Below are 135958 nucleotides of genomic sequence, written 5' to 3'. Positions count from 1 at the left end.
CCTGAGGTCTGGCCAGGCTGGACCCGTAGACAGATGGCCCAGGGGGATGAGTTTGTTCCGTTCTTTATTGGTTGTCCAGGCCCTAAAGCTGCCCCTCAACATAGAGTCTCCATGGGCCACCCAGAAAGGGCTGCACCTACTGGGACCAGGAAGGGGCCAGAGGTGGTCCCTGTCCCACCCTTCGGAGCTCCTGTTCCAGCACTGAGACTTCCGGGGCGCACCCCTGCATCCTCAAGATTTATATCTCATCATTCTCCAGCTGAATAGCATGGACCTCAAACTCACTTGGGGGGTTCTTAGACTCCAGTGCCTCCCCTGGAAGCTCCTCCACTTTCTTTCCAGTGTCCCTGGCCTCGGCCTGGGCCCCAGCCTCCCCTCCAGGGCCGGGGGCCTTTCCTCCAGCCTCCTGTCCAGGCTCCAAGGACTCCTTTCCTGCCTCCACCTGTCCCTCATCTTCTCTGGGACCCGTGGCTTCCTGTGCTTCTTGTTGTGATGGGCTCTTAGCTAACGGGGGCTGCCTCCCCAGATCTTGTGGCTCCGGGGGCTCTTGGTGCTCCGAGTGCCTCGGGGCGTCTCCGGGAAAGTTGATGAGCTCTGCCGGGGTCATGAGCCCATCCCCATTCAGGTCCTGGGTCTCCAGCACCTCGTCCACTACCAGGACCACCTGTGGAAGCACACAGCTGCCATGGGGTCGACAGTGACCTGAGATGTCTCCCGGAGCCCTGACCCTCCCAACACCCCTCCCCCATCCCTGTCATGCAGGCTTTGAGCTTCCTGGGGATTCACCAAAAGAGTCAAGATGAGAAAGACCAAAGCCCCACGGAGCTGGGGCTCCTTTGCAGGAAAAGGTCCCCCCCCCCCCCCAGCAGGGCTTACTGGGTTGGTGGTGGGAGAGTCAGCGGCTCCGGGGGCCAGAGCTGCTGTCAACATGGACATCAGCTCCAGGCCGTCCAGCTGTCCACTCTGGTCATAGTCATGGAGGGCAAAGAGGTAGAGCAGGACTAAGGGAAAGAGGCTGGATCAGAGACGCGTCAGAAGACAGGGGGAAGCAGGAGGCAACGGGACGGCCCGAGGTCAGTCCCCGCTCTGGCTGCCCTGAGCCTCCCGTCCACGGGGTCCCTCGGCCCGGCCCCTCACCCTGCTCCCGGCTCATGTGCTCCGGCTCCTCTTCCATCTTCTCTAGTCCCTTGAGGTAGCTCTGCAGAAGTCTGCCAGAAAAGGGGACAGTCAGCCCCTGAGAGGCCAGCCTGCACCCCACGCCTCACTGTCAGGCCCCCAGCCCAGCGACTCACCGCAGCTGCTCCTGGCCTGGCTGGAAGGGGTTGGGTAGGGGCTGCTGCTGCACTTCAGGGACCAGCCTGGAGGAGGGAGGGGAGGACCAGCCTTGCAAAGAGTCTCCCTGAGGGCCCAGCCTCCCAGCCTCCCACCCCCAAGCAGAGTTCTCGCTCTAGACCAGGGGTGGGCAAACTTTTTGACTCAAGGGCCACAATGGGTTCTTAAACTGGACCGGAGGGCCGGAACAAAAGCATGGATGGAGTGTTTGTGTGAACTAATATAAATTCAAAGTAAAGGAGCGGAGGGGAGAGCAAGAGAACCGGATAGAACAGCCGGATCCGGCCCGCGGGCTGTAGTTTGCCCAAGGCTGCTGTAGACCCAGAGGGAGTTGCTTTCCCAATTCCCCAAAACCTTGTGGGGGGAGGCCCTTCCGGGCTCCTCAGAAGCAGAGCCTTACTCTCTCAGACTGTGTCTGCAGATTCCTACCTCAGATGGTCAGTGAAAACCCTTAAAACATCTGGCCAGGTGGAGGCCAGGCGAGGCCACACCTCGTCCAGACAAGTTGGAGACCCAAGAACACAGCGCAGTCAGGGGTCGGACAGTGTAGACTGGGGCAATGATTCTATTTTGATGCTGGGCCAACGGGCAGGTCTCTGGCTGAGCTCAGAGGCACTGCCCACCTTGATACAGGCCCTGTTTACACCAGGACGCAAACTGGCCTCTTTATTTTCCCAAGCTGAGGCCACATAGGTTGGTTTAGGAGTTTAAATCTGGTTGGGGTCTCTGCCAGTCTTTTTTGTTTGTTTGTGTCAGTCTTGAAAGCTCAAGATTTGCTCTCAGTTTTGGACGAGGCTATCTGGCTCCCGAGCCGATCCAGACCTGTGATGCCAGAGAGCTGGCAGAAGCTGCGGCAGCAACTCTGGTCACTGCTGCTGGCCCTGCCGCTCCTTGTCTGTCCCCCGCCCCACCCAGAGCCCCCTCTGCAGAGGTACGAGAAAGGTGCGCAGAGAGGTGATCCTCTAAGTCTTCGGCGTTCCCTCTCTGTCTTGAGAGGACTGCCGCCCCTTCCCTGGCCCACAGCTTCTTCCCTGAGTTCACGCCTCATTGGAACTGAGCTCCTGGCTCCAGTGAGTCCAGCAGACACAGATCACGTGCCCACTTTGTGTAGGGCTCTCTAGCAGGCTCAAGGCAGAGAGGTTGAGTGGGTGGGCAGGGATACAGAGGTTAGGCAGCGTACATCCCAGTCTCTTGCCTCCCAGGGGGGCCCACCACACCTTCGGGTTCTCCAGAGACTCTCCTTGCTCCCAGCCCACGGCCCAGAGACCCCTTGATCCCATTACCTGGTGGTTCCATCCTTGGGGGCAGCCTGACTCAGGGGCAGCAGCAGCAGCACTAACATCCTCATTGTCAAAGGTGACATCTCTCCTGGAGCTGGAACAGGTAACACCTGCCCTAGGAGCAGAGTTAGGGAGTCAGGGGGAGGGGTGTCTGCACAGAGTGGGGATCGGTGGGGGACGGCTCCTCTCCCTGCCTCCACCTCTCCCTGCCTCCACCTCTCCCTGCCTCCACCTCTCCCTGCCTCCACCTCTCCCTGCAGCCCAGATGACAGGACACAGGGACATCTGTGACACCACCACCCCCACACCCATCCCAACCCCCCCCCCCCAGTGGAACTTTACTCAAAGTAAATTTGACTCCAGATGCAGGTGTAAAGTGCACGAAGACACGCCCTGGAAGGGGCGCTGTGGTAGGAGCCCCTCCCACACCCGGTCCTCTTGCCCTGCAGCGTGAGAGGGGCCGGGAGGAGGCAGTTCAAGTACATCTGGTCCAGTTCACTCGCTTTACAGATGAAACCAGCTCAGAGAGGTTAAGAAAAGGGCCAAATTCGGCCTGACCGGTTTGGCTCGGTGGATAGAGCGTCAGCCTGTGGACTGAAAGGTCCCAGGTTTGATTCCGGTCAAGGGCATGTACCTTGGTTGCAGGCACATCCCCAGTAGAAGGTGTGCAGGAGGTAGCTGATCGATGTTTCTCTCTCATCGATGTTTCTAACTCTCTATCCCTCTCCCTTCCTCTCTGTAAAAAATCAATAAAATATATTAAAAACAAACAAAGAAAAGGGCCAAATTGGAAACACAGAGAGTCACAAAAAGACCAACTCTTAGAGAGGCAGGCTGTTAGATTGTACTTATTAAAACCTCACTGAAGAACAGGAGGAGAAACCAAGATGGCGGCATAGGTAAACACCTAAACTGCTGCCTCGCACAACAATTTCAAAACTACAACTAAAAGACAGAACGGACACCATCCAGAACCGCAGGAAAGCTGACTGAGTGAAAATTCTACAACTAGAAGGAAGGAGAAAAGCTCACAGAGAATTGGAGGTACGGCAAAGGGTCTTTGTGCGCGCAGAGAGGAAGGGCGGCGGAGTGCCTGGCTGGCTTTCTCTGGCGGAAGGGGGAAGGGAGCCCCCGACCGCATTGAACCCCAGTTCTGACTGCAGTGAACCCCAGTTCCAGGCGAGCCCCCAGGGACCCACGCTCTTGTGGGGGGAGTCTGGACTCTCGGGCGGAGACTCGGGAGCCGGGGAAGGCGGAAGACTGAAAGTCCGCTCGCGCCAGTGCGCACAAAGGCTGCGGGGGCTGCCACAGGCTTTCCCTGGCGGAAGGGAGTGAGAGGCTCCTGACGGCACCGAACACCAGTTCTGACTGAGGTGAGCCCCAGTTCTGACTGCAGTGAACCCCAGTCCCGGGAGAGCCCCTGGGGACCCACGCTCTTGTGGGGGGAGTCTGGACTCTCGGGCGGAGACTCGGGAGCCGGGGAAGGCGGAAGACTGAAAGTCCGCTCGCGCCAGTGCGCACAAAGGCTGCGGGGGCTGCCACAGGCTTTCCCTAGCAGAAGGGAGTCAGAGGCTCCTGACGGCACTGAACGCCGGTTCTGACTGAAGTGAGCCCCAGTTCTGACTGCAGTGAACCCCAGTTCCAGGCGAGCCCCCGGAGACCCACGCTCTTGTGGGGGGAGTCTGGACTCTCGGGCGGAGAATCGGGAGCCGGGAAGGCAGAGGACTGAAGGCACACACGTGCTAGCAAGGGCAAGGCTGATGGGAAGCCAAGACTGAGACTCCACCCCATCCAAGCTGAGCACAGAGGCTATTGCAATTTGGCAAGTCTAATCCTATAAGGCTGTCTCCAGCACCGGACTTCTCCCAGCATAGACACAGCTGATCCTTACAGCCAACTGGCCTGGAGGTCAATTCTTCCCAGTGATACCAACAACAATAAAGACTTAATTACAACAAGGCTGTACACACAGTCCACAAAGGTGTGCACCAAGAGTGTCCACCTCAGGTTAACTGGGGAGGCAGACCCACTGGGCCAAATTGGAAACCTAGCACACAAATCTACCAACTCAGGGAAGCAGTGAAAATGCGGCGTCTAAGAATCAGATCACAAACGAAAGAAATGGAGGAAAACAAACGACTGGATATAGAATTCAAAACCACGGTTATAAGGCTTTTTAAGAATATCCTAGAAAAGGCCGATAAATATAACGAGACCCTCGAAGAGATGAAAAAGGACCAACTAGAAATTAAACATACACTGACTGAAATAAAAAATATTATACAGAGACCCAAAAACAGACAAGAAGAACACAAAAATCAAGTCAAAGAATTGAAATACAAAGAAGCAAAAAACACTCAACCGAAAAAGCAAAAAGCAAAAAAAAAAATCCAAAAAGTTGAAGATAATGTAAGAAGACTCTGGGACAACTTCAAGCGTACCAACATCAGAATTATGGGGGTGCCAGAAGAAGAGAGAGAGCAAAATACTGAAAACCTATTTGAAGAAATAATGACCGAAAACTTCCCCCACCTGGTGAAAGAAATGGACTTACAAGTCCAGGAAGCCCACAGAACCCCAAACAAAAGGAACCCAAAGAGGACTACACCAAGACACATCATAATTAAAATGCCAAGAGCAAAAGACAAAGAGAGAATATTAAAAGCAGCAAGAGAAAAACAGTTAGTTACCTACAAGGGAGCACCCATACGACTGTCAGCTGACTTTTCAACAGAAACTATGCAGGCCAGACGGGAGTGGCAAGAAATTTTCAATGTGATGAATAGCAAGAACCTACAACCAAGATTACTCTACCCAGCAAAGCTATCATTCAGAATTGAAGGGCAGATAAAGAGTTTCACAGACAAGAAAAAGCTAAAGGAGTTCATCACCACCAAACCAGTATTATATGAAATGCTGAAAGGTATTCTTAAAGAAGAGGAAGAAGAAAAAAGGAAAGATAAAAATTGTGAACAACAAATACATATCTATCAACAAGTGAACCTAAAAATCAAGTGAATTAAAAACCTGAGGAACAGAATAATCTGGTGAATACAGTAGAATCGGGGGCATAGAAGGGGAGTGGACTGATAATTCTCAGGGGGAAAGGGGTATGGGGGGGTTCATGAAGAGACTGGACAAAAATCATACACCTATGGATGAGGACAGTGGGGGGTAGATAAGGGCAGAAGGTGGGGTGGGAAATGGCTGGAGGGGAGCTATGGGGGAAAAAAGGAGAAATAATTGTAATAATCTGAATAAAGATTTATTTAAAAAAAAAATAAAATAAAAAAAAAAATAAAACCTCACTGAAGAACAAATCAAAAGAGGCACAGACTCCTTGAAACAGGTCTAAACTCAGGTAGGGATTGAAAACACAACAAACCAGAGTCAAACCAACAGTGGCCCCAGGAACTGTACTTCCTAAGTGCAAGTAGGAAATCAGATCCCAATATGAAGGAAAAAACAAAAACTTCCCCCTTAGACCTGCGTTGTGTAGGCCCACTGGCAACAAAGCCACTTGATTATATAACAACAGTCGGAGAGAGGAGCGTGAAGCTTTCCGATTAGGCCCCGGTGTGGGTGCATAGCTGTGCGTTCCCGAGGAAGCAGAAGCACACCACAGCCGAGACCCGAGACCCTACGCCCATCTCTAGGTGGACGAATCGCCGGTCCAGGCAGAGGATGAGGAACCCTCTGAAGCGGTGCCCTACACACTGGCTGCGTTGAATGTGTCTGGAGAAAGGTTCATAGCGTTCAGCGGATTCTCCAAGAGCACCATGACCCCGACAAGGTTCAGGACCACTGCAAGGGGTGGCATAGCTTCCTAGGGGGTGCGGGAGAGCAGGTGAGCACCTGGTTAACAGGAAGATACAGGTGGGAGCCTGGCCCTGGCTGCGCCAGCAGAGCTGCCTCGCCAAGCACAGCTAAACGCGGAAGTCCACACGGAGATGCAGCTGCCGAGGGTCCTAGAAACTGTTTTCAGTGTTCTCTGCATCCGTTGACCCCAAAGGATATAGTGAGTCTACACAGCTGGTCCACAATCGCCAGTGGCCATGGGTTCCGAAGCCACAGCTGCCCAAGGTGTTCGCAAACATTGGCTGGCAACACAGGTCCTTGTGCTTTAGTTGTTGGACCCGGGTGGTCTTGGGCCCATGCAAGGGAGGCAGCTGGAGCTGAGATCCCCTGAGTAACTGGGGACCCTCAGAGGTCCCACCACAGTGGACACCCCCCAGTAGAAGAGTGGACTAGAGAAATATCCGGGCCTCATGTCTGGGAGTCTGCTGGTAAACGTCCCAGTGAAAGTAACTCCAGAGCTGGATAAAAATAGAAAGTATCTTTTCCAATGTGATGAGTTGGCAAGAAAGTAAGAAATTCTCAGTACAGAAGCAGTAAAGCCGGTAATCTTGAGGAAAAGTGAGCTTGTAGTCAGCCTTTGCCTTAAGAGTTTTGGCCAAACCCAAGCCCGGTGAACCAGAGCTATCAGTTTGAGTGCTTTGTGCAATGGAGGAGACCAGAGAGAAAGCCTGGACCACGCACTGTGAGGAGACGAATAGGAGATTCAAACAGCTCAACTCTCAATCTAAGGATGAGCAGAAAGTAAGAAGGGCACAGAGTCCTGCTTACTTTGACCTTGGTGCCGAGAAGAAAGGAGAAAAATATCCTCCCTGAGAATGTGTAATAAGCCTGCCCTAATGCGGGTTCAAGGCCAAATTTAACGCTACCTCTGTGGCTCAAAAACCTAAGCAGATCATTTATTTTGCAGTGGTACCTGGTTGATAGTGCACCCAGCTGACTGACAGAAGACAATGTACACCTTGTCTGAAGAAAAACATCTCCAATCCAGGGCTCAAAGAGGCTCCATAGGTAAAGGTTCCAGGAGCGTGAACTCACAGTCAAAAGTCATAAACAGCCCCAACTGGTTTGGCTCAGTGGATAGAGCATCAGCCTGCGGACTGAAAGGTCCCAGGTTCGATTCCAGCCAAGGGCACATACCTTGGTTGCGGGCACATCCCCAGAAGGGGGTGTGCAGAAGGCAGCTGATCGATGTTTCTCTCTCATCGATGTTTCTAACTCTCTATCCTTCTCCCTTCCTCTCTGTAAAAAATCAATAAAATATATTTTTAAAAAAGTCATAAACATACAAGGAAATAAGACCCTGTGAATAAGAGCCAGGTAAACAATAGCAGGCAAAACCAGAGTTGTGAAAACTAAAGATATTACAATTCTCACACACATAATATAAAGAATACTTAATACGTTTTAAGAAATTAAAGAGAAGCTTTCAACTATGAGGAAGGAATAAGAACATAAAAATGACCAAGTAGATGTGAAGATGAACCCAATATAACGTATGCAAATATAAAGAAAAGATTGATTAAAAAATACAATGAGTGAGTTACACGGATTAGACACAGATGATGTGAGAATTAATGACATGCAGATATGCACCTGGGAGCCCTCAGCCACCCTGGCAGAGGTCTGGCGGCCCTGAAGCCACCATGCTGAACAGGCCAAGTGGAGAAACACGGAGACATAGAGATGCCTGAGGAGCCCCAGCCATCCGGGCCTCCAGCTGCTCACACCTTCCCAGCCCAGGGACCACACAGGTGAGAGAGCAAGGCTTCAGATGATTCCAATCCCTGGCCTTCAAGCTGCCTCAGCCAACACAGAATGGAGCAGAAATGTACTTGTTTCAGGCCCTGCCCAGACTGCACGCTATGAGCAAAGGCAATGCTCTTGTGCTCAGCCACTAGGGTTTGAGGTAATCTGTTAAACTGTCACAGTAATTTTTTAAAAAATATGTCTTTATTGATTTCAGAGAGGAAGGGAGGGAGAATCAGAAACATAGATGATGAGAAGAAATCCTTGATCAGCTGCCTCCTGCATGCCCCCTACTGGGGATCGAGCCCGAAACTCAGGCATGTGCCCTTGACTGGAATGGAACCTGGGACCCTTCAGTCCACAGGCCGATGCTCTATCCACTGAGCCAAACCAGCTAGGGCTGTCACAGTAATTTTTGTTTTAATCCTCGCCTGAGGATATTTTTTCCATTGACTTTTAGAGAGAGAAGGAGGGAAGGAGGAGGGAGAGAGAGAGAAACATCAATGTGAGAGAGACACATTGATTGGTTGCCTCCCACATGACCAGAGCAGGGATGAACCTGCAACGGAGGTACGTGCCCTTGACCAGAAATTGAACCCGAGACACTTGGGTCTGCGGGCCGATGTTCTAACCACTGAGAAAACCTGCCAGGTCATCACAGTAATTAAAACTGGTTTCACGAGTGTGTGGCCTGCTCTAGGAAGGGCCCTGTGCTTAGTCTAATGCTCTGCTCTCATCATCTTGAATTCTTAATCTTATTTTTGCACTGGGCCCTGAAAAGTATGTACTTGATCCTGAACCCTGCCCACATGAATTGCTATCACTCTTCTCTTCGTTCTATGTATCTGTCACATGTATGCAGTTATTTAGTATGTACAATTGACAGAGAACAGAGCTTTGGAACCAGCCAGACAAGGTTCAAATCCCAGGCTCACCACACTGTCCCTATGACCTTGGGGAAGTTAATTATCCTCACTAAACTTCAGCTATCTTATCTGCATAATGTAGAGAGTACTTACATCACAGGGTTAGAGTGAATATTAATTGGGTCATGAATTACTTCTTGCACAAACTAATGAGTAGCCTCTCCTTGTCCCTGCCTGTGCTGTCTTCTCCATTTGTTTTGTTTTTATTCTTTTTTTCTATCTTCTCCATTTAAAGACCCCTCCATACTTATATCAGATTAATCTTCCTTTGCTGGAACTCCACTGCTCCGAAACCTTCAATGGCTCCCTATTTCTATTACAGTCCAGAGTCCTCACCTGGGCATTCAAGACCTTCTACAATCAGATGTCAAGTTATCACGTTAGACTCATCTTCCAGCGCTCCCTCACACTAACACTTTGCTTCCACAGAGGGGTTAGTGGAGTCTCCTGACATACTTTTCACTTTCACTATTTTTTTTTGTTTTTTTGGGTTGTTGTTTTTTTGTTAATCCTTACCCGAGGATATTTCCCCCCCTTGATTTTTAGAGAGAGTGAAAGAGAGAAGGAAAGACAGAGAGAAACACATGGGCTGGTTGCCCACTGCATGCACCCTGACGCGGGCCCAGGCCGGGGAGGAGCCTGCAACTAAGGTACGTGCCCTTAACCGGAATCGAACCCGGGACCCTTTGGTCCACAGGCCGACACTCTATCCACTGAGCCCAACCAGCCAGGGCTTTTCACTTTCACTTTTCAGTGTTTTTGCCCGAGCTGTTCCACCCTCTCCCTGGAATATCCCGGGCCCTCGTGACAGCCTTAACATTCTGGTGGTGGTGCATGCACTTCACAGACTTAATCAAGTGCACGTGGACTTTTCGTGTCATCTAAGTAATATTCTCTCAAGTAATGCTTCCAACGGTGACATTGTTGGTACAGGTGACCCACCTCCCTCCACTATTTAAAGGAAGTCGGGCTCAGCCTGGGCCCAGTGGCTCAGCTGGTCGAGCATTGACTGTGCCCTGAAAGGTTGCCAGTTTGATTCCCGGGTAGGGCACATGCCTGGGTTGTGGGTTTGACCCCCAGTCAGGGAGTGTACATAAGGCAACCAATCAATGTTTCTCTTTCTCTCTCTCTCTCTCTCTCTCTCTCTCTCTCATCTCTCTCTTCTTTCCTCTCTCTAAACATGACTTCAGGTGAAGATTAAATAAAGAGATAAAGGAAGGAAGTCAGCCTAAGGCACTTCCAGTAATGAGTAATGAGGTGGGCATAATGCGATTCATTCACACACATTTCTAAGTGTTTACAAAGCATTTGTAAGCAACAGAAATAAAGCAATTATTGAACCACTGCCTGTCAAATAAAAATGTTCTAATCATTTTCTATAACCCTATGTGTAAACATAATTTACCCTAATGGCCACATGAAAGCCACCACAACTGCCAGTTAACCGTTGTGATGTAATTCAGTAAAGTTATTCACATCCTACACGTACACACATGCACGTGCGCGCGCACACACACATGCACTCGCACACGCACACGCACACATTCCCACCACCCTCTGGCCTCTGGTTTCTTCAAGCCTTTGTGCCTGTGCACGAGAGGCGAGCGGCCTTAGGGTTAGACCTCTGATCAAATCCTGCCTCTCACAGGCTAACGGGGTGGTCTAGGTGGGTGTCTCCGACCCTGGGATCCTCATTTTAATAACCCAGGGTAGCACCTCCCGTAGGGGATGGGAGGATGCCACACGATGATGTAGGTTAGCTAAATGGCTGGCAGCGAGCAGATGCTTCTTGAGGACTTCAGAGTCTGTAGGAGGTGTCAGGGCGTTTGGTCCCGCACCCGGTGCAAAATGTCTCCCCCAGCGCCCCTGTCCACGGCCAGCCACCTCCACTCCACTTCAGGACCGGAGTCTGGCACCCACAGGGCATCCATTCATTTCTTGCTAATTCTGTCAGGAAGTTATTTGGAACGGAATCCTCTCCCTTAACTTATCTCTGGTGCCGCCCAGCATCACCCCCACTCCCATACCTCTACCCCCACTCCACACCTCTACCCCCACTCCCCTCCCCCTGCCCAAGAGAAGCGGCTGGGCTTACAGCCAAAGGGGTCCCCCACCTGGAGCTGGCTCCAGCCTGCCTCTTCCAGCCAGTCCGGTCCCCAGTCCCGCTCCGGTTGTCTAATGAGGATGGAACTCCTGCAGCCCCCTCTCCCGGGGCTGTCAGGCCACAAACGAGACCAGCAGCGGGAAAGCACTTGGGTGACTGTGAAACCTCATAGCCACGCGGAGGGAGCCCGGGCTTCCCCCTCTTCCTCCACCTGCTCTCAGGGTCACCCCTCCCGAGGTGCCCCGAGGCAAAGCCCGCTGCGGCTGCGTCCAGCCGCAGGGGATGCAGAGGGACTGCGCCTTCAGCATCCGGCTCAGAGGCCAGGAGGCCGCATGGGCCCCGCGCCCGCACCCCGCGCAGGGCGCCCCGGTGGCTGGGGCGAGGGTCCCCGGCCGCCCCCAGCCCGCTGGCCCGGGCGGGGCTCGGACCCACCTGCGGCAGCGCGCGAGGCTCCGGCAGGGGCGGCTTCGGCGTGGCCGGGGCTGTGCGCCAGCTCCTCGCCGCCGCCCTCCCCTGGGCAGCTCCACGTGGCCGCTCCACGTCGCCCTCCCGGCTGCAGCCGCCGCCCTGGCCGGGCAGAGTCCTGGTCGCCAGCCGGAGGGAGGGCAGGGCACCGCACCGCCCGGATCCGCCCCGCCGGCCCTCCGCAGCTCCACCAGTCTCCCTGCCTGCTCCCGCTGGGAGGGGGAGAGAGGGGGGGGGAGGGAGATTGGTGCACGTGGCTGTGTGTTGCAGGAGCCTGTGGCACAGCAGGGGCTATTTTGTGTGGCTGTGTGTCCGGTGTGACAGTCTGGGCTTGACCGAGTGTGGCCAATGTGTGACGGACTGTCTGGGGTGTGATGGTGCAGGAGGATGACAGTGGTCTGGGTGTTAGGGTGTTTGGGTGAACTCTTCCTGAGTTGTTTGAGATTCACAGTGACAGCTGTGACTGCTGGTTTCCAGTGCTGGCGTGTGTCATTGTGTGACTGTGACTGTGACTGTGACTGCACCTCACGGAGAAGTGGCTCCGTGTGAGGCCTGGAGGGGGTGTCTGGGAAACGTCTCATCTTCAGGGTGGTGGTGGCAGTTGTTTGCCAGCACCGAGTGTGGCTGCAGCTTTGTAGTCAAAAAGGAGTGTCATCAACTTTAGTCACAGTGGTCAGTCCCTCCACCAGGACTCCAGACTACACCTTCACCCACCGGCCCAAGGACTTAAGTTATTTGAATAAATGACTTCTTACCTCGCTGGAGTCTTCATCTTCTCCTTCTTCATCAGCTGCTTTCCACCTGCTTCCATCACAACAAACACACTCTCAACAACTCCTGCCCTCTTTCCTGGTGGACTGGACTCTACCTCCTTGGATCACGGTAACTGTTGGTTTCGGCAACACCATTTCTCTCTCTGTAGTCATTTCTTCTTCGATTTCTTCATGCTTCAGAATTCCTCTGGGCTCTTTCCTCGCTCCCCATCTGTTCATGTGTTCATCTGTTCCTGTAGCTTCCATCACTCTGTATTATAAGTTGAATTACATCCCTCAAAATTTTATACGTTGAGGTCCTAAGCCCTAATACCTCAGAATGTAACCTTTGCAAGTAGAGTCACTGCAGATATAATTTGTGAGGATGAATATACTGGAGTAGGGTGGGTTCCTAATCTCATGACTGGCATCCATATAAAATTGTGGACACACACGGAGAAGAGCATGTAAAGATGCAGGCAGAGATCAGGTGAAGCTTGGACATGCCAGTGAAAGCCAAACATTGCCAGCAAAACATCAGAAACTAGACGTGAGGCCTGGGACAGACTCTTTCTCACGGCTCCCAGAAGAAATCAATCCTGCTAACACCTTGATCTTGGACGTCTAGTCTCCAGGATTGTGAGATTCTAGTGTCCAGAATTGTGATTCTTCTAAAACAAATCTGAACATGTTGCCCACATCTTCATCAAACTCTCTGATGGCTTTGCCCCACCCTTAGGATAAACTCGAACATCCTTTATGTAGCTGCTCACATCCTGGTTGTGGACCATCTCATTGGCTCCAGCCACACCAAATTTATTTTGGTTCCTAAGAAGCCTCTCACATCCAGGCTCTGCTTAGGCTGTTCCCTCTCCTGGAACAACTGTTCTCTGCCTGCCCCCGCCCCCTTGCCTGCCTGGAAATCTCCTACTCGTCTTTTGGTTTTGCCTTATGTGTATTGCCATTTAACATTTGGGTATTCTTTCTCTGATCCCATGGTGTTAGCACCATGCTCTATTGCAGGGTTTCAACCCTGACTACATACGTGAAGCTTCTGGAGAGCTTTTAAGTTATGTTGATACTTAAGCTCTGCCTCAGACCAACCACAGGGTCCCCCCCGCAAATGTATACACACTTTGAATGATTACAAAACCAGTGTTTATTAACACACAGTTCATTTTCAAAATTTAAAGAATCTACAGAAGTGAATGATTTTTTTTTTTATCAATGCTTATTTTCAAACTGATGACCATGCTGGTCCACTGCTGATAACTCAAAGCAATGGAATGACAAACATTAAGAATCATTTTGTTTGGTATGTGTGTGCCCTCAGTTTGTCCACTGTTGCCGGTTTTGTCTGTAAACTTTATCTTTTATGTATCCCCATGGAAAAAGTCTAGTGGCACTTTAGAATAAATACTCTCTGTTCCAAGTTTAGCCTGGCTTCATCCATTATTTCAAATCAGTTAAACCTGAAAAGGGGTAAATATTGAGTCATTGGCTGTTAAAGTGTGTACACATTTTATGTATATAGATCGGAGGTGCGCCCTGGGCACTGGTCGGTTTTAAAAGTCCCAGATGATTCTGACCTTCAGCCAAGGCTGAGAGCCACTGCTCTGGCACATGGCTTGTTTCTACATTCCAGTGAAGACGGGGACAGCAGCCTGGGGGGTCCCAGGGCCAAGTGGGTGAGGAGTGAATATCTGCTGCACTTACTTGACAGGGATTACATCACACAGCGAATGGCACTGTCTGAGCGACTGTAACCTGTGTGTGTGTGACTGTGTGTAAGCCACCCACTCAGTGACTGTGGAGCCTTGCGGTGTGAGGACCAGGGTGAATGGCTACACTGTGACACTGCAGGGTCCGCCACCACGTGAACTGACCACTTCCTGAGTGTCAAGGTCACTGTGAGTGGCTGTTCTGTGTGACAGGGCAGGACGTCACCCCTGGAGGGCTGAGTCCCGCGTGTGAGGACCGAGGCTGGGGACTCACCTCGCCAGGCGGCTAGAGGAAGGGGCGGCGGTGCCCCTCACGGAGATGGCGGCTGCGGGCGAGGCCGCCCGTCCCGCCCAGGGGCTGCCCCGCGTGTGACCCAGCGGAAGCAGGAGGCGGCGGGGAAGACCTCTGCAGGTCACTCGGTTCAGCTCCGCGGGCGGACGCAGCCCCGCACCCAGCACCCCGCTCTCCGCGCCCGGGCGCACAGGGGGCGGGCCGTGGAGGCGGGACCGGCGCGGCGTCCAATCGGGTGTAGCGGTGAGGCCGGCGCTCACCTGCGGACCTTTCAAAGCCAAGGCCCTGGAGCCAGTCAAGACCTCGGGAGCGGACACCCCGCCACGCGATGCTGTGTCTCTCCCTGTGTCCCTGGACAGATCTGTTCTTTCTGCTTTTGAGTCTTGGCGCTGCCCTCTACTTGGGCTACTACTGGGCATGTGTGCCCCAGGTGGGTGCGGGTCCAGAGCTCTGGCCGGGGAGTTGGGGGTGCTCAGGTCTAGGGGGCAGCTTCCAGCAGGGAGCCCGAGCCCTTGGTGGGAGCTGGCATGGTTGGGCCTCGCTTCCCAGGTGAAATCTGACGCCCCAACCCCACCACCACCCCGCCCCGCGCTCCAGCCAGGCTCACTCTGCTATCACCACCTTATGGAGAGTTGTTCCTTTGCCTGCCTAGATTCTCTGCGTATCTCCTGCTCCGCTTGCCAGATGGGCCTTTCAGGCATCGAGGGGGTTCTGCTCTCTATGATGTGGACAGGCATTTGGGGAGGCGGGGTGGAAGGCACCCCGAGTGTCAGGAAAACATCACGCGATGTTTCCTTGTCTTTCCCAGCAGTCTAGTGAAGTTCCTCATTAGCTGCACTGAATGAAGGAACCTGAGCCTGGGGGTTGTGGCTAACTCCCAACACCACCCATCAGATAGTAGGCCTTGCTTCTCCCGGCTCAGGATTAATGGATAACCCTCAGGGCCCTTGCTCATTCAGCCTGTTTGAAGTCCTGGGCTCTCCATGTCTAATGAAGTGAGAAAGTATGACTAGGCTGATTTTGATGAACTTGGAGATTATAGTCTCACTGAAATTTAGGTAAAATACATAATTTACATATCCAGAAAAATCTAAAGAGTTAATCTTCATTGAACTCTGTTCTAAGTAGCTGAGTGTAACAAGAAACCTATTGATTCAAGCCCTTTATGAATAAGGAATTTTAATGTTACCTAGACTTTTCTGTATTTCCAGAGCTTTCAACATTCACATGTATTTTTTATACAAGAAGTCTGCCTTAATAAAACAATTTAAAAAGTCCAAACCTTACAATACCCTATAAATCTTACTTGATATGTCTGATTTGGAAAGTCACTTATTTCAGACCTTAATTAAACATTTTTTTTTTGTTTGCAACAAGCCGCACAGAAGTCAGAGACCTCTGGCACTTCATTCTGCAAACCCTTCCTTGACTTTCACCTACTGGTTAAAATGCAGGGAAAGTGCCATTCCGGAGGCCCTGAAGATGTGGCGTTTGAATTGTCTAGCATGGTAACAGACTGGTTTTGATTCACCCACAGTGACCAATGGGCATGTGACTATGTAATTCTCAGGAATGAGGCAAGAAATACTTCACTATAGTTAAAATGAAACCCACATAAATCAAACCTGTGACCTAATTTATTAGGACCTTATTCTACACCACTGAGCTGCTTGACCAAGGATTTAATAAATTGATAACTCAAAATCTTGATGATTAGGAGGTAATATATAGTGACTAAGAGCACAAGCTCTAGAGTTGAACAGACCTGGGTTTGAATCACAGCTCCCCCACTAACTAGATTTAGCAAGCTTCATGACCTTTGACAACTTACTGGACATTCAAGCCTGTATCCACAGAGGGATCACATTACTTAAAGAGCTGTTGTGAAAATCACAGGATATAATCATGTAAAATCCTTAGCACAATGCTTGGAACATAATGAGCACTCAATAAATTTCACCTCCTAGTATTAGCGGTAATATAATATTAATTCTGCTTTGCCTCTTGTTTTCTGTGTGATTTTGGGAAACAACTTAATCTCTGTGAGTGATAGTTTCTTTACTTATAAAATGTCCTATCTCATAAGGTTGGGCATAGCCTAATGCCTGAATGTAGCACACAATGAATCACAGGTGTTATTCCAGGGCTTACGGACCAGGGTGTGAGTCACATCTCCAACACACTACCAACCTGGCCTCACCAGCCATCATTTACCTAGCCCCCTTTGAGAACCAAGACTGCAGAAGAGATAGGAATCGGGTCTTCAGGTTCCTTAGGGCCTGGGACAGAAATGCCATTTCTATTTCGAGTCTGCACAGTGTACTCCTCCTTCATACACCTCCTATGTGGCTAGTCCTTCTCACTCACTTGGTCTACCTGGAAGGACCAAGCAGAGGGGTTGTAAGTCAGGGTGGAGTGCTCACTCACCTGACCTGTCCTTGTTGTGTTGTCCCATCCCTGTTGCCTTCTCCTTGGCTGGCATGAAGAGAAACATCTAGTCACATGGGGACTATTCCTCCTTTAGGGTACGGCCTAACAGCAGGGGCCCAGGAGCGAGAAAATGAGGTGCTGTGGCAGGGAGAAGCCCTTCAGCAGTGAGCACACGGTAGGGAATAGGAACATGCAGCAATGGGCTGCTCAGATCAGGGAGCCAGCATGGCTAGAGCTAGTCTTAGGAAGATGACAGTGTGGAAAGTACAACTGCAAGACAAAAGGTACAGGTTGAATGGTGCTACGTTTCTTCAGCCTCTGTCTGGGGTCCCAATCCTTCCTGCAGGGGATTGGCTGGGCAATTTATATTACTGCTCTCGCCGAAGTGGGGCTGGGGCATGGATAGGCTAAGTGTGTGTGTGTGGGGGGGTGTCAGCATCCAGTTAGCTGCAGCAGCTCCTGGCCTGGTTGAATCTGTAGGGTCAATTCTGGAGAGGTAACACTCCAGGACGGCAGTTCTCCAGGCCTCTAGCTGGACTACATTAACACAGGTGACTTGGCTACTCCAGACTAGAGTATGCTGGACTCATTCCCAGCCGAAGCAATGCCCTCTGGCTTGGCACAAAAATCAGGGGAGTGAGGCAGATTGTATTGTGATTACAGAGGCCTCAACTGGTGACTGGGTCCCGGTTTCTGGCCTTCCTGGAGCAACACTGTCCAATCACTGTGGAAACTTTCTATCCTACGCTATGGTGTTTTGAGGGGCGGCTACAAACCATCTTCCGAGCCTTACTGCATTCTCGGCCTCCAGTCTCTTACTGGAGGTAAGAAGGGACAGAAGGGGGTGAACACCACGTTCCAAGTATAGGGCAATCTCTTTTAAAATGAAGGTAGTCTTTGCCATCCACCTCACAGTGTGTTGAGGGTAAAAACGAGTGGCTATATGGAGGGCTACTTAATTGCCCAACCATAAGGTAATATTGAACCTTTTGTCCCTATTACATCTTGCTATAGTCTTGTTTTGCATAATGTATGCCCTCAAATGATGGCAAATTGAAGTTGTGGGAGTTGTTTTGGTGGGGCAGGGGTAAAGCTCTTGAAGTAGATGGATTTCCTAATGGTATCTTTGTGTGTCCTTTTCTCCAAAACCACAGTGAAGTCCTCCACACTCCAGATGGAGGACAGCTCCTGCTAGACTGGGCTGGCCAGCATGACAGCAGTCAATACCCTGACCCTGCCACCCAGCCCATTGTGTTACTGCTTCCTGGTATTACAGGCAATAGCCAGGAGACATATATCTTGCATCTAGTTGACCAAGCTTTGAGGGATGGTTATAGGTAAGGATGGGCCCAACCCAGAGGAGCAGGGTGGTATCTGAGAACTGGTAATAGGGAGGTCAATTCAGAGCTATGGGGAGGTGGTGCTATGTGGAAGGCACCTTTGAACTGGGGTCTTTCTGAAGGCTGGCAAAGGGGAGGGGCTCTTAGGGACAGCCTGGCTAAGATGTACCTGTGTGCCACAGGGCTGTTGTACTCAATAACCGGGGCTGCCATGGGGAAGAACTGCTGGTGAGTACCCTGCTTCCTCAGAACAGCTCTGAGGAAGATCCTTGGCCCTGGGGCTCTACTTAACCTATCCTCCCATCTCCCTCCCATTTCTCTGCCTCTGGCCAGGGCTTCCCTCCTTACCCAATGACCTGGTTTGCCTCAGACCCACAGGACCTTCTGTGCCAGCAATACTGAAGATCTGGAGACAGTCGTGAACCACATAAAGCACCACTATTCCCAAGCTCCACTGCTGGCCGTGGGCATCTCTCTTGGAGGGTAAAGGCCCCCTGGACTTAACCCAAATGCCCAGTCTCCCTGTGTTTCTTTCCTCCCCTACATCTTCTCTGTCCCAACTGACTAATGCAAACCCTTTCTTGGTCACTGGTCCAATCCTGCAGGATATTAGTGCTGAACCACCTGGCACGAATGGGGCAGGCTGCAGGGCTGGTGGCAGCACTGACGCTGTCTGCATGCTGGGATTCCTTTGAGACCACCAGCTCCCTGGAGACCCCGCTCAACTCCCTGCTCTTTAACCAGCGCCTCACTGCTGAGCTCTGCCGAGTTGTGGACCGGTAGGGTCTTGGCAAGTGGGAGGGGGCAGCAAACAGGGTAGGATGGCAGGCATGCCAGGTCCTCCCAGTGCTTGGGTCAGTTCTGTCCCTGGGCTTTTTCACTCATGAAATCAGAGGCTGGGGGCTCTGGGTTAGGTCCAGGAGGAGAGCCAAACCTGTGCTCTTTTGCAGAAATAGAAAGGTGATGGAAAAGGAGGTCAATGTAGACTTCGTGATACAGGTATAGTCTTTCAACCATCTCCCCTCTTCCAACTAGTCTTCCATCATCTTCCTATTCCTTATCCTTAACCTAGCCTATCCCACCCTCCACCACCCACAGGCCCGCACAATCCGTCAGTTTGATGAGCGCTACACAGCTGTGGCCTTTGGCTATAAAGACTGTACTACCTACTACCAGGCAGCAAGCCCAAGAACCAAAGTGGATGCCATCCAGATACCTGTGCTCTGCCTCAATGCAGCGGATGACCCCTTCTCCCCAGCCCATGGTGAGCACCCCAAATCTTGATGCTTTAGGCCCCAGGGACAATGGGCCATGTGGTGTAAGTGGAGAGAGCCTGGGTTCTCAGACCTCTCCCACCCCTCCTCCAGCCTTTCCGCTACAAGCTGCCCAACAATCTCCCCACGTCGCACTGCTCATCACAGCCCAGGGCGGCCACATCGGCTTCCTGGAAGGCTTGCTCCCCTGGCAGCACTGCTACATGAGCCGCCTCTTCCATCAGTACGCCAAAGCCATCTTCCAGCACTCGGCAGAACTGCTGGGCCGCAGGGCGCGGTCACCTTCTGCGGGAGGCAAGAGCTGACCACAGTGCCAGTTGGGTCTCAGTTCAGTCTTCCCTGTTTATTAAATATCAACTTTTCCTGTCGAACGGGCTGAGGTTCATTTTCCCTTTTCTCAAAGCTAGGGTAGACCATGTAGGAACTTATTGCATATTTAGCCTGGCTGGCTTAGAGCTACCCAGCTGAACCCACAGATTAATGCCTGGGTCTTCCTTTTGCTCCTTCCTTCCCAGGCAGGTGCTTGCCCCAGCAAACACAAGGGGCTCATGTGAAGAGCAATGGGCCACAGGTTGTGAGGGAGGAGAAACAGATTGTTTCTGCAGAAAGGACAGCAGTGACTCCAGATTCTGGGGCACCTTCACATATTTCTGGAGAAAGGATAAGCTCAACTCTGGAGCCCCTAGCAGACAGGAGAGGAGGCAGGTGGTGTGGCCTGGGCTCAGTTACCACTGTCCTGAGTGGATCCAAAGCTGAATTCAGGGTTCCCAGAACTCAGTCACACAGGGTCACAGTCAAGCTTTAACTGGGAAGGGCAGGCAGTTCCTGTCAAGTCTCCTCAGAGGCCACCTCTGCTGTGGACCCAGGTAGAGGTGGAGTGAACAATGGTGTCGGGGCCTCCACTCTGGTCCAAAAGGTGGCAGAGCCCCAGACCCCTGATTCCCTGGGAGCAGGAGACTAAAGAAAACCTGGAAAGGCACTCTGGAGCAGCAGGATGGTCATAACAATAAGCCCAACACATAGCAGCAGCAGGAGCCACACAGGAACACTCCCTGCAGGGGAGGATAAGAGAAGAAGTCAGTGGGCAAAGGGGCTTCACATGCCAAAAAACAGAACCCTCAACCGACTCCATTCAAGGAGGGGACAGATGGCTATAAACGAGCAGCCCGTTCTCCACGAGGCTAATTTTTGCTACCGCTAAAGGTTGGGTGGTACCTGCCCACCCCAATGACTCACGTCGTGAGGGTAGCAGGTGCAGCTGGCAACGACTATCCACAGCCACAGAGAACAGGGCAGTTTCGTGGGACCCAAGGAGCTCTGGACCACGACCCTTCTCGGGTAGAAAGGCCACATCCGTCACTACAATGCCATGGGCCTCCCTCACATAGTACAGGCGCTGGGGACAGGAGAACAAGGGAAGGAAGGCTCAGTGGGAAACATTCCTCCTGGAAACATGTCCCCTGCCCCCAGAAGGCTTTCCCTCTATAGGCTGGGCCAGACTCCTCCCTGCACTCACGGTAGAAGCAGGCCTAAAGTCCCCACCCCAAAGAGCCCTCAGGACTGTGCCCACCTCTACCCATTACCTGGAGAGAGAAAGAGCCCTCAGGACTGTGCCCACCTCTACCCATTACCTGGAGAGAGAAAGCAATGTAGATGGCAACAGATCCAGTGACTGTGCCCAGGCCTAGGAAGGTGCCCGATTCACTGCAACAAACAACAGAACGTTCATTGTCCTGGAGGCCTGCGCAGCAAACACTCCTTCACCAACAACAGTCCTCAGGGACTCAAGCAGGATCTTGTGGAGCTCCCCCAGCCATCCTCACACCCAGCCGCGCCAGCAGTGTCTCAGACCTGACAGTAAGGCAGGAAATGACTTCATGGCCACAGGGTTTGGTCCGAAGAGGCAAGAAGGTAGAGCCATCCCAGGCTGTGAGGTAGCAGGGTGGGGGCTGGCGCAGACGCTTGTGGGGAATCTGCACTGTGAAGAGTCGTAGCCCCGCAGGCTGGTCTGGAACCTGCCCAAACCTGGGGGCCGGTGAGAAGCTGTTCAGCTCCTGGGGCCTGCCCAGCCCTCCTCAAGAGTTTTGTACCCTCCTGCACCCTGCTTAGGCCCGAGGTATTACTCGCCAAGGCCACCAGCTTCCCCCAAATCTCTTCCCACTCCCCTTCCACACCGAGGTTGAGCCTTTTAGCCCCCCTCCAGGATCTTCACACCTGCAGGCCTGGTAGCGGTAAGGCGTGTTAGAAAAAGTGGGTCCATTCTCTTGCCAGTGCAGCTGTGTCACCAGCTGATCCTTCTGCCACACGAAGGCCTTAAGGTCCCAGCCCACAGTTACCAACTGGTCAGGAATCAAGAGTTCAAGGAGGGACAGTTAGGAGATCCACTTACAGAACAAGCAGCACAACCACCTTTTCCACCCTCTCGCCGCCTCACCTTGCCATCAGGCCCCAAAGCCAGGTCCTCAATCTCCCCTTCGTGGGCTTTGAACTCCAGCACTTTCTCTAGGCTGGGTACCTGCAGCCAAACCACCACCATGGTTATAACGCCCAGGTACCCACCAGAGCGCAGCGATTCCCACCCGCTTCTCTGCTTCTCTTCTAAAGGCCACCGACGCAGACCCCGCTCACTACTTCCCAGAACCCATGTTCGCTTTCTCACAATTCTGGCCTTGCTGCTAAGGACACACATCCTCCCTAACCCCCTGAACCGTACCTTCCAGATGCGAACGTAGCCATCTGTGCCTCCGGTGGCCAGCAGGGTGCTATCGTGGTTGCAGCACACAACTTTCTGCAGCGGATCAGGGCTGAAGTCTGTCTGCACCGCCTGCAAATTCTCTACTCTCAGTTCTACCCCCTCCTGGTGGGTTTCAGCTCCAGATTTCTTCTCTGGTGGGGCCGCCCCCTTTCTTTGTCGAGGCCCCTCCTCCTTGGTGCCTGCCATACAAACAGCCCACCAGAGTCCAGGCTTCTGTGAGTTAGCGATACCAGCCCCCCCCTCTCTAAGTAGCTTCCCGCCTGCGACCATAACCCCCCTTCCAGCCCCTCTCCTTCAGAGACCAAGATGAGAACGATCTGACTCATTTCATCCTTTTCCCAAAAGCTAGAGAGCCGGCTCCTCACCTGCCTTCTCTGCCTTGCTTTTGCCCTTCTGCTGGTGGGTCTGGAAGCGCAGGAGCTGACAGTGGGCATCCTGCCCTGCAGCAAGGATGTTGCCAGCCAGCGCCAAGTTCATGGTAGCCCGTGTCTCCGTGTCATGGGTGTGTAGCAAAGAGGCGCTCAGGCGCCCGTTAATCTGCTCTAGCTGCAGAAAATGCTGTGGGAGAGGGAACCAGCATGGGCGAGGTTCAGGGGTGCCCAGTTTACCTCAAGGGCAAACTTGCCTCCTGTGGTCTGATACCCTGACCCTTTGCTGACCGCACTTCCTAGTTCACAAGGCTTTCTCCAACCCCCAGCCCGTTTTTTTCTGAACCTCACAAATCTGTACAGCAGGCAGGGTTGGGATCACGACCTCCAGTTTACAGAGCGATAGGGAGACGCTTAGAAGAGGAAAGGAAACCTAGCCTAAGGGCCAAACGCAGCACTGTCGCCGCTGTAGAGCACAGGCAGTCTCGGGGCTCCCGGACAGCCAAGATAGGACCCCCCGGAGCTGCTCCTGGGGTGCAGCGGAAGCGCAACTTTACTTTAGAGTCTCTCGATAGCCCTGTGCTTAAGTTCTCGGCTGAAATTCGCGTCGGATGCCTGGCTTGCCGGGGATTTCCGCTGGGCGGGGGCTGGGTCCGAAGCTGGGGTGCGGCCCGCCCCCGAGACCCTCCCGGAGTCGCCCTCAGCCCATGGTGACCCGGCCAGAGTGGCCTGCGCTCTCACCACTCCATTCTTTATGCCCGTCTTGGCGGCGCCGCCTCCGCCCGCAGCGATGAGCAGCCCCGTGCTGGGGTCCACCTGCAGCGCGTACAACGGGAACGGGGCCCGGTAGAGCTCGGGCGCCCGGCGCCGACCCATTCCGCTCGCCGCTCGCCGCTGGCCGCGCGCTTCACCGTCCGCACCGCGGCCTCCGCGACATGCCGCGCCCGGCCTTCGACTCTTTTCTCTCCGCTGCTGAACTTGATTCGACTCCCGACCCCTCTCACCCCGCGGGGATGTCCAGATTCTACCCACACACAACAGCCAGTGTCTCCGCTCCCGGCCACCTACCCCAGCCTCGCTGACAAGCAATGCGCAAGCGCGCCCAGCCCGCTCCCCTCGCGCAGGCGCAGAACCGCCGATACGCGTCAGCAATAGCCTGTCGCGGGGGGAGGGGGGCCGACCTCCAGCGCCCGGACCCCGTTCTCCGCCCCCACTGTGACGTCGGACTCCGCCATCTTTTTGCGGGGCGGGAGCAGCGCGCTCATGCCTCGCGGGAATGTCCTGCGTGGAGAGGAGCTAATAAAGGTTAAGGGAAGTTCATGAACCTTTAATAAAGAAATCCTGGGATTAGGGCTGTCTGCCTTCCAGACTGATAACGCAGACTCATACAAGCGCAGCCTTACGTGTTACCCCAGAGAGGAAGTCATTTGTCCCAAGTTCACACACTGGAAATGTGGCTTGTCTTGCCTCTTACTGCAGGCACTGCGAACTTGAAAACAAACCTGGTTTCAAAGCCCGAATCCGCCGCTTTCTAGTATGAGGGAACGATTTACTTTAACACCTATCCATCCATGGTTGGCAGCGGTGGGAGTTGGCCATCCTCGTGGCTCCCACCCTGCACCTGTGCCCTAGGGTTGGTGGGGTGGGGGCTGCTCCCCTTTGACATCGCGGAGGCTGGCAACCTGGCCCCCAGCAGGGCAGATCTAGTCTCCACCCTCCTGAGGGGGCCCTTGGGTTTCTCATCTCCAATGTGAGCATCCTGGTGGTTTTCTGCCAGTGAATGCTAAGAGTGCCCTTTCCTGCAAGGAGACACCACCGGTTGCTCCCCTGGCCACATCGGCATGCATCCTTGTTAACCTAAGGTGCACCCAGAGGAAGGGACCCAGTGGCTTCGTCTCTGGGGATGCCATTAGCTGTTTCACCAAATTTAATGTGGGAAGGGCAGCCAGAGCCCCGCACATCTCAGGTGCTCAGGCCTTGTGGGCCCCTTGCCCTTTTCAGGCACGTGGCCTCCACTCTCCCCGGCCACTCTGTTCCCTTTGACGCTCCCCCACCCCGTGTTGGGTTCAGCCCCACCCCCCTCTGCCCTCATAGGTTCCCACCGTGTCTGCTCAACAGGACACAACCACAAGTTTTGCAGGGTTAAGCTTTATTGGATACATTGAAGGCTGAATGGGGCCTCCGGTACCCTTGGTCCTCTTCAGCCAGGAGAGAGCAGGCTCCACAAGGGACTTCCAGGGTTCAGGGCTGGAGAACACACCTGACCTCCAGCCAGCCAGCCCTTCAGGGTGTCTCGGGGGCTCCCCGAGATCTGGGGCCTGGTGGGGACGGCAGGGTTCAGAGGAGGTGCTCCAGTGAGCCTCCGTGGCTCTGGAAATAGGATGGCGACTTTTGGAGAACAGTCTCTGGAGAGGCAGGCCTTGGAGCAGAGGAAAGCCCGGGCTTCAGGGAGACCGCGGCCTGTCTGAGTGCCTGAAGCGGAGGCCCTGAACATTGAGTGGAATTTGGTGATGGAGGGCCTGCAGCCCTCAGGCTCCCGGTCTGGGAGGGTTTGCCTGAGGCTGAATCTGCCCAGGCCTGAGCTGCTGGGGCCTGAGCTGCTGGGGCCTGAAATGCGTGGGTTTGATACCCAGGGGCCTGCATGGCCTCGCCCTGAGGTCCTGCTTCCTCCGGTCTTCTTTCTGGCAACAGATGCAAAGCCCTGGCCTGGCCTTGAGGCAGGCGGAGGGCAAAGCCGATGCCTATGCGGAGTGGTCTCGATTCCTGGTCTTGTGCACACGGCAGTAGTTGGGGGAAGGCAAGCAACCGGGGCCCAGTCCTGTACCTGGGGGTGGGGCAGGAGGGACTGCGGGGCCGGAGGCACACCAGGCATATAGGGTACTCCACAACCGGAGGCTGGTCGGTTCTGCCTAGCCACAGGCTCTGCAAAATGAGTAACCGAAGGTCGTGTGCGATTCGGCGGTACCCCAGCTGAACCACCAGGGCCTGGGCCAGGGCTCCCGGGTTCCGGAACTCTGCAGCGTCCCTTTCGCTTGCCACGCATCCCTCCGCCACCCCAGGGGATCTGGTGTCCTGGCACTGATGCCAGTGCCATGTCTGCCTATTGGGGTGGACCCCAGGAGAAGGTAGGCTGGGGCTCTGGGAAGTGAGCGTGGAGCTAGGTAGGTCTTCGGAGTGGAAAGGGGACTGGCAGTGTGGGAGAGAGGAGTTCTGTGGCTGAGAGGGATTAGAGGACTGAGTAGGGGGCGGGGAGGGGTATAGATCGTAGGAGGGAGAGGAGGAACGTGGAAGGGAGAGAGACGGGTAATTCTGATGAAAGAAAGCGGGGGAACTTGGGAGAGAGGAAGAGTAGGGTTGTAGGACAAAGTCAGAATTTGAGTCAGAAGAGGAGGAATGGGAGCCAGGAGAGTGGAGCTGTGGAGGCGGGGAGCAAGGTGGAGGGAAGGGAGGGAGCGATTTCTGGGGAGGTAAAGGCTGGAGGTTCTGAGGACGGGAGTCCACAAGTTGTGAGGGGCCCAGAGGGGGACGCCCAGGGGGCGCTGCTTTCTGTAGCAGCCCTTGGTCCTTGTTTGGAGGCAACATCGCCTTGAAACCGGCCAGGACTGAGGCGGCAAGACCAGAGATTAGAGACCTGGCTGCCAGGACCAGTATCTCTGGTTGCAGCGCAGGAGACACCCAGCCCAGTAGCACCAGGCTCTCTGGGTGTTCGGGCAGGAGCTGGGGTCTAAGCTTGGCTTCTCTCTTCTTTGCAGTTGGCCATTTGATGAGGGATGTATAGGGATGGAGAATCCGAGCTGCCTCTTGGGAGCTTCAGGGTGTTAGCAATTATCTGAATGGGCCAGGGAGGAAGGCACAGCCCATAGGACCTGTAGAGAAAGAAACCGAGCCCAAGATATTGAGAGAATCGCTTCATTTCCGGCTCTGTCTCAGGGGCCAGTTCCAGGCTGGCTCACTAAGACCCTAAACCCATGTCACCTTTGGGGGCAGAAGAGCTGGCAAAATGCTCAAGGGAAGGTTATAGCTGAGGAGGAGAGAAATAGGGAGGGGGAGAGGGTAAGATGGAGTTGGAGAAGAGGGTCTGGGGGCTGAGATGCGGCTAGGAATTGAGGGTGTTCTGGTGTTGTAAGCTCTTACCCATGAGGGTTCCTCTGGGCTGTTTTACAAGGCACTTCAGAAATGAGGGGACCTGGGAGAAAGAGCAACAGTCACCAAAGAGTGGATCCACCCCTCTCTGCCTCCAGCGTCCTTTCCCCTAAACTCACTGTGACCCAGATTTCTGTCTGAGCCTGGAGGGGGTCTTCTGTTACAGGCTTTTGTTCTCCTAAACCTGAATCAGGGATTCTGCAAGCATCCTGGTTTCCTGACACTCTGCTTCCCCTGACGCCTTGTTGCCCCTAAAGCTGATGTCCTCTGGCTCAGCCTGGCCCTAGTCAATATGGCTTCTCACACCCAGCAGCAGCAGGAGCATGTGGCTAGCTGGTGAAAGCCTCTGAGAGACGGGGACTTTGTCTAAGGGGTGGCACTGCCACCCCCCTTGGGAGCTAGAAGTCCCATTCCTGGGGGCAGTTCTCCGTGACATCTAGTGCCTGTGTCACAAAGGTCAGGTATGACATCATAGGTTCTCTGCCTCTAGGCTCTGGGACCTTCTTCCAGAGACCATCCACAGGCTGGCCTTTGGCAAAAGTGAGAAAGGCAGAATTCTCTGGGGCACTCATCTCCTTTCAGGCCCCGGTTACCACCTCTGCTCTCTGCCCAGATACCACTTCCTCCACCAATGGCTCCCCTGAACCACACAGCCTATTTGGGCTGGGTCCTCCCTTCAACTTCTTATTTCCCCTTGCTTTCTGAGCAGGGGTCATGCTCCACACCCGCTTTGGGAAATCCTATATAATAAAAGGCTAATATGCAAATTGACCGAATGGCAGAACGACTGGTTGCTATGATGCACACTGACCACCAGGGGGCAGACACTCAACGCAGGAGCTGCCCCCTGGTGGTCAGAGTGCTCCCACAGGGGGAGTGCCGCTCAGCCAGAAGCGGGGCTCATGGCTGGCAAGCTCAGCGGCTTTGGCGGGAACCTCTCCTGCCTCTGTGGCAGTGCTAAGGATGTCCAACTGCTGGCTTAGGCCCACGGGGAGCGGGCCTAAGCCGTCAGTCGGACATCCCCTGAGGGCTCCCAGACTGTGAGAGGGTGCAGGCCAGGCTGAGGGACCACCCCCCAAGTGCACGAATTGTGTGCACTGGGCCTCTAGTGTTTATATATTTTAATAATTCTTTTCTTAACAGCTTTATTGAGATATAATTCATATACCATACAATCCACCCATTTAAAGTGTGCAATTCACTGTTTTCCAGTATGCTCACACGATTGTGCAGCCAACAACACAATCTAATTTCAGAAAATTTTTATTACCCCCTGACCCCATAAGGCCATCCCCATTAGCAGTCACTCTTCCTTCCTCGGCCCTGGAAACAATAAATCTACTTTCTGTCTCTATGGATTTGCATGTTCTAGGCATTTCATTTCAATGGAATCATACAATATGTGGCCTTTTGTGTCTGGCTTCTTTCACGTCACATCATGTTTTCAAAGTTAATTCATGTTGTAGCATGTATCATTACTTTATTCCTTTTTATTGCCAAATAATACTCCTTTAAATGCCTATATCATATTTTGCTTTCTCATTAATCAATTGATGGACATTTTGTTGGTTTTACTTTTTTGGTAATTATGAACAACGCTGCTATGAACATTCTTGTATAAGTTTTGTATTGGCATACATTTATCTTGAGTAGATAACTAGGAGTAGAATTGTTGAGTCACATGGTGAGTCTATATTTAATTTTTAAAAATCTTTTTTAAAATGTTTGTATAAGGGGCTCGGCGGCCTGGGTGCTGCAGGCAAGACGGCGCGCGGGACTCCAAGCCGCTTCCTGACCAGGGAGTTTGTGGAACAGGTGGTGGCCGACTTCGCAATATAATTGAACGTGCGGCCCTGTTTTGTGCCCAGAGTCGTGGCTGAATACCTTAACGGGGCTGTGCGTGAGGAGAGCCTCAACTGCAAGTCGGTCGAGGAGATCATGGCACTGGCGGGCTTGGACATAATCCGCATCCGCAAGCCCTTCCACACGGACAGCCCTAGCATCCAGGGCCAGTGGCACCCCTTCACCAACAAAACGACAACGTGGGGCGGGCTGCACCCCCGAGAGGTCCAGGATCCTGCCCCAGCCCAGGAGCAAGCGCAGTGAGGAGTTGCCCCAGCTCCAGTCTCAGTGAAGGTGGTTCCTCCTCTTTGGGTTCAGGGGATTACAGCCCAGACACACGGATGGAGCCCACGGAAGAGAAAGCTGATGCCAAAACTTCTGCTGGGGACAAAGAGCTGCCTGTTTCCTTTTGGTGCCCACGGTGAGGGGCAATGACTTTGTGTCTCTTCATTATCCCGTCGACATTACTGAAACCTGAGAGTCTTCTAGGCTCTTCCTGGGCCTCCTTTTTGAAATCCAAATTGATAATCGTGATCTCAAGTCACAGTGCGGGATTTCAAGGCTGGCTTCTGAAGAATCTCTGATGTCCTATTTCTGCAACCACTGAGCTGGAGAGAGCTAGAACCTTCTCTGCTGTGAACCTGGCACTGGGCTAGGCTATATGAGTGTGTATACATTACAAAACTGAGATTCATAAACTTGCCCACTGTCACACACACACACACACACACACACAAAAAAAATAAATAAATAAATAAATAAAAATGTTTGTTTATTGTCCTAGCCGGTTTTGCTCAGTGGGTAGAGCGTCGGCCTGTTGACTGAAGGGTCCCAGGTTTAATTCCATTCAAGGGCACATGCCCAGGGTTGCGGGCTCAACCCCCAGTAGGGGGCATGCAGGAGGCAGCTGATCAGTGATTCTCTCTCATCATTGATGTTTCTATCTCTCTCTCCCTCTCACTTTCTCTCTGAAATCAATAAAAAAAATATTTTTAAAAAATCTCTCTTTAAAAAAATGTTTGTATTGATTTTAGAGAAGATGCTCTAAGGAAAGAAAAAGAAATAAGAAATATAAAGATTGGAAAGGAAGAGATAAAATGGCCATTATTTTATCTACTTAGAAAAATGAATAGAACCAGCAGGATATTAAGACTAATAAAGTTCAACAAGATTGCTGGATTCAAGATAAACTTTTAAAAATTTAATAGCACATCTTTGGAATGGCAGCCTGAGATAGGGAAGACGAATGGGAATGGGATAAAAGGAAATGGAAGGCAGGTGGGAGCGAGGCCAACAATCGGCCCTGTGTGTACCAAAGATTCTGTGTGCCATGAATTGACACAAATTGAGGTGTATGTTTAAGTCTGCATCCAGTGTGAAAAAGAAGAAGAAGAAGAAGAAGAAGAAGAAGAAGAAGAAGAAGCAGCAGCAGCAGCAGCAGCTTGGTGCGCATCTTTCAGTCTCCTTTCTCTATGTTCACATAAGTACATAAACCTTCACACAGCTTTGTTTTTTTGGTGGTTTTCATCCTGGCTGGATCTTATTATACCTGTTAGTTTACAAATGAGTTTTTTCACTTAATTGTGCAGCTTGGAGAGTTTTCCATGTCATTTTACAGACGTCTGTCTTACTCTTTCTATTACTGGTGGCTCTTCGGTCCATTTTACTCATCTTCTCTTTCCCTTTCTCTCTGGTCGGCTGGGTGTCTGCCTCGCTGTCCTTACAGTCACCTTTGTTTCCCTGTCCTCTCTGTACTTTCCCTTTACTTATTGGGTGTCCCCTGGAGTTCAAGATTGAGGGACAAGGGACACGCAAGACAATTCTGCTACAGGCAGAGGTTGCAACTTGAGGGCAGGCAGGGGCGACTGTGGCATATTGGCTATTTCTTCAGCCACTTGCTCCTAACTAGCTGTATGGAGGCTACAACGCCACTCAGCAACATCCTGGGTCCTTGCCTTCAGAGACCTCACATCTGGCTTGGGGGCAGACAGGTGAGTAACTCAGCCACTGACCAGTATGGCAGAACAGTATGGCAGGTGGGAGCGCGGGCAGTCCTCCAAGTTCACTAACTGCCTGGGTTTCCATACCCGCATCACTTACTAGATGTGTGACATTGGGCAAGTGATTTCACCTCCTGACACCTCAGTCTTCCCATCTGTAAAATGAGGGTGTAAGAGTCTATTTTCTTATAAGGTTGAAAGAAAGATAATACACTTCAAGTGCTTAGCACACTGCCTGGCAGTGGTCTGAGGACTTTGAACTGTTAGGAAGCCAGCCAGGGTGTGGTCAAGCACACACGGAGCCGCAGTGAAACAGCGAGGCGTGGGCGGTGGGTTCTGGGCCTTCCCAAATGAAGGCACCACCTGCAGGACGGGCAGCCTTTGCCCTGGCAGAGTGGGAGAAGGTATTCCAGGGGACATAGAGGTACAAGGAAAAGCACTGGGTTGAAAACCTGAGGAATGCATGGGGGCTGGGGAGTAGTGCCCTGTGGCTGGAAGGTCATGCTCACTGACAAAGGGAGTAAAAGTCCTTCTAAGGATGTGCGCAGAGAAGGAGGTTCCGGGCCCTTCCATGAACTTGAACCCCAAAGTCGTGGGTCTATCATAAGACTGCTGTCAGGGTCAGGCAAGGCTCCTAGAAGGAAGCCCTTCCCACCACCCTCCTGCCTTCTTCAGCAGGGCCTCCTCCCAGGGCTTGGTCACTCCCAGCGTGCAGCACCCCCACCCCGCCGCTGGTTGGGAGGCAGGCAGGAGGTTTTTCGCGGGGGCTGTGCCGGTGGGCGGTTTTCCCAGAGCAAGAAGCGAGGCAGGACTGCGTTGGCGCCAGCTCCCTCAGATACAGACATCGCTGGCCAGATGACCAGCCTGCCCGGCTAGCTGGAGCCCAGGGACTCCCTCAGGCACCGTGTTCCTGTCCTGGGGGCTGTGACACCACATCCCTGGGTGTGGCATGTCGCAGAGAAAGGCCAGAGGGGCACCGGCCATGCCGGGAGTGGGGCAGAGCCCGGCGAAGGCCAGGCCGAGGCTGCTAGCGGGCACCCACAGCAGGAGGAGCTGCCTGAGCAGGACCAGGCAGGGCCCGTGGGAAGGGACCAGCTGGAGCCACCAGAGGTGGAGCAGAGCTGCCCCTGCCCCCAGAGGGGCCAGGGCCGGGAGCCTGGCTGGTGCCGGGGTAAGGAAAGAGGGCCCTGCAGAGGGAGCTGGGGAGGCGGGGGCTGGAGGGGTTGAGAGACATCACCTCCGATGGCAGAGCGTCATTCAGTGTCACCATCCCTGCCCTAAATAGGGGAGCCTGGCCCCCTGGACTCTAAGGCTCCATGCTTCGTGGTTGGGATAAGCTGAGAGTGTGGCTGAGAGACCTGGCCCAACTCGCTTCTCTCCAGGACACTAAGGCCGGAGGAGTGATGGGAATTTCCCAAGGCCTCAGGGCAACAGCCAGCAACTGCAGGGCCAGGACTTCAGTCTGTGATCTGAGCCCGGTCTGGTGTCATTTCCTCTTTGCCACAGCTGCCTCTTCTCAGGACCTGGCTGAGCAGATCACGGCTCTGTGCTCCCTGGGGCCCAGGGCACCTGATCAGCAGGATTCAGACCTGGGTGTGGATGGAAGGAGGGCTAGGACGAGGCACTGGGAGAAGTAGAAAGAGAACAGGATCTCAGGTTCTGAGCCAAGCTTTGCCCTCCTGCTCCATCGGACCCCAGGCGAGGCCTTCTCTCCATTCCTCAGCTGTAAGGTGGGGCAGGGCCAAGAATGGACAAATGGGGGTGATGTCGTTGGTCCCTGGTATTCAGAGTGCTACCACTCTGACAGAAGACCTCACACTAGAATGCTCTTAGAAGCCGAGGGTGGGAGGGGGTTGGCAGTGGGGAGGGGGTCCGGTCAGACTCACACACCTGGTCCTCTGTGCAGAGTGAGGTCAGTCCTGAGAACGCCGCGCGGGAGCGGAGCCGGGTAAGGACACTGCGCCAGGCCTTCCTGGCCCTGCAGGCCGCTCTGCCGGCAGTGCCCGCGGGCACCAAGCTCTCCAAGTTGGATGTGCTGGTGCTGGCCACCAGCTATATAGCCCACCTCACCCGCACGCTCGGCCACGAGTTGCCTGGACCCGCCTGGCCACCCTTCCTGCGTGGACTATGCTTCCTGCACCCTCTCAAGGTAGGCCACAGGGCCAGGGCCTTGGGGAAGGGGGTTTGGGGTAGAGAGATATTGGACTCGGGTCCCCGGCCTGCAGTGGGGAGTGGTGATTGGAAATGACTTTATGAGAATGTGGTTCTTCTGAGAGCAGGGACATTCACAGAGGCCCTAAGACTAGGGCGTGCCTAGTGGCAGAGGAGAAAAAGGAGCAGGTTCTGGGCTGGTGCCTGGGAAAGGAAACCGCGCTTCGGAGAGTCCTGGATGTGGGGGGCATCGTCCCCTGTACCAGGCCTCAGTGTCCTCGGGACTTCTGTGGCAGGAGAGATCCCCTCTGGGAGAGCAATAGTCTAAGAAAGCATCACTCTAGAAGCCACCAAGCTGGGGGCACCACCTACCAGACTGCACTCCACCTGTCCCGAACCTTGCTTATATTATACTAAAGGCTCGGTGCACAGATTCGTGCACGGGCGGGGTCCCTCGACTTGGCCTGTGGGGATCGGGCTGAAACTGGCTCTCCAACATCCCCCGAGGGGTCCTAAATTGTGAGAGGGTGGTTCTCGGGTGATGCACCCCAGAATCAGGCTCTCTCCTCTCTGGTTCCAGGTGTGTCACCCGAGAACCGCAGCTGCCAAGTCACTGCAGCTCAGCAGCTCTTGCATTGAGCATCTGCCCTCTGATGGTCAGTGCACATCACAGCTACCAGTCACCAGTCACTTAGGCTTTTATATAGAGAGATGTGGGGGGAAAGATAACATGAGCTTTACTTCTCTTCCAGGGTATGAAATGAGATTATTCATAAAAGGTATAATCAACAGTAAATCACCAACTCAATAACAGCTAACAGTATTTGGATGCTAAAGTTGTGCCAGGAGCTGGGCTAAGTGCTTTAGTGCATTTTTATCTTTTAATCCACACAAGAACCAAAGCAGGGCTCCTTTACAGATGAGGAAGCCAAAGCTCAGGGAGATTAAGTGACTAAATGTTTGAACCCAAGAGTGTCTGCCTTCAGACCCCCTCCCTTGCTCACAGCCACCAAGCAGGCCCAGGAGACGGCATGTAAATTGCTGGTTGTAGAGTATAGCTGTGTTACAAAGGAAGAGACATTCTACCCCTGAGGGTAACATTGTAATGAGGTCAACTTTATTTTTAGGGAGGCTACTTTTCACCATCTGTCTCCCCTAAACACCATAGTTCTGAAATGTCTTGAAACTTGAGATTTTTTTTTTTCTTTCATGCGAATATAGCCAAAATGCAAGCATTTGAGACTAAATGGGGGCAACTCTGAAGTACTGACGGTGGCACCGGGGGTACATAGTTGTTTTCTTAGCTGTAAAATGGTGATCAAAGTAAGACCATTGCATGGAGGAAGCAATGGATAGATGTACTGAATGAACCAATGAGAGCCGGGTCAGGTCTGGAGCTCTGACAGTGGAGCTGGTTAGCCCGGAGCAGTGCCCCTCACCCCAGCCCCCAGGTGGAGGGGTTGCCAAGGGGAGGGCAGACTTCAGGGAAAATCAACCTGGGACTTTCTAGGACTGCCCACACTCCTGCTGGAAGGCGGGACAATCTTGGGAGGTCCCCAGTCATAGGGTGTGGGCAGCACTGACATCTGGGTCACGGGCACTTGGTGGGAGGCTGTGCAAGAGAAGGGGTCAGGACTGATCAGTGCCATGAGTCTTTTCTTGCCCTCCCCGCACCCCACTCCCAGCTCTTACTGTGGCGGGGGGGCTCCTCTTGGGACCTTTGCTACTGAGCTGGCCCCTCAAGTGCTTCCCCGCCAGGCTCACGTGGTCAGGAGAATGCATGGGGCCAGGAATGGTGGTGAGTTGGAGACTACTCTCATCAGAGCAGTCACGACAGGGAAGGGTCTCAGGGAGGGGGGCTAGGGAAGGCGGACTTCGGGTGCCAAGGACTACTCACTACTCACTTTCCATCTCCGTGTCTTGCAGAAGTGGCCAATGAGATCTCGTCTCTATGCTGGAGGCCTGGGGTGCTCTGGCCTTGACTCCACCACAGCTACCACCCTGGACCAAAGAACGAAGGAGGCAGAGGCCAGGCCCCAAGTCCCTGGAGAGGCAGATGCTCTCCCCACCAGTTCTTGGTGATAAATGAACATCACACTCACCTTCACTCCTGGACTGCGACTCAAGCTTAGGGACCTGGTTTCTTCTCTACCAGGCCTGCCTGTCTTCACGCTGACTCTTACCCATTGGATCTGACTCAGCCCCCAGGTTCCAGCCTGCAGGTCAGACAAAGCCACGGCACGTCTGTGATGGAGTGCTCAGGGGCACCAAGGAGTCAATCCTCATCTTGGCACCAGGAGGCAACTCCCAGTGGCTCTTCCGTGGCAGCTACGAGGGAAATGGGAGAGGAAGGGGTTTGATTGGGTTGGAGGTTGAGTTATGGCATTACCCTTTGTTCCCCCCCACCCCTCCCCCAAAGTTTCTGCAAAACCTCTGGAGATTGCAAGCAGAGAAAGGGGCCTAGGATGGCAGCAGCCGCAGGGGCTGATGGGACCAGACAGGCTCTTGGCCACTGTGCGTGTGAACAGAGCTGGGCTGGGGTCGCATAAGCAGAGGGGAAACTGAAGAAGGAAATGTTTTGTTATTTTACCACGACATACACGGATGTCAAAGAGGCAGGAAGGCATTTAGGAGGCTTGTCTCTGCATTATGGTCTCTCCAGCTGCCCCTCATCACTACATTGTCTCCCTCTCGGGGCCCTGCACCCATCCACTCTTTCCTTGATATGAGTTCTATTTACAGGTGAAGCCATAAAGCTCACATGGCTTACATTCCAGTTTCCAGAGACACTTTTAGTCCCCACTGCCTAGTCTGAGAAGACCTTACCCCAGAGGCAGCTCCACCTTAACTGAACCCGCAGCACCTAAGGCCTTGCATAAGAAGAGTGTTGATTGGTTCAATTCCATCCTTGAAGGACCTTAGAAGAAGAATGTGTATCTTTTCCAGGGGATGATAATTACAGTCTTCTCTTTCCATTATGTTAGGAATCTAACCTCCAGGAAAAACAAGGTCCGGGTCCAGTGGGATTCCTGTACGATTTTGGCCTAAGGACTCACTGGCTCTAAAATTATTTCTACAGTCTGTCTACAAATGACCTCTCTAGGGTCAGCTCCTCCCCACAGACACTGCTCTCCCAGGCTCTCCCTAAGTCCTGCCATGGGAAGCCAGAAATTTGATAGAGTTCCAGTGGAACTTACCTCTGGTCCTGAAGAAATAATATGAGGATTAATCACAGTTTGCACACACTGGAAGGAATCTTTCAGATCAGGGACAGCTTCAGGAGCCCGAAGTCCAGACAGAGAAAGAATCACCTTTTTGTTGAGTGGGAGGGGATGGGTCAAGAGGACTGGAATCCCAAGAGGGGTCGCCTGCCCTAACCAGTTTGGCTTGGTGGATAGAGCATCAGCCTGCGGACTGAAGGGTCCCGGGTTTGATTCCGGTCAAGGGCATGTACCTTGGTTGTGGGCACATCCCCAGTAGGGGGTGTGCAGGAGGCAGCTGATCGATGTTTCTCTCTCATCGATGTTTCTAACTCTCTATCCCTCTCCCTTCCTCTCTGTAAGAAATCAATAAAATATATTAAAAAAAAAAAAAAAGAGGGGTAGCCTTAGACAGAGCCACCATCGCCACCGTGAGAGTAAGTGAGGTTTGGGGCAGGCTGGCAATGGCTGGGGTCACCGGTGTGATGAGTTGCTGTTCTTCCTCAGGGCTGGCCCGGGGAACAGGGGGAAGGGGACTGAAGGGGTGACTCAGCAAGTTGGGGTGGAGGCAGGAAAGGAGACACAGAATGTCCTAGTCACGCTGCATGGGATGTGGGAGAGCAGCTGGACTGTGGCTGGGAGCCATGGGGAGAGGGCCTCGGCCAAGGCTGACCTCGTAAATCTACTGAGTCTCTGCTGAGGCCTGGAGAGCTTGTGCAGAGCTGCTGTGGGCAGCTGGACGGGGCCCGGCAGGCCAGAGACCAGGTGTGGGTGGGCACGAATGCAGTGTTCTTCACAGACCATAAAAGTCCAGCTCGAGTGTTCTAGTCTTGAAACCAATGAGCGGCATCTTCCTGGTTGAGTTGGATAGGAAGAGAAGCAGAAGAATTTCCTCCCAAGCTGGTGACACACAGTCTTCTTCCAGGAATGAAACTGGGAAAGCGGGCTTTGAGTGTGCATGGAGAGACCCTACCTCACCCCCTGATCCTGTATGTGACAGCTCTACCCCCCCCCCCCCCACCAGCTCCCAAAGTATCGGGTTTCTCCTGATAACAGAGGAAACTCTGGTTTGGAGATTGCCCCATCCCACCCAGGTCAGACTCAATCCTGTGCCCTGAGTGGGTGGGGGGGTGCCCACGTCACCCTGGTAGAGAAGACAGGAGGGCAAAAGAGAAAGGAAGCTGGTGGAGGGCTGAGGAAGGGCAAGTGCCACATTACAGGGGTCTAAGGCTGCCTCAGGCTTTTTCCAGGCAAAGCTGTCACCAATGTGGAAAACAATTATTTTTCATAAAAGTGTATATACGTTCACACATAGTGGGTTAATGAATGTTATTTCAAAATAAACATTCTTTAAAAGTCTCTATTTTAATTTCTAATATGGTGACTGTCAATAGAAACAACTCCCAAAAGTAAAAGCTCTTCAGAGTCTTTTTAAAGAATGTCAAGGGGTCCTGAGACCAAAGGTTTCAGAATTTTTGCTCTAGAAGAAATCGGTGATGGTCAAGGAGAGATCCTACCTCACCCCCGATCCTGTGTGGGACAGCTGTGCCCTCTGCCTTGGGCAGACAGCGCATTGGTTTTGGTCTTTGAGGGGCAAAGGGCTTGGGGTCTCCGGAGTGCCTGGCAGAGTATGGGCAGAGGCCTGCGTCTTGATTGTTAGGTCTCCTGGGGGATGAAGGCGGGGCTGCTCCCCGAGTGGACTGGGCCTTCCCCAGGCTCTGCCACGGCCTCCTTGTCTCTGATGCCCTTCAGCATCCCATGACTCATCTTTTCGGGGAGCACTGTGGTGCCCCCAGAGGGGTCCTGCGGACACACAGGGCAAAGGGTGTGAGGTGGGGTGAACAGCAGACAAAGGGCTGGGGAAGCAACTCGAGCAGAAAAGGTGAGAGACCCTGCTCTGAGCCCAGCGAGAAGGGAGAGCAGCATGAGGGGAGAGGGGAGGAGAGGCCAGCACGCGGTGCACTCTCCCTGCTCAGACCCCTCTGCCCACCAGGCCAGGGCTCTCCTGAGGAGCCGGGGGCAGCTCTGCAGACTGGTCCAGGCTCAGGCAAATACCAGAGGAAGGGGTGCTGGGTGGGGGAGGCAGCAAAAGGGAGCCAAGGGAAGGGAGCCCGGAAGGTCTGGCAGTGGTCTGGAGAGGGAAGGAAGGGGGCAAGCTGGACAACACAGGCTGTAGCTTTTGCAGCTTCTGAGGACACAGGCAGGAAGGCAAGGAGTCTGGGCAACACGGGTAAATGGTCCGAGGGTTCGCCCTGCCTTCTCCCTGAAGACAAAGGAGCCTTTGAGTCTCTTATCCTGTGACCCATCACACCCAGCAAGCACACAGCCACAGGGCCCCACGCTGGGGCCTCCACAGGAACCACCACAGTCCATGCTGTGGTGACAGAACCCCCAGGGGTGAATACCTATCTCCTCGTTGAGCCTGGGTTTCCCACTCCTCTCATGCCAGGGGTTACGGGGCACATATCACTTCCCCTCTCTGGGGGTCTTGCCTCCCCAGACTCAAGTGGGGAGAGGATCACCTGACCCCAACACAGCAAGGCATCAGCTGCTGAGCAGCGAAACAAAGGACAAGGGACCAACCACCTCGACTGCCTAGGGCAGGAGCCGCAGGAATCCGTGAAACTGACAGGAGATACTGGAAAAACAGAAGAGCTGACGCCAGCCATCAGTGAGATATTAGTGGGGACAGAAGCAGGAACTAAGGACCAGGGCCATTGAATAAGCTGAGAAGTGTGAAGAAACAAAGATGACTGAGGGGTTTTTTTAACCTGAAAATAAATTCTAAAGAAGTAGAATAGAATAGTCATCAGAATAGAAACCATCTTCCACATGAAGGATCCCGAAAGGAGAAAAATCGCTGAGTGAATCAGGCTGGCCTGAATGACAACAGTTACATCAGACTTCAGGGGGTCACCCTCGCTGTTTGGCTCAGTGGATAGAGCGTTGGCCTGCAGACTGAAGGGGTCCCGGGTTCGACATGCCCAGGTTACAGGCTCGATCCCCAGTAGGGGTTGTGCAGGAGACAGCCAATCAGTGATTCTCTCTCATCATTGGTGTTTCTATCTTTCTCTCCCTCTCCCTTCCTCTCTGAAATTAATTAATCATATATATATATATATATATATATATATATATATATGTACTTCAGGGGGTCAGAACCTCTGGGTTGGGTCCAAATTGGGTGGAAATAGATTCTGTACCACACATCCCAGAAACCACAGCTCACTGCACTGGACTCTGGTGAAAATACAGATACTCTCACTCTCTCCAGATGAGAACTTGGAGTAGGGCTTGGGGAAGGAGTGGCCATAACTGATGCATCCATGACAGCTGAAAATAAACCTGTCAAGCTCTGACCTGCTCTCAGAAGAAGGGCAGTGGCATAAACCAGCATTTGCAGCAAAGCCCAGCTATGACTGCTGACGTGTGGGCATGTGCCAAACTTGCTGGGAAGGGCTGCATCTCATTACAGGAAGCCATTGGCCCTGTGGGGGGTGCCAATCAGCAAGTTCCTCTTCCTCCTCACGCCAAGGCGGGTTGAATGTGCTTGGCCAACACGGTGGTAATACTCCACCAACTGGCCGGGCAAGTGAGGCTTCCTTTGGACCAATCTCACCAAGTGCCTATTGGCAACAACCCGCCGCCACCACTGTTTCCCTGGACGTAAGGGCAGACCGGGACCGACTGATTTTGCTTTTGGAAGGTTGTCATAAAAGTATACTATTGACCCAGACACTTGGGCTCCTCATACATTACTATTAATGGAATACCTACTGGTGCCTTGAAAAGTGGAACTCTTCATGGGGGAAATGGTATTACTAAAAACTTAGGAAATTCTAGGCTGTATTTTGATAACTGCAGGACCCAGGGTTAACAGATTTTCATGGAGTTCCTGCTATGTATGAGCAATGGGGGGGGGGGAGGGGGAATTAAGGGACTTCTTCGCTCTTTTGAAAGGCAGTGTCACTTTGTAGATAAGATCTTGATATTGCAAATCCTACCAAGAAACCAGCTGTTACAAACACTAGCAGTGAAGTGATGAGGTGTGTTATTTTTTTTAAAATATATTTTATTGATTTTTTACAGAGAGGCAAAGAGAGGGATAGAGAGTTAGAAACATCGATCAGCTGCCTCCTGCACACCCCCTACTGGGGATGTGCCCGCAACCCAGGTACATGCCCTTGACCAGAATCGAACCTGGGACCCTTCAGTCCGCAGGCCGACGCTCTATCCACTGAGCCAAACCGGTTAGGGCAGGTGTGTTATTAATGGCATGCTTATATAAGACCTAGAACAGAAAGGGGATGGTGACATGCATATTAAGAGAAGCCAGAGCTATCGGCAGCCTCCCAGAAACAGTAAAAACCCTAAGTTGTTCATTATATGTTGGTCCTCCTCCTCCAGCCCCGTCAAGAAGGAGAAAGGTGTTCTTTCCAGCTTAAAAAGACACAGAGATTGGTGGGCTTTCTGCCAGACCAACGTGATGGGAGAAGATTTTTCTTTCAAGCATTGTAATGATGGTCTTCGCACAAGGTGAGACCTGGAATTGTCCAAAAGCTGCCCACAAAGACTACATTGACAGAGCATCTACGGTATGTTGATAGCACCCTCTCGCTTTGGCAGGATCTTCTCCATTTAAATGCAGTGCATTTTCCCAATCAGGGAAATCACCTCATTGAAACAACTCCTGGAGCTTCCTGAATTGCAAAATCGTGGAAGAAGATGGCTCTGATCTTGATGGAGGCTATCAGTGGGGTTGATCAGTTCTCCCATAGCCTTTCTTTCCTCCCAACCTAATGTGGTCCTGGGGAATCGTCTCGTTATTTAGTGCAATAATTACCATTCTTACAGAGCTTTCATTCAATTTGTGCTCACTTACGGCAACTATGCAAGTTGGAGAAGGAATTTCCCCAGAGACATTCTAAACCAGTGGTTCTCAACCTTCCTAATGCCGCGACCCTTTAATACAGTTCCTCATGTTGTGGTGACCCCCAACCCCATAAAATTATTTTCGTTGCTACTTCATAACTGTAATTTTGCTACTGTTATGAATCGTAATGTAAATATCTGTGTTTTCCGATGGTCTCAGGCGACCCTGCTAGCAGTTCTCAACCTGTGGGTCGCAACCAACTGCTGAAGAAATTTCCCCCTTATAGGACTCCTGTATGAGTGACATATTTTCTACGAAAAATTATCGGACTTCCATTTCTGACAATATGGTGGACGGGAAATCCTCTTGGTACAGAACACTCAAGAGGATGGCTAAAGATCTAGCCGGTTTGGCTCAGTGGGTAAAGCGTCGGCCCACAGACTGAAGGGTCATGGGTTTGATTTCGGTCAAGGGCATGCAAGTGTGAGCAGGAGGCAACCAATTGATGTGTCTCACATTGATGTTTCTCTCTCTCTCTGTGTCTCTCCCCCACCCCCCTTCCACTCTCTCTTTAAAAAAAAAAAACAATGGAAAAAATATTCTTGGGTGAGGATTAACAACAACAAACTATTAAAAGCATATTTTGAAGAAGTGCATGGTTGGGCTAGTAGAAAGATAAAGGAAAGCAATAACAGAAGGGATTTAAAAAAGCATAAAACCAAAAATGGTAAGCCTGCACTGAGGCCAGTGCTGCCTTGGCAGTATCTGTAGATTCCTCTGCCCAAGGCCAGGGCTTTCACAGACCAAATCCGGGGCCTAGAGACAAAGCCTAAGGCCCACACCAAATAGGATATTGAGTCAGAGACCCTGACATAAAGCGGGGATTCCCCCAAAGGCAACACCCTCAGTATATAAAAGAGAGATAAGGATGCTTGTCCAAACAGGTCTTGGGTCAAGATGGGAGTGGGAGGACTCTGATTACTAAGCCTGTAAACTTTTGTGGGGGGGCTGGGAAAGCAAAAGTTTCAAGTGGCCTTGATTTAGGAGTGTCTCCAGGCATGACCAAGTACAATTCTTCTCTGGAAGAACATGCTTTAAATCCAGGCTTTGAAGGATTCCCATAGATAAAATTTTAACAAACTTTCAAATTCATCGCAAACAATTCTGAAAATCAGAAGGAAGGAAGCCACCATAAGGAAGCGAGAGCAGAAACACTGAACTGTAAACTCTCACCTGCAGTGACAGCAGATAGTGTAATTTTTAGGTACAAAATACACATTCCATATGTTGAGTACGTTTAAAGAAATAAAAAAGTAATTTGAAAAGACAATGCAGGAACAAGAGCTATCAAACATGAATAGGCAGAATTGGAGAAAAAAATACAATTTCTAGAAATTAAAAATATAGTATTTTCATAAGGAACCCAGTGGGTGATTAGAAATTGCTAAAAACAGAACAAGAAAATCAGAAAATAGATCTGAAGAAATTACTCAGAAATCAGTACATGTGAACAAAGAGATAGAAGAAGAATATAATGTAGGAGAATATCTTCATGTCCCTGGAATAAGGGAATATTTCTTAAAGAAGACACAAATAGGACTAACCCTAAAGGAAAAGACTGATAAATTGTACTACCTGCAATTAGGAACATCTGCCCTGGTGGGCGTGGCTTAGTTGTTTGGAGCATCATCCTGTGCCCCTAAAGGTTGCAGATTCTATTTCTGGTCAGGGCACATACCCAGGTTGTGGGTTTGATCCCCAATCAAGCGCATATGGGAAGGCAACCAATCGATGTTGCTTTCTCACATCAGTGTTTCTCTCTCTCTCTTTCTCTCCCTCTTCCTCCCTCTCTAAAATCAATAAGCATGTCCTCAGGTAAGGATTAAAAGAAAAAAAAATAGGAGCATCTATTCATCACAAGACACCACTGAGAGAGTGAAAAAGGCAAGCTCCCAGGCTGGAGAAGATATTTGTAATACATATAATCAAAAGGGCTGGTATCAAGAATATATTTTAAAATCTTCATAGATAGAGCAATAAGAAAATTGTAAATGGGCTAGCTCAGGGGTCGGCAAACTCATTAGTCAACAGAGCCAAATATCAACAGTACAACGATTGAAATTTCTTTTGAGAGCCAAATTTTTTAAACTTAAACTTCTTCTAACGCCACTTCTTCAAAATAGACTCGCCCAGGCCGTGGTATTTTGTGGAAGGGCCCACACTCAAGGGGCCAAAGAGCCTCATGTGGCTCGCGAGCCGTGGTTTGCCGACCACTGGGCTAGAGACTTAATCGGGCGCCTTTGTAAAAAGGATATCCAAGTGACCACAGCTGGTCAACTTCAATAGTGTAATTTGAAATCCTGTATGCAAATTGGAATCAGAGTAGTACCACACCTTAACCACAATGGTTAATAAATGTATCTATTAAGTCAGCAAGTACACGCCTAGGTATATAACCCCAAATATGAGTGCACAAGTGCATCAAAAGGTATGTGCAAGAATGCTTATAACAGCATTATCTGTCACAGCCCCAAACTGGAAACTTATATTCTTTTTCCAAGGCTGCTGGAGCTGGGCTTCTGCAAACCGTATTTGGACTCGTCGCTGGCACCTTGCGAGGCTCTGCCAGTAGGGGGCGCTAGAGGAAAGCCCGCAAGGCTGGAGGAAAGCATCTGCTTCTTGCTGTTTGCTTTGGGCACCTGGGGTTTCCTGGTGGCAACAGCTCTTCCCCTTGGCAGCTGGGCTTGATTCCACTTTGCAGCTTTTCCCTTCTCAGAACCAGCTGCCATGGCGTACCTCAGGCACGTTGGTCCAATTCTTCCCCTGAGGTCTGCGTTCCACTTCCCCTCGTGCTCTTCCCCCAAGCTTCTGAATTCCAGTAACTCCCACTTCTTCCCTTTGTTCACCCCCACCCCTCCAGGGCTTCCTTCAGTTGCCACCTCTATGTTTTCCTTTGGCCTTTGAGGTCCTTATAAAAGCTCCCTCTGGTTTTTATGTACCTGACTGGATGCAGCCAAGATTCCATTCTTCTGGCATCTGACCAGCCTCCTGTTTTAAACAGGGAATCTCAGGGCTGCAGACTGGCTGATAAGGGTCACAGGGCCTCACAGCCTTGCTTGGTTGATTGTCGATGGCTTATGGACATGGTCACAGAAATCAACTAGAGCCAGACAGCAGAGCATCCTGGGGGTTTACTGCTGTGACTGCCTCCCAGGAGGACGAGGCTCACAACAATCTTGGTGAACACTACCTGGCTGGGCTTTTATTTTTCTCCTGTGAGTGGGAAAATGGCGTCTTTTTAAAAGTCTTCATGGCCTTCCCCAGATAGGTTGCTGAGGAAACTGGATTTGAGAACCTCAAATTCCAGAGGCACCATGCTGTTACTATGGCCACCACGGTGTACGTGTGTCCCAGTATTTAATAACGTCATTGCTAGGGCTGATTCTTTAACCAGATTGTAAACATGTGTGGGGAGCTTGCCCAACAAAGGAACAAAACGTTTGTGCAATTTGTAAGCAAAACAACGTGAGCTAAGCCCAGCCTGCATGGCTCGGTGGTTGAGCGTTGACCTATGAACCAGGAGGTCACAGTTCAATTCCAAGTCAGGGCACAGGCCTGGGTTGTGGGCTCCATCCCCAGTGTGGGGCGTGCAGGAGGCAGCCGATCAGTGATTCTCTCTCACCATTGATGTCTCTCTCTCTCTCCCTCTCCCTTCCTCTCTGAAATTAATAAAAACATATTTAAAAGAAAATAAAACAACAACGTGAGCTAACATCTCAATGGGCCAGGACCTTTCAGTGTTCTTCCCTCACAGGCTTGTACCGACCATTACAAATGATTATGAACCAGTCCACCCTCCTGCCCGCAGAGATCCCCGTGGCATGTAATTCTCCTAACCCAGTTACGGACACACCTCCATAGTTCCCACTATCTTAAATCTGTGTCTACAGAAAGCAGAACGCAAGCTGCTTATTCAAACATCTATTTTTTGTTTTCAGCCAGAATATTCTCATGAGGTTTTTCCTATGTTACATGTTCTATATTGTGCCAATCTTCAGTCTGCCCAGAGACAATACCCAACATCTTGGCATCTCAAATGCTTCTGACCTCAAATGCAATTTCCCTCATGTCTGCCGTTCCTAGGCCATGCCCTTCACCCCATCTCCAAAACTCTATTTCAGGAATTCTGATTTGGTATTTTGATCCCTATCTCCTAGTCTTCTGTCTCACTTAGGTTAGTGTTGGCGGTCCAATATCTCTTCAATCTTACTGATGAGATAGGATGAGCCTGTTTTTTTTTTAGTTAATCTTCCCCTGAGGATATTTTCCCACAGGGAAGGGGAGAGACAGAAACATCCGAGAGAGAGAGAGAGAGAGAGAGAGAGAGAGAGAGAGAGAGAGAGAGAGAGAGAGAGGAGACACATCGATTGGTTGGCTGATGCTCTATCCACCGGGTGAGCCTTTCTTAAACAGATAGCTGACCTTGGACCACCTAGCCCTAGCCCCTAGGCATCTTGTTTGAGGGTAATGACTGTCCTCGGTGTGTGTGTGCCTGTGTTTAGAAAAGCAAGTGAGAATTTGTTAACTGCAGCAAAAATATATTGAAACAAGGAAGGGCATAGATAGGCTGGGCTGCCTTGGCTCACAGGGAAGTCGAAGAACAGGGGACCTTGGAGACAGGTTCAGGGGGTTCGTCTGGGACGAGCTGCGGCTGCCCATTGCTCCCCTAGGTACAAGTCTCATGGGGCCCCTTAGAGGGTAGGGGATAGGTGCAGTGGCGATGGGTGTGTGTGTGTGGGTGGGGGGCAGTGGGAGGAGAGCAGGAAGGAGAGGGGGAAGGAAATTCTCTCTGGAGGGAGAGCGAAAACTGTCCTTTTTGTGGGCTGTAGTGTTCTTTGCTTGTGATGCCATTGTTACAAACTGCCAATAGGGGAACACCTTTCTATTTGTTTCTGTTGCCCCGAGTCACAGAAGGATGAAAATTATAGGTGGTAAGAAAGTGATTGAGGTGCAAGGGTATTTATTTGAATGTTGGCTTTGGCACCAAGGGTCAAGTTTGACAGCCTAAAATATCCTGTGCTTAACAACTGTCAGTTTGGGAAGCTAAACCAAGCAAAGACAGTTATGCAAGAGAGCAGCATTATATATGACAAAAGGCAAATCATTACATGTAATAAAAACAATACTGTTGTTTTTTTAAAGTATCCAAAACTTTTGAAATTTACCCTGATGACTGATGAGTCCTATATGTACAATTGCAAAAATATTTGTGCATTCTGGCATGACTGTCTATTTTCGAGAAAACTAATGGGCAGGGAACTTTTTTACATCAAAAAAGGTGATTAAAGAACATCTAACATGCCAAAATAAATAAATAAATAAATAACATGGTGCAATGGCTGTCTGGCAGCTTTATACAGGATGTCAAAACACATTTCCCAAAACTCTCCTGATGGGAATCCTCCTGGCAACACACAGTGACAGTGAGCTTATTCTGTGTGAAACATGTGAACATGGTGGATGTGGATTGCCTGAAAGGCAGGGCAGTGATGGAGATTAAAGTGAAACGCTGTCACTAAACATTTGCAGCCTCAGACTTTGGCATCCCAGCCATCATTCAAAACATGCTCGAACTGGGCAAGAGAGGCCTCATGATCAGTTGATTTGAAGGGCTAAAATGTGGAAGCAAACTCAGTGTCCATGGACGATGAATGGATAAGCAAAATATGGTGCATTTATGTACAAGGGATATTATTCAACTTCAAAAAGGAGGGACATTTTGTAGCATGTTACAACATGGATGAACCTCGAGGACTTTAAGCTTAGTGAAATAAGCTGGTCACAAAAAGACAAATATTGTATGATTCCACTTATGGGGGGTACTTAGGAGTAGTCAAAATCATAGAGACAGAAAATAGAATGGTGATTGCCAGGGGCTGGGTGAAGTGGGAAATGGGGAGTTATTGCCCTAACTGGTTTGGTTCAGTGGATAGAGCGTCGGCCTGCGGACTGAAAGGTCCCAGGTTCCATTCTGGTCAAGGGCATGTACCTTGGTTGCGGGCACATCCCTAGTAGGGGGTGTGCAGGAGGCAGCTGATCGATGTTGCTCTCTCATCGATGTTTCTAACTCTCTATCCCTCTCCCTTCCTCTCTGTAAAAAATCAATAAAAAATATATTAAAAAAAAAGAAATGGGGAGTTATTGACTAATGGGCATAGAGTTTCAGTTTTGCAAGATGAAAAGAGTTCTGGAGATGGGTGGTGGTGGTGGTGGCATAATATGACTGTATTCAATACCACGAAGCTATATTCTTAAAAATAGTTAAGATGGTAAATTTTATGTTATGTGTATTTTACCACAATAAAAGTTTGGGTGCGGGGAGGAAGCGGGAGTGGCTTTATTAATGTCAGACAAAGGAGACTGCAGAGCAATGAAAAATACCAGCTATAAAGAGGGACATTTTACAGCGATAAAAGAGTCAATTGACAGGAAGGGAACACATACCAAGCCAGTTATCAGGCTGCTGTAATGAAGTGCCACCGGTTGGGTGGCTTGTAAACAACAGAAAGTTATTTCTCACAGTTCTGGAGGCTGGAAGTCCTGTCGCAGGCCAGTAAGCTAGGACAAGCAGAGTAGGGAAACCAAGACAGTTGAACAAGCAGTTTGCAGCCACCTAGTAAATCCTATCTTCCTTAAATCAGGCACGCTTAAGAGTAGATGATTTGTACCTCTCCTCCCGAGCCAGAGGGTAAATACCTTAAATCACCCTACTCGGAGAGACAGATAGCAGAAATCCATTAGTGACATTTGCCAACCACACCAAAGGTCAGATGAAGTTATTAAAGGAATAAATCTCATTTTGGCACATCAGCATAAACCTGACCCTGTCCCAAGGCCCCCTTTTCTCTGACTTCTTAGTGAGCCAAAGCAGCCCAGCCGAGGCTCATTTCCCCACCTAGTCCCTCTCCTATTATCCTAGACCCGTGGTCGGCAAACTGCGGCTTGCGAGCCACATGCGGCTCTTTGGCCCCTTGAGTGTGGCTCTTCCACAAAATACCATGGCCTGGGCGAGTCTATTTTGAAGAAGGTGGCGTTAGAAGAAGTTTAAGTTTAAAAAATTTGGCTCTCAAAAGAAATTTCAATCGTTGTCCTGTTGCTATTTGGCTCTGTTGACTAATGAGTTTGCCGACCACGGTCCTAGGCCCTTCCTTGTTTCACTATCCCCAGTTTGTTTTTTAATATATTTTTATTGATTTCAGAGAGGAAGGGAGAGGGAGAGAGAGATAGAAACATCAGTGTTGAGAGAGAATCACTGATTGGCTGCCTCCTGCACACCCCCCACTGGGGATGGAGTCCGCAACCTGGGCATATGCCCTGACCGGGAATCAACTCTTGGTTCCTGGGTCGACGACCCTCAACCGCTGAGCTACACCCGGCTGGGCCACTATCCCCAGTTTTAATAAACGTCCTCTAAAATTCACCTGAACTTGTGTTGTGAAATTTTTCCTGCATAAAATCAAGAACACACACAGTTGGGGGGATAAGGACACATATGGAAGGAAGGAAGGAAGGAAGGAAGGAAGGAAGGAAGGAAGGAAGGAAGGAAGGAAGGAAGGAAGGGAGGGAACACACACTACCAGTCAGCCCTAGGCAGACCCACCAAGGGCCATCCCCTTCCCAGTCCAAGATCAGGGTGCCAGCATGATTGGGTTCTGGGGAAGGGGAGACTGGACAATGAATGGGTCCGGGCTGTCTTGAGCCAATTAAGCAGAGACAGGGTTGCATATACAAATGTTTTTATTTTCCAATATTGCCAGCAGCATGGCAGAGGGACTAGGAGCTCTCCGGGGAGGGCTCAGCAGAATATTCATTAGCTTTCCAGGTGAGTTCTCTAATATGTTGATGTACAAAAGTGAGCGCATTGAGGGACTAATCATTTTCTGATTAGTTTCACCTTCAAAGAATGTAACAGGTGTGGCTCAGTGGTTGAGTTGACCTATGAACCTGGAGGTCACAGTTCAATTCTGGTCAGGCACATGGGCTCAATCCCCAGTGGAGGGCATGCAGGAAGCAGCCGATCAATGATTTTCTCTCATCATTGATGTTTCTCTCCCTCTCTTTCTCTCTCTCTCTCCCTCTGAAATCATTACAAACATATTTAAAAAAAAGAAAGAAAAAAAAAGAATGTCCCTGAGGCGGGGTCTGCCCCAGCACTGTCTGGAATGTGTAAACTCTTTGCTCCTAAGTGTCCTTGTTTAGGGAAGATAAGACATTTGGTTTATTATCTACCTGTAAATTGCTCAACCAGTTTGTTCAGCTATCTGTCTCAGTTCTCCCATTCCATTTGCCAAGTAATGTTAACGTAAAAAACCACTGAAACCTGTAAAGAATTTTGTGAGTTTATTTGAGCCAAAGTGTAGACATATGCCGAGAAGCAGAACCTCAACGAATTGCGATAATGCTCTGGAGAATGGCGGGTTACATGTGTATTTATACATTGCACTCAAAGGAAGGGACATAGGTGGTTACATGAAATCCATTGGTGATAGACTAGAGCGGTGGGAGAAAGCAAATCGGGGAAACCCCTGGAATTAGATAAAAAGTAAAATGATAGACACATACTTAGGTGGGTGCAGGAACAATTAACATGATAATAATGAAGGAATTTGTGGTATCTGTCCTGGTGCCCAGCACCTTAGGCTGTGCCTCAAGGGGTCCAGAAAAAGGGAAGTTACAAGTTACCCAGACATTTCAAGGATATGTTATTATAGATGCAAAAAGACAGATAGGCTCAGTTAAGGTAAAGGTTGACCTTGTCAGTGAAGATACCAGTCTAGGACGTAACTACCCACCATAACTGCTTTTAGTTAAAGTTTCATTTCAGACCATCCTTTGTGGTGACTTTAGGTCTCTGAGTTTGCAAGACCGCCATGCAGGCCTTCCCTGAGCTAGTCAGGTGAGCATGTGGCCCCTTTCGTCCACAGAATTTTTCTAGCTTCTTACTAACCTGCCTCAACACTAAAAGCATAATCTATAAAAGAAAAAATTGACTAACCAGATTTCACCAAAATGTAACTTTTACTCTGTGAAGGATACTCTTAAGAGAATAAAAAGACACTTAACAGATGGGAAGAAAATATTTACAAATCACATATCAGACAAAGGACTTGGATACAAGATACATAAAGAACTCTCAAAACTCAATGAAAAGAAAACAAGCCAATATAATAAATGGGCAAATATTTGAACTGACACTTCACCAAAGAAGCCATATGGATGGCAAATAAGTACATTTAAAAAATGCTCAACATCATTAGTCATTAGGAAATTGAGCAACAAAACCACAATTATGTACCAGTTCACACCCACTGAAATGGCTATAATAAAAATACAGACAATAACACGTGTTGAGAAATTGGAGCTCCAATACACCATTGATGGAAACGTAAGAGCTCACAGTTGTTGTGGAAAACTGTTTGACAGTTTTCTCAGAAAGTTAAACATTGCGTTACCATATGACCCAGCAATTCTTCTCCTAGGTGTATACCCAAGAGAACTGAAAACATGTGTTCACACAAATACTTCTACACCAATAGCCATAGCAGCATTATTCATAATAGCCCAAAGTGGAAACAATCTAAATATTCAAGTGATGAATGAACAAGCAAATGAATGGCATATCCACACAATGAACTATTATGCAGCCATAAAAAAAGAATGAACTATTGATGCATGCTGCAACATGGGTGGGCCTTGAAAACATGCTAAATGAAAGAAGCCAGACACAAAGGCCACCTATTATATGATATGGTTGTCCGGAATAGACAGATCCATAGCAACAAAAAGTAGATTGGTTATAGTCAGAGGATGAGGGGTAGAGGCGATGGTGTGCACAGTCTCTCTCGTGAGGTATTTTAGTCAGATGTGACTGCCATAAAATATATATATAGATCATAGAATGGATGACCTAACCAACAGAAATCTACTTCTCATGCTCCTGGAGGCTGGAAAATCTAAGATCGAGGTGCTGGCAAGGGAGGTTTCATTTTGAGGTCTCTTCTCTTGGCTTGTAGACAGCTACCACCTTGCTGTGTTCCCATGGCTTTTCCTTGGTGTGTGAGCATGGAGATACCTCTTGTTCTCTTCTGACATGGGCACTAGTCCCATTGCAAGGGCCCTACCCTCCTAATATTATTTCCTCTCTCTCTCTCTCTCTAATACCCTCCCAAAGGCCCTCTCTCCGAATATCTTTACATTGTGGGGTTAGGAGGCTTCAACATATTAATTTTGGGGGCAATTCATTCCATAGTAGAATTTGATGGAAATGTTCTGGAATCAAATAATACTGATGGGTGAACAGCTTTGCAAATATACTAAAAACCACTGACTTGGCACAGTAAGATACCACCACAGATCTACTAGAATGGCTAAGATTTTAAAAATAAATAAAACAAAACAGCCCTAACCAGTTTGGCTCAGTGAATAGAGCGTCGGCCTGCGGACAGAAGGGTCCTGGGTTCGATTCCAGTCAAGGGCATGTATGTACCTTGGTTGCGGGTACATCCCCAGTAGGGGGTGTGCAGGAGGCAGCTGATCAATGTTTCTCTCTCATCGATGTTTCTAACTCTCTATCCCTCTCCCTTCCTCTCTGTAAAAAAATCAATAAAATATATTTAAAAAAACCAAAAACAAATATGACAACACTAAGTGCTGCCAAGAATGTGGAGGCACCAGAACCCTCATAATTGCTGACAGTGCAAAATAGTGAGGCCACTCTGGAAAAGTTGGCAAATTTCTTACAAACTTCAACATACAATACACATACCACACGACTCAAGAATCTCATTCCTAGGTATTAATTCAAGTGAAATAAAAACCTATGTTTATAGAAAAACTGAAAAACCACTGTACAAATGTTTACAGTAGCATTGTCTGTATTCACCCAAACCTGGAAACAATCCAAAAAATTGTGCCACATCCATAACAGGGATCACTAGTTAGCAATGAAAAGGAAAAAAGTAATTTTAAAATAATTTCATTTATTTTTTATCCTTGTTCGGCTACCTCCTGCAGCCCCCACACAGGGGATGGAGCCCACAACCCCGGGAATGTGCCCTGACCGGAATCAAACTGTAACCTCCTGGTTCATAGGTCGATGCTCAACCACTGAGCCATGCCGGCTGGACAGGAAAAAAGTATTGATACGATAACATAGATGCATCTCAAATGCATTATGCTAAATAAAAGAAGCCAGATTCAAAAGACCATATATTACACGATCCCATTTATATAAATTCCTGGAAAAAGCAAAAGTACTGAATAGGGATGAGGAACTGGTGGATGCTTGTCAGAGACACACTGCGTCTTCAGTTCTTGCCCCTGTGCTCTGCTAGGACACTGGACTTTTTCTGGATTGCTGTGCCCCTCACTCCCTCTCTGCCTGAAGAACCCCTCCCACAAGCTCCCTTAGGTTTAAGCCTCTACATTCTGCATATTAGTTATGGCTCCTCATCTGCTTTCATTTTCCAAAACTGTGTTGATGTCTCTTGACCCCCGTCATCATTTTTTCCCTTCTCTTTAACCCTATGGGTTTATGATCTTTTTATTTCTTTACTGTTATGGCAGTGAGGACTTGGGAGGAAACAGATAAATACATATTCAGTGTACTTACACAAGCTCTTCTTTAATCAAGTCTAAAACATATAGTTTAGCTAGTGGGTATTATTTCCGTATATATTTTCTCTCTCTGGCCAACAGTCAGAAAACATAGATGTTTACCAGACATGATCGCAGTATCTCCATGCAAGCCACTGGGTTTTTGTCTCCCAGAGTGGACACACTTAAGAGTTGTCACATGGTTTCAGGTCTAGCAGCCAGAATTTCCAACAGCTGCCTGGGGTGTGGGCCAGAGTTCCTGGGAATCCAACAAACCAGTGGTTTTACACAGGGTTGTGGGAACTGGGCTGCCCACTAATAGTGGTGAGCTGGCGACTTGGCAAAGGAGACGAGGGTCTTTGTATGTCTATGAGCAGCATCCCAGTAGTCACACTTATAATCAGGGCCCAGAAATACCTTTTCATCACTTACATCATAATCATCCCTTCATAGAAAGGCATAAAAATAGTGTGGAACTGGCACTGACTCCCATAGGAATCATTCCTGTTCTAATTTTTCCTACGGCATCTTGACCTTCAATCCCAAGTGGTCTTTGATGAGACAGTAATACTAAGTCTTCCACACCAAGAAAACTGCAGGGTTCCAGGCAGCAGTGGGGCTTGGTTCCCCTCTTTAGATGCCACAGCAGAGCTAAAGTGGTGCCAAGTGGTGGCTTTGAAAGCTTGGGCCACACAAATGTAGATTGCAGGTTGTAACATGCCCTGCATACACACATCTCATTTTTCAATAAATCTGCCACTGTTTATCTTTGCCAGCTGGCCCTAAAAATTTAGGTTTTATAATTTTACAAAACTACTAGAGGCCCAGTGCATGGATTCGTGCACATTGAAAGGAAATTAATTAGAAGGTGGCCAGCGGGGCAGGACTGGGCGAGAAAGACCTGACACGCCCTGGAGCCAACCTCCTGTGGTCCCTCCCTGGCTGGCCACACCTGGGGCAGTGCCAGGGCACTAAGGGTGACTGCGGAGTGAGCAGGGTCCCTCTGGCAGGTGGGGTCCCTCGGCATGACCTGCAGGGATTGGGCCAAAACCGGCAGTCCAAGGGGTCCCAGAGTACAAGAGGGCACTCTGTGAAGTTGCTGTCGCTCAGCAGCTCCTGCATTGAACATCTACTTCCCCCCTTCTGGCCCCCCCTCCCCCTCCCTCCGTGGTCAATGCACGTCATACCTGCCAGCTGCCGGTCACTTAGCCTTTTATATATATAGATGATCTTCTGGGCCAGGTAAATCAAGATCTTCTTTTCTTTTTTTAAAAATATATTTTATTGATTTTTTACAGGGAGGGAGAGGGATAGAGAGTTAGAAACATCGATGAGAGAGAAACATTGATCAGCTGCCTCCTGCACACCCACTACTGGGGATGTGACTGCAACCAAGGTACATGGCCTTGACCGGAATCGAACCTGGGACCCTTGAGTCCGCAGGCCGACGCTCTATCCACTGAGCCAAACCGGTTAGGGCTCAAGATTTTCTTTTGAAAGGGGCAGATACAGTGTACTTTATTGATGGTACATGATAAGCTAGGACTCCCTAAGCCTCTCCCCTTCCTCAGAGGTTCTGGGATAGAAACTGTGCTGAGGCTAGGATTCTCAGTGTGTCAGGGGTCAAGTTGGTGCAAGGACTCCCCGGCAGCTCGCAGCTGAGGGCCCCTCTCTTCCTCTGTCTTCTCATTGGGGCTGGTGGCCCAAGGGCCCTTTTTGGAGGTGATTTGAACCATAAGGTCCACCATTCATTGCTATAGACAAATGCATTGTCATCCCAGGAAATGGGCTTGACAAAGTGGTCATGGAAGGCAATGCCAGCCCCAGCAAAGATGGAAGAGTGGGTTAAAGTTGCAGGAGACAAGCTGGTCCTCAGTGTAGCCCAGATGCCCGTTAGAGAACACTTGGATGCTGCTTTTCTACCTTGATGTCATCATATTTGAGTTTTCTCCAGATGACAGTTCAAATCCATGACCAACATATTGTGGGTGGGGACACAGGTTATGCCCGTGTTTCCCATTCAGCTCAGGGATGACCTTGCCCACAGCACTGTCAGTACCAGAAGCAAGAATGATGTTCTGGGCAGCCCCTCAGCCATCATGCCACAGCTTCTCAGAGGGGCCATCAGGATCTTCTGGTGGCAGTGATGGCATGGGCTATGGCCATAAGTCACTTAATCATGCCCAAGTTGTCATGGGTGACCTTGGCCAGGGGAGCCAGGCAGTTGGTGCAAGAGGCATTGCTGACAATATTGAAGTCATATTTTTCATGGTTCATACCCATCACAAATATGGGGGCTTCTTGTTTTGAATGTCCTGTTTGAGCCTTTTAGGTGGGTATTCTATTTATGCTGCTGGAAGCATCCAAAATGATTCAGCTGAATGTATTTTGAATCTCACTCAGCAGGTTTTAATAGACCCAGTCTCAGCTAAAGAGCTGTATCCTACCCAGGTAAAATTATTTTATTATATCACTGGCCTAGTAGTATTGCATGGGTTTTTCTCAACTTGTCACCAAAGAATCACAGGAACTCTCCCACAGATTGTTGGTGGGGGGATGGATGGATGTGAGACAGAGTCTTGCTTCCTAGGATGGAATAGTTTTTATGAATAGTCCTCTATGTCCTCTGTTACTGACAGCTTCAGAGATCTGAACTAAAGTGCTAGCCAGGCAGGCTAACTTTATGAACAGATGGATGCTATCTCACAATTGTGGGTGTGAGAATGGCAACCTTTAGTTCAGAAGTTGAGGATGGTGATCCTGAGACATCATTAGCATCAATGGCATCTGTGCTGTCACTTTTTGTTTTCTGAATCCTCACCCGAGGATATTTTTCCATTGGTTTTTAGAGAACAGAAAGGAGGGGGAGAGACAAACATCAGAGTGAGAGACACATCGATTGGTTGCCTCCTGCACGTGCCTTGACCAAAGCTGGGATCAAGCCTGCAACCGAGGTACCTGCCCTTGACCAGAATGGAATCCAGGACCCTTCAGTCGAGGGGCCGACACTCTACCCACTGAGCCAAACCGGCTGGAGCTATGTATCCTTTTTATTTCTATTTGTGCCTTTTCTTTTTCCTTGACCATTTTTTGCCCAAGTTGAAATCTATTACTCCTGTTGAGCAATGTAAAATTGGACTGCAAATTCACGAGAGCTGATTTACAGTATGTGGATAAATATATTGAAGAATGAACATGAGAGTCCAGTTAGGCCTAGAACACTGGCAGGCAGCTCTGGGGTGGGGTAGTTGGCCAAGAGCAATGTCCCCTCAGCCCTCAGGTGGAGGGGCTGCCAAGAGGAAGGCAGACCTCAGGAGAGCCAACCTGGCTTTTCTGGGACTGTCCACAGACCTGCCTAGGACCAAGTCTCTCTTGAGGGGCTGAGAGATTGCGCAGACTTGTTTCTGGGCAGATGGACAGGGCCAAGCAAGGGTAGAGAGCAGGTGTAGGAATGAGCAGTGTTCTTCACAGACCATAAAAGTCCATCTTGAATGTTCTATTTCTAAAGCCAAATAGCAGCATTCTTCCTCTAGCCCCCAAAGTGAAAGTCTCAGAGCAGCAGGGGGAGAGATGCACAGGTCTCCCTTGCTGCTTCTTGTCCCTGGGGCTGGACAAGGGACAGACTGAGCCACAGGGATGAGAAGCAGCAGGGAGAGAGGATGTCTCCCACCCTGATGAGCATGAGCACAATGCTGCCACCTGCAGACACGCCAGGGACATACATGACTTGAAATCTCATGGAGACTGAGTTTCCTGTTTCTCCTTAGAAGACCTGTGCATGGGAAATGAAGGCTCTTATCCTCTCCAGGGATGGGATTGGGGCAGACAAGAGCAGCTGCAGAAAGAACAGGAGCCCAGATTCTAGATCCAATGGCAATTTTTATTCCCTAGGAACAAAGATATGTGGGAAAGGAACTCCAAAAGGAAACAGGAGCATGAGTAACAAAATGATACTAGGATGGTGTGGCTCAGGAGTCAAGATGGCACTCCACAGTGGAGCTGGTCATGCCCTCGTTTCTTAGATTAAATCTACGCCATTCCCAAGTGCCCATTGGACGTGGGGCTGGAAGACGTGGGCAGAACGCTTCCCGTACTCTACACAAAGGAGATGAATGTACCTGTCTGTTCTGAGAGGCCTCCCAGGAACAGCAAAACCTCCCTCTCAAGAATGGAGGTAGACAGATAAAAACAGAGGGGCCTGTGTATCACCGATAACATGACAGCAGTCACAGGGGCCCTGTGGCTTCGCTGGGGCACATGGGAAGTAACAGCACTCTGTGGTGGAGATGGTCGACCTTGCCCGAACAGGCCCATGGCAGTTGCAACCTGCACTGCGGGCTTCACCCACTTCAAAGGAACTTTATCCTTTCCCCAGAGGATTCCCTTGTATCTTCTTTTCCAGCAACACCCTGTCCCATCCTCACACCTCCAAGGCCTGACAGCCTCTAGCACAGACCCTTAGGATTACAGAGTCCTTTGGTGTGGGCTCGGTCATCTGGTCATCCAGCCCCCTGCAGTACACATCAAGGGTGCACCCCTGTACCAGAGCGTAGACTGAGGCTGGTGCCCGAGTCCAGATCACAGTGAGGTCTCCTGGACGATGAAGGTGGGGCTGCTCCCTGGGTGGACTGGGCCTTCCTCAGGCTCTGCCACGGCCTCCTTATCTCTGATGCCCTTCAGCATCCCATTACTCATCTTCTCGGGGAGCACTGTGGTGTCCCCAAAGAAGTCCTGCAGACACAGAGCAAAGCGAGTGAAATAGGGAGCAGCAGACAAAGGGCTGGGGAAGCGATTTAAGCAGAAAAGGTGAGAGACCCTGCTCTGAGCCCAGCAGGAAGGAGGAGCAGCATGAGGGGAGAGGGGAGGAGAGGCCAGCACCCAGAGCACTCTCCCCGCTCAGACCCCTCTGCCCACCAGGCCAGGGCTCTCCTGAGGCAAATACCAGAAAAAGGGGCGCTGGGTGGGAGGAGGAAGCAAAGGGATAGAAGGGAACCCAGAAGGTCCGGCGGTGGTCTGGGGAGAGAAGGAGGGTGGCAATCTGGACAATAAGGGCGCTACCTGGCTGAGGCTTTTGCAGTGAAGTCGCTTCTGACAGGACACAGGCAGGAGGGCAAGGAGTCTTGGCAACACTGGGTAAATAGTCCGAGGGTTCAAGGTCCGGCCCCGCATTCCCCCTGAAGGTCAAGGTGCTTGAGTTTTACCAGGTAACCAGTGTACACAAAAAGCCCTCTGTTCTTGAGGCTCCCAGCTCCAGCCCTGCCCAGCTTGGCTGGAGCTCAGCCAAGAAACCTAATGGTTAAAGATACCTGGAGCCCAGAAGGTGGGGTCAATTCTCCCCCCAAAGCCCAGATTCCCTGAGCACCCTCCCTGTCCATCCTGCTCCTGGGTGACCCTCCCACACCCTCTCACCAGTGAGGAGACTGACAATCAGGCCCAGCACAATGACTGTGGTGGAGTTGTGAGCGCTGTACCACAGGTAGGACAGGGAGTACAGCCGCTGCAGTCCGGTGGGCCTGAGGAGAGGAGTGGGAGGACAATTCCGTCATAGGGTATTCCTTGGCCACCTGGCTCCCCTCACCTGCAGGGTCCTAGGTTCCTGGGATCCAACATTTCTCTGGGGTTTCTGGTGGTCCATTCCTTATCAGGGCCCCCGGGGAACCCCTAAAAAATGAGCTATTCTTTCCTAAGGCTCCCCAAGGAGAAAGCTAGTGAGGCCCAACTCACCTGGAGTGGGTGGTCGAGGGCATCAGTGTGGTCATGGCGATGGTGGACAGATTGCTGGGCAGGGAAAAGTGGGACCCATTCAAGGGCGAGGGTGCCATGCCAGAGCCCATTCTGGTCACTATGTTCCCAATGCCGATCCAGAAGGCCATGATGAGTCCAGCCAACAGGCCCACGATGGCACCCTGCCAAAGACAGCACACTCTCGTCACAATGCCAGCCCTACCAACCTCCACACGTTCCCGGCACTCATGGTGACGGCCTTGCCAAGCCATCTCCCAGGTCCGTCCCCACATTGGCTGGGGAGCCAGACGGGTCACTCACAGGAGGGTTGGCACAGGGAAAGAACATCCCAAGGCAGAAGAGTCCGAGCAGCGGCCCCCCGACCATGCCGAAGATGCTGATGGCTGCCTGTGGAGAACAGGGTGGGGAAGGACACATGGGCTCAGAGACCCCAGCCTCAGCAGCACTGCCTCAGAGCCTTCTGGCCGGATCTGCCCGCCTAGCTCTCCTACCGGGAGCCGACCCCATGCAGGATTCCAGAGGTCAGGAATGGGAAAGGGAAAGTGCTCTGGGCTCTCCTCTGAAGTTGATCCTTAGACGTCTCAGAGCCAACAACGGCCCAGGAATGACCCTGGGGCTTTCGGCTACTTGAATCTGTTTACAGCTAAAGGCAGTCCGTCAAAGCAGAATTTCTGATGCCTGCCCCTATGTCATTCCCTTCACAATAGCTACCTGCTCAAGTTCCAGTTTCAATCTGCTCCTTTTCTCCCCCCAAATGGCTTCTTTCCCCCACAGTCATTACCTGCAGCACTGGTCCCATCTGGGAGGAGACATAGGCCATCCCCAGACAAAGCAGCCCATAACTACAGGCTGGGAAAAGAAGGGAAGAAACCAGTGAGTTAGCACACTACAAAGGGGAGGGAAGTAGAGCAAAGCTCCTTCCCAGACGAATCACTACCTCTGTGTTGTTGGAAACAGGGCACACACTCCACGCCCCGACTCCAGGTCCCTCCCCGTCCTCACACCTGTCTGACTCAGACCCTGGGAAGTGCCCTGAGCGGGGCACGAGGCTGCGTGCTTCACTCGGCAAGCAGCAAACGCCGAGCCCGGCTACAGCTGGTGCTGTAAAGCTCACGGAGACAGGGCTTAGGGCGAACCCGAGCAAGACGTGACTGAGAGGAGGAAGCATCATCTCACCAAGGATTCTGGAAAGCATGGTGGCCCGGGCTTCTGAGAACTGCGGGAACCAGGGTCGAACCAGGTCTTCCATCGTAACAGTTGCCAGTGAGTTGAAAGCAGAGGATATGGTGCTGAGAGGAGGAAGAGGAAGACAAGGTGCACTGAGAAACAAACGAACAAGGGAGGCCGTTGAGGGACAGTGCCCCGGAGGTAGAGAACGCTGCAGCCAAGAAACCTTCCTCCCAGGTGGCAGCCGAGGAAGAGGCCCGGAAGGTACGGGCACGTGACCTTTTCTGAGTGGGGTACAGGTTTGATTCTGTAGATCAACTGCTATTATAAAATAAAAGAAGACTCCTTTATCAAAGAAGGGAGCATCCCCAGAGAGGACATGCTCTGTCTTACACAGACGAGCTGCCCCTCGTCACCCAGATGGATGGCATAACGAGGGATCGTGCCCTCTGCCCGTCACTCTGTACTAAGCAGGGTCAGCTGCGCCGAGCCCGAGGGAAAGGGTCAGAGATACCTGAGGGAGCCACTGAAGAGGCAGGCAACGAAGAGCCCCGGCAGGCCGGGCAGGCCCCGCAGGAGATCCATCACGAAGTACAGCACGAACTGCGGGCAGAACACAAGTGCACAGCTCTCCTGAGGGGAGCCCTTCCCCAGAGCAAGACGCGCAGGAAGCCCCCTGTACGTGCCCCAGCCGGCCTGGATCGTCAGGAAGAGGGCCAGGCACTGAGGGTGACCCCACAGTGAGAAGAGAGAAAATGGACTCTGGAAAGAGGACGCAGTTCGCGCCCCAACACACTGGCCACCTTGTTGAGCCTCTTTTCTCTATGAAGGGAGGCTGTTGGGAGGGTTACATGAGACCAGGTGGTGGCAGCTCCCAGCAAGGCATATGTGCCCGGTGGTGAGCCACCCAGCAGGGTGAGCAACGTGATCAGTGATGCTGGGGTCCTCACCAAATGGATAGAATCCCAGAGTGGAAAAGAACGCAAACCCACTTGCTGCTCAGGGTGGGAGTCCTTTCTGCAGCCGCCCAGACACTCCTCCTCAGGGGCCCAGTTAACCCTTCCTAGCACAGAAGGTGGCCAGGAAGGCCTTCTCACCTGGTCGGGCGCTGCCGCAGACTGCTGGGTGCTCATGGGATACTCCTTGTAGTAGGTGAACATGACCAGGCCAATGAGGCAGCTCATGCAGAGGACCAGCTGCTGGCAAGGGAAGACCGCATAGCAGGAGCTGCAAGAGGCCAGGGGAGGAGGGCTTAACAGATAACCTCAAGCATGTCCCCGAGCCCCCAAAAGCAGACTCACGTCCTGACCCCAATGGGGGGCTGTGAGCTCTGACATCCTGTCCCCACCCAGACTGCCTCCATGGACCTAGGGCCCACTCTCTCCCTCCAGCCCTTGCTCCCGCCCTCCTGTCCGCGTGCTCACAGTATAGCAGCCTTCTCCGTGCGGGAGCTGAGGTAGCGCTGCACCTGCGCCTGGTTCACCCCATACAAGGAGAGCATCATGAAGACACCCCCGAAGGCCAAGGTCCAGAAAGTGTGCCGCACAAAAGGGTCCGGATCTAGCCTGCAATAAACGCCACCAGGTCACTGTGCCATAGCCCCAGAGAGACCCGGCCTTCTTCACTCTCCTTTGGCGGGGCTCAGAGGGGAGCAGAGACACCACCGTGAGGGCTAAGGAGCTGCTGAAGGCAAGCACTGGATGGACCCAAGAGAGGGTAGCAAGTTGGAGGGAGGGCTCCATTTTTCCAACCTACGGCCTCATCCCAGGTACTAAAAACATCCTGACCCCCCTTAACCACCAGCCACACCCGTGATCAGCCCCCACATCTGCCATGCCAGCTTCCCACCTGTCTCAGTGCCGCACCTAAGGCTTCCACAGCTTGCCCTCTGCTTACAACCCTGAGCTCAGACTCTAGGATGGGTCCAGCTCCTAGGCGCGAGACCCGTAGGCACGAGGGGTGTACTTACACGATCCCAGAGATATGGTTATGCTGGGAAGCCACATCCCACACACGCTCCAAGCCGCCCACCTTGGCTGACCCCACAATGATAACCGCCAGCTGCCCTAGGAACATGACCAGTGTCTGGAACACATCTGTCCAGATGACTGCCTTCAGCCCACCCTGTAAGAAAAAGCGCATGCCTGACACAAATGTCTTCAAAACCACCCACCCAAGGACACCCTACCACCAGCAAGGGCACTGTACTGCTGCTAGGGGCATAACTACTGAGACCCCGTGGACATCATTTTGCCCCATCCCTTACCTTCATGTGCCATCCCCTGTACTACATCCCACCCACCATAATCCCATCCCATCTCCTACATCTCATTTCATTCCACCTTCTCACCTATATTCTTTTTTGTGTGTGTGTTAATCCTCACTCAAGGATATTTTTCCACTGATTTTTAGGGAGAGTGGAAGAGGGAGGGAAAGACAGAAACATCGATGTGAGAGAAACACATCAATTGGTTGCCTCCTGAATGAGCTATAGGGGCCTGGGCTGGGAGGAGCCTGCAACCAAGGTCCCTGCCCTTGACCGGAATTGAATCTGGGACTCTTTGGTTCACAGGCTCAACTATGTTCTTACCATCTCCTACCTCCTTATCTCACCCATCCCTTCTTTTCCTTTTCTTCCCATCCTCCCTCCTTACTTATCTCTCCTCCCTCGCCTAAGACTTCCTGCACTTACCAGAGCAGTGTAGACAGTACAGACAATGCCTAGGGTCAGCACTGACAGCCAAATATCAAAGCCAGTCACTGCAAAGAGATAAAAGTCCCACTTCTGTCTCTGGAAGAGGACTGACAGGAGGGGAAGCCAGAAGCCCTGGCAAGACAGGAAGCATCTGGTCACCTGCCCCTCCCAAAGGAGCTTCCCCAGCCTGGGAGCCAGGGGCTAGGACTCCTCACCTGCATTGAGCGCCAGTGACGGTGCATAGAGCACAACTCCCATGTAGATCACCTGTTGGGTATGAAAAGGAGGATGTGAGGGGAAGAGGAGATGAGGGTGGGCAGAGGAGGAAAGATGGACCTCAGCTCCAACACCCCAACGGCCTCCTCTCCCCTAGGCTCACTACCCTCTCCCTTCTGCCAAAGCTTGGCTTGCTGCCACTCTGCTGTCCGTGTTGGAACTTGAAGGGATGGAAAGCAGGGTGCCTCTGGGGCTTCAGTAACACTGAGCCGGAGCAGGAATTTTAAACGTGCCAGTTTGAGAGCAGGGAGGCTCCAACTGCCTCAGCATGCCTGAGTTCAGGTCCCCCTCCCATGCCTCGGGCTCAATTCTAGCCTCATTCTACTTACCATCTGAAAGATGAAGGTAATGGTTCCACAAACCCGCACAGTCTTATTGAATCGGAGCTCCAGGTACTAGGTAGTATAAAAAAATAATAAGAAGGTATTCGTCCCTATTCCACCCCCAATTTCCCTCAAGAGGTCCAGAAACACAAGGGAATATCCAATTCATATCCACTCTTGGCCCAGCTCAGTACAGCACCCTCCTCCCCCAATGTGACCTGACCAGAACTCATGAACACAGGACATGGTGCTGTCACTCTCATTAGGCAGGGGCAATCTGGGGCTCCAGATCCCTCATCTGTGCCCTGTTCCTCCTCTCCTTCCCCGAGAACCTGAGGGTTCAATGTGCTCTTCCCTTCCTCTCTGCTTACCTCATAGGCACTGGTGAGATGCAGACGGTAGAAGACAGGGATGAAGATGTGTGCAGGGATCAGCAGCCCCAGGAAATAGGAGCAGCCCAGGAACCAATACTGGGTCCCAAATCGGTAGATCTCGGACGGCACACCCAGGATGGCCACAGCTGACTGGAAGGTGGCCAGCAGGGACAGCGCTACGGGAAGGCAGCCCATTTTGCGGTCCGCCATCTGCAGCTGACCAATGGTATGCCGGCCCCAGCCACGACAGGCATGGTAGAGCCCAATGGCAAGGGAGAGAACCAGCAGCAGGACGAAGACCACATAGTCCACAGGGGAAAAGGCGGTGGATTTTACCGTGCTTGTGTTTGAGGTAGGGGAGAGAGGAGTGAAGGCGGTCACCCCCTCTCTCATGTTCTCACTATCTATGACCTGCAGCCACTTGCTGCTCCTGGGCTCTGGGCTGCCACTTGGCTGGGCAGTGGCAAGCCAGCGGCTACCACCTGGCTCTCAAGCAGGTTTCAGTCCTCCTTCTCCACCAAGTGACACTGTCCAGGGTGACCTGCAAAGGAATCAGCTGCTAGTCAGGCCTATCGTGCCTTTGTGGCCCCCCACTGCCAGGCCTGTGAGTCCCATACCCGCCAAACTTGGACCAGCCACTTGGTGGCAGACCTGGAAAGTCTGGAGGTCTTAGTTTGAAAAAAGTAGGGAGGAGGCAGCAGAGTGGGATAGCCAATGTTATAGAACAGTAAGAAGCTAGGACAATTCCAGGACATGTGGAATAGGGACCTGAGGCAGAAGGTCCCAGGGCGCATGCCTGTGCCATTCCCTTCCCCTCTTGTTCCCCACAGGCACGTATCCCCTGACCTGTAAGGGACTACATGAGACTTGCAATCAGGGGAGCAAAGGGCAGCAGCAACTCGGACTGGGCTCACCCCTTGAACTGACTCCAAGACCCTCTTTCCTCTGACTGCCCAGTGAGCCAAAGCAGCCAGCCTAGGCTCTCCTACTGCTTCTCCCATGCTCTTCCTGTTTCACTGCCCTAAGTATGTTTTTACTGCCATCAATAAGTTCTTGAGCAAATACAAAGATGGCGGCGTAGGTAAGCACCTAAACTGCTGCCTCGCACAACAATTTCAAAACTACAACTAAAAGACAAAACGTCTATCACCCAGAACCACGGGAAAGCTGGCTGAGTGGAAGTTCTACAACTACAAGGAAAGAGAAAACAGCATTGAGAGGTGCACAAGTGCTGAAAAGCTGAGGTACGGAGGCGCGCGTATCGGGCTGGCAGCGGGCGACTGGGAGCACTGCTTTTTTCAACCCGAAGGGAGACAAGCTCCCGATTACTCCAAACTCCAGTTTCTGGGGAGACACGGGGGACCCAAACTCCTACGGGGAGAAGCTGGACTGTCTGCCATCAGGTTGGAAAGTGAGGGTGGCTTGCTTGCAAGGCTGCACGCAGGAATAATTGTTTACAGCGCTGGGGCACGGGACGCGAGGATGTGGTCAAGAGAGGCAGAGCCAGATAACTGGCAGCCATCGCTGTTTGCCACGCCCTAGCCTAGTGACGCCCTAAGACCCCACCCTGCACAATCTACAAACCCACCCAAGCTCCAAGCAGTGGCTTTAGCATATGAATGGCCTGCCCTATCCCAGCTTAACCTAGCAAACTTGCAGCCTGGGTCAGACAGCTCCAAAACCTCCAAACCCCAAGCAAAGAGGAGAAAACTGTAGTTCTCACTGTAGCTCCTGCTGGGTGGCCTCAGACAGTAGCTGACCTGCACCCCATTGGAGATCCAGAAGCCAGTGTACCTAGCAGTCAGTGTGAGACACCAGATTTCAACTCCTCACATCCTTAAGTGACACATTCAAGAGGCAGACTCAGTGAGCACCAAAGCCCCACTGAAACAAGTCCTGCACCATAAGCATGTCTCCAGCGCAGCAGTTCTTCCATTATAGACACAGCGGGTCCTCACAGCCAATTGGCCTGGAGGTCAATTCCTCCCAGTGTACCAACAGCAATCAAGGCTTAACTACACCAAGACATTGCACTCAGCCCACAAGGCGGTGTACCAAGAGCGTCCTCCTCAGGTGATTGGGGAGGCTGAGCTACTGGCCCCTATAGGTCTCCTACCACACAAAGCCACTCCATCAACACAGGGAAGCAGCCAAAATGTGGAGACAAAGAAACATGTCACGAATAAAAGAAATGGAGGAAAGCAAACTACTGGACAACATAGAGTTCAGAACCACATTTATAAGGTTACTCAAGAATCTTCTAAAAACCGATGAGAAACTTAGTGAGACCTTTAAGGATCTTAATGAGAATGCCAAAAAAATGGAAAAGGACCAGTTAGAAATTAAGCATACACTGTCTGAAATAAAGAATATACAGAAACTCAACTGTAGATCAAAGGACCCCAAGAATCAAACCAAAGATCTGAAATATGAGGAAACAAAAAACACCCAACCAGAAAAACAAAAAGAAAAAGGAATCCAAAAATATGAAGATAGTGTAAGGAGCCTCTGAGACAACTTCAAGCTTACCAACATCCGAATTTTTGGGGTGCCAGAAGAAGAGAGAGCAAAATATTGAAAACTTATTAGAAGAAATAATGACAGAAAACTTTCCCTACCTGGTGAAAGAAATAGACTTACAAGTCCAGGAAGCGCACAGAACCCCATACAAGAGGAATCCAAAGAGGACCACACCAAGACACATCATAATTAAAATGCCAAGGGCAAAAGACAAAGAGAGAATCTTGAAAGCAGCAAGAGAAAAACGGTTAGTTACCTACAAGGGAGTACCCATACGACTGTCAGCTGATTTCTCAACAGAAACTATGCAGGCCAGAAGGGAGTGGCAAGAAATATTCAAAGTGATGAACAGCAAGAACCTAAAACCAAGATTACTCTACCCAGCAAAGCTATCATTCAGAGTTGAAGATCAGATAAAGAGCTTCACAGATAAGAAAAAGCTAAAGGAGTTTATCACCCAAACCAGGATTACATGAAATGCTGAAGGGTATTCTTTAAGAAGAGGAAGAAGAAGAAAAAGGTAAAGATAAAAATTATGAACAACAAAATGACATCAAATACATAACTACCAACAAGTGAATCTAAAAATCAAGTGAATAAAAAATCTGAAGAACAGAATGGACTGGTGAATATAATAGAATCAGGGACATAGAAAGGGAGTGGACTGACAGTTCTCAGGGGGAAGGGGGTGTGAGGGGTACGGGAAGAGATTGGACAAAAATCTTACACCTATGGATGAAGACAGTGGCGGGGGTGGGGTGGGGTAAGGGCATGGGGTGGGGTGGGGTGGGGAATGAGGTGGAGGGGAGCTATGGGGGGAAAAAAAAGAGGAACACCTGTAATAATCTGAACAATAAAGATTTATTTAAAAAAATAATAAAATAAATTCTTGCTTGCTTGTCTACATTTTGTCTCTTTTTTGAAAAATATATTTTATTGATTTTTTACAGAGAGGGAGAAGTATAGAGAGTTAGAAAACATCAATGAGAGAGAAACATTGATCAGCTGCCTCCTACACACCTCCTGCTGGGGATGTGCCCCCAACCAAGGTACATGCCCTTGACCAGAATCGAACCTGGGACCGTTCAGTCCACAGGCCGACGCTCTATCCACTGAGCCAAACTGGTCAGGGCAACATTTTGTCTCTTGATTGAAATTTTTCCTTCAAGATAAGAGTCGAGGTCTCCTCCTCTTCCCGGTAACACCAGGAGATAACTACTTGGCCAACACCTTTTTGAGCATGCACAGCTATGAAATTTTATAAAAACCTTCTTAGGTCTCCACCCCATAACAAAAGAAAAATCAACTCTAGCCCAAGTTTCTTATCAGATTTCTCTGCCCCACACCCCATTTGTAGGCACAGACCCAGTCACTACAATATACTAAGCCAGCAGAGCCCAACCTGGCGCCACAGCCCAGTGGGGAAGAAGAAATGGAGACTAATAACAGCATGGTTTCCTCCATTCCCCCTGACCTCAACTCCCTCTTCCCACGACTCCCAGTTTCATCATGCTGACAGCACCCCTTCTCAGCACTGATTCCCATCCCAATGAGATCATCTCCATGCCAGCCCCAAACTCCATTCCAGGCATCGCCAGGTCAACCACTCCATTCTCCCCAACACTACTAGCCCTGCCACTTATCTCTCAGCTACTCTACCTGCAACACCACAATCAATAGCAGATCATGGAAGAGAAGTGGGATTCAAAAGTGAGAGGGGTTCCCTGCACAAAATGCCAGGTGAAGCCACAGAAAGCATCCCTATTGCACAGCAGGAGTGGCCACAGCCCCGGCTGAGACAGGCTCTGGAACAGAATCTGACAGTGATGAATCAGTGGCAGAGCCCAAGGAACAGGTTCCACACAGGCCACCCAAGCCCAGCTGGCAGCAGCAGCTGAAATCAATGAAAAGGCATGGAAGGCTATGTCCAAACTGGGTCTTCAACAGGTTACGGGGGTTCCCGGGGTCACTATCTGGAAATCTAAGAATATCCTCTTTGTCATCATAAAACCAGATGTGTACAAGAGCCCAGCTTTAGATATCTACATAGTTTCTGGGGAAGCCAAGATCAGGATTTATCTCAACAAGCACTGCTAGCAGCTGCTGAGAAATTCAAGTTTAAGGTGAAGCTGTCTCAAACGTTAAATAAAACACAGACTCCAACTGTACAACAGTGAAGAGGAAGAGGTTGATGAAACAGGTGTGGCAGTTAAGGACAAAATTAAAAGAAGACTGCCCGACCTGATGTGGCTCAGTGGTTGAGAGTCGACCTAAGAACCAGGAGGTCACGGTTTGATTCTTGGTCAAGGCACATGCTGGGGTTGCAGGCTCCATCCCCAGTGTGGGGCATGCAGGAGGCAGCCAATCAATGATTCTCTCTCATCATGGATGTTTCTCATTCTTTCTTCTTCTCCCTTCCTCTCTGAAATCAATCTATAATAACAAACGCGTAACATGCTAATTAGACCCGAAGTCATTCGGGATGAAGCCGGGGCCAGACAGAAGCCAGGGTTCTGGGTGCCTGCTGGCGGCCTGAGCGAAGCCTGGGCCCCAGGTGCCAGAGGGAAGCTGGTGACAGCAGCTGGGGGAAGGAAAGCCTACTCTTGCATGAATTTCGTGCATCATGGCCTCTGGTAAAAATATATAAAAAGTAAATAAACACTCTTTAAAAAATAAAAATGAGGACTTTTTTTTGAGTTTCAAAAGAGTAACAACTGCAGCTTGGTTTGAAATTTGTCCTGTTTCTATCATTAATAAAGTTATGGCTTCTTGAAAAAACAGTGAGAGGGCAATGTGCTGGGTCCAGCAGTTCAGAGTTAGGATCATAGAACACTTTGGGGAGAAGGAAACCAGCCAAAGAGCTGGGGCCAGGGGAACAGCCAGGGAGAGTGGTCTTATCCTGCTGGGGCAGACAACTTACCTAGAGAAGCAATCCTGGTCTGAGGCAGAGCTGCCTGGAGAAGCTGTGTGTGTCTGAAGCTAGGCAGACTGAAGGTCTGGCTTTATATAAGCGGCTATTGCTGAGATCAGGAATTGGAAGGCGGAAGGGCCCCTTCAGGGAACCAATCACTGTGATCCAAACGGCCCTATTTCCCGATGATCCCCAAACTCGAGCTCCAGAACGGGAAGCAGGGAGCTCACAGGCAACAACATTCCTAGATGGATTAGGCTTTCACTCTAAGTCACACATGACACTGTGTCCTAGAGGGAACTGGAAAGGAGGGGCTGAAAGAGGGGAAAGTTACCTTTCTGACTCCCGCACAAGAGATACTAATCCTCCAAGAATATACCATTGTGCTTAGAACAAGGACAGAATCATAGTATTTAAAAACAAAGGGAGCTTAAGAGATCACTAAGGTAACACCCTCACTTACAAAGACACCAGGCTGAGATAACTCAGTGAACTTTTCAAACTACAGAGCTGATTGTCGCCAGAGGCTAGATTAGAACCCAGGTCTAGAGATTTCCCCACCCATCCACTCTCCATTTATACCACATGGTCTTTAGAGACTTTCTTACTTTTTCAACCTTTTTCATCTCATGGCACACAAAACCTAATTACTAAAACTTCAGCAGTGGCCCAGTCCTTACTAACTAGGACAGAAAGAGAATGTTCATTGTAGTCAGTCATTTGTGGAACAAAGTTTAGATTTCAACTAGTCTAGACACATATCATGCCTGATCGGCATGGCTCAGTGGTTGAGCACTGACTTATGAACCAGGCAGTCACAGTTCAATTCCCGGTCAGGGCACACACCCAGGAGGCAGCCAGTCAATGATTCTCTCTCATCATTGATGTTTCTATCTCGCTCTCCTTTCCTCTCTGAAATCAATAAAAATATATTTTTAAAAAATAGACACATCATTATACGCGAAGTCTTCTGTTCTTGCCCAATAGGAGAGAGCCTGGCTGTCTTCTGGCTCTCCCACACAGGGTTCTTGGGCAGATGTTGCCTGCTGGAATGATATGGCCTCACACAAATGAAACCTGAACTCTGAAACTCCTGGGGCCAATGAGAGGAAATCAAAGCTGGCAACTCTTGGATCACATGTTACAAATGTCAGTACTCCCAACAATGTTCCCAGTAGGCCACTGTGGTTTAACCTAAAGATGCCCTGGGTCTTTGTAGATTGCAACATTGAGTTTTCTCACTCCTCTAGCAAATCTTTTACTGCTGTGATAGAGGTGACTGGAACTACAGGAAAGTAAGAGATGGTGCTGTGTGCAAAAAGAAGGTGTAGTGGTAAAGGGTCAGTGATATGGATAGGCAGGTATTTGGAGAAAGGAAGATTCTAGTATAAACTAGAACACAGGCACACAGAAATGGAGACAGCTGGAGTAAACTGACAGGGCTTCCTGATAAGCGTGGGGAACCCTCCTAGATGGCCATCTAGACAAGACAGAAAAAAACTCGACCCAGCAAAAAAGTCTTCATGAGACATGATTCTAAGAACAGGGCAGTGGCTAACAATTCTACACTGATCCAAACCCGATGGCCTTGTATCTCTCTGAAAGACTGTGAGTCAAAAGTAAGAACCGAGTTGTTTCATTAAAATTGTAATACACAGGGCACAGACAGCTGGCTGTGGGGCCCCTTTTAAAATGCCTAAGACAAGGAAGATAATCTTTTCCACCACCTTACCCCTACCCTCACTTCAGTCACAAACTACATTGGATTGCTTGGTCTCCTACAAAGGATACGGGGCCACAGCGGGACCAAGCGTCCCAAAAAGATTCCTTCAAAATCTTGTGCCTAGAATTCCTTAAGGTCTGAAAGGCTTTGGGGCCCTCACTAAAATGTTAATTTTTAATTTACAACTTAATGCTAATTTTATTTTCTAAGGCCTTAATTCTCAGCCTCAGCGTTGCCACCCCGTACTTTTTTTAAAAGAAAATATTTTATTGACTTTTTTTTACAGAGAGGAAGGGAGAAGGATAGAGAGCTAGAAACATCAATCAGCTGCCACCTGCACACCTCCTACTGGGGATGTGCCCGCAACCAAAGTACATGCCCTTGACCGGAATCGAACCTGGACCTTTCAGTCCGCAGGCCGACGCTCTATCCACTGAGCCAAACCGGTTAGGGCTTCCCACCCCGCACCTTTGGTCAGAGCCCGGGCACCCTAGGACCGCGCTCCCCTTTCCTTACCTCGTGGCTCAGACAGCGCGAGGAGGTCCCGTCGTTCTACCTGAGATCAGCATCGCTCCCCTTTTCTGGGAAGGGAAAGGAGATGAGGCTGTAGGGGAGCATCTCTCCCGCCCCTACCTTCGCGCCAGGGCTCCTGCCACCGCGTGCTCTCGGGACGGAGGTGAAGAGGACAGGGTGCCCGAAGCGTCTCCTCCCGCCAGGGTTCGCCCTTCGCCCTCCATTCCTCCACACTCCGATCCTCTTTATTTCCCGCTTCCCACCTTCCCTCCACCGGCGAGGTGGCAAGGACTACCAACCACTTCGTCGCCCGCACCTACGATTTTCCTGGGACCCACGCCGGGCGCCAGGCACTGGGCACCGGGCACCCCGCCCCCTCGCCTCTAGGTCCCGCCCTCCTCGCTCCTACGCGGTGCTCCACAGCCTTCCGGCTGCCCCCGACCTGCCCACCTGCCGGGTCTCCACGCCTGGGTCTGGCCACCGGCCAAGGACTGGCTCGCGGCACGCGCGCCGGGTGTGAGCCGAGCCCCGCCCCTGTCCGCCCCGCCATGTCGCCTGGGGGCCGGCGGTGTAGCCCAGAGACCCGGCGGAGACGCGACCTCAGCGTCCCGGCGCAAGGCACTCGGGGGTGAAAGGGGGAGCAGGAGAGGGGCAGGCCAGTTTCCCCTAACGAGGACTGAGGCGCACGGAGAAGAAAGTTGACCTCGGCGGGCAGCAGCACCCCTAACCCAGCCGGGCCAACTGGCCAGCACCCCTAGTCTCCGCCCCCCGGGGGCGGAGCCACAGCGCAAGTCTCGCGAGAGCTGAGAAGGACACAGAGGGCCGGAGAAATGTCCCCTAGCGCTCCCGGCAGCCCTCCGATACCGCTGCCCTGGGCCGCGGCCCTGCTCCTCGCTCTGCGCGTGGGAAGGGCTCTGGCGCTACCCGAGGTACAGCAGCGGGTCCGAGGTCCGCCTGAAGCTGAGGCGCTGGGCCGGCGTGTGTCGCGCTCGCCGACCTCGGCCCTCCCCAGCCGGCCCGCAGCTTCGATTTTGCCCTTGAGGCCTTCCCTGCCCCAGCCCAGCGGGCTCCCGCTCTAGATGACTCACTCTGCGCAGGTTTCCCAGCCCTGCCGACATCCCAAGACCTTTCAACTTTGACCTCCTCGCGCCTGGATCTTTGAATAACTTAAGTTCTTTCTGCAGATGAGCCCTTTGGTTCTTCTGCAGGCTCTCCACGCACGAATGCCGCTGTGTGTAGTGCGGTGGCAGGACTGTACTTTCTGTAATGCTTGATGAGTGTGTACCTGCAGTCCTTTTACACCCCGCCAAACCCCGCTGTCAGGTTGCGAAGTCACTGGAGAGGACATAATATGTTCCGATAGTGATCTTCAAGAACGAGAGCTTTCCCTGGTTGTGGTCTGGTGCTGAAAGGCTCTGGTGCGCCTGGGAAGACAGGCGTCTAGTGAAACCTGATACAAAGGTAGAACACTTCCCCCTGTTCGAGGAATTCTGGAGAGGTGTACTGGCATGTAACTTTTGATCCCTGTTTGTTCTTTCTTGGCTTTTTTTTCTGGGTCCTAATAGTTTTCTCTCTTCCGCAGATATGCATCCAGTGCCCAGGGAGTGTGCGAAATTGGTCAAAAGTGGCCCTTTATTGTAAGCAGACGCCAGAGCTAATGTTGCACGCCCGCTGCTGCCTGAATCAGAATGGCACCATCCTGGGGTGAGGGAGAAGACTTCGCTGGATAGTGGAAAAGAGTTCCAAACCCAGATTCGTCAAGGCTTGCCTGATTGGCTTTTGGGATAAACATTTGTGCCTATTTTGGAGGCATCTCAACCATAATTCTCAGACTTCTAAACCTGTTATAGTATTTTTGGCTAGGTAAACAACCCTGAGGTTCATCCTGGTTGAAACTACCTACAAGCCTTTTTTTTTAATGTTTTTATTTATTTTAGGGAGAGGGGTAGAAACATCAATGAGAGAGAACCAGCTATCACCTTCCTCTTGCATGCTCCCTACTGGGGATCGGATTCCAACAGTGACCTGCTTCATGGGTCATGCTCTGAGCATACCAACTGGGCTCCATTCTTTAATTCCAGCATCTTTTATGAATTTTTCTTACTACTAAATACCACAGTAATATTTCTTTTACTCCCACTAATCCTTAATGTCTGTACTAATCAATTATTTTATTTATAAACTGCCCTGTGATTTATTTCATACTAGAGGCCGGGTGCACTATTTGTGCACCGGTGGGGTTCCTCAGGGTTCCGTGGCGCACCCTCTTGCAATCTGGGACCCCCTCAGGGGATGTCAGACTGCAGGTTTCTACCCGACCCCCACAGGCCAGGCGGAGGGACCCCACCAGTGCGCCATCTGTTGGGGGAGGGCTCTAGGGTCTAGCCTAGTCCCGATCAGCCAGACCCCAGTAACAAGCTAACCTCCCGGTCAGAGCATCTGCCCCCTGATGGTCAGTGCACATCATAAAGACTGGTCGAATAGTCCAACAATAGACTAAGTTGGACACTTAGCATATTAGGCTTTTAATGTTTATATTGATCCTATTTTTGGTCTTGTTCTCCTACTACATTGTAAGCCATTTGAAAGCTAAAAAAAAAGAAAGCTAAGATACTGAGGGTTTTATTTTTATATTCCAAATTTCTGCAGTTAGTAGGTGCTCCATAAATATTTGTAGACTAGAGAAACAGACAGCAATAGATACTGAAGAAAATAATGTGGCATGCTCCTTAATATCCAGTGTTTTACATCCAATCTGTGGTAGAAAATGCACTTGGAAAAAATTTTCGATTATGTGATTTGAATTTTTTTTCCATTTGAAGGTCCTTTATGGATCTGAGGTCATATCATAATATGAGATTCACTAATCTAGACAAGAAACAAATTTCTTCCAATATATGCATAGATACAAAGAATTTTCTGCCATGATGGAAATATTCCATATCTATACCATTCAATCCAGTAGCTGTTACCCACATGTTAATGGTTAACTGAACACTGAAATTTGGCTAGTGCAAATGAGGGACTGAATTTATTTCAGTAGCTACATGTAGCTAGTTAGTGGTGACTAGATTGGACAGTGCAGCATTAAAACATCTACTATAGCACCTAGTTTGTAGACCTGAACACATCTGTGTTCAACTAATATTTAGCAGAAAAAGGGATGTATTGGCCTGTAATGGATAAAGAGAGACACGTAGTTACACTGATTACCTTATTTCCTCAGGCTGGATCTCCAGAACTGTTCTCTGAAGGACCTTGGTCCAAACTTTCCTCAAGCACATACTGCTATCATCATGTAAGTTGTTAGTTATCCTCCTTACCAAAAAGTGACTATGACAAAGGTTTGATGGGAAAGTTTTTGAGGATGTGCTCCTCAAAAAATGTTTGAATACTGATACCTAAACTTGGACAGCTCAGAATGAGAACTGGAATACCAGTCCAGGAAGATGTGTTAATAGAATGTTTTTCTAAAGCACAGTGCTAACAGTGTGTGCTTTTCAGAGACCTGCACGCAAACCCCCTCAAGGATGACTTGGCCAACACCTTCCACGGCTTTATCCAGCTTCAGACTCTGTGAGTAAGAGTATGGGGTTGTGGAGAGAATCAAAGGGGCAGTGCTGTGAGCTCAGCAACTTGGGTTGCATATTAAGACTGCTTGTGTTGTGTTCAGGATACTACCACCAGATGTCAACTGTCCTGGAGGTATTAATGCCTGGAATACTGTCACATTTTACCCAAACAACCAAACCTGTGAAGGACAAAGGAACCTTTGCAATAGCACTGGGGACACAGGTATGCTGTCTCTTCTCCACCCTTTTGGGGAACTGCTTTTCCTCCTTTGGATTCTCCCCATTAGATCAGAAAGACAGTAAAATTGCTTATGTGCCTTTTTGTTCAGGCTTCTGAGGCTGTAACCCCTTGGAAAGAAAGGATCTTAAAATATATTTATATTATTATGTTCTGATTATCTATCATCTTTCTTCTCCTTTGACATGGAAATAATTGAATCTAAATTGAAGTAGATATTTGAGAAATATAATGAGATCCAGTGATGTTCTCTGTTTCTCTCTGACTCCCAGAAATATGTCCTGAGAATGGATCTTGTGTGCCTGATGGTCCAGGTCTTTTGCAATGTGTTTGTGCTGATGGCTTCCATGGCTACAAGTGTATGCGCCAGGTGAGGAATTAATTCTTCTAATTAGGGATAAGAGAAATGCATAGAGCAAACCCTCTCAGAAAGAAGAGCCATAAGACCAGGAGTTGATGCAAATCACCTAGTGAAGGAAACTCTGAAAGAATTGCCCTGATGAGGGGATAGGTATACTAGGGAAAAACTGGGTGTTAGGATGTAGCCCTTGGAGTAACACTATATGAGGTGTATGAGGTTTTTTTTAAATCTTTTATTCACAGGGCTCGTTCTCGCTGCTTACGTTCTTTGGGATTTTGGGATCCACCACATTACTCATCTCCATCATTCTTTGGGGAACCCAACGCCGAAAAGCCAAGGCTTCATGAACTACCTAGATCTTCCTACTGACGTAAAGATCATCCCACCCTATCTTAGCCCAGCCAGGGAGACTTTCTTCCCAGACAGGCTGGTCCAGGAGCCTCCTCAAGCATAAGGCCACGGTTGGAAGGAAGATGGAACATTGCACAGTGCTGGAGTGTCACACTCCAATCGAGGGGTGGACTAGTCCCAGTTTCCATTTGTGCTGTTAACGATAATAAACTTTTTTTTTTTTTTAGAGGAAGGTACCCCGGCTTTGTGTGTTTCTTGGTTGGGGTGGAAGTGGGTTTTCTTTTACACGTTTCTCCAGGCTTTGCGCTAGGTAGACCGATGCCTCCGACCTCGCCACCGCCCAGGCCCCGCCCCTTACGTGCCGGCCCCGCCCCTCACGCCGCCCGCTGCCCGCGCCGCCGCAGTCCGCCGCCTCCCGGCACTCCTGGGGCTTCTGCTTGCCGCCGCGCACCATCTCCAGCCGGGCGCGCCGCTAGCCACGTGTACCTACTCTGGGCTCCCGGTCCTCACGTGGTCCCAGCATTGGCGGAAACTTGCTGTGCTTCCAGCTCTGAGTGCCCACAGCGCGGAGCTCCGTTCCCATGGCGACCCTGGTGTTGGAGGATGGGTTGGTCCTGCGGGGCCAGCCCTTTGGGGCCGCTGTGTCGACTGCCGGAGAAGTGGGTAAGCAAGCCCGGTCCGGCTGCCGATCTCGTCCCACTCTCTGCGGCCCTTCTCTGCCCAGTCTGCCCTAGCCAGACCCCGCCATTTTCCCGCCTACACAACCCCACCCCCACCCCCCTTTCGGCAAGTCCCCAGCCCAGCCCCTTTCATCTCATGGTCAAGGCAGCCTCTACTAGAGCATTCTCGTGGAGTGGGGCAGTGTTCCCAAGGGGGCCCTCCTGAGCCCCAGCCCTGCCTCTTTCTTGCAGTGTTTCAAACCGGCATGGTCGGCTACCCCGAAGCCCTCACAGACCCATCCTACAAAGCACAGATCTTAGTGCTGACCTATCCTCTGATCGGCAACTATGGCATCCCCCCAGATGAAGTGGATGAGTTCGGTCTCAGCAAGGTAGCCACACCCAATGCCTAGGTGCAGTATTTCTCGAACTTGTTTTGTCCTGATTCCAGGCTTACTGAGCCTTAGTTCTTAATTTGCCTTCCACTTGGAAGAGGGAACTCTAGGTAAGGGACATGTTATTCCTCCAAAGGACCATGTCTCATCACAAACCTATGAATACACTGCATTCTAGTTTACAATGCAGTATCTTCACTAACATGTCAAGCTCCAGTTTTGTCAACCGTAAACACACTGACAAACTTGATTTCATAAACTGCAAAATTGAGGCCCTGACAGACCAGGGTAAGGCCTCCTGGAGCCAGCAGATCACCACGGATGCTTTTCTGTCACATGTGTTGTAAACACACTTGTCCATGTGCAGACTAGACTTCCTGGACACAGAAGGTTCTGCCAAACTACCTTCAAATCCCTAAGTAACAAGCTCCATATCCATCTTTCCTTAAATCTTCCACTAAGCAGATGTAATTTGAATATGCAACTCCCTCCCACGTAAAGGACCTGTTTCTCTAGTTATTGAATGCTTATCTATTAGATAACAAATTTCTGTTATCTTTTTATGTATATAATCCCCTGTGAAGGAGGTATATTCCCTGAGCCTTTATCTTTATTTAGTAAGGTATTGTGCACCTACCCGTTTTACACTATTTTTATCACACTCTGTAATTATGATCTTGTTTATTTACATGTTACCTTGTTGATTTTCATGCTCCCTAAGTAACAAATTAACATTGTGACCGTAGGGACCGTGCTCACTGTTCCTCCCCCAGCGCTCAGTAAATGTTTATTGGCTACAATCATGTATCAGTCACCTTGTTCTTGAGGAGTTCACAGTTCTGTGAAAAAGACACAAACTTGTTTTGTCCTAATTCCAGGCTTACTGAGCCTTAGTTCTTAATTTGCCTTCCACTTGGGAGAGGGAACTCTAGGTAAGGGACATATTATTCCTCCAAAGGACCATGTCTCATCACAAACCTATGAATACACTGCATTCTAGCTTATAATGCAGTATCTTCACTAACATGTCAATCTCCAGCTTTGTCAACTGTAAACACATTGACAAAATTGATTTTATAAACCTGCAAAATTGAGGTTTTATGTAGAAACCAAGAACAGTGAAAATGAAATAAGCTTAGGTGAGCTCTAAGGAGGAGACACAAGCTGCAGTGGGTGACTAGGGTGGCTTCACAGAAAAGGGGATTTATGATCTCAATTTGGGGTAAAGGAAAATGTCATTTTCAATTTTTAAAAAAATGGTTTATTGATTTCAGAGAGGAAGGGGGAGAGAGAGAGAGAGAGAGAGAGAGAAACATCAATGATGAGAGAGAATCATTGATTGGCTGCCTCCTGCACGCCCCCTATTGGGGATCAAGCCCCAAACCCAGGCATGTGCTTTTGACTGGAATCGAACCCGGGACCCTTGAGTCGCAGGTGGACGCTGATCCAAACCAGCTAGGGCTCATTTTCAATGATTAATCAGGCACCCTGGGCCCATGTGTTCAGTGTTTCATATGGGGGATAGCACTGCTGGTAAAGGGCAGAAGCATGAGGGGCTTGGTGTGCTTAAGGAATGATAGGTCATTCAGTGTGGCTGAAGCACAGGGCTCATGCCATACCATGGGAAAAGACGACATAGCAAGGTATGAGGCCCTGGGCTCTCATGATCTCTTCCTTCCATCAACAGTGGTTTGAATCCTCGGGGATCCACGTGGCAGGATTGGTGGTGGGAGAGTGCTGTCCCACCCCTAGCCACTGGAGTTCCATCCGCACCCTTCACGAGTGGCTGCAGCAGCATGGCATACCTGGCCTGCAAGGTATAGTGCAAGCACACGTGTGGTTGGGCAGAGGACTGGTGCCTCGATGGGAAGAACCAAGAGAAGATCTCTGTGCACTATTGGGACTTGAGTTCAAGGTTGTGAAAGAATCTGATTTGAATGTTAGATTGGGGTCTGGAGCAAGGAACTGAGCTCTTGCTCTCATGGAAAATTTCAAACATACAAAAGGAAAAAAGAGCATATAATTAACCCCCAGCTTCTATAGCCACCAACTCAGGGCTAAACTTATTTCATCACCATTACTGTAACCCCCGGATTATTGTTATTATTTAATATATTTTTTATTGATTTCAGAGAGGAAAGGAGAGGGAGAGATAGAAACATCAATGATGAGAGAGAATCATTGGTTGGCTGCCTCTTGCACACTCCCCAGTGGGGATGCAGCCTGCAACCTGGGCATGTGCCCTGACCAGGGAATCAAACTGTGACCTCCTGGTTCAATCACTGAGGCAAGCCAGCTGGGTCCTGCTGGATTTTTTTTTTTAATATATTTTATTGATTTTTTACAGAGAGGAAGGGAGAGGGAGAGAGAGTTAGAAACATCGATGAGAGAGAAACATCGATCAGCTGCCTCCTGCACACCCCCTACTGGGGATGTGCCCGCAACCAAGGTACATGCCCTTGACTGGAATCGAACCTGGGACCCTTCAGTCCGCAGGCCGACGCTCTATCCACTGAGCCAAAACGGTTAGGGCGGATTTTTTTTTTTTTTTTTTTTTTTTTGTTTAACTTGAGAGTTTTATTAGGGTCTCCATACAGATAAGTCAGGTCATAATTGGGGCAGGAAGCACATGCAACTCAAAAGCCTCACTGAGAAGTTTAGTGAAGGGACTAACCACTCCAAGGAGAGGGCAGGTCCATGAAACGTAACAGGAGATGGCAGAGAGCCCTGAGAAGAGCTATACCAAGATCTCGCTACAAACAGCCACCAAAACCCAGGGAGTCCCTATAGGAAAGGGGTCCCTGACGGGAGCACGGCCACAAGTCACCCCGGGGTTTTCGAAGCTTATCTCAGACATTGTGTCATTTACCCATAAATATTTAAATATCTCTGAAGAAGGAATCCTTTTAAAACATGACCACAATAACATCGTACATTTTAAAAAGTAACAGTAATTCCTTAATATCAAATATCCAGTCAAGGTTTAAAGTTTTCCCAGTTATCTAAGTCATTTTTTCACGGCTTGTTTCTTTGAATCTGAATCTAAACCAGATTGGTACATTGCATTTGATTATATCTTTTTAAACTATGGGCCTTGTAACTATTGACAGAAACAGGTCAGTTTTTCTTTGGAGTATCCCAGTCTGCATTTTGTTGATTACATGCCTGTTGTTTCATTTAGCATGTTCTTTTTCTATAAACAGATAAATCTTGATATTCTGTAAACAAACAGATCTGGATTCATGGTACAATTCAGATGTGAGATTCTTGGCAAGAATATTGGATGGTAGTGTGTTTCCATCAGTTTGGCTTAGCAGCCGTGGGCAAACTACGGCCCGCGGGCCAGATCCGGCTGTTCTATCCGGTTCTCTTGCTCTCCCCTCCGCTCCTTTACTTTGAATTTATATTAGTTCACACAAGCACTCCATCCATGCTTTTGTTCCGGCCCTCCGGTCCAGTTTAAGAACCCATTGTGGCCCTCGAGTCAAAAAGTTTGCCCACCCCTGGCTTAGGGTTTTGATGCCCATAGACCAGCTGTGTGTGACGCGGCTCTGGAATGGAAGTTCTCCTGGAAGTCTTAACCTCATGCATGACTGAGTTGGGGGAGTGGGATCTCTCAGAGTGTGCTACTTTGACAGGAGTGGACACTCGGGAGCTGACTAAGAAGTTGCGAGAACAAGGGTCTCTGCTGGGAAAGCTGGTCCAGGATGGGACAGATCCTTCAGCCCTGCCATTCTTGGACCCCAATGCCCGCCCCCTGGTGCCAGAGGTCTCCATTAAGGTACAGTGGGCGAGTGGGAGAGTGTTGTAAGCTATAGCACGGTAATTACAGTCTGTCCGTAACCATGGAGAGCACTTGAGGTAGAATCAGAAGAGGCCTCTCAAGTTAGGGGGTTGGTGTGTGCCTATCTATACCCACTGATCACAGCTGCCAACCATTGCCCTTTTTTTCTCAGGTTCCACAGGTTTTCAATGCAGGGGGTACCCCTCGCATTCTTGCTTTGGATTGTGGCCTAAAGTATAATCAGATCCGATGCTTGTGCCAGCGTGGGGCTGAGGTCACTGTGGTACCCTGGGACCATGCACTAGACAGCCAGGGTGAGTAGCTGGGTTCTCTGTAGGACCACAGGCAAACAGTATGTGTGGAAGATCTGTCCCTGGGTCTAATTGCTAAAGCCAACATGAGTTGCAGGGAAGACAATGGAGATAAGGGCTTTTGCTCTAATGGTAAGGGCTGCAAGTGTGTCTGTAGTTGAATACTGGTTATGACGTCATCTTTTCTGCCCATTCCAGAATATGAGGGTCTCTTCCTGAGTAATGGCCCTGGTGATCCTGCCTCCTATCCCAATGTGATATCCACACTGAGCCGTGTCTTATCTGAGCCTAATCCCCGGCCTGTCTTCGGGATCTGCCTGGGACACCAGCTGTTGGCCTTAGCCATTGGGGCCAAGACTTATAAGATGAGGTGGGATTTATGGGGAGAGGAAGAGCCTGCACTACTGACAAGAGGGGTGGGGAGTCTTGAGAAAGGGCATGGAGTTGGTGTTTATTAGTGTTGAAACAGAGCAGGAGCTGGTGAGGGTCCTGAGAGTAATGAGAGCTGGGTTTGGTCCAGGGGTGAAGGAGGGTGAAAGGGGCCTGTGACTCAGCTGCTTCCATCCCCAGGTATGGGAACCGAGGCCACAACCAGCCTTGCTTGCTGGCGGGCTCTGGGCGCTGCTTCCTGACATCCCAGAATCATGGGTTTGCTGTGGAAACAGACTCCCTGCCGGCAGGCTGGCTTCCTCTCTTCACCAACGCCAATGATCATTCCAATGAGGGCATTGTCCATGACAGCCTGCCCTTCTTCAGGTGAGCCTGGGTGATTCTGGCACAGGGACTGGATGTGTACAGCTTTGAAGCCCCCTGGGATTTGAAGGTCCAAAAGTAAAGAGGGATCGTGGGCCCCAGTCATCTATCCCAATCCCCACCTCCGAGGCTGCCACTGCCCAGGCCAGTGATGGTGACAGGTTTCGTGATCCAATCTCTTCAACAGTGTCCAGTTTCACCCAGAGCACCAAGCTGGCCCTTCAGATATGGAACTTCTTTTTGATATCTTTCTGGAAACTGTGAAAGAAGGCATCACTGGAAACCCTGGGGGCCAGACAGGTAAGCACCTGAGAAGAACTGGGTTGTGGAACCAAGAACAGGGCTGGCTCTAGGATGAATGTACCCCAGGAAACTGATACAGTTTGGGAGGTTAAGGAGGGAGGGGTGGGAAAGCACCCAAACCAAGATGATTTATTTATACTTCTATTGAAAGCAGCTCCTGACTCATGAGTCCTGGGTTCTGGTTCTTTTGTTGTTGTTGTTATTTTTTTTTATTGATTTTAGAGAGTAGAAGGGAGAGGGATAGAGAGACGGAAACATTGATATGATGTGAGAGCAGAACATCAATGGCTGCCTCCTGCACACCACCCACTGGGGATCAAGCCTGCAACCCGGGCATGTGCCCTGACCAGGAATCGAACCGTGACGTCCTGGTTCATAGATCAATACTCAATCACTGAACCACACCAGCCGGGCTTTTTTTGTTGTTCTCACCTGAGGATATTTTTTCCATTGATCTTTTTTTTTAAATATATTTCTTTTATTGATTTCAGAGAGGGAGAGAGAGAATCATCAATGATGAGAGAGAATCATTAATTGGCTGCCTCCTGCACGCCCCCCACACTGGGGATCGAGCCCGCAACCCGGGCATGTGCCCCTGGCCGAATCGAACCCGGGACCCTTCCGTCTGTAGGCCGATGCTCTGTCCACTGAGCCAAACCGACCAGGGCTCCATTGATCTTTTGAGAGAGTGGAAAGGAGGGGTAGAGACAGAGAGAGACATCAGATGTGAGAGAGACACATCAATTGGTTGCCTCCCGCACACACCCCAAACAGGGCCAGGGATTGAGCCTGCTACTGAGGTACATGCCCTTGACCGGAATTGAGCCCATAACCCTTCAGTCCACGGCGGGTGCTCCAACCACTGAGTCAAAACTGGCGAGGGCTGGGTTCTGGTTCTGACTCTGCCATCCACTAGAGCAGTGGTTCCCAACCTTTTTTGGGCCATGCTCCACCTAAGCATCTAAAATCCTGATGCCCCCCCCCCCATGACATATAATTCTTATTATTCAAAAAGTGAGCTCCTATTCACATGGAGGAAGCCTAAAAGGCTATTAACTTGGTCTAAACAAGCTTCTAAAGAGCATGGCATCCATGAGAGAGAAAAATAAAAGAACGAAAGGACAGTTGTACTGAGGAAGAAATCACTAAGAAGTTGTTAAAAAAATAATAATATGAAATGATACAAAAAAATGGCAAATAGCCCTAACCAGTTTGGCTCAGTGGGTAGAGCATCAGCCTGCAGACTGACGGGTCCCAGGTTTGGTTCCAGTCAAGGGCTTGCACCTTGGTTGCGGGCACATCCCCAGTAGGGGGTGTGCAGGAGGCAGCTGATCGATGTTTCTCTCTCATCGATGTTTCTAACTCTCTATCCCTCTCCCTTCCTCTCTGTAAAAAAATCAATAAAATATATTTTAAAAATTTTAGAAAGTGGCAAATAAAGTTTCAAAACATATAATAGAGAATTGAAATGCATAAATATGTTACAATACATATTTATATACTGTATATGAGGCCCCTAGAACCATAAGAAATGCAAAATATTCACTGTTAATAACTCATTCTCGAATTGCCCCCCTTAAAAATCAGATTGCCTCCCTGTGGGGCGTGTTCCCCACGTTGGGAACCACTGCATTAGAGTCATTGCTTGTTCTGGATTCTTCTGTGAAATGAGGGGGTTAATCCAGATGATTTCTCTCAGGTCTCGCTTAGTTCTGTCCATGACTCGCTTTGTTTCCACAGTTCGAGCGCGGCTGGCTGAGCGCCTGTGTCTGCCCGGGGCTCCCAGCCCAGGCTCTGGGCTTCCCCCACCACGGAAGGTCCTGATCCTGGGCTCGGGGGGCCTCTCCATTGGCCAGGCTGGCGAGTTTGACTACTCAGGTTCTCAGGTAAGTCATGTCCATCCATCCCTCTGGGTGTGTGAGCCTCAGGAATGGCTAGAGTCTTGAGGAGAAAGGCGGAGGCTTGAACCTTGGTTGTGGGGGGAAATGAAGGAGGAAATCTGGGGAATGTGCGGAGAGGTGAGGTGCTGAGGAGGAGGAGTGGCTGTTAGGGACTAAGAGTACAGGGAGGAAAGAAGATGGAGACTGTTACAGTCTTCCTTCTGCAGTCGAGGTGGATGTGCCATTTTGTCTCCCTAGGCAATCAAGGCCCTGAAGGAGGAAAACATCCAGACGTTGCTGATCAACCCCAACATTGCCACAGTGCAGACCTCCCAGGGGCTGGCCGACAAGGTCTATTTCCTTCCCATAACACCTCACTACGTCACCCAGGTACGACTGGGGTAAGGCTGGGCTGAGGAGGGGGACCCAGGTGGGCACACTGGGTTTCTAAACTTCTTTGATCCATTTCCTAACTGCAAGGTACTAATGCCTCTCTCCTTCCTCAGGTGATCCGTAATGAGCGTCCAGATGGCATATTACTGACTTTTGGGGGCCAGACAGCTCTGAACTGTGGTGTGGAGCTGACCAAGGCTGGAGTGCTAGCTCGGTATGGGGTCCGGGTCCTGGGGACACCCGTGGAGACCATTGAGCTGACTGAGGACCGGCGCGCCTTTGCCTCCAGGATGGCAGAGATTGGCGAGCATGTGGCTCCCAGTGAGGCAGCAAATTCTCTTGAACAGGTTTGAGAGGTGGCTGGAGGGAGGTAGAACGGTGTCATTTTCTTTATATCTCATTTTCTGTGTCCAGGAACCCTCTGTGCAGCCTGCAGTCAAGGCCTGACCTGTTGGTTTATCTCTTCTGCTCCCTGCAGGCCCAGGCAGCCGCTGAGCGACTGGGGTACCCTGTGCTGGTGCGGGCAGCCTTTGCCCTGGGTGGCCTGGGCTCTGGCTTCGCATCCAACAGGGAGGAGCTCTGTGCTCTCGTGGCCCCAGCTTTTGCCCATACCAGCCAAGTCCTGGTAGACAAGTCCCTGAAGGGATGGAAGGAGATTGAGTATGAGGTGGTGAGAGACGCCTATGGCAACTGTGTCACGGTGAGTAGATGGAGACAGGGTGGGAGCCGTGCCGGGCAGTACGAGCTCTTGTAAGAGCAGAGGCCAGGGTTCAGACCTCTGTGCGTTCAGTGTCCCTCAGATCCAGGATAGATACAGCCACCACTCTTTCCTGACCCCCTTTGGCAGTGACCTCCATGGGACCCTCTCTTCACAGGTGTGTAACATGGAGAACTTGGACCCACTAGGCATCCACACTGGTGAGTCCATAGTGGTGGCTCCGAGCCAGACGCTGAATGACAGGGAGTACCAGCTACTGCGGCAGACGGCCATCAAAGTGACCCAGCACCTTGGCATCGTCGGGGAGTGCAATGTGCAGTATGCCTTGAACCCTGAATCTGAGCAGGTGAGACTCTAGGTCCTGGAGCTGATATTCTAGCTATTGGATCTCCTTCCTCCCCAAATTTTTAAAAAATACGTTTTTATTGATTTCGGAGAGAGAGAGAGAGATGGGGAGAGAAACATCATTGATGAGAGAGAATCGTTGATCGGCTGCCTCCTACACGCCCCACACTGGGGATCAAGCCCGCAACCTTGGGCATGTGCCTGACCAGGAATCGAACCGTGACCTCCTGGTTCGTAGGTCGACGCTCAACCACTGAGCCATGATTGCCGGGCCCTCCTTCCAAAATTTTGAGGCCTCAAGGCCAAGAGGCCTTTTGGCCCTACAGACCCCAGAGTAGAAACTGGGATTGTCTTTGGTAGGGTTGGGCCTTGGTGGGAGGGGGCTGTTGCTATCCATCCCTTTGGGGAGGGCTTTGTTTTCTTACCTTTCTGAGATCTCCTAGGTGGGCCTTCTCGGCCAGTTACCTGGTGACTCTGTTCTCTCTGCAGTATTATATCATCGAAGTGAATGCCAGGCTCTCTCGAAGCTCTGCTCTGGCCAGTAAGGCCACAGGCTATCCACTGGCTTATGTGGCAGCCAAGCTGGCTTTGGGCATCCCTCTGCCTGAGCTCAGGTACAAGGGTCGGGGAGGTCAGGGAGGTAAAGAAAACTCATGGACAGGGAATATGAAAAGGACATTGGTCTGGATGTATGGGGATGGAGAGAGCTATCTGGAGGTTCAACTTGTGTATCTCCCCCTCTGTCCTTCTGGCACCCCCACCTGATGGCTCCCAGGAACTCGGTGACAGGAGGAACAGCGGCCTTTGAACCCAGCCTGGATTACTGTGTGGTGAAGATTCCCCGCTGGGACCTGAGCAAGTTCCTTCGTGTTAGCACAAAGATTGGAAGCTGTATGAAGAGCGTTGGTAAGACACGTCCGGAGACCCCTCCTCAGATCACCCCCCGCGGTCCCACCTGTCCCAAGAATCTGGAATGTCAGAGATAGTTCCCTGGCATGGCCTTTCAGCATCTGTATTAGCAGCTTCTTGGGAATACAGTTCCTCAGAGCTAATAGGGACATTTCAAACTAAGAAAGGAGGTCTTATTACTAGGAGTGGGGATTGAAGGCATCTGGAAATCTATGTCAGAATACGCATGCCCCCTCCCGCCCGACGCAGGTCAGACTCTGTGGGAGGGGTGATAGCCATCAGAGAATCCCATCTCTCTCATCTTACCACTGAGTAACTGACAGGAAAGGAAAGTGTTGTGGCCAAATAGAGGGCAGCGCCAAGAACTGAAAACGACCTGCTTGCTGGTGTTCCTCTGACAGTGAGGCCGCTTCCGTGAAACTCCACCCACAGCATTTCGTGGCATTTTGCCCACGGCCTTTAGGCTGTTAATGGTAGTGACTGTGCTAGTTTAAAACTCTGATGCTTGGGGCAAACAATGGCTGCTGTTTTTCTGTGAACCCTCTAAATCCAAGTCAGCACAGTGGTAGCCATTCTTTTTTTTTTTTTTTTTTTTTTTCTTTTTTCCCAGAGAGGAAGGGAGAGGGAGAGAGAGGTAGAAACATCAATGATGAGAGAGAATCATTGATCGGCTGCCTCCTGTATGCATGCCCCCTACTGGGAATCAAGCCTGCAACCCGGGCATGTGCTCTTGACTGGAATCGAACCCAGGACCCTTCAGTCCACAGGCCGACATTCTATCCATTGAGTCAAACCATTTAGGGCAGTGGTGGCCATTCTTAGCACATCTCCTTTCCTGGGCCCTTTCTGCCATGATCACTAAATGAGATTTTTTTTTTTAACACAATGTATAAGATGAGAGCAGGATTTCAGAGACCTCTTTCTTTTCTTTCTTTATTTCTTTTAATTTATTGACTTCAGAGAAGGGAAGGGAGAGGGAGAGAGAGAGATAGAAACATCAGTGATGAGAGAATCATTGATCGGCTGCCTCCAGCATGCCCCTTACTGGAGATCGAGACCTCAACTCAGGCATGTGCCCTGACCAGGAATTGAGCTGTTACCTCCTGACTCATGGGTTGACATTCAACCACAGGGCCACACCGGCTGGGCTCAGAGACCTTTTTCAAAAAAGAAGGAAATTTAGTGGTGAACAGTGAGTGGTCGGCCTCCGAGCAGTGGTAGGGCATGCTGGGATTGCGTTAATATGCTTCCTTATCGCGTCCTTTTAAGTCGCCTTAGGCTGTCCTCTAAGACATTTCAGCCACCGGGCATGTGCACGAACCACAGTGCCACCAGCTAAGGATAAGAGCACTTCACTGTGTTCCCATCCCCATTAAGAGCAACAGTAGCCTTCACACAAGTTAAGTCTAAGCTCAGATATTATTTCAGAATTTTTAGAAATCTTACAAGACTGCCAAGTTGTTCCTTCTGGAGATGAATTTGTTACATGAAAATTATAGTAAACATGGGAACGAAGCCATAATTAAATTGTGGCTAAAAGAAGTGGATTGAAAATAGGACAATCAAAGATTGATTCCTAGATGAGACATTTCAGAGTTTTACATCTATTCAAGTATTCTTGGAATGTGATCTTTGGTAACTTTTATTATACAAGGAAGGTACAGCTATCATTGAGAAATTAGAAAAAGATAGTTTAACCAAAGAATAATCACTTTTAATATTGTCACACAGAGATTAATTTGGGCATATATATGAGTCCAGGATTTTTCTAGGCATGCAGGTGTGAGTGTTGGGGTTTTCTTTTACCCAAGATAAAACTCTTATGATATAAACACATTACAAAGGAATTAAAATCACTTACAATCCAGTTCCTTAACACTGCTATTAGTATCTTGGTGTTTTAAAATTTTCTCTAAAGAAACAAATATTAGGATTGTAAATAAATAGAGTTGGTAAAAAATACTTGAAAACCATGGAGTAAATTTTCAGAGGACATGAACAAAACTTTACAGAACAGGAAATCGGTAAACAAACTGGGGGAAGGGGGGAAGCTCCCTCTTAGTAATAAATAGAAATCTAGCCCTGGCCACCTGGTTCAGTTAGTTGGAGCATCATCCTATACACCAAAAAGATTTCAGGTTCAATCCCCAGTCAGGGTGTGTACGGGAGGTAACTGATCAATGTTTCTCTCTCACATCATTGTTTCTCTCTTTTTCTCTGTCTCTCCCTCTCTCCCTCTCCCTTCCTCTATTCCTCCCTCTCTCTCCCTTTCTCTCTAAATCAATAAAAGCATGTCCTCTGTTGAGGATTAAAATAAATAAATAAAAGCGTCATCCTTGGGTGAGGATTTAAATAAATAAATAGAAATCTAGTTAAAGGAGATAATCTGCCCTGACTGGTTTGGCTCAGTGGATAGAGCATCGGCCTGTGGACGGGGGGTCCTGGGTTCGATTCCGGTCAAGGGCATGTACTTTGGTTGTGGGCACATCCCCAGTGGGAGGTGTGCAGGAGGCAGCTGATTGATGTTTCTCTCTCATCGATGTTTCTAATTCTCTATCCCTCTCCCTTCCTCTCTGTAAAAAATCAATAAAATATATTTTTTAAAAAAGGAGATAATCTGCTTAACAAATTTTTGTTGTTGTTGTTAATCCATCTGAGGATATTTTCCCCTTGATTCTTAGAGAGAATGGAAGGGAGGGGGAGGGAGATGAGAGAAACATCAATGTGAGAGAAAGAGAAACACATCAATTGGTTGCCTCCTGCATGAGTTCCGACCTGACCAGGGCGGGGATTGAGCCTGCAACCAAGGTATATGCCCTTGAACAGAATCAAATCCAGGACCCTTCAGTCCTTGGGCTGATGCTCTTATTTACTGAGCCAAATCGGCTAGGGCCGTGGTCAGCAAACTGCAGCTCGCGAGTCACATGCGGCTCTTTGGCCCCTTGAGTGTGGCTCTTCCACAAAATACCATGGCCTAGAGAGTCTATTTTGAAGAATTGGCATTAGAAGAAGTTTAAGTTTAAAAAATTTGGCTCTCAAAAGAAATTTTAATCGTTGTACTGTTGATATTTGGCTCTGTTGACTAATGAGTTTGCCGACCACTGGGCTAGGGCTTAACAAAAATTGTTTTAAATGATGATACACATTTCTTAGAAGGTTGGTTAAACATATACTTTGTATTGTAAAGCACAAACTTTTATAAAGCAATTCATACTTAACAAGAGCCAGAAGATGTATCTTACCTGTTTCCCCTGCACTTCTGGAAATTTATCCTAAGGGGCTAACCCAAAGCATAGAAAACAGCCCTGGCTGGGTAGGTCAGTTGGTTAGAGCATCATCCTGATACACCAAGATTGTAGGCTTGATCCCCGGTCAGGACACATACAAGAATCAGCCAATGAATGCATAAGTGGAACATCAATTTGAAAGAGAAACATTGACTGTCCACCTCTTACACGCCCTCTACCAGGAACTGAGCCCGCAAACCTGGCATGTGCCCTGACCAGGAATTGAACCGGCAACCTTTTGGTGAATAGGACGTTGCCCAACCAACTGTGCTACACTGGCCAGGGCCCATTCTAGGCATTTGAATTCCATATTCACTAATAAAACATGAAAATTGTAGGGGGCAGAGCTGAAAGTTTAAGATTTTTCCATAATGAAACACCATAAATCTCACCACCATGGGACCCAAGAACCTCTGGAGAGGAGGTTTACTTGACTAAACCATAGACATTCCGGGCAGCTCCCCGACCACCAGGCCCTCAGTCTTCACATCCTGTGTCTCCAGGTGAAGTGATGGGCATTGGGCGTTCCTTTGAGGAGGCCTTCCAGAAGGCTCTGCGCATGGTGGACGAGAACTGTGTGGGTTTTGATCACACAGTAAAGCCAGTCAGTGACATGGTAAGTGGCCACCACTTCCCCTGGCACCCCCTCTAACGTGAACGCTGCTGCTCTCTGTCCCCAGCCCCGGAGCCCATTCCCAGCAGTAGTAGCAGCAGTCATTAGTGGACACTCGCTGTGTTTTCACTTTGCTGAGGATTTTGGGATGTCATCTCACTTGTTATATGAGGACGTATTAGACTTGGTTTTATAGATGAGGAAACAGGCTTAGCGAGGTTGTTGAACTTGCTCGGCGCCGCGTAGGCAGTGAGAGGCAGAGGCAGGATCCACGTCCAGGTTTTTGCGACTGCAGAGCCTCCGCGCTGGTCTGCAGTTCCCTCTTGAAGATGATGACAGTCATGCTCCAGGCTGTCTGAGGTGCTGACAGTAGATTGGGAACATTTTGCTTAACATTCTGCCATCTCCTGCCTCTGCACAATGCTTTGTCTCCATCTGTCTGCCCTCTCGCACTAGGAGTTGGAGACTCCAACAGATAAGCGGATCTTTGTGGTGGCAGCTGCTCTGTGGGCTGGCTACTCGGTGGAGCGCCTGTATGAGCTCACACGCATCGACCGCTGGTTCCTGCACCGCATGAAGCGGATCGTCGCACACGCCCAGCTGCTGGAGCAGCACCGTGGGCAGCCTTTGCCCCCACACCTGCTGCACCAGGCCAAGCGCCTTGGTTTCTCAGACAAGCAGATCGCCCTTGCGGTTCTCAGGTGAGAGATGGCGGCGAGGGCCTTGGGCTGAGAAATGGGGGGCAGTGACCCTTGGTACTAGTGAGAAGCCCTCAGAAAGGGAGAGTGGGGGCTTTGGCGGCCTCTGACCTTCCCTAGGGTATTTTCCTCGGTGACCCCGGCCCTGGGATCTTCCTCCACTACTCAGTCTGTACCCCTCTCCCAGGGCCTATGTTTCTGTCCTCTTTCCTTTAGCACAGAGCTGGCTGTTCGCAAGCTGCGTCAGGAACTGGGGATCTGCCCAGCGGTGAAGCAGATTGACACAGTTGCAGCTGAGTGGCCAGCTCAGACAAACTACTTGTACCTGACATACTGGAGCACCACCCATGACCTCACCTTTCGGACGCCTCACGTCCTGGTCCTTGGCTCTGGCGTCTACCGTATCGGCTCCAGCGTCGAGTTCGACTGGTGTGCCGTGGGCTGCATCCAGCAACTCCGAAAGGTCCGGGAGCTGGTCTCTCATTCTGTTTTCCCTGCTGCTCTGTTCAGCTGCAGAGACTGCCTTCCACCCATGCTCCATCCTGGCCCTTTCTGTTAATTGCTCCTCTTTGCATCTGTTGTAGGGCTTTGGGTTGGGGCAAAGGTCCCCTTAGCCTATCTTGTGCCCCTCACAGGCATGTGTGTCCTTTCCAGCACTTGGTGCCCACTTCTCAATACCTACGGTGCTCGCCCCACTCCCTCCCCGGCGGGGTGCGCTGCGCAGTTATTGAGGAAGCTGAGGCAGTGCTCTCCAGAGTAGGGGCTTTGGCTTAGTTTCTCCATCCCTTCCTCTCACCTGATTGCTAATATCAGTCCCTCCCCGTTGCAGATGGGGTATAAGACCATCATGGTGAACTACAACCCGGAGACAGTCAGTACCGACTATGACATGTGTGACCGACTCTACTTTGATGAGATCTCTTTTGAGGTGAGAGGGATGCAGGCTCTCTTAGCCTGAGGGGCCGGGATCAAGTAGGAGTAGCTGGCCGACCTAAGATCCTTTGGAAGTTGTGGGATGTGAAGGGATGTGGTGGAGGGTGAGGAGCAGTGAGCCAGAAGGCTGAGGCCCTGACCCCACTTGTCCCCACCGCTGTTTCTCCTCCTGCCCTGTAGGTGGTGATGGACATCTATGAGCTAGAGAACCCCGAAGGCGTGATCCTCTCCATGGGAGGGCAGCTGCCCAACAACATGGCCATGGCTTTGCATCGGCAGCAGTGCCGGGTGCTGGGCACCTCCCCTGAAGCCATCGACTCGGCTGAGAACCGTTTCAAGTTCTCCCGGCTCCTTGATACCATTGGCATCAGCCAGCCTCAATGGAGGGAGCTGAGTGACCTAGAGGTGGGCTGGGACCTCGTGGGAGGCTGTAGGATGTCATGGGTGAGTGTGACCAATCTAGCTAAGCTCCCTGCACCCTTAGTCTGCTCGCCAGTTCTGCCAGACTGTGGGGTACCCCTGCGTGGTGCGCCCCTCCTATGTGCTGAGTGGCGCTGCTATGAACGTGGCCTACACTGATGGGGACCTGGAGCGCTTCCTGAGCAGCGCAGCTGCCGTCTCCAAGGAGCACCCTGTGGTCATCTCCAAGTTCATCCAGGAGGCCAAGGTAGGCTGCAGACAAAGAAGTCTCTAGGGCAGGCCCCTCTCTGGTCCCACAGACATTCATAGGCACAGTGATCTGGGAAGGCTGGGTTGCACCAAGGCTCTTAAAGCAAGGGAGCATCTGGGGCAAGTGGGAGAAGACAATGGTCCTTGCTCTACATCACATTGTCCTGCGAACACACACATCCCCTCCTCCCAGGAGATTGATGTGGATGCCGTGGCCTGTGATGGTGTGGTGGCAGCCATCGCCATCTCAGAGCATGTGGAGAATGCAGGTGTGCACTCCGGGGATGCCACGCTGGTGACCCCACCACAAGACATCACTGCCAAAACCCTGGAGCGGATCCAAGCCATCGTGCATGCCGTGGGCCAGGAGCTGCAGGTCACGGGACCCTTCAATCTGCAGCTAATTGCCAAGGTAGGGCGAAGGGGTTAAAGGAAGGGACTAAAGGGCCACAGTGCCTCCTCGTTCTGTGCTGGCCCCAGTGCCAGGGAGCTCAGCACTCTCTCCGGCCCTCGTGAAAGTAGGCACAAAAGGTGGAGGGACGGGTTGTGGCTAGGACCCACAGTGTCAGGGTTTCTGACCTGGTTGATTCCCCACAGAAATAAGTGCGGGGATGAGTCGTGGTCAGGGAGGTATGTCAGCAAGCCCAGCCTGGGAAGGCCTAACCAGTTCTCTGCCCCAGGATGACCAGCTGAAAGTCATCGAATGCAACGTGCGTGTCTCTCGCTCCTTTCCCTTCGTCTCCAAGACACTGGGCGTAGACCTAGTAGCCTTAGCCACGCGGGTCATCATGGAGGAAGAAGTGGAGCCTGTGGGGCTCATGACTGGCTCTGGAGTCGTGGGGGTCAAGGTAAGGAGGATCAGCACCCTGAGGTTTGCAGGCAGCAGCTGGGAGGCAGGAGGAGAGAGTTCCTTCACGTACACATTGTCAGCGTGTAAACCCAACACCTGCTGTGGGTAGGTGTTGCTCGGCCATGGAGTGATGAGGAGGCCTTTTACTCTGTAATGGGAGGCGAGAGGAGTTGGATCCAAAACAGCTTGTTTATAGAACAGTTTCTAATAGACCTACATAATAGAATAGAGATATGAAAAATGCTAAAGGAGTTTGCAGACAGCAGGTACCACTTCTAAAAAGGGTGACCTGGGACAGCTTCAGAGACATGGTGGCACTTGAACTAGGCCTGGAAGGACGGTCGGGTGTTTGATTTGCAGAACTTGGTGAGGAAGTGTCCCAAGGCCAGGGGACAGCTGAGGGAAAGCTCAGGTGTGCTGGGGAGGCAGCTGGTGGTGGGTGGAGGTTACACGTGGAGCAACAGCAGGCAGGCTAACCCCGCTCTTTGGATGGGACCCAGAAGAGGGTCTGTAGCTGCCTCTCCCACTGTGGGGAGGCGGCCCCTCTCTCACCTCCTGCTCTTTCAGGTGCCCCAGTTTTCCTTCTCCCGCCTGGCGGGTGCTGACGTGGTGTTGGGTGTGGAAATGACCAGCACCGGGGAAGTGGCCGGCTTTGGGGAGAGCCGCTGTGAGGCCTACCTCAAGGCCATGCTAAGCACTGGCTTTAAGATCCCCAAGAAGAACATCTTGCTGACCATTGGCAGCTATAAGGTACAGAATTGGGGGTGGGGGCACTCAGAGAGATGGGGTGGATGGCCTGGCCTTGAAGTGGGAGACTGGAGAAGTATAACCTCATCTTCCTCTGCTTGGTCAGAACAAGAGTGAGCTGCTCCCAACAGTGCGGCTGCTGGAGAGCCTGGGCTACAGCCTCTATGCCAGTCTGGGCACCGCTGACTTCTACACCGAGCACGGAGTCAAGGTACTGGCTCCACGGCCTCCCCACACTGCCCTGCAAGGGTTCGAAAGTACCAAAGAATTCTCTCCCTCTTCCCCTCTTTTATTGTTATTGTGCAAATCACGTATATTCCATTCAGAGAAAGTAGAATATGCAGAAAAGCAAAGAAAAAAAGCCCTGTGATTTCTCTACCACTGTTAAAATCTATATATATAAAAGCCTAAGCAACTATTAAGGCAGGACGACTTGCCGGTAGCTGATATGCGCAATGACCACTAGGGGGCAGATGCTCAACACAGGAGCTGCCCCCTGGTAGTCTGTGCGCTCCCACAGCCAACCTCCCCCTGGGCAGCCAACCTCTCATGGTCCCTCCCTGTGGCCGGCCGGCCCACATTGGCCCTGATCCCTGGCCAGGCCGAAGGACCCCACCCGTGCATGAATTCGTGCACTAGTTCTAATATATTTCCTTCCAGAATTTTATCTATTTGTGTGTGTATGTATGTGTGTGTGTGTAGGCACATCCTGCAGAGTCCTTTATCACCAAGTTTAGATGTCTTCCCTGTCAAGAAATAGACTGCCACCAGCAAATAGAGGCAGCCCTGATCCCCACCCAGTCTTCTCATGGGCTCCCGGGCCTCCTCCCCTCCCTTCAGGCTGGCCTTCCTTGCCAGGCTCAGATTGGCCCTGCCCTTGTCTCTGGGCCCCAGGTAACAGCTGTGGACTGGCACTTTGAGGAGGCAGTCGATGGTGAGTGTCCACCACAGCGAAGCATCTTGGAGCAGCTGGCAGAGAATCACTTTGAGCTGGTGATTAACCTGTCCATGCGTGGAGCTGGGGGCCGCCGTCTTTCTTCCTTCGTCACCAAGGGCTACCGTACCCGACGTCTGGCCGCTGACTTCTCTGTGCCCCTCATCATTGACATCAAATGCACCAAACTATTTGTGGAGGTAACTGAGACCAGGGTGCAGGGAGGGAGACAGCCAGTGTTAATGGGGGAGGAGGGAGAATGAGCATGTTGTGGGTTGGGAAATCTCAGAATGAAGCAGCCATGCGAATAATCCAACTTTGTGGCTACAGAGAGAGAAGGTGAAGATAGAGAGGCAGGAGCCTGGTTTATGGGAAACCCAGTCCCTACCTACAACTCCCAGAATGCCCTTAAATCAGAGCTGACTCTGGTTTCCATCTGCAGGCCCTGGGCCAGATCGGGCCAGTCCCTCCCATGAAGGTGCATGTTGACTGCATGACCTCCCAAAAGCTTGTGCGGCTACCTGGTACGTGCAGCTCAGGAGGACCTGGCTCTGGCCGCTGGGAACAGCTGTCAGAGACCCTGGTGTGGTGGGGGATGGCCGAGGGCCCACTCCCTGCCCTGGACTGCACAGAGTGGACGCCCAGAATCTTGGTCACTCAGCTCCTTCACTCCCCAGTGCACAGTGCCCTTGATTGAGTTACCTCCCCACCTCTCGCTTTCATGTTCCTGCCGCCCCAGTCACCTCCTGGATGCCCTTCATGTATGAATCTTCCTCTGATCTTACCGCCTTCCCATTCTCCCAGGACTGATTGATGTCCACGTGCACCTGCGGGAACCAGGTGGCACGCACAAGGAGGATTTTGCCTCGGGCACAGCTGCCGCCCTGGCTGGAGGCATCACCATGGTGTGTGCCATGCCTAATACCCGGCCCCCCATCATCGATGCCCCTGCTCTGGCCCTGGCCCAGAAGGTGAGCTCTTGCACCCCTGCTTCATGGTGACCCACGTGTCCCCACCAGCCTCCCCTTCCCCCTCCCCAGGGCCCAGGCCACTGGTGCCAGACTGCATGGGTGCGCTGGGCCCTTACCTCATACTGTCCTCCCCAGCTGGCAGAGGCTGGTGCCCGCTGTGACTTTGCCTTATTCCTCGGAGCCTCATCGGAAAATGCAGGGACCCTGGGTCCGGTAGCTGCGTCTGCTGCAGGGCTGAAGCTCTACCTCAACGAGACCTTCTCCGAGCTGCGGCTGGACAGCGTGGACCAGTGGATGGAGGTAGGGAGTTGGCAGTGGAGGGAGGCAGCCGGACAATCCCTGCTGGCTGGAGGGCCCCACAAAGTGGGCTGACAGCAGTGAGGAGCCAAGAGCTCTGTGAGGGCTCCAGGCTCTCCCAGAAAACTCTTTCTGCCCCCAGCATTTCGAGACGTGGCCTTCCCACCTTCCTATTGTGGCCCACGCGGAGCGGCAGAGTGTGGCTGCTGTCCTCATGGTGGCTCAGCTGACCCAGCGCTCGGTGCACATCTGTCACGTGGCTCGGAAGGAGGAGGTGAGTTACACCAGAGGTCCTGGTGCCCCTATGCGTCCCAGTAACACCAGGAGGTCCGGGGAGTCCTTGGGGCAGTAGCGGGTCTGAGGAGCCTGGAGCTAGACCCTCAGCTTGTCTGCCCCATAACTTTTCAAGAGGGGATGTTGGCCGCAGGGCTTGTAGGGCAGGGCATAGGGAGAGGCCTCCTCTGCATTTCCGTGCTCTCGCCCAAGATCCTGCTGATTAAAGCTGCAAAGGCCCAGGGGCTGCCCGTGACCTGCGAGGTGGCGCCCCACCATCTGTTCCTGAGCCGAGATGACCTGGAGCGCCTGGGGCCTGGGAAGGGGGAGGTCCGGCCTGCGCTGGCCTCCCGGCAGGACGTGGAGGCCCTGTGGGAGAACATGGCCGTCATCGACTGCTTTGCCTCAGACCACGGTGAGAGGGCCCGCAATGTGCCTCCTCCTGCCCAGCAGGGATCTGGGCCAGGCCCCTGGCCCCACGAAGACTGGGACTTGATCTGTGCAATACCCCAGCCCCTACTACAGTGCCTGGTGCATGCTAGGTGCTTGATAAATGTTCAGTGAAAGGATGAGTGAGCAGATAAGTAAAATGGTACACGAGAGACCATGGGTCGGGCGGGGCCCCAGAAGATGGCAGCAGTCCCTGTTTACCCATTTTCCGATCCCCAGAGAAAAGTAGTGCCGGGAGGGAGGCGGCAGTCCTGGCGTGGTGTGGCTCCCAGAGGTGGAGGTGATTGGTGCTGAGGGTCTGCTCTTTCTCCCAGCCCCCCACACCTTGGAGGAAAAGTGTGGGCCCCAGCCTCCCCCTGGCTTCCCCGGGCTGGAGACCATGCTGCCGTTGCTGCTGACGGCTGTGAGCGAGGGCCGGCTCAGTCTGGACGACCTGCTGCAGCGCCTGCACCACAACCCTCGGCGGATCTTTCATCTGCCCCCACAGGAGGACACCTACGTGGAGGTGGGGGATGGCGGGATGAGGGCCTCCAACCCTGGGCCTCTCCCATGGGTGGTCTTTCTCTCGCTTGACTCATGACTCTGGCAGGTGGATCTGGAGCATGAATGGACAGTCCCCAGCCACATGCCCTTCTCCAAGGCCCACTGGACACCCTTTGAGGGGCAGAGGGTGAAGGGCACCGTTCGACGCGTGGTCCTACGAGGAGAGGTTGCCTATATTGATGGGCAGGTACGTGTGTGGCCGGTGCACAGTCCCAGTTGTGCCATTTTCATCCCACCCCAGCACATCTGTGCTGCCCCACTACCCCCTCCAGCTGCCCTGGTACCGTCCGCCAGGGCACTTTTTCTCCTTGCTGGCTTCATTCCTTCAATCCCAGTCGGGCGCTCTCCTCACTCCCCGACCCCTGCCTTCTGCCTGCAGGTTCTGGTGCCCCCGGGCTACGGACAGGATGTTCGCAAGTGGCCTCAGGGAGCTGTTCCCCAGCTCACGCCCTCAGTCCCTGCCACCAGTGAGGTCACCACGGTACACACACTGCTGGGCTGGGGGCAGTCTGGGAGTGGCAGCCAAGGCTGGGGTTTCAGGGCGGAAGGCTCTTTACTTGACAGTTAAAATCCCCACCACCTACTTCTGTCTGCTGCAGACCACAGAATTAACTGTCAGTTTAGGAGGTTGCCCGTGGGAAACACGGACCCATTAACCAGAGATCTCGGGGGCCAGTGGTGGGGCCAGCACGCGCCTCCAGAAAGCAGAGTGCCTGCCCTGCTGCGGACAGCACCGTGCTCGGGGGAGGTCCTGGAGAATGGAGTCTGTGTGGACACTGAGCAGTTGGCTTTTCATGGTGGGGTGACCTTGAGAAGGGGTTGGATCAGTGGTTTTCCAAACACGAGACCAGTGTTTGCTCTGCAGACGCCTGAAAGGCCCCGCCGGGGCATCCCAGGGCTTCCTGACGGCCGCTTCCACCTGCCGCCCCGAATCCACCGAGCCTCGGACCCAGGTCTGCCAGGTAAGAGGCCCTGTCATGTCGGTGCGCCACCTGGACGTGGAGATGTGTGGGGCAGCCTCTCTCCCCTGCACCCCCAGTGTCCCGGATGGACCAGTGGTCTGGGAGCTGATCCAGGCCCTCCCCTCCCAGCACCTCATCGTTCTCTCCTTACCCCGTCCTTCCTGCCATCCCCTCATCCTACCTGATCTACTGTACCAACCTTTGCCTAAATCAGTCTGCCCAGCGTCAGGGAGGCCCCATAGCTTCTTCTCACCGGTCCTTTTTGTTGTGGGCAGCTGCATTCCTGTGCCTGGGAGCTGGGATGCCATGGGGCTGCAGAGTGTGGGGTAAATCCAGGGGGTCAGCGATGTGAGCCTGGCCGTTCCCCTTCCCTAGGATCCCTTTGCCACTTGGGAGGGCCCGGGGGGGTTGGGGGCCACTGCTGGCATACATCAGCCCCATGGGAAATCATGTGTGTCCCCAGAGCTGCTAGTCCTTTGCCTCCCCTAACCTGCTAGAGCTACTGTGGTGTGAGCCAGTTTAACACAGACTCTGTGATTCAGAGTCCGGGGGGGCACGGGGGCTCTTCTCAGCACTCAGCCCCAGGCTTACATCTATGCTGTTGCCCGTTTGCAGCCGAGGAGCCAAAGGAAAAGATGTCTCGGAAGGCAGCTGAGCCAGGTGAGAGGCCCCCCGACACACTCGCCTTGGGGACCTCTGAGCCGGCCTGGCAGGAGGGACACTCTGACCAGCCTCTTCCGCCCCATCCCTCACAGCAGAGCTGATGGGAACCCTTGATGGCACCTGCTACCCTCCACCACCAGTACCTAGACAGGCGTCACCCCAGAACCTGGGGACCCCTGGCCTGCTGCACCCCCAGACCTCACCCCTGCTACACTCCTTAGTGGGCCAACATATCCTGTCCGTCCAGCAGTTCACCAAGGACCAGGTGCCTGGGGGCTGGGGACCGGGACACCAGAGCGAAAGGATCTGGCAGCTCGGGGCCAGGACCTCCAGGCGCTGCCCTCACAGCTGACTCCGGATCTTTCTTAGATGTCTCACCTGTTCAATGTGGCCCACACGCTGCGCATGATGGTGCAGAAGGAGCGGAGCCTCGACATCCTCAAGGTCAGGGTCGGGCTGTGGGCTGAGGATCCCGGCCCCGGTCAGCAGGGCTGTGCGGTGGTCAGGGGGGCCTCCCTCCCCTGCCGTAAGCCCCTCGTGTGAGTCCGAACCTCCCACTCACTCAGCTTTCTCTGCTGGGAAGGCCTGCTGCTCCAGGTCCCATGTCTGTCCTGTCGGCATGCAGCTGACTCGCGAAGCCCTGAGCATCAGCCTACTCACCTGGTCCCTTGGTCTGTGCTGATAGACTAGTGGGGGAGAGCTGGGATGTTTCCTTTTCTCCCGGAGAATGTGTCTCATTCAGATTCCTAGCAAGGGCTTTTTGGAGGCAGAGCCTTCAGCTCAGCATGACACAGATGGTGGAATTCATGGGGAGGTTTGAGGGGAGGGATCCTCTCAGCACTCCTCTTGTGTAAGCTGGGGAGAGAGGCCGCCTGTGTGTTCCCTGAGAGGAACACACACGTACCCATCCCTCTCCCCCAGGGGAAGGTGATGGCCTCCATGTTCTACGAGGTGAGCACGAGGACGAGCAGCTCCTTTGCAGCCGCCATGGCCCGGCTGGGGGGCGCTGTGCTCAGCTTCTCCGAAGCCACATCCTCCGTCCAGAAGGGTGAATCCCTGGCTGACTCCGTGCAGACCATGAGCTGCTACGCGGACGTCGTGGTGCTTCGGCACCCGCAGCCCGGAGCCGTGGAGGTGAGGCCTGTGCCCGGGGACCAGGGAGGCGGGACTGGGACAGGGAGACGCAGAGGGCAGGACTCTCCTCCCTTGTGCCGTTTCACAGCTGGCAGCCAAGCACTGCCGGAGGCCAGTGATCAACGCTGGGGATGGGGTTGGAGAGCATCCCACCCAGGCCCTGCTGGACATCTTCACCATCCGGGAGGAGCTTGGCACTGTCAACGGCATGACGGTGAGGGTGTGGCCTGCCCAGGGAAGGCCTGGTGAGGGAGGCGGTGGGAAGTCGCTCCTTTATCCCGGGCATGCTGCATCCGGGCCTGAGGCCAACGCTTTGAAATGGGAAGGGGGTGCTCAGTCCGGGGGCCCTCTTGTGACGGGGTTCCTCCCCTAGATCACTATGGTGGGGGACCTGAAGCATGGACGCACAGTGCATTCCCTGGCTTGCCTGCTCACCCAGTACCGAGTCAGCCTGCGCTACGTGGCGCCTCCCAGCCTGCGCATGCCACCCGATGTGTGGGCCTTTGTGGCCTCCCGTGGCACCAAGCAGGTGAGACCCCGGGAGGCCATGGGGGACATGGGTCAGGCAGGCAGAACTGGCGCTGCACTCACCCCGCTTGGTCTCGCCCTCCAGGAGGAGTTTGAGAGCATCGAGGCGGCGCTGCCCGACACCGATGTGCTCTACATGACGCGGATCCAAAAGGAGCGCTTCGGCTCCACCCAGGAGTATGAAGCGGTGAGTGCCAGGGGGCAGGAGCCAGGGCTGGTTGCGGGCACCCAGACAAGAGGCCGGGGAGGCCGGGCTCCTGGAGCTTGGTCAGCGCCCCTTGGTTGTGGTCACGTCGTGTGGGTGTGGAGAGGACCTGGGGAGCCGGGGCTGTGGCCTCACAGCCTCCCTGCCCTGAGGTGCTGACAGGGCCCCTGTCTGTCTCAGTGCTTTGGCCAGTTCATCCTCACTCCCCACATCATGACCCGGGCCAAGAAGAAGATGGTGGTGATGCACCCAATGCCCCGCGTCAATGAGATCAGGTGACGTGACGTCAGAGTTGAGGCTCCCCCGGGGCTGGCTGGGGAGGACCCTGAGGCCTGGACAGGCCATCACGGGCTCCGTGGTGACTCTCGCCTTCTCTCGCAGCGTGGAGGTGGACTCGGACCCCCGAGCAGCCTACTTCCGCCAGGCCGAGAACGGCATGTACATACGCATGGCGCTGTTAGCCACCGTGCTGGGCCGCTTCTAGGGGCCCGCTCCTCAGCCTCTGGCTCAAATGCTGGGCATGGAATCCGGTGCCCCCCACGGGGGCCGCACACATCAATGCTCTGGGATATCCAGGTAGCTCACGTGCTCATGTGCACACACGTGCAGACCACACTCCTGGTATTGGACTGGACTGAGCTCTCCAGCATGGGGATCAAACCTGTCTCCCTCTTGCACCTCAATTCTGTACAGTTTTTCTACTGACTAAATAAATAGCTTAGCTGCCTCTAGTCCTGCTTCCTTGCATGTCTTCTGGCTTCAGCATAGGATGCCAAGTGTAATAAGCAGAGCTTCCTTCCAGCAAATGAGAACTGGCAGGCTCCTGCTTAGCCAGGGCTGAGCAGCCAAGCTCAGCATTATCGGAGTCGTGGCTCTTTGGGGTCTGGGCAGGAACATGCTGTTCCGCTGGAGACCTGAGCCACACGGATATATGTGTAGCCCTCCTTCCTCAATTAAGTTGCACTCCAAGTCCTGACATGAGTCCTGGTGAAAGGCTGAGCAGCTGGCTGGTGAGGTTCATTCTGCCTGGTTGGTCCTTCAGTAGCTGAGGCAGCCACTGATCCTCAAACCCCGTCTTGGAGTTCTCCAGCTGCCGCCACTGCTGGGAGCCCCTCCTGTCTGTTATCCATGGGAGCCTCTGCCTGACCCGGGACTTTGCAGACTGGACTAGGGACAGAGGGATAGATGCCCTGGCGGGCTGAGGGGCACTTTGGGAAACCCTGGGGTGGGAGACGGGTGGAGTAGCTCATGCGTCTGCAGGTTAGGGCTTCTGTGGATCTTTCAAGGTGTGTGAGCTGTTCCATTCCATGAATTTCAGTAGCCTTAGGGACACTTCCTGATCCCACAGACTCACTGAGCGCCCGCTGGGTACAAAGCACCACGCGCGATGGGAGTCCAGGATGGACAAGAGAGTTCTGCCCTCCATCTGAAGCCTCGGGTGGTACGGCATCAGGGATGTGTTGATTGAACACGTTTGCACGAGATGGTCCAAACATCACTCGGTGGTGGCTCCAGCATCCCCCAGAAAGAGCCTGCTTCATGCAAAGAGCTCGTGTCACGTTCCAGCGGTAGGAAGGAAGAAGGAACTCTTTTTTTTTTAAAGAGTGAACAAGAACTTAACACTTTTTTTGTTTGTTTTTTGGTTAATCCTCACCCAAGGATATTTTTTTCCATTGATTTTTAGAGAGTGGAAAGGAGGAGGATAGAGAAACATCGATGTAAGAGAGACGCATCGAGTGGTTGCCTCCTGCACGTGCCCCAACCAGCGCCGGGAATCAAATCCACAACCCTTCAGGCTGCAAGCTCTAACCACTGAGCAAACTGACTAGGGCAACACATTGTTTAATCTCATGCCAACTTTTCAACTGTTTTTGCAGATGCAGAAATTGTTACTGCGTGGCTTACCAGTCACATAGCTAGGGTTCACAACAGGACTACTTCAAACCCATCTTTCTATTGAAACAAAAAGAAAACAGTCCTTTCCGGCTTTCAGGGCATCCAGAAGCAGCAGGAGAGACAAGCCACACAAATGAACCACCGAGAGAATAAGTCCAACGCATCCATGGGGAGCCAGTTTTCAGAAAAGAGCGGTCAGCACAGATCTGGAGTCAGGAAGGCCCACGGAGCTGGGACGCGACCTGGGCTGGTTCCTGAGGAAGGGCAAGCTTTGGCGGGTGGGTGGGAGGAAGACGAAGACACTTCTAGCACAGCTTGAATGGTAGTTCTGTGTCTGCAGCACAGCGAGGAGACCCAGCAGGCGTTCCTGCTCTGTCTAGTTAGGGTTGAGAGCCTGGTGGGCCAGACCAAGAGGTCTGGCTGTAGACTCCAACAAATAGGAATTCATAACCACAGGCGCCGTTTGAACAGGGTGGGTGGGCCATAGGGTGATCTGCTGCTCAGGGGAGCTCGAGACCTCCTGTCCCCGTAACACCCCTTCCCAGGCTTTCCAAACCGCAGCCCTGACGAGTTCTTCCTCAGGTAGTTGGAGGACTTAGTTGGTTGGAAAAGAGAGTTATCATTTAAAGAACCTGCCGGTCCTCTCCAGAGCTCCTGTTCTCCTTCTTGGGCAATTCAAACAACTCAATTATTTTCCCACGAACTTGGGAACCTGTCACACACAGATTCCCACGGAACTCGGAGAGCCTCGTCCTCAAGTGGAAGCAGTGTTTGCTGCCAAGCGGCAGGCACAGTGTACTCAGTCGCTAAGTGGTGGGAGGTGTTTCTGCCCTGATCCTTTCTTTGGCTCTCCTCAGCATAACACAGCTCTCAGTTGACTAAACTCTTCCCCCTTCCAACCAGAAATGAGATCTTATTATACTGGGGAATAAAAGAAGCTATCAGCAAGAAACCAAAACAGCCCAGCTGGTGTGGCTCAGTGGTTGAGCATCGACCCATGAACCAGAAGGTCACTGGTTCCATTCCCTGTCGGGGCACATGCCCGGTTGTGGGCTCAATCACAGCCGATCAGTGTTGATTCTGTCCCATTGATGTTTCTATCTCTCCTTCTCTTTCTCTCACTAAAAAAATCAAAACATTTTTTAAAAAAAGAAAGACATAAAAACAGTCCTTTACACAAAATACCCATATCGGAGCCTCTTCTACATTTATTGAGAAGGTCATAGGCCCCAGCTAATTATTAACCATAAAAAGTTTCCTGGTCTCCTTTCCTCCTGAGATGCTTAAGAGATTTGATCTTTTTTTTTTTTTAAGTTAACATAGCTCTAGTCAGGTGCCAAGGACTGTTCTGGCGCTTCACAAATATTCAGTCTTTGACTTTTGGATGAACCCTCATTTCCCCCAACTCTTGTGAAAGAGGTCGTCTGACCTAGCATGTTCACTTGTCACTGCAAAGTCATTTCCCCCAACCATTCACTGTTTAGTGAAAAAAATCGCCTCCAGATAGGCATCCCATTTGGAGCTGTCACCTTCATCCTATTCCTGCCTCATCACTAATGAACGGCAACCGGTGCATCTCGGGGCTTCAGGTTGAAAGGGCAGAGTTGGGAGTTCCCGACGTAACATTGTCAGGCACCTCTGATTCTATAACAATATCCCATAGACTGTGGGAGACGGTGGCTGGTGGAGGCCTGGAGCAGAGAATGAGCACCAGGTGAAATGAGTGCATAGGGAAGATAGTCTCGGAGCAGCATCTGGAAGAGATGGGGGTTAAGAGCCATTCCACCACCAATTAGGATGTTGCACTAAATGCAGATGATGGGTGAAGAGGGTCTGGACTAACAGGATTGGATGTTATAAAATGCTAAGGCCAGTGTGGCTCAGTGCATTGATCCATGAACCAGGAAGTCACAGTTCAATTCCAGGTTGGGGCACATGCCCAGGTTTCAGGCTCAGTCCCCAGTAGGAGGCATGCAGGAGGCAGCCAATTGATGATTCTCATCCCTGATGTTTCTATCTGTCCCTCTCCCTCTCTCTGAAATTAATAAAAACATATTTTAAATAAACAAAATACTAAAATAGGAAAGAATGGAAAGGGATTCCATGGTGTGGGGACCTTTGGGAGAATGAGGACTGGCATAGATCAGAGAGCCAGTTTGGGGTAGGGAAGGATGGAGTCTATTTGGTCAGTTGCTATGGGGCATCTATATGGAGATGTCATATAGATAATGAAGCTGGGGAATTGGGGAAAGGTACAACAGAGAAAAATATGTGACACTTATCTATATATATAAAAGCCTAAGTGACCATTATGACCAGTCGACCAGTCACTATGATGTACACTGACCACCAGGGGGGGCAGATGCTAAATGCAGGAGCTGCCCCCTGGTGGTCAGTGTGCTCCCACAGTCAACCTCCCGCAGCTGGCCAACCTTCCGCGGTCCCTCCCCCAAGCTGGCCAGCCGATTGGCCCTGATCGCCCAGATCAGGACTGGGTGAGACGGGCCCCAATGGTCGGCCAGGCTGAGGGACCCCACCCGTGCATGAATTTGTGCACTGGGCCTCTAGTATGTGATAACATGGTGCCATAGAACGGGAAGTTGATTCACTAGGGTATCCCAAGCATCTAGAACAGTATTGAGCACATAGTAGATGTTAATAAACATTTGTTGACTGAATCATCAACATAAGCAGCTTTGTGGTGGTAAGGTGAACACCAGATTTTATGGGCTTAGTGAGGGCGGGACTGGTTTAGAGGCTGGGGTCCCAAGAGGCAAGGGAAAAGAGGTGTTGGGATGGGACCTGAAAGAGTGTAGAAAAGGCTGGGAAAACTGATGAACCCACAGGAGATGAATGAAAGGGTCACCAAGTTGGGCTCAGGGGAAGGTAGATACTGTGAGTTTGTGGTGGTTTGGGGGAGACAAGGTCCAGGGCAGGGCCTTGGGCAGGCATGTCACCCACCCTGAGGATCCCTAGAAAATAAATTTCTCCCCCCTTGAGAGGGCCCTGGTTAGTTACCACCAAAGGCTACTGCAGAATCGCCCTGGGGAGTCAGCGCGTAAGGCACTTGGGGGGAGCCTGGGGACTGAGAACACGTGATGGGCTTTGCACTGAGCTCTCATCCCTTTGTTCACCATCTTTCCATCCCTCCATTCCTTTACCAACAGTCAGTTCTCAGTGCCAGGCCGTGAGCTGGGTGCTGGGGAGGCAAATACGAGGAAAGCAGTGCCTTCCCTCAGGGCAATCTGCAGATCAGCATCTGTAGGACATACTCTCCCCCCACCCCCACCCCCAGCATTGTGCCGCCCAGCAGTCCTGTGAGTCCTGATCCGAACCCTGCTCTGGGGCAGCAGGTGGGCTGGAGGGAGGGGAGCACGGAGGTCAGCGAAGAGCGAGTTTGCTATTGTAGGGTCTCAAACCTGCTTATTTTGGTAAACGTTAACTGTCTTACTCCTGGGTTTGGTCCCCTTGTTTCTCCCCAGGTCTTTGGCTAAAGTCCTTTTGAAATGTATCACCCACCTTGGCCGAGCCAAAGGGAACAAGAGACTGGAATTGAATGTGCAGACCGTTTGGGTCAGAGAGAAAGTCAGGCAGCAAACCCTGGCACAGATGCCATGGGCACAGGACCAAATGGGAGAGGAAAGCTCAGCGGGTTGCACCTGGAGACCCACCCACACCGTGCTTTCCTCTTCTGTTCTGAGGTTTTCCGTTTTAAGAATGGGAATTGTTCTGTACGAGAGCCTGCACCTTTCCCTCCCGGTGCAGCTCTCACCTAGGGCAGGGGAGGCTGCTGATGGCTGCGCTTCCCTTCTCCCCAGTAGTGAGCCACCCACTTAGAAACCGACCACAGAGCCTCCCAGAGGGCACGGGGTTCTGGTGCTGCAGGGGAGGCGGCCACGAGATGTGCCTTCCCGGGGGCTACCATGGCCTCTAGACGGTGCCCAGTGCAGAGGCTCAGCTCCGCCGGAGGAGACCTGTCCTCTGAGTGAGCTTCGCCCAGGGCTGGTGGGAACTGCTTCCTGGCCTGCAGGAAGCTGTAGCCGGGGAGCAGGGTGGGGCAGGGAGAGGCAGGGAGTGATGCTGAAGGAGAGAGGCATAAACTCTGGCCAGCCCCGGCCCTCCTTCCTACTCATTCTCCTCACGCTTTCTCTCTCCCACCCTGGAAATCAGGGTCTTTGTCTGTGGGAACATCTGTGATCCCAGTTCTACCCACAACCTCGGGCTCTGCTCCACAGAAGCCTGGGAACTGCCCAGCGCCCCCCTGCTCCCTGAAGGTACTGGCCAGGTGCTGGTGGGATGGCCCTGGAGCTCCTGGCAGAGACAGGGTAGCCTGGGAACTCCCAGAGCTGGGGGTGAGGAGTCCTTCAACCATAAAGGAAACCCCCTAAATGCAGCTCTCCAGGGAGGTGGGGGATCTGCCAGAAAGAGGGCCAGGGGTTTCCCATCCTGACTCAGGCCCTGAGATCCCTCCGGAGCCTTCTGGCTGCCTCCGCTCTGCCATGGCATGGGCCAGGTGGGAAGAGGGGTGCCGCTCCCCCTCTGACAGTCTAGCTCAAGGCAGCAAGGATGGGCCCAGTCCTTTAGACTGGCCTGCACGGAAGTCCCTGAAGGGGCAGCAGGGTCACTGGAGGGAGGAGGACACAGCTTTATTGCTCTGCTCTTCCTCTTAAAAAAAAATTATATATTTCAGAGAGGATGGGAGAGATAGAAACATCAATGATGAGAGAAAATCACTGATGGGCTGCCTCTTGCACGCCCCCACATTGGGGACTAAGCCTGCAACCTGGGCATGTGCCCTGACTGGGAATCGAACTGTGACCTCCTGGTTCATAGGTCAATGCTCAGCACTGAGCCACGCTGGCCGGGCTCCCTGCTTTTCCTCTTGACCCCAGACAGACTGTTCCCCTAGCCTGGTGGGTCCTCAGTCCTCACGCTTGGACAGAAAGGTGTGTCTGTCTCCTGCCAGCGGGCCCAGCAGACCCCAGGTAAGCAGCGCAGTGAGGAAGGTGGGGCCTGTCCACCTGCCCCGATGTTCCCCGGGCCGTCTCTGCAGCCTCCCATGCTGGCTGTTCTGTCTGGCTCCTTGGTCTCCTGTCTCCTGTGAACACACCTACAACTGCACTCGCAGGATGACAACCCTCTCTCCCTTCCTCCTGACCTCCTCTCCTTCTCTGCTCTCCCTTGCCGCTGCCCCTGCCTGCTCCCCTCGCCCCCTGGCTAACCAGCTGCATAACATGCTGCCAGGCTGGCTGATGGATGACAGGCCTTCCCCACTCCGCTCTTCCTCCACCTCCCCTTCTTTCCCCGCCCCTTCCCGTCCTTTCTCCTCGCCTCTCCCTCTGCCACAGATTCTATCATCAGGGAAGGGCTCCACAGGGAAAGGCCGCTGGATACGCTGTGGAGAAGGTGGGCAGGGGAGATAACAGGGCAGTGCGGGCAGCCCCTGCAGATGAGGTTTCCCAGACCCCCCTGGGAATGCTGTATACCCGAAGGAGGACGCTCCTGGTCCTCCTGATGCTCCGTCCCCGACTGGGGGTGGGGCGGGGGGGCGGGGGGGGGGGGCGGCAGAGGCAGGGGCATGTAAGATGGCTGGGGCCTTGGAGCAGTCAGAACCGAGTTTGAATCTCAACTCTGACAGTTATCAGCATCATGCCCTGGGCAGGTGAGCCTCAGCTTCTCCGTATGTGAAGTGCAGATAATATCGACCTCGGTGCCTTGTGATCAGGGTTAGCTCAGTGAATGTTGGCTCCTGTCTCTGCTGTCGGGGTGCTGGGCCACCCTGTTCCCCGGAAATCTCTCCCCTGCATCTGGGATTCCACCAACGCTAGCCCTTCCCTACAGGCCTTCCGCACCAGGCGCGCTCACACCCACGTCATGTAGTCCCTCCGCTTACAGTTAGGAAGCTGGAAGGCAGAGAGGTTACCAGTGACCAGAGGATAGACGAGAGCTGTGGCAGAACCAGAGCCAGAGTTCAGAGCCCAGGCCCTGTGTACCGGCAGGAGCAGGCTGCTGAGAACGGAGCCCAGAAACTCAGCTGGACGAGTTCAAAGGGGCCCGCGTGGGGCAGTGCCCTCAGCGTCCCTGGATCTGTCTCTCACTTCAGCAGCGTTTGCACAGAACAGACCCTTCTTCCAGCCTCCGACCACCCTCCAACCTCTTTTCCACTCACCACCTTGGCAACCACCTCAGCCATCCTCAGCCTCCAGGACCAGCGACACCTGGTTTTGATCTTAACTCCTTTTTGCCGAACAACCATGAGCTCCCAAACTCAAGAGTTACTCCACCGAGGTGGAGGCCCCGTCAACTGCCTGGCTGACCTGCATCCGCAGGCCTCCCGCACCTACCTCTCTCTGGGCTTCTATTTGGACGCGAGGACGTGGCTCTGGAGGGTGTGGGTCACTTCCGAGAGCGCCACAGCTCTGAGCCTCTCTCAAAGATGCAAAACCAGCGCAGTGGCCGCGTTCTCTCCAGGACGCGCTGGAGCCTCCCCACGATGAGTGCGCAAAACTCAGGGTGCATGGAAGCCGCCCTGGCCTTGGAGAGGAACCTGAACCAGGCCCTGTGGACCTGCCTACCTGGTTCTACCCGCAGACCCTCAGCTCTGTGACTTCCTGGGGAACCACTTCCTGGGTGCGGAGGTGAAACTCATCAGGAAGATGGGCGACACCTGACTCACCTCCGCAGGCCGCCGGCCCCCAGGCTGGGCTGGGCGAGTAGCTCTTCAACAGGCTCACCCTCAAGCACGACCAGGAGCCTTTGGAGCCCAGAGGCCTGTGAGGGGCCCCTCTGCATCCCCTGGTGTCTGGCTTTTGTCTGAGCCTCTTTCTCCCTGAAACCACTAGCCATCCTTTTAACCACCCTGAGCCCTTGCCCATGCACTGGACCACATGGAACAATAAAGCTTTTTGTAGCGCCCCCCCAAAAAAAGGGGGGGGCCTGGTGGGAGTGAGAACCAGTTCTGCTCCTGCCCCTGTCACTTACTGGGTGACCGTGGGGAAGTCCTGTTCCCTCTGAGCCTCAGCGTCCTCGTCCTCATCTCGCAGGGGTGGGGCAGAGGGACTGCGTGCTTTGTGAGGTCTTTCTGCCTTGGGCAGCCTGTTCCCGCCCCTGCAAAGGGACCCAGTGTTGTGTATATAGGTGGGCCTGCAGCTTAGGGCTGTTCATAAGGTGAGCATCTAGTCCTCATTTCCCTCAACCTCCATTTCCTCTCTTCCCCACCCCCATCCCGTCGCTTGGGGCCTGTAATCAATGAGCCGTAAAATGGGAAAGTATCGGGAACTAGCAAAGCATGGAGAGCAGCTGGGGCAGGGGCAGCTCGGCTCCCAGTGGGATGGGCTGCCAGCCTGTCACCTTGGCCCAGCCTCCCATGTCCTCCTCAGGCCGCCAGTGACTCAGCTGGGCCCCAGCCCCCAGCTGAGGATCAGAGTGGGGAGGCCTATTTCCGACCAGGCCAAAGGCCTCACGTTAAAGAGAGTAATGGAATCTACGTGTACTGACGTGGAAAGGTGCAGCCAGGGTGTCTGATTGAGTCATGAAAGCCGGTTAAACAATAAAGCGATCCCAGTTAGGTTATTAATAGAAGTGTTTGCGTATATAAAAACATGAGCGGGGAGACGCCAGACTGTGGACAGCAGCTACCTCTGGGAGTAGCTTATAGGGGCAAACATTCACGTTCGACTTTATACACATTTCCTCTGTTGAACCCTTAAAACAAGCATATATGTATAATATGCTTTAATAACAAAAAGGAGATAATTTTATAATAAAATTACATCCATTACTGGGTGGTGGGGGAGCCTGGCAGAAATATGCACAGGCTAATAAAAAATGCTGCTTGGGGCTGGGACTTGATCAGCTGTGGGGGGAAGGCCAGAACTCCTGCCGATCCGAAGCACTAGATCTAACGTCAGAGCACAAACAGTTTGGTTTTTTAAAAGCAAAAATCAATTCCTCAATGAGTCTGGTTTGTCAGATCAAATCCGTCAAACTCTATGATTCTGGAGGCGGAAGGGGACTAACTGTAAAGAGGCCCTTGGTGTCCGCAGCCCAAACCTGGACCCGAGGGTGGGCAGCCAGGGCTGAAGGCCCCTCCCCCGGCCCCATGCAGCTGAGAACCGAGCCCACACCAGCACTGGGGTCCAACCACGCTCCCCCAGAGGGACGCAGCTTCCCTCTGACCAGCCCGAGGCAGGCCCCGTGGCCTGGGGGAGCCTTTAGGAATGACTCCCAGAAGCCCTTCACTCCTTGCCTTCCAGCCCAGGCTGGCTCATGCTGAGGAGGGAAAGGTGGGACGAGCCTGCGGGTTCCAACCTATATCACCGGGAGGTACATTTGATGGTGGGGGTGGGGGGGCTGGGGAGGGCTCGAGGGCTGTGGAGGTCACTTGGACTGTCGGATTCTGTCAGTGCTCAGGCGACGGATTCTGTTTCCCGTCCCGAGGAGTCAGCACGGGCTGAAGGATGCAGTGAGACACGTTTATTGTGGAGCTGCAGCGGAGTGCTCCCTCTCTCTGGGAAAGCCCAGGGCACAGCACCAACAGAGGGATGGACAGACCCCCAGAGGGACACATGGATGGTGCAGACTCATAGAGACCATAGCGCAGCCACACAGGCACAGAGAGACACAGGCCACAGCACCAAGAAACACACACACATACACACACGGACAAAACCACAGGGCCAGAACACACGGGCAAAGTGCAAGTTTTGGGGCTCCTGCATAGACAGAGCGAGGGCCACGTGGGGAGGGGCCCCTGCTGACCTCCCCCAGGCCTAGGCACACCCAACAGCACACAGACAGGCAGATGCCCCAGCCAGCTGGCCAGCCTGCCACACAGACAAATGAACTGCACGGAAAGGATGCTCATGGCTCCCCAGACCGTGGGGAGCTGGGACCCCCAACCCCGCACTGCACTGATCCCCTGCTCAGCCCAACTCCCACCCCACTCCCCCTTTACTTTGGTCTTGCCCACTGGGGCTTGGGGCTAGGGAGTTGGCAGGTGGCAGGAGGGAGAGAGGAAGGGGTAAGGGCCCAGCTCAGTCTCTTTTCTGAGACCCTAGAGCTGAGCCAGGGCCTGGCAGTGGGGAGAGGGCAGGGCCAGCTCAGGCTTGGGGCGGCTCCTGGCAGCGCAGGCACTGGTCCATCTCAGACTGGTACTGCTCAAGCTGCAGGGTGCAGCTGGAGAATCCAAATCGGGAGTAGAGCCGGGAGGTGGCTTCGGCCAGGACAGCATCTGGGTCCGCAGTGGAGTCTGTGGGAAAGTGATAAGAGACAGCAGGTCCCCAGGGGAGCGGGGAACCAGGCCGGGGCCGAGATAAGGACCAGTAAAGGGGGACCCAGGAGCGTGCACAGCATTCCAGCCAGGCTTCAAGGGGGAGCTGTATCTGCTTTCCGTGTTGTATGAAAAGCATAAAAACGCCAAAGAACAGGCTGGAGAGACTCACCCCAAATCGACCAGGCTAACACACTAAACTGTTCTTATTTTCCTATTCTCTTCTGCTCTCTGAGTATCAGTATACAGCTGTATTTCAGCAGCCAGGCCACCCGATTTTCCGGGACAACCCAGATGTTAAATATTCTGTCCCATTGCCCCTCTAGAGCCATCGTCAAATATCCCACAAAGTATCATATTTTTGGCATCCAAATTGCATGTCTCTGATTGCTTCTTGCATCTGGAAGAAACTCAAAAATCCTTTGTCAGCTTGTGAGTCACCATATATATTTTTAATAGTTGAATCATAATGTAGAGATAATTTTATATTCAGCCTTTCCTTTCAGCATTATATCATAAACAGTTTCCCTAGTTGCCATACAGTATTCATAGTCATCATTTTTAGTAGGTATGTGGTATCACTGAGTGGAAGTTCTGGATTTGCCTAACTGTGCTTCATCACTAGCACCTACCCAGGTAGGTACTAGTGATCTTGTAAAGGGTTACTAGTTCCCTGCACTACTTAGGAGAGGGTGAGACAGACAGAGAGAGAGAGAGAGGAGAAAGAGACTGAAGTAATCTCAGTAATTCAGGCTATCTACCTTTGTTTTGCGGGGGGAATGCTTCTAGGAATAACTGGCTGGGGCCAGTGTGGACTCACCGATGGCCAGATGTGCAGAGGCAATATGGTAAGTGAGCGTCAAGGACCACATGTGCAGTTCATGAGTTGCCTGGACTCCTGGCACTGACAGCAGTGTATCCCTCACCGGCTCAAAGCCCACGTTTTGGGGGGCACCTGCAAGCAGCATCCACCAAGCCTTACTACTGGGGCTATTCCTGCACAGGGACAACTCCCACCAGACTCCCCCTCCCCTATTCTGTACCCCCTCAGCCTGTGACCCCACAACTCGGCCTGTGCCTGAATCCTCCTTCCGGCAAGAGGCCCCATGGCCCTTGCCTTCTCCCCACACTCATCAGAGAGAAGAGAGGCGCCCCGTGCTGGAGTGAGGTCAGAGCGGGCCCAAAGGATGGAGAACAGTGGGGTCTGATTCACCTTCCATGAGGACACGGAGAACATCTCGGAGGGTGGGAGCCGTGGACCCAAGGGCGCAGATAGAGAAGAGGAAGGTGCTGATGGGATCAGCTGCCTTGCACTGAGGCTGAGACAAAGAGAGACCCCTAAGCCCGGAAACCAGGGACCTTTCAGAGGAAGATCTAGGGGTGTCCTAGACAAACAGGACCTAAGAGGCCCCTGAGAACCCTGCTCAGGGGAAAGGGGCCAGGACCCCAGGCAGGGATCCTGGGGAGCCAGGAGCTGGAGTGGGGAAAGGAGGCTGTGGGTCCTGGGAAGGAGGGGATGGGGGGTGGAGTTGGGGGAGGAAGGCTGGGACAGGCCTGGTGAACAATACCTTGAAGTAGATGAGGATGGAGGCAGCCAGCACCCCAAGGCTCTGCAGGAGGTCCCCCAGTACATGCACAAAGGCCGCCCGGACACTGGTGTTCACCAGGGGCAGGTGCTCCCCGGGCCCCTCCTCCAGCGGTGCATACTCAGCCCCCCTAGACCCATGGCTGTGCTGGGGCCCAGCCTGGTGCAGCACAAAGGCCATTCTGAGGGGGAAGCAGAGCAGCTCAGCCCAAGGGGCCTGCTCCCAGCCTCGTCTCTCCTCCCCCTCTCACCTTCCCCTCTCACTTCCCCCTCTCACTTCCCCCTCTCTCCTCCCCCTTTCCCCTTCCCCTCTCACCTCCCCATGAGCTCTTTCTCTGCCTATATTCTCCCTGTGTTCCCAGCCCCAGGAAGAAGACAACATTGTCCAAGAGAGAAAAATAGTGCAGCCCGGGGGCAAGAATAGAGCATGGTGCCGGAGATTTGAATTCAGATGCTGGCCCTGCTAGTTAAATAGCTATGTGGCCTGGGTGGTTGTAAGCTTTTAATGCGATGACACTGATGACAGTCCCCAGCTAGAGTGGCTGGTACACAGCAGGCCTTTAACGAGTGTCTGTTGACTCTGAATTTTAGGTCTCTCCCAGTTGTCTCTCAGGCATTCCCAGGGCAGACTGCTGAGAAGCAGTGTTTTGCGTTGCCTGTCTGTCTGGGAGGGGAGGACCTGCTCTCCCAGCTTGGAGGAGGGCCCCTTGCCCTGACCCCCACAGGGCGCCTGCTCCATACTGGACCGTACAGCAGATTGGCACAGACTGCGATGCCCGCGGTCACCAGCATGGCGCCCCCCTCGATGTGGTAGTCGCTGTGCAGCAGGCGGATGAAGGCCAGGTACAGGAGGACGCCCGTGACCATCCAGAGGGAGATCACAGAGGCCAGAGCCCCCAGAGTCTCTGCAGGCGGAGACAAGCTATCAGAGACCTGCCCGGGACCCTAGGAGGTACCCTCCGGCAAGGCTGGAGGGTCACTAGCTCATGCAGGGGCCATACCTGAGCGATGCCAGCCAAAGGTCATGGTGCGGGTGGCTGGACGGGTAGAGAGCCAGAGAGAGAAGAGGCTGCCTATCATGCTGCCCACATCTGCCAGCAGGTGGGCTGCGTCGGTCATAATGGCCAGGCTGTGTGCTAAATACCCACCTGCAAGGGTAAAACAATGCACATTTTCTGTAGAGGCATGAAAATGAGAGTGGGGGATACCCCAAAACGTGAGCTGTGATTTTTCACTGGTGATGGGATTCCAGATCGCTTTTATTTTCTTCTTTTCACTCATCCACATTTTCTAGTTTTTCTACAATGGCGTCTTAATAACAAGAAAATCGAGCTTTGAAAAGAGCAGTTATCACAGAGTCCAGCCCTGGACCTCGCCTTGAATCTCCCCTGCTGCTGTCCTTCACTCTCTCCCATTTCTGGATCCCTGGGCACCCAACTCCCTAGTGCCAGCCACCCCCCTCTTCTCTGCACCGCCACCCCCTGGCACATCCCGGGACTCTGAGTGGAGCGTGACATAGGCAGGTGTCGGGATGATGGGGCTGGAGGAGCAGCTCTCCAACTTACCAACCACCTCCCCGGCCATGAAGACGCAGCACACAGCGCAGGCAACACATAGCTGCCTCTGCGCCCGCAGCCTCTCAGGGGTGAGGCCGGGCTGTGGCAGGGGGTCCCTGTGGCAGTGGAAAGTTGTCTCCTCCGATGTGGACGCCATGGGCTCTGTGAAGAGACTGAGGTGGGCAACATGGTTCAACTGGGGCCTGGCCCACGGGCTGACTTGCTCCTCACTCTCAGATCCTGGACCCTGCAGACTGGCTCCATCAGATGTGGCCCATCTCTCACTCCTTCCCAAGGCCTGGTCACACCCGGGACCTTGTGGACAGAGGGCCACAGGAGAGATGGGGCCTAAATGAACACTCAGATCCCAGCCTTTCTCTTTTCTTTTCTCTTTTCTTTTCTTTTCGTTTCTTTCCTTTTCTTTCCTTTTCTTTTCATACACATTTCCCAGCTGGAAAGCACCTTAGAGATGGTCTAGGCCAGTGGTCGGCAAACTCATTAGTCAACAGAGCCAAATATCAACAGTACAACGACTGAGAAATTTTCTTTTGAGAGCCAATTTTTTTTTTTAAGATTTTATTGATTTTTTACAGGAGGAAGGGAGAGGGATAGAGAGCTAGAAACATTGATGAGAGAGAAACATTGATCAGCTGCCTCCTGCACACCTCCCACTGGGGATGTGCCTGCAACCAAGGTACATGCCCTTGACCGGAATCGAACCCGGGACCCTTCAGTCCACAGGCCGACGCTCTATCCACTGAGCCAAACCGGTTATGGCGAGAGCCAAATTTTTAAAACTTAAACTTCTCCTAAAACCACTTCTTCAAAATAGACTCGCCCAGGCCGTGGTATTTTGTGGAAGAGCCACACTCAAGGGTCCAAAGAGCCACATGTGGCTCGCAAGCCGCAGTTTGCCGACCACGGGTCTAGTCTAACACCTTATTCAAGCCAGTGGAAGTGTGAGGCATGCATCTATTTGACTGACCTGGAGCAGTTACTGTCTGCTCCTACGGTTCCCGTGCAGACGCAAGAAAAAAGGGTCCTGGTGCTTTCTGTCTGATAATGGCAGCTAAGACTGAATGGGGGACACGGTGAGAAAAACATGTTTTTACAGCTCAGAAGTTACCTCGTAAACGGTTGAGCCTATTTTATTCCAAAGAAGAATCTAAAATATGAGTTTACAAGAGAAGTGTTGGAAAATTATTCCCCTATACCCTTGCCTTCTAATTCCACTTTTAAAAGCTTTAGGCCCTCGCTGGGTAGGTAGATGGTTAGAGCCGTGGTCGGCAAACTGCGGCTCGCAAGCCACATGAGGCTCTTTGGCCCCTTGAGTGTGGCTCTTCCACAAAATACCACGGCCTGGGTGAGTCTATTTTGAAGAAGGGCGTTAGAAGAAGTTTAAGTTTAAAAAATGTGGCTCTCAAAAGAAATTTCAGTCGTTGTACTGTTGATATTTGGCTCTGTTGACTAATGAGTTTGCCAACCACTGGGTTAGAGCATCATTCTGTTATGCCAAGGCTTCAGGTTCAATTTCGGGTCAGAGCACATACAAAAATCAACCAATGAATGCATAAATAAGTGAAACAACAAACTGATGTTTCTCTCTCTCTAAAATCAATTTAAAAATAATAATAAAAGCTTGCCCTGGCCCGTTTAGCTCAGTGGATAGAGCGTCGGACTACGGACCAAAGGGTCCCAGTTTGATTCTGGTTAAGGGCATGTAGTAACTTGGTTGCAGGATCTTGCCACCCAGGCTCTGGTCGGAGCATGTGCAGTGTGCAGAAGGCAACCAATTGGTGTGTTTCTCTCACACCGATATTTCTCTCTGTCTTTCCCTCTCTTTTCCACTCTCTCTAAAAACTAATGGAAAAATATTCTCGAGTGAGGATTTAAAAATAAAAATTTAAAAAATAAAAGATTGAGGAGAGCGAGAGGACTTATGGGGGCCACACAGTTAGTGGTAGAGCTGAGACATGCACCATTTCATGATGACAGGCCCCATAAGAAACACAAAATGAGCAAATCATCAAACGTAGCCCTTCCTGGTCTCTGGGAGCTTTGAAGTGCTATCATGGCTCAGGGAGAGAGACACATAGATTCCAGTGGGGAAATCAGGTTAAAACCGAAGCAGGCACCACAAGAAGGGCCTTGAAAGATGGGGAGGATTTGGATAAAGACGCAGCGCGCTTACCAGGCAGAGGCGATGAGGAGGGAAGGTGGTGTGAGAGTGTGTGGCAGGACGCAACACATGATCCTGGCCTTAGTGCCTCCCTCCCAGACCCACCTCTTGTGCCTCCACTCCCAGGTCCTTCACCTTTCCTCTCTAGACATGCAGCTGAAGGGTAGCCCTTTAAGGGGGGAGTGGAATGTTGGGACCCAAAAAGTCTGAGGTTCCTGGCACAGAGAACTAACGGCCGGATTCCGGAGCTGGGTTGTCATGGGGAGGGCGGTGTGCAGACTGCTGTGGCTGGCAACGGTAGCAGTAGGAACACTGGCTTTGGAGTCTGCCACACGTTAGCTGGACTTCAGTCTGACCATAAGCACCCAGCAGAGGCCACTCACACTGCACACTGCATAGGCCTCCCTTGACAAATGAATGGGGCTGAGGGCCTCATCTGGGGATGCCAGAGGCTGAGCTCAGGCTGACTGAGTTTTAAGTCCATTCGAGCCCAATTCTCACCCCCACTACTATCTACCCAACCTGAACCCCAGTAAGAATAGAACCTTCCACAGAATAAAGGACCTAAATACAGACCTAGAAACACTCCCGGAAGTATGACAAGAATGCCTACGAGTGAACATGAAGGCTCCAGACAGAAACGCGATCACAGCAGTACAGTGGCGAGGGGTGCCTGGAGCCTTCTGGCTGAGGAAAGCTCTGCCAAGCAACTGAATTGAGGTGTGAGGGAAGAGGGGGGACCTTTGGTGTTTGCAGGGAAAATTCAAGTGCTGGTAGGTAGATTGATTAGTTGGCATTTCCTTCCGAGACTTAGAACCTGGATATGTAGGATTCTAGGTGTGTTTCCAGAGGAGATGGGGAAATGAGGGTGGCTTTCAAATCCACCCTCATTCAATGAGGTGTGCCAGGCAGCATACACATGCTGAAGCACGGTCTAGCGGGAGAGACAGATGTGTCGCCAATGACTGACTAAGCAAGGAGAGGCTGGGGCCAGGAGGACCGTGAACAAAGGACTTTGGAACACAGGGGAGGGAGAACTTCACAGAGGGAGAGATGTAGAAGATGAGGCTGAGGTGGAGATGGGGAAGCCAGACGCATGGAATGACAATGACAAGATATTCCGCTTGGAGTTTAAGTGTGAAGAGCCAGGGGAAGGAAGAGGAGGAAAGTGGTGAACACTAAGGAACATAAAAGCGGAGACCCTGATTGATGGAGCATATCTTTCCTGAGCCCTGAGATGCCCTTGCTGATGGACCAGTTTGGCAGGAAGAGAGGAGAGGAGATGGAGGGATCCAGACCAGACCAGGCCAGAGGCTGCCTGTGCAGAATTTCAGAGGAGGGGCGGGGCGGGAGGGAAGCGCCTCTTTCAGAAAATACTGCAGGATTTGGTGACTAATGGTCAAATGAGAATGAAGATGAGCAGGGAGTCCGAGATGTGGGTTTGAAGAGCAGAGAGAGACCGAGGGGCCTTGGGGCCGTGGGTTAGATGCCTTTCCTGGTCCTCTGAGGCCCAGTGCAGCCAGTCGTCAAGGCTGCACCCATCAACAGGCTGCTCCCTTTTGTTCTGCAGGAATTGGGCCCTAAAGCCCTCATTGTTGGTGTGGGTGTGGGTGTATGTAGGGGGTGCCCGCTGTTTAGAGAGAAGGGAAGGCAGATTTCTCTCCCTCGCCCTCTGTAACCCTCAACAGACAACAAATAACCCTGAGTGGGGTAGAGAGACGTAGGGAGGGGAGATGATCTGAAGCAGAGATAAGTGAAGGGGTGCCGGGCCAGGGCCGGAGCCCCGCGTTGCCCAGCTCACGCACGCCCCCACCCACCCAGGTTGCAGCCCCGCCACAGAGAAAGATCCAGAAACACAAGGAGGCACCATAGCAGAGACAAAGGGAGAAGAGCTGGGAGGGAAACAGAGAGACAGGGGAAGATGAGAAAAGAGACAAACGGACAGTCAGCCAACAGACAAAATGGCCAGCGGAGGTGACCAAGGAGGACCTGGCTTGGCAGCTCAGAGAGACAAGGCAGGCCGGGCCGGCGGTTCGCGGAGGCGGTTCTGCGGCCGCCCCCGGCCCGCTGTCCCGGCCGCTCGGCGCCTCATTTCACACCTCGCCGCCCCCGGCCCCGTCTGTGCGGAGCCGGGAATACCCCCTGCCGCCCAGCCCGCACCTGCTCCTGCCTCGTCGCCCCCTCGCTTCCCGGAGCCCGCCTCCCTCCAGGGGCCTGGGAGACCCGCCAGGAGCCGGGCCCATCTCGGTCCGGGAGCCCACGGCCGCCCAGGTTGGAGCCGCCGCACGGAGCCCCCGCGCGCGGATGGGGGGCCGGGCCTGCAGCCGGGGCTCCGAAGCCGGGCGGAGAGGCGCTCCCGCCGCCAGGGCCCCGGAGCAATGCAGACATCGGGGCACCGGCGCGGACTCCGGTCCGACGGGGGCAGCGGCTCGCAGGGAAGCCAAACGCGGTCGGGGCGGCGGAGGGTCCGGAGTGTGGGGGGCGGGCCGGGCAGCCGTTTCGCGGGACCGGGAGAGGCAGGGAGGCTGAGGGAGGCGCAGCGGGCTGCCGGGCGGCGGGGTCCGGGCTACCTGGCCGCAGAGGAGCGAGCTCGCGCCGCGAAGCCAAGGGAGCCGCGGTGGGTGCGCTGGGGCCCGCCGCGCCGAGGGAGACAACGAAAGGGACGGGGGCAGGAGGGTGGCCCCCGGCCGCGGGCTGGCCCGGAGCTGTCCTACCTCTTCAAGCGCAGGCCGCCCCCGGCGGCGTCGCGGTCCCGCGGGCTCACCAGGCGAGTTGTCTCCGAGCCCCCCGCGCCGGGAGAGGGCTCCATGTCCCCGCGGCCCCGACCGTCCAGGCCCCGCCGAGGGAGGGGGAGGCGGAGCCGGCCCCGCGCCTAGTCCCAGCGGCCCGCCGACCCCCGGGCTCTCCGCGGGGCAGCGGGGCCACCAGAGTGGAGGTATCTGCGGCGACTGTGGCGCGGGGAGTCCGAACTGCGGATCCCGCGGCCGCTGCAGCCCCGCCCCGCGTGGGGCGAGCTCCCCAAACCCCGCCTCCAGGCTCCCCGCCTGTCTCCCCATGCCTAAGCCCCGCCCCCGCAGCCCCACCCCCAGATGCAGAGCCCCACTGCCCCGCGCCGGAGCCTGGTGGGGGCACCCCCGCCGGGTTCTGAGACGCCTAATTTCCATAGCCCCGCCCCTCTGTGGCTTAGTCCCGCCCCTCCAAGCCCCGCCCACCTATTCCAGGCCGAGGTCCTCTAGCCCGGGGGCCTCCTGGACCAACCTTCAGCCAGGTAACACCGCAAGCCCGCGCGCGGGCATCTCCTCTTCCGCCACCCCGTCATCTCGTGACCCCAGCCCCCTACACGGAGGCGGAAACAGGTGTAGATCCAGTACCTATCTCAGGAGAACCAGAAAGACTGGGGTGAGCGGTGTGAAACACCTGGGAGAACTCCAAGGACTCCAGCCAGAGACCACTCCGTGGAGGAAGTGGGGTCAGAATTCGTGAGCTAACTCTGCTGCCAAGCACTGTACCGTTCATTATCATTTATTTTTATACAGAAACTTTGGGTGACAAAAAGCTTCCTGCTCTCCTTCGATCTATTCTTATCCCTATTTTTCGGATGAGTAAACTGAGTCCCAGAGAAAGAAGTGTCCCAGCCGGTCATGCAGCCGGTGAATAAAGGGCTGGGGCTGGAACCCGGGGTGCTACACTGGTGACTGAAGAGAATGCCGGTCTTGGCGCTCAGAATTCTGGAGCAGCTGAAGGAGGGAGGAGCGGTGCGCCCTCTCTCTGGGGTCACAAGACACGGTTCCTGGAGGGACACTGCTGTCAGCTTGCCAGCAGGTGATTCCTTACCTCAGACCTGTAGCACCTTCCCGGGCATGGCCTCACTTTCACTGAACCCGGGGGAAGGAGTGACTTACAGCCAAGGCGGTGGCCCACCCTGGAGCCGAAGCCTCAAAGGCTCAGCGCTCTCTGCCCCTCACACCTGCTGCCGTGTAGATTGAAAAGGGGGCGGTGATTGGATTGTGCACTCCAAGCTGCGGCTCTCTGTTAAAGCGGAGGGTCCGTGAGAGGAGGGGAAAGAGTGAAGCACGCAGGGGGAAACGTGGAGGGTGGGAGTGGTTAGTAAGCCCTGGCAAGAAACCCATCAGCCTCCCCCTTCAGAACACACTGGGCGTCCTGAATTTTGGGACTTTATTATTCCAAACAGTGAGACCGCGTGTGCACTTCCAAGAACAAACAAATAATAATAATTAAAAAAAAAAAACGGAGCATGTGCCAGATACAGTGGTTAGAAGTGATGGGGTTAATCCGGGAGAGCTTCGCGGAGGAGGTGAGGTTTGGACGGATTAGGCAAACTAGCTGGGCGGCGGGCTGGCTGTTCCTGCGGGGGAGAGTGCGGCTGGTGCCAAGGTTTTCGGGCGGCGTGTGCGTAGGTATCGTATTGCGCCGGGGAGCCGTGCAAAACGGAAGAATGAGAAGGTCTTTGAGAGCCTCCTGCACTTCACCTCCACCCACGCGGCGCCCAGCGGGCGCCCTGACCCCGCTCCCCGCCTAAAGCCCAGCCCAAAGCCCACGCACCGCTAGGGGGCAATCGAGGGGGTGGCGTTCCCCTTCCGACCTCCCCTAGAGGCGTGGGACCTCAGCTCCTTCCTTGAGTTATAGGGGGGCAAACGGATGCTGCGGGAAAGGGAGTCACCAGCTAAGGTCACCTTGCTGGTTCGCGTCAGAGCCGGCGTGCAAGTCATGTTCCCGTCCGCCTTTTCCAGGGCCCCGGCTGGGCACGTCCCGCCTGGCGCCGTCGGTTTTCTAGGCTCCGCACCCGGCCCGGGGCTTCGCGGATTCTGAGAGAGGCACCACCGCGCACCTACAGGGCTCGGATGCGGCAGCCCCGCCCGAAGTGGCTGGGGCGGGCGAGCCCGAGAATAGGAAGAAACGGCTGGGCCCTCAACGGGAGAAGGGGCTGCTGAGGCACGCCTCAGCTGATGACGACAGCAGGGGACGCGGTAGTAACAACTATGGCTTCCTCCGGGATTTCCCTTCTTGGGCAGTCCCCGGGCGCGACAGCGGCCCGGGTACCGGGGATGGGTGGGTGGAGAGTGCGCAGACGCTGGCAGGTGCCCGCCCCGCTCGCTACAGGGCGGTGATCGGGCAGGCGGGAAGGGAAAGGGGCGTTGGAGCAGATGGATTACTGGGCTGCCCTCCGCCGCGACTCCCTGGGTGTCGGGCCTTGGAACGTGCTGCCTCCGGAAGCCGGGACAACGGCGCGAGAATACTAACAGTTGCCTTTGATTGGAAATTTATGCAAGAAAAGCCTGGCTGCGAAACAGACTGCTTGCACCTGTTTCTCAAAGAGCCATCAAGTGGCCGCGTGAAAATCTTTGCAAAGCGTCCTCTTGATTGCCTGGTCTGAGGAATGCATTCTGCACCTCAGAGCTAGGAAAATTATGCAGCAGTCAGAAGCACAGTTTTGGGCTTGTGCCCTGAATCGAACTGTAGTCTTGTAAAAACTATACATTTAACATTTATTGAACACATTTCCTGCCATGCACCTTGCTAACATAGCTGGGAATTCCTGGGGAACAACATAAGCGTGTTCCCTCCCCCCCTGGCTTTAACTTGATGGCAGGAGATTTCAGTTTTTGCAGTGGTTTGTTACTAATTTTCCCACATGCTCTTATTGCCTGTCCTCAGATATCTATCTTCTTTAAAGTGAGTCCGTAGGCCACTCTTAGTCCCAAAGGCATGATGGAGGCCTGACCCGAGGCATGTTTCCAGGAACACAGGCCAATGGCAGTTTCCAGAGCAGCGAGGGTGGTGGAGCAGGACAAAGGGGACCTCAGGGGCATACCCAGCTAGACCAGTTCAGAAGAGGAAAGCCCAGCGGTGAGGTCAGGATTTAGGCTGGCTAGAGATCTCAGGCAGACTTGGAATCCAAGCATGTGGGGAATGGTTAACACTTGAAAGCTCCAAGCCAGGTGGAAGGGTATGCACAGAGGCAACTTGTGTCCATTCTCTGCTCAGGTGTTACTTCCAGGCAGCCTTTCCTGACTCCCCCCAGCTGGGTTATGAGCTCCTACCTGGTGCTCCCAAGACCCACTCTGTGTATGTGATGGGAGCACACACCACTTTTAAAGAAACCATTTGCGTGTCTGTCTCCTCACTAGAGGTCAAGCCCCCTGAAGGCAGAACTTGTCTTTCTTTCTTTTTTTTTTTTTAATATATTTTATTGATTTTTTTACAGAGAGGAAGGGAGAGGGAGAGAGAGTTAGAAACATCAATGAGAGAGAAACATCGATCAGCTGCCTCTTGCACACCCCCTACTGGGGATGTGCCCGCAACCAAAGTACATGCCCTTGACTGGAATCGAACCTGGGACCCTTCAGTCTGCAGGCCGACGCTCTATCCACTGAGCCAAACCGGTCAGGGCCAGAACTTGTCTTTCTCATCACTGTGTCCCCAGTGCCCGCCACTGGCTGACACATCCTTGAAAAAGCCCCCACATCCCAGAAAGGAGGAGTCGGTTGTCAGAGTGGAAGCAGGATGAAGGAAGCAGGGTTGTAGTTGGAGACAGGATGAGGGAGAACTGCAGCTTCAATGTCACTTCCCCAGGGAGGCCTCTCCTGACCCCCAAACTACGCTAGTTCTCATGCTACACTGATTGCCAACTTCTTCCTTAGCACTTATACTGTAATTAAATTGTTATTGGGTAGAGCGCTGGCCCCTTATTGTGGACCAAAGGGTCCCAGGTTTGATTCCAGTCAAGGGCATGTACCTTGGTTGCAGGCTCCTCCCTGGCCCAGGCCCTGGTCAGGGCTCATGCAGGAGGCAACCAATCCATGTGTTTCTCACACATCAATGTTTCTCTCTATCTCTCCCTCTCTCTTCCACTCTCCCTAAAAATCAATGGGGAAATGTCCTTGGGTGAAGATTAACAAAAATAAAAAAATTGTCATTTGGGAATTATTTCTTCACTTGCCTTCCAGGTACTGTAATCTGGTTTTCCTCCTACTTCGCTGACTTCTTGTTTTCAGTTTCCTTTGCTGGTTCCTCCTCATCTGCTCAACCTTTCAGTGTTGGGGTAGTCCAGGACCTGGTGCCCCTCTTCTCTTACCACCTCACTCCCTTGGCGATATCATCCAATCTCAAGGCTTTAAGTACTATCTAGAAACAGCAAGAAGCAATAGTTGTTGAAGCTAAGTCATAGAATAGTACAATTCCCATGTATCCAAGTAATTCTATTTTTGTATGTGTTTGAAATTCTCTATTAAAAATAAACTTTTTTTTAAAGAAAAGGCATCTATGTGATGATTCTCAGATCTCTCATTTGAACTCCAAATTAAATGTCTCTTGGCCTCTCCTCCTTGATGGCTAATAGGCATCTCAAGCTTCATTCGTCTAAAACTGGTCATCACCCCATCTCCAAACTTCTCCCTCGGCAGTCCTTCCGTGTCAGACACGGTAACTCCATCCTTCCATTTGCTCAGGCCAGTAACCTTAGGGTCATCACCGACTCCTCTATTTTCACTCGGCATTCAGCCTGTTAGCAAACCCTGCTCCCACTCTGTCCTAACCACCACCATCTGTACTGATTATTACAGGAGCCTCCTAGGTTGTCTTCCTTTTTCTACCCTTATTGCCTTATAGTGTATTCCTTTTTCTTTTTTATTCTTAATCCAGCAGCTAGACACATAGGCCAGATTTCATCACGCCCCATCTCACTCACTGTCAGCCTTCCATTTGTCTGCAAAACCCTATAAAATCAAGCCCCCTCTGAGACCCTTCCATACTACTCTACCTCACCCCCCAGCCAGTCTGGCCTTTGTGCGGGACCTACAACACACCGGGCATGTTTCCACCCCGGGGCCTATGCACTTACGCAGCTGTGTGCCTGCCACCTGCCACATGTCTTCACTACTCGCCTGAGGACCTGCTTGGGATGTTCATGCAGATATCACCTTCTCAGACCTGTCTGCTTATTCTTTTTCTGCTTTTCACTTGAGGATATGTTTTCCATTGATTGTAGAGAGAGAGGAAGGGAGAGGGAGAGAGAGAGAAACATCAATGTGAGAGAAAAACATCGATCGGTCGGTCGCCTCCTGTACACACCCCGACCTGGAATCAAACCCAAAACCTGGGTATGTGCCTGACCAGGAATTGAACCCACAACCCCAACCAACTGAGCCACACTGGCCAGAGCTATCTGCTTATCCTTTTAAAAACTGCAATCCCTAAAAAATTCTGTCTCCATCCCTTGCTTTATGTTTCTCCATAGCCATTGTTACCACGTAACATACTATATACCAGTATTTCACTGGTTTTATTTCCTGGCTGTCTCCTCCCACCAGAATATAAGCTCCATGGTGACAGAAAGTTTTGTCTGTTGGGTATACGGCTGTATTCCCAGCATCTAGAATAGTGTCTGGCACATGACAGTGCCCAACAAATATTTGCTGAGCATACTGATGAATATCTGTCTTCCACACTAGGCTATAATCTATGAGAACAGAAACGAGTTTGACCCATTAGAATAGCCAAGGTACGAGGCATATGGCAGTGCCTAACAGATATTTGTTGAGTAAGTGAACTGATTAATGTAAAGGACAATTCATGGGGGGAAATGGTGTGAGAGGGATGGTATAGGAATGTTAGTCTGAGTGTTATGGAAGGCAATAGTAGACACTAAGTTTGGAGGGGTAAGTTGGAATCAAGTTGGAATCTGGTTTAACAGCCAGAAAGCAGCCAGATTTGAGTGGTTGTTTTGCCTCTGTAGGCTAAGACCAAAAGAGTGGTAATCGGATCCAGGATGAAACTGGCAATAGGGAGAACAGTTAGGACGCTAGGACAACAGGCAGTGAGACATGGCAACCCTTTATCTGGGGTGGTTCAAGGTGGTGGGAGCTGAAAAGAAGGGACAAATGAAAGAGCCATTGAAAAGGTAAGACTTTGTGAACTGAATTTGGGGGAAATAATGAGTCCACAGCCCAATGATGTTTGAGTTTTGAGCATCGTTATCTTGGAAAGTCATAACATTAACGAATAGAGAAACCAAGAGGAACAACCAGGTTGGGGGCAAGATCATGAGTTCCGATTTTAGAGTGTGGTTTTGAGACCATGGGAAACCGGCATGTGAACGACACCAAAGTGACACTAAAGCATCGTTGTGACCGCCGAAGCCATGGGTATCCATTGGCTCTCTGAAGAAGAGAGGAGAGAGCACAGCAGGGGCTTTAGGACAAAACCGTATAGAATATCCATGGCCAGGAGGTGAAAGAAGGGAGAGGATCCAGCAGGGGGAGAGGAACTTTACCGGAGACGGAGAAGGAGAATCCAAATAATGCAGAGCTGCAGGGAGGAAAAGATGTGAAGTTGGTGGAGTTGGACACAAAGGAGAGAAGTGATTGAAGGCCCAAAGTCTCTTCTCAAAACATAGCCGAAAATTCCAGTTGTTCCTTTTTGCGTTAGTAAGAATTAAGTGGGTGAGGTATTATAGTCTTTCTCACTGTAAGCTGAATTAACAGTATTTTAATCAGATTGCTTCCCACCTAACCCTTGAGGATGAGACCATTTTATGAAGGTATTTGTTTTTATTAGACATGTTGGAAGGAGAGGCGGTGAGAGAGGTAATTTTGTAGTTCTGACTGCTTGGGAGAGGACTGTCGGAGATATTTGGAATAGCCAGAAAGCAGCAGGTGGGTACTGGTCAGGGGAACAAGAAAATGGGGTTCTACAAGGCTGAGAAGGGTGCAGAAAGGGGATGGGAGGATGCCAATTACAATTTGCAAATTTTAAAGGAAGGAGCCTGGTTTTTCCTTTCTTCCCAGAGACAATGTAAAAGTGACCTCTCTCTACAAAATTGAGAGGAGATCGACTAGAAACGATGATGGTGATAAATGAGAGAGCATTTACCAGGGCCAAGCACTGTTCAAATTAAATACTGAAGCCCCCTAACAACCCTAAGAGGCAGACACTACCATCTCCATTTTGCAGGTGAGGCAGGTGTGCTGTTAGCCTGCCCTTAGGTCTGCAGAGTCTGGGGTTGCAGGGCAGAGAGGACAGGGGTAAGAGACGCCTTTCTAGCTGGAAGCCCTCCACCTCCCACCCTGAGATGCCTGTGGGGAGGGGAAGAGGGGTATTTCCTGATATCACCCATGAAAGGAGGTGAATATCAACTACAGCTTTGGTCTGTCTCTAACCTAGGTTTTAAAGAGAGCTGGTGTGGCCTGGCCAGTGTCACTCAGTGGTTGAGCATCATGGTTTGATTCCAGTGGGAACACATCCTGGGTTTCGGAGTCGATCCCCAGTGTGGGGCATACAGGAGGCAACCAATCAATGATTCTCTCTCATCACTGATGTTTCTAACTGTCTCCCTCTCCCTTCCTTTCTGAAATCAGAGAGAGAGAGAGAGAGAAAGAGAGAGAGAGAGAGAGAGAGAGAGAGAGAGAGAGCGCGCTGGTGTGTATAAGGAGAAATCACTGTATAGACACTGAACTTGAAGTCAGAAGATTTAGATCTGGACCTCACTGGTTGACCTTGAGCAGGTCAGTTCCTATCTCTGGGACATACTTTCCTCAATTATAAAATAAAGGTACTGGATAAGAATTAAGTCTCTGATGTCCCTTCCAGCTTAAAAATTGCACAATTCTAGAACCTGGTGCTTGGGTATGACAAATTATGGTCTCTTTCTCCAACTGCATATGTTTGAGAGCATGATATTTTGGGTATGAATATGTCAATGTCTGCTGTCTGTATGTGTACATTCCAGCTATATGACTAAAACGTTGTTTGTGGGTAAATAAAGGATGTTTCTTGGTTTTCTCCAGAAGAGACCAAATGGCTCAGTGAGGTAGTAAACTTGAAGATTCCTGATTCAAGGTATGGTGAGAGGGCAAATAATCCCAGAAAAGATATTAGTCTGTTCTCATTCTTTAGCATAATTATTTTCATTTTTCCATCTTTTTTACTCCAAATGTAATTTAGTATTGACAGCAACCTTGGAAATGACGCAGATTTATATAAAAGAGGAAAATGAGCCCTGGCAGGTTTGGCTCAGTGGGTAGAGTGTTGACCTGAAGACTGAGGGGTCCCAGATTCGATTCCCGTCAAGGGCATGTGCCTGCGTTTCGGGCTTGATCCCCAGTAGGGGGCATGCCAGAGGCTGCCGATTGATGATTCTCTCTCATCATTGATGTTTCTATCTATCTCTCTCTCTCCCTTCCTCTCTGAAATAAATAAAAATATAATTTAAAATAACCCTATATAATAAAAGCCTAAGATGCAAATCGGCCAAACGGCAGAACTGGTCGCTATGATGCACACTGACCACCAGGTGGCAGACACTCAATGCAGGAGCTGCCCCCAGCCTGCAGACCCCAGGCCAGCCAAGGCGGGTGCCATCAGGGAACCTCCGATCGCCCCGCCAGTCGCCCCACAGATTGGCCCTGATCACCAGCCAGGCCTAGGGACCCTACCCATGCACAAATTTCATGCATCAGGCCTCTAGTCCTATATAATAAAAGTCTAATATGCTAAGTGTCCAGTTGTCTAATCAGTCGTTCAACCTATCAAAGTGTAATATGCTAAGGCTGCTCAACTGCTCGCTATGACGTGCACTGGCCACCAGGGGGCAGATGCTCCAACAGGTAGGGTTAACTTGCTGCTGGAGTCCGGCCAATCAGGACTGAGCTAGATGGCCGGACATGCCCTGGAGCCCTCCTGTGGTCTCTCCCCAGCTGGCCAACCTCCTACGTCCCTCCCTGGCCCCAATCGTGCACCTGTGGGGTCCCTCGGCCTGGCCTGTGCCCTCTCGCAATCTGAGACCCTTTGGGGGATGTCGGAGAGCCAATTTAGGCCCCATCCCACAGGCCAGGCCAAGGGACCCCACTGGGGCATGAATTCGTGCACTGGGCCTCTAACAACAATAATAATAAAAGAGGAAAATGAGACTCAGATTAAGTGACTTGTCCCAGATGATGCAGTTTGTTAGAAAAATAGTGAGAACTCAGAACTAGGGCTTCTGTCTCCTGGCTGATGTGTTCTTCCTTCTTCTTTGCTGGGTGTTAGAAGATACAATGTGCAGGAAACAGAGCCAAAGGGGATCTGTTTCTAGGTGAAGGCAAAGTGGAGAGCCTGTGGCCAAAGGGTGCCAGGATGACTTGCCTGCTCTATTCCTATCTCTGCAGCCTGCTGGCTGTAGTGTCATTTCAGTCAGAGCAGAGGCTCAGAAACTTAAAGATGATGGCTATTTCAAGAGCCACGAACTATAATTAGAATTAATTAGAATGTCAGAGGGCAATGATAAGAAGTAATAACCTTCTGGAGCCTCTGGCAAGATGTGAAAGATATTTACTACTTCTTTTCAGCACCTGATTTGCCCTCTTTCTCGGCACTTACTTCTATAAAGCAGGGACGTGATCATATAAGGTTGTTGTGAGAATCAGAGGTAATTGGGTAAAAGTACCTCTGAAAAGGCACACAAAAGTTTGCTGGTTCATTCAACCAACCAACATTTATTGAGCACCTACAACATTCTAGGAACTGTGTTAGGAACAAGAAACAAGAAGCTCAGAATCACCATTACCATCTCCCCTACTGACCTTTTCTCTTTGCCCCTTACTATGGGCTGACCTCTGAGTCTACACTGGACCAGCAGAGGGCTCCCTCTGCTGTAGCTCATTCAACAAAACATGAGTTAACTTACCGTGAGCCAGGCCTGGTTCTAGGTGCTGGGGATACAACGTGAACAAATAGACAAGGTCCCTGACCTCATGGAGTTCACTGCTTACTGAAAAAGAGACGTTAAACAAATCAACATGCAAATAAACATCTATTCACCAATGATGAGGATATTATGAAGTGGGAGAGAAGAGTGGAATTCCATTTAGAAGGCCTCTCTGAGGAGGCAGGAAGCTGAGATCCACAAAGGATGAAAAGTTGGCATACCGCACAGTCCGGAGAGGAGTCCTCCAGGCAGAGGGAGCAGCATAGCCAACGGCCCTTGAAATGGAAGGGAACTGGGTCTCTCCAAAGAACTGACAGAAAAAGTGTGGGACTGAGGGGCAGGGGCAGGACCACGTTGGGCCTGTAGACCGAGGTGAGGAATTTGCTGAGTGCGCTGCACTTCTGATGCCTTCTGCCCTCCTCCCAGTGCTAGTGAAGAAATGATTGTATTGTTCTGCTATTTCTGTCTTCCCGTGGTGGTGATAAAAGGTTGGAGGTTAGTCAGAGAAATCTGGCATAGTACCAACCACCAAAAAATTTGTCAGCTTTAGTTCCTTCACTCTAGGTCACTACCCTCTAAATTCATCTGACCCAGAACTTATGAACTGGGTGGGTGATGCCAAATATTTTAATCCGCACCTGATCACAGACGAACAGATATCCACCCCCATCCTGATCAGAAACCTACAGAAATAAATTGGTTAGTTCAGTGGTCATTGTGCCTATAACATATGGACTCCTTAGTTAGTTTGCTCAGATGGCTCATATCTCTTAGGGTGGAGTATTGATTTATCACTTAAAACCTAGAAGAGGAGATAAATGTGCACATATAACTGTATTAAAGAAAAGAGAATCGTGAAAACCACAAGAGGGGGTAACAGAGATATATTATCCTATCTAATAAAAGATTAATATGCAAATTGATCATCACTCCAACACACAAGATGGCTGCCCCCATGTGGTCAAAGATGGCTGCCCCCATATGGACACAAGATGGCCACCACAAGATGATCAGCAGGGGAGGGCAGGTGGGAGGGACCAGGTCTTCAAGGGAGAGCAGTTGTGGGAGATCAGGCCAGCAGTGGAGGGCAGTTGGGAGGGACCAGGACTGCAAGGGAGGGCAGTTGGGGGTGATCAAGCCTGCAGGGGAGGGCAGTTAGGGGTGACCAGGCTGGCAGAGGATGGAAGTTGGGGGTGACTGGGCCTGCAGGGAAGGGCAGTTAGGGGTGACCAGGCCTGCAGGGGAGGGCAGTTAGGGGCAAACAGGCTGGCAGGGGAGCAGTTAGGCATCAATCAGGCTGGCAGGGGAGTGGTTAGGGGATGATCAGGCTGGCAGGCAGAAGCAGTTAGGGGCAATCAGGAAGGCAGGCAGGCGAGCAGTTGGGAGCCAGCAGTCCTGGATTGTGAGAGGGATGTCCGACTGCCCATTTAGGCCCGATCCAGTAGGATCCAGTAGGATCGGGCCTAAATGGGCAGTCGGACATCCCTCTAGGGGTCCCAGATTGGAGAGGGTGCAGGCTGGGCTGAGGGACACACATCCCCGTGCACGAATTTCATGCACCAGGCCTCTAGTTGAATTAATAAAGCTCTTTCAATTACATGTTATAGGAACCATTGAGTTTTCCTCTCCAGTATCATGATGTGGTAAATTATTAGTGCTGCAAACACTACTTCCTATAGGGGATCACCGAAATAAGGCCAGGTAAAGATGGGTGCTCTCATGTCCTCTAGGTAGGAATGTAAATCGGTACTTTTGGTACCTTCCTGGGAAGAGAGTTAGTAATATGGGTCAAGGACCTCAAAGAATTTCACTTTCTACTCCAAGGGGAAACAGAGATTTATTTAAAGATTGATAGGTAAGATAAGAATTTTCATCATAAGGTTATTATACTATCGCATGATTAGAAACAACTTCATTATCCAATCTGGATCATACATTTACATTATGACACATACTCATGATGTCACAGTATTTAAAGGAAGTTTTTGAAGAACAGTCATAACTTCTGGAAATGTTCAAGATACTGTTTTAAAAAGGAATGTAGGAACTAATAATTACAATATAATAGGATACATGCTTTGACCGGGCAAGGTGGGAATAACTGGGGGAATGAAGGAAGGATTCCCAGGAATACTGACATTTGAGGTGAGTCTTAAAGGACCTGCACCAGTTTCCAGGTGGAAAAGTAAGAGAAGAAGGTGAAAATGAAGACTGGGAAGGTAATACATGTCTTGAGAAAGGCGTGCAGCAACCATACTTCTCACACAGCCGCGTCCTGCAAGCCTATTATCTTTCCTCAAGTGAGTCAACGAACCAGAACGGTGACCAGATAGGTGATTCCCTTCCAGTGGAGAAGAGATGCTACAAAAGATGCCACGCTGCCCTGGTCTGCAGGCGCCTGGCGTATCCCTACGCTCAGGTTTCCCGCGAGCGAAATAAGTCCCAGGGCTCGCTCAGCCTCGCCTCCCAGACCTTCCGGTGGCGCCAAAAAACGACCCCGAGAGTTAACACAGTGCGCAGGCGCAGTGGGCAACTGGACCAGCGGCGTGAAGTTTCACGCCCTGGCGGAGGGAGTGAAAGGCCTGTCCAGCTGGCCGAAAGGAGGTAGAGGCCAGGTCCGGTGGGGCGTCCACCCAGCAGAGGGGACCCGGGAAGCCAGAGCATTCCCTTCCGAGCTCGTTGCCTTGGTTCTCCTGGGCCACATTCCCCAGGCTCTCCCCATTCTCCGGGGTCTTACTCCCTGACCCCTTGCTGGTCGCTGGCCGGGCCCTACAGCTACCCCTTTTCACTCCCCTCTTTATCCTCCGGGTTGTTTCACTGCCCTGTCTCTGAGGGGCCGGGGTGGAGTGAGTTGAGAGGGGAGGCCGAGGGAGGAATGGAGTCTCTGGCCTGGCTCTAAGTGCTGCCCTTGGCCGGCTTTGGACACCGGGCCTCTCTTAGGAGTTCAGGGTGTGATCTGAGTTGTTTCTCCCGCAGACACTGTAGCTCTCCCAGATTCCCGACCCGTTCTGCTCAGGGCCTGAGGCTGCCCTGGCCTCTCAAACCCAGCACTGAGTTTGGACAAGACCAGGGCTGTTTACTTAAGGCTCTAGTAGCTCTGGGCAAAATCAATCTCTTCCCATGTTGAGACCTCCTCCTGCTTATAGCTCTCTAGGATGTGAGGTGTCTGGAGGTCTGCATAGTTGAAGGACACTGGGTAATGTGAGATGTTTCCTCTTTAAAGTTTGAATTTGGCCCTGGCCGGGCAGCTCAGTCAGAGCGTCCTCCAGATATGCCAAGGTCGTGGGTTCAATCCCCAGTTAGGACACAGGCAAGAAGTAATCAATGAATGCACAAAGAAGTGGAACAACACGTCTCCCTCTGTCTCTCTCCCTCTAGCTCTCAAATTAATATTTAAAAAATAAAAAAAAAATTGAATTTGAATGTCTTCTCTGGGAACCGGCACTCTCCTGCTAGTCACAGATCCCACTCACCGTTGTCTTATATGTGTCCCTTTATAGTCATTTGCCCGCCTAGCCCCTGAAGGCAATGGGTTTCCTGTCACTGGAAGTTCACTTCTCTGCGACCTCACCCGTGGCAGTTCTCACCTGACCAGATCATGACTCACGTGGATGAAGCAGCCCGCCGCCTGTCCAAAACTGGGACGAGCCTGTACGCGGTGCTGGAGCTCAAGAAGGGCGCCTCACCTGAAGAAATAAAGAAGGCCTACAGGTTCAGACCTCAGCCTCTTATGAAGCCCTTAAACCCCCTTTAACCCATTTCTTTCTACTTCGCTCTCTGGCTCATTTGAAAAACCCACTTTGGGGCTGGGTGGGGCCACCATCCTCTCAGTGTGGCATGGGAAGGAATTTGGACTTGGCCTGCTTGCCTCCATTCTTTGTACCAAATCTAATATTGGAAATTTGAGGTGTTTCTTCGTCACTATCTAGAAACCTCTCCCTGTCTTTCATCCTAACCCTCCCTCCCCAGCTACTCCCTATTCTCTCCCCACCCCCCTTTTGGATATTGCCTTGGTAGGAGACTGGCCTTGAAGTATCACCCAGACAAGAATCCAGGGGACGCTCAAGCAGCAGAAATATTCAAAGAGATCAACGCAGCGAACGCTATACTGAGTGATCATAAGAAGCGGAAAATCTACGATCGGCATGGCTCATTGGGGATATATTTATACGATCACTTTGGTGAAGACGGCGTCAGATACTATTTTATGATGAATAGTTGTTGGTTCAAGGTACACAGTCTTCCTAGTCCTTTAAGAATAAGGAAGAAGGGGTGACCCTCCTCACCACGGGCACCTTCCCCTCCTCTCTGAGGACAAATGCTTTTTGTCTCATTTTCTGGGTGCTAGGAGGACGTGGGCGGGGAGCTGGAATGGATATGTGGACTGAGGCCATCCTTTCCTACCTTTTAGACACTTGTCATCCTGTGTATTCTGCTCACCTGTTGCTGCTGCTGCTGTTGCTGCTGCTTTTGCTGTGGCACACTTAAGCCGCCCCCCGAGGATATAGCGAGGAGAAAATACCAGCAGAACGTCCGGACTCAGCCTGGGCAAGCAGGTGAGAACCACTGGCAGGGACCAAGGTAAGAGCTGGATTAGGAATGGAAAAAGTGGTTGGGATGAAACTGTGAACCATAAATAGGAGAGTCTCAAGTCGGTATTGGGGCAAAGTGAAGGGAGAGAAGGGGAGACACCTGTTTTCTGAAGGGTTTATGCTACACACTGACCATTTGAATGTAATGCTGGCCTCTGGACAGTTAAGCTAAGGAATGGGTGGGAGTTGAGTTAAGAAATGGGTGGGACAGTGTGCCTAGAAAAGGTAGTAGTTGAAGACAAGTTAGAGGATGTCGTTTATTCGAAAGGAAGATGAAGTGTCTGAGATTATGCCCACTGCAACTAAACTTCCAAGTGTGAGTTGACTGGAATCCACACCAGTGCCACCTAATGATGCTAATGTGTAACTACAAGCAACAGTTTTGGTAGGCTAAAAAAATTGTTTCTGTTTATATATGTGTTTTTTCAAATTCCATCATAGGAGGCAAAGCGACTTTTAGAGCAGAAGAAAATGATAGTGAAGATAATTAAAAGATGAAGAAGAGTGGGGTATGAAAACTGAAATGCAGCAATAATTAAAGGATAAGAAAAGAATATACAGCCCGGCTGGTGTGACTCTGTGGTTGAGCATCAACCTATGAACCAGGAGGTCACGGTTCGATTCCTGGTCAAGGCACATGCCTGGGTTGCGGGCTCGATTTCCAGTGGGGGGTGTGCAGGAGGCAGCCAATCAATGATTCTCTCTCATCATTGATGTTTCTATCTCTCTCTCTCCCTCTCCCTTCCTCTCTGAAATCAATAAAAATAGATTTTAAAAAAGAAAAGACTATACACTAATTTCAGATGAGTCTTTAATGGAAAGTTTATAGCCCTATAGTATGAACTATAAGTGTTTATAGCTTTACCTATGGGGGCTTGCTTTACAATCTGGGTGCTCATTCCTTCTAGTGAATAAGACGTCAACTTCTCTCCTTAGGTGCTGACCCAATGAAGGTGACTCCTGCTGCCCAGTCCACTGGACATATTGAAGAGAGGAGCAAGTAGCCTTGTCCTGACATTGACCCTGATTTGCCCCTCCTCTTGTAAGAATCCCAACTCTAGAAGCACTGACGGCGTCCATCCCAGTGAGGATGCAGTCTCTGTCCCTGACGGCGTCACTGACCCTGGCCATACAGGGTCGCCCAGCTACTCTTGTTTTTTAGCTCCGGTCTCAATTTTAATGTTAGTGACACACACACCCCCATCCCTACTCTTAAGAGCAGACACACACACCCCCATTCCTACTCTTAAGAGATCTCAGGCGGTGGTGATAGACTTTTCCCAAGCACCTTTTTTTGGGGGATTTGAGCCAATGTCAGCTGGGTAGGGTCCCTGAGTCACTTGTGATATCTCCACCCAGAACCTGAAAGCTGAGCAGAGTGGATCCTGTCCCAGAGCTGTGGTACCATTAATCCTCCTTTGTTGCAACTCTGCACCAAGAACTCTTAGCATCAGACTCATTCCTAAGCCAGTGCACCTTTCCCGGTGGGACTGGCCCCACCTTCTTCTGGTGTCCACACACTTAGCATCACCAACCTCATTCCATGCCACCACGAGTCAGCTGAGGAAAAGGACGAATGCATTTGAGGCTTCGGGGTATTTCTCCCACTTGTGGGTTGTCCCTGGGCCGCAGCTGCCAGCACAGCCCCATCAGCATGGGTCCTGTTCGCCTCCGTTCCTTCACCACATCTGAT

General features: G+C 51.7%; 10 protein-coding genes and 1 pseudogene across 32 annotated transcripts; 6 read left to right on the top strand and 5 right to left on the bottom strand.

Moving 5' to 3' along the window:
* Positions 1 to 46: 46 nt before the first annotated feature.
* CGREF1 (cell growth regulator with EF-hand domain 1) lies at positions 47 to 11913 on the bottom strand. 4 transcript variants are annotated; one of them, XM_080684348.1, is made up of 6 exons: positions 11679 to 11913; positions 2616 to 2722; positions 1293 to 1358; positions 1138 to 1208; positions 877 to 1001; positions 47 to 664 (listed from the first exon to the last, which is right to left on the bottom strand). In XM_080684348.1, the coding sequence occupies exons 2-6, from the start codon at positions 2693 to 2695 to the stop codon at positions 239 to 241; spliced, it is 768 nt and encodes a 255-aa protein (XP_080540474.1). In that variant the 5' UTR covers positions 2696 to 2722; positions 11679 to 11913; the 3' UTR covers positions 47 to 238. The 4 variants fall into 4 exon arrangements, with proteins under 4 accessions (XP_080540474.1, XP_080540471.1, XP_080540473.1 ...); XM_080684345.1 differs by having other exon boundaries at positions 2616 to 2727; positions 11679 to 11906; XM_080684347.1 differs by lacking the exon at positions 11679 to 11913 and adding an exon at positions 11257 to 11490 and having other exon boundaries at positions 2616 to 2727.
* A 2495-nt stretch (positions 11914 to 14408) lies between these two features.
* Positions 14409 to 19952, top strand: ABHD1 (abhydrolase domain containing 1). Its single transcript, XM_080684335.1, has 9 exons — positions 14409 to 14906; positions 17570 to 17730; positions 18061 to 18243; positions 18429 to 18474; positions 18617 to 18729; positions 18852 to 19025; positions 19197 to 19245; positions 19345 to 19510; positions 19614 to 19952. The coding sequence occupies exons 1-9, from the start codon at positions 14805 to 14807 to the stop codon at positions 19823 to 19825; spliced, it is 1206 nt and encodes a 401-aa protein (XP_080540461.1). The 5' UTR covers positions 14409 to 14804; the 3' UTR covers positions 19826 to 19952.
* Positions 19840 to 23735, bottom strand: PREB (prolactin regulatory element binding). Of its 3 annotated transcripts, XM_080684332.1 has the most exons (9): positions 23385 to 23735; positions 22641 to 22833; positions 22234 to 22454; positions 21955 to 22035; positions 21735 to 21859; positions 21372 to 21545; positions 21152 to 21224; positions 20757 to 20916; positions 19840 to 20572 (listed from the first exon to the last, which is right to left on the bottom strand). In XM_080684332.1, exons 1-9 carry the CDS (start codon positions 23517 to 23519, stop codon positions 20478 to 20480), a joined length of 1257 nt encoding a protein of 418 aa, XP_080540458.1. In that variant the 5' UTR covers positions 23520 to 23735; the 3' UTR covers positions 19840 to 20477. The 3 variants fall into 3 exon arrangements, with proteins under 3 accessions (XP_080540458.1, XP_080540460.1, XP_080540459.1); XM_080684333.1 differs by lacking the exon at positions 20757 to 20916 and having other exon boundaries at positions 20381 to 20572; XM_080684334.1 differs by lacking the exons at positions 20757 to 20916; positions 21152 to 21224 and having other exon boundaries at positions 19850 to 20572; positions 21372 to 21563; positions 21682 to 21859.
* Positions 23736 to 24980: 1245 nt separating this feature from the next.
* On the bottom strand, positions 24981 to 26225 carry PRR30 (proline rich 30; the record flags this gene model as incomplete). Its single annotated transcript, XM_080684880.1, has 1 exon — positions 24981 to 26225. One exon carries the CDS (start codon positions 26223 to 26225, stop codon positions 24981 to 24983), a length of 1245 nt encoding a protein of 414 aa, XP_080541006.1.
* Positions 26226 to 31577: 5352 nt separating this feature from the next.
* TCF23 (transcription factor 23) lies at positions 31578 to 36360 on the top strand (the record flags this gene model as incomplete). Its single annotated transcript, XM_080684264.1, has 3 exons — positions 31578 to 31799; positions 32535 to 32777; positions 34706 to 36360. 3 exons carry the CDS (start codon positions 31578 to 31580, stop codon positions 34859 to 34861), a joined length of 621 nt encoding a protein of 206 aa, XP_080540390.1. The 3' UTR covers positions 34862 to 36360.
* A 19228-nt stretch (positions 36361 to 55588) lies between these two features.
* Positions 55589 to 72037, bottom strand: SLC5A6 (solute carrier family 5 member 6). Of its 13 annotated transcripts, none has more exons than XM_080684001.1 (17): positions 71843 to 72037; positions 70758 to 70822; positions 63085 to 63628; positions 62720 to 62785; positions 62330 to 62381; positions 62112 to 62179; positions 61389 to 61543; positions 60844 to 60984; positions 60517 to 60646; positions 59934 to 60022; positions 59429 to 59541; positions 59034 to 59101; positions 58553 to 58639; positions 58232 to 58413; positions 57917 to 58020; positions 57566 to 57681; positions 55589 to 57238 (listed from the first exon to the last, which is right to left on the bottom strand). In XM_080684001.1, exons 3-17 carry the CDS (start codon positions 63478 to 63480, stop codon positions 57086 to 57088), a joined length of 1920 nt encoding a protein of 639 aa, XP_080540127.1. In that variant the 5' UTR covers positions 63481 to 63628; positions 70758 to 70822; positions 71843 to 72037; the 3' UTR covers positions 55589 to 57085. The 13 variants fall into 13 exon arrangements, with proteins under 13 accessions (XP_080540127.1, XP_080540136.1, XP_080540135.1 ...); XM_080684010.1 differs by lacking the exon at positions 71843 to 72037 and adding an exon at positions 71679 to 71831; XM_080684009.1 differs by lacking the exon at positions 71843 to 72037 and adding an exon at positions 71205 to 71530.
* LOC308256717 (nascent polypeptide-associated complex subunit alpha-like) lies at positions 67341 to 67869 on the top strand (annotated as a pseudogene). The gene has a single exon. The product of its transcript is annotated as a nascent polypeptide-associated complex subunit alpha-like (transcript).
* ATRAID (all-trans retinoic acid induced differentiation factor) lies at positions 71552 to 75512 on the top strand. Of its 2 annotated transcripts, none has more exons than XM_080684012.1 (7): positions 71552 to 71683; positions 72337 to 72458; positions 73981 to 74052; positions 74259 to 74330; positions 74428 to 74549; positions 74837 to 74934; positions 75168 to 75512. In XM_080684012.1, exons 1-7 carry the CDS (start codon positions 71585 to 71587, stop codon positions 75270 to 75272), a joined length of 690 nt encoding a protein of 229 aa, XP_080540138.1. In that variant the 5' UTR covers positions 71552 to 71584; the 3' UTR covers positions 75273 to 75512. The 2 variants fall into 2 exon arrangements, with proteins under 2 accessions (XP_080540138.1, XP_080540139.1); XM_080684013.1 differs by having other exon boundaries at positions 71572 to 72215.
* A 289-nt stretch (positions 75513 to 75801) lies between these two features.
* On the top strand, positions 75802 to 101215 carry CAD (carbamoyl-phosphate synthetase 2, aspartate transcarbamylase, and dihydroorotase). Of its 3 annotated transcripts, none has more exons than XM_080685104.1 (44): positions 75802 to 75939; positions 76188 to 76327; positions 78018 to 78147; positions 79969 to 80111; positions 80287 to 80428; positions 80624 to 80795; positions 80996 to 81181; positions 81366 to 81478; positions 83222 to 83367; positions 83620 to 83751; positions 83868 to 84101; positions 84233 to 84454; positions 84630 to 84818; positions 85307 to 85431; positions 85593 to 85723; positions 89517 to 89629; positions 90083 to 90327; positions 90541 to 90787; positions 91154 to 91252; positions 91438 to 91662; positions 91742 to 91924; positions 92120 to 92338; positions 92607 to 92774; positions 93344 to 93526; positions 93630 to 93734; positions 94418 to 94657; positions 94900 to 94981; positions 95262 to 95428; positions 95564 to 95728; positions 95868 to 95999; positions 96212 to 96413; positions 96763 to 96953; positions 97038 to 97178; positions 97371 to 97472; positions 97857 to 97953; positions 98569 to 98613; positions 98712 to 98881; positions 98986 to 99060; positions 99538 to 99750; positions 99839 to 99964; positions 100124 to 100279; positions 100364 to 100465; positions 100664 to 100758; positions 100865 to 101215. In XM_080685104.1, the coding sequence occupies exons 1-44, from the start codon at positions 75858 to 75860 to the stop codon at positions 100965 to 100967; spliced, it is 6678 nt and encodes a 2225-aa protein (XP_080541230.1). In that variant the 5' UTR covers positions 75802 to 75857; the 3' UTR covers positions 100968 to 101215. The 3 variants fall into 3 exon arrangements, with proteins under 3 accessions (XP_080541230.1, XP_080541229.1, XP_080541231.1); XM_080685103.1 differs by having other exon boundaries at positions 98709 to 98881; XM_080685105.1 differs by lacking the exons at positions 92120 to 92338; positions 92607 to 92774; positions 93344 to 93526; ... (18 more) ...; positions 100664 to 100758; positions 100865 to 101215 and having other exon boundaries at positions 91721 to 91860.
* Positions 101216 to 110840: 9625 nt separating this feature from the next.
* On the bottom strand, positions 110841 to 119961 carry SLC30A3 (solute carrier family 30 member 3). Of its 2 annotated transcripts, none has more exons than XM_080683909.1 (8): positions 119685 to 119961; positions 114801 to 114964; positions 114237 to 114383; positions 113987 to 114140; positions 113219 to 113417; positions 112864 to 112969; positions 112471 to 112605; positions 110841 to 111629 (listed from the first exon to the last, which is right to left on the bottom strand). In XM_080683909.1, the coding sequence occupies exons 1-8, from the start codon at positions 119777 to 119779 to the stop codon at positions 111481 to 111483; spliced, it is 1149 nt and encodes a 382-aa protein (XP_080540035.1). In that variant the 5' UTR covers positions 119780 to 119961; the 3' UTR covers positions 110841 to 111480. The 2 variants fall into 2 exon arrangements, with proteins under 2 accessions (XP_080540035.1, XP_080540036.1); XM_080683910.1 differs by having other exon boundaries at positions 114801 to 114953; positions 119685 to 119819.
* A 13310-nt stretch (positions 119962 to 133271) lies between these two features.
* DNAJC5G (DnaJ heat shock protein family (Hsp40) member C5 gamma) lies at positions 133272 to 134756 on the top strand (the record flags this gene model as incomplete). Its single annotated transcript, XM_080684236.1, has 4 exons — positions 133272 to 133384; positions 133643 to 133904; positions 134085 to 134229; positions 134707 to 134756. The coding sequence occupies 4 exons, from the start codon at positions 133272 to 133274 to the stop codon at positions 134754 to 134756; spliced, it is 570 nt and encodes a 189-aa protein (XP_080540362.1).
* Between the last annotated feature and the right edge of the window lie 1202 nt (positions 134757 to 135958).

The sequence above is a fragment of the Plecotus auritus genome (assembly GCF_963455305.1).
Source record: "Plecotus auritus genome assembly, chromosome: 8".
Classification (NCBI taxonomy): domain Eukaryota; kingdom Metazoa; phylum Chordata; class Mammalia; order Chiroptera; family Vespertilionidae; genus Plecotus; species Plecotus auritus.
Note: the sequence above shows the minus strand (reverse complement) of the source record. Positions and strands in the feature narration are given on the sequence as shown.

Coding starts and splice junctions, on each gene's coding strand:
- ABHD1 (XM_080684335.1), top strand. CDS start 14,805: ATGCTGTGTCTCTCCCTGTGTCCCTGGACAGATCTGTTCTTTCTGCTT. Junction 14,907..17,569: donor ACTGGGCATGTGTGCCCCAG/GTGGGTGCGGGT, acceptor TTGTGATTACAG/AGGCCTCAACTGGTGACTGG. Junction 17,731..18,060: donor CCTCCAGTCTCTTACTGGAG/GTAAGAAGGGAC, acceptor CCAAAACCACAG/TGAAGTCCTCCACACTCCAG.
- CGREF1 (XM_080684348.1), bottom strand. CDS start 2,695: ATGTCACCTTTGACAATGAGGATGTTAGTGCTGCTGCTGCTGCCCCTG. Junction 1,359..2,615: donor CCCAAGGATGGAACCACCAG/GTAATGGGATCA, acceptor TCCCTCCTCCAG/GCTGGTCCCTGAAGTGCAGC. Junction 665..876: donor ACTCTCCCACCACCAACCCA/GTAAGCCCTGCT, acceptor GTGCTTCCACAG/GTGGTCCTGGTAGTGGACGA.
- SLC30A3 (XM_080683909.1), bottom strand. CDS start 119,779: ATGGAGCCCTCTCCCGGCGCGGGGGGCTCGGAGACAACTCGCCTGGTG. Junction 114,141..114,236: donor CTTTGGCTGGCATCGCTCAG/GTATGGCCCCTG, acceptor CTCCGCCTGCAG/AGACTCTGGGGGCTCTGGCC. Junction 112,970..113,218: donor CCATCCTCATCTACTTCAAG/GTATTGTTCACC, acceptor TCTTTGTCTCAG/CCTCAGTGCAAGGCAGCTGA.
- PREB (XM_080684332.1), bottom strand. CDS start 23,519: ATGGGTCGGCGCCGGGCGCCCGAGCTCTACCGGGCCCCGTTCCCGTTG. Junction 22,834..23,384: donor CGGGCATAAAGAATGGAGTG/GTGAGAGCGCAG, acceptor CCTCTCCCACAG/CATTTTCTGCAGCTAGAGCA. Junction 22,036..22,233: donor GCTACGTTCGCATCTGGAAG/GTACGGTTCAGG, acceptor GTTTGGCTGCAG/GTACCCAGCCTAGAGAAAGT.
- CAD (XM_080685103.1), top strand. CDS start 75,858: ATGGCGACCCTGGTGTTGGAGGATGGGTTGGTCCTGCGGGGCCAGCCC. Junction 81,479..83,221: donor AAACCCTGGGGGCCAGACAG/GTAAGCACCTGA, acceptor TTGTTTCCACAG/TTCGAGCGCGGCTGGCTGAG. Junction 96,000..96,211: donor ACGTGGCTCGGAAGGAGGAG/GTGAGTTACACC, acceptor CTCTCGCCCAAG/ATCCTGCTGATTAAAGCTGC.
- SLC5A6 (XM_080684004.1), bottom strand. CDS start 63,480: ATGAGAGAGGGGGTGACCGCCTTCACTCCTCTCTCCCCTACCTCAAAC. Junction 62,786..63,084: donor ATCTCACCAGTGCCTATGAG/GTAAGCAGAGAG, acceptor TATACTACCTAG/TACCTGGAGCTCCGATTCAA. Junction 62,382..62,719: donor TTACCTTCATCTTTCAGATG/GTAAGTAGAATG, acceptor CATACCCAACAG/GTGATCTACATGGGAGTTGT.
- ATRAID (XM_080684012.1), top strand. CDS start 71,585: ATGTCCCCTAGCGCTCCCGGCAGCCCTCCGATACCGCTGCCCTGGGCC. Junction 74,053..74,258: donor GCACATACTGCTATCATCAT/GTAAGTTGTTAG, acceptor TGTGCTTTTCAG/AGACCTGCACGCAAACCCCC. Junction 74,935..75,167: donor GCTACAAGTGTATGCGCCAG/GTGAGGAATTAA, acceptor TTTTATTCACAG/GGCTCGTTCTCGCTGCTTAC.